Source organism: Armigeres subalbatus, chromosome 3 (assembly GCF_024139115.2).
Source record: "Armigeres subalbatus isolate Guangzhou_Male chromosome 3, GZ_Asu_2, whole genome shotgun sequence".
Taxonomy (NCBI): Eukaryota; Metazoa; Arthropoda; class Insecta; order Diptera; family Culicidae; genus Armigeres; species Armigeres subalbatus.
In genome coordinates this window covers 285,343,749-285,487,927 of record NC_085141.1, presented here as the reverse complement: position 1 = coordinate 285,487,927, position 144,179 = coordinate 285,343,749, and the positions used below count along the sequence as shown (strand labels likewise).

General features: G+C 43.3%; 2 protein-coding genes across 5 annotated transcripts; both read right to left on the bottom strand.

Annotated features, from left to right (window-relative positions):
• Positions 1–24,752: 24,752 nt before the first annotated feature.
• LOC134224699 (knirps-related protein-like) lies at positions 24,753–110,627 on the bottom strand. Of its 4 annotated transcripts, none has more exons than XM_062704223.1 (3): positions 109,244–110,627; positions 43,288–43,365; positions 24,753–26,631 (listed from the first exon to the last, which is right to left on the bottom strand). In XM_062704223.1, exons 2-3 carry the CDS (start codon positions 43,363–43,365, stop codon positions 25,351–25,353), a joined length of 1,359 nt encoding a protein of 452 aa, XP_062560207.1. In that variant the 5' UTR covers positions 109,244–110,627; the 3' UTR covers positions 24,753–25,350. The 4 variants fall into 4 exon arrangements, with proteins under 4 accessions (XP_062560207.1, XP_062560210.1, XP_062560206.1 ...); XM_062704226.1 differs by lacking the exon at positions 109,244–110,627 and adding an exon at positions 82,721–82,744; XM_062704222.1 differs by lacking the exon at positions 109,244–110,627 and adding an exon at positions 48,569–48,598.
• Positions 110,628–141,794: 31,167 nt separating this feature from the next.
• Positions 141,795–142,407, bottom strand: LOC134220145 (eclosion hormone-like). Its single transcript, XM_062699136.1, has 2 exons — positions 142,258–142,407; positions 141,795–142,133 (listed from the first exon to the last, which is right to left on the bottom strand). The coding sequence occupies exons 1-2, from the start codon at positions 142,352–142,354 to the stop codon at positions 141,949–141,951; spliced, it is 282 nt and encodes a 93-aa protein (XP_062555120.1). The 5' UTR covers positions 142,355–142,407; the 3' UTR covers positions 141,795–141,948.
• Between the last annotated feature and the right edge of the window lie 1,772 nt (positions 142,408–144,179).

The following is a 144,179-nucleotide window of genomic DNA, read 5'->3' as shown; positions in this document are numbered from 1 at the left end:
GACGGAGGTGAATCTAAGGGTTAAATACCTGGACGAGATCACCGAAGTCGAAGAGCTCGTCACGGCACTGCGGCGACAGTGTGAAGTGGAGACGCCCACCGCAGCCGTTCGGCTACGGAAAGGTCCGGCAGGGACGCAGGTAGCATTGGTTCGGCTATCTGCAGCGGACGCCTCCAAGGTAGTCAAGTTAGGGAGCGTCAAAGTGGGATGGTCGGTATGCCCTGTGCGCATATACGAGCAACCCGAAGTTTGCTTCAAGTGCCTGGAACCGGGGCACAAGCAATGGGACTGCAAAGGCCCTGACAGAAGCAATCTCTGCCGACGCTGCGGATTAGAGGGACATAAGGCACAATGCTGCATGAACCCTCCCAATTGTTTGATTTGTTCCAGCAAAGCTGTGAACAGCAAGCACCCCCTGGGGGGTTCGATGTGCCCGGCGTTTAAGCGTGTTGCAAAATCAAAATGCAGGTAACGCAGCTGGCTTGCTCGGCCTCGCCCGAGTGTTTGGTGTGCGCAGGTTTAGAGGAAACAGCGGAACACGTGTTGTTCGTGTGCTCACGTTTTCGCGCAATGCGTGACCACATGCTTGCCACATGTGGTCTGGACACTACCCCGGACAACCTAGTTCGGAGGATGTGTAAAGATGAAGTTGGCTGGAACGCCGTTTTATCGGCTATCGCCCAAATCGTCTCGGAGCTACATAGAAGGTGGCGCGTGGACTCAAGGATGGCTAGTTCAGGCGCAAATAAGAGGTGGTCCAAGGGATCGGAGTCGGCTTCATGGGTCATACCGGTGGTCATGCTCTGTGGTCGAACTCGATCCTTTTACCGAACAAGTGGCCGCGCGAAGAACAACATGGTATCGTCGCTTTCGCGGCGTTGGTCAACCGGGCGGGTTCCGAGCCCGAGGACGGAAAGGGGTCCTCGTCAAGGCTGGAGCAGGCGTTGGCACCGCGTCGGCAAGTCCCTCTGTCTGCTGGCGAATAGGCCCTATCGCAGAAAGGTCAATTTGGGGTGCACGCGGCATCACCATTCTTGATACCAGTCGTGCAGAGGGAAGCAGGCGCGAAGTCGACCCTGCCCACCTTCCGAGGACATAGGGCGTGGTAAGGCCACCTGGAAAGCCGGCAATGCGCTGGCACGATACCATGGTGTTCTTCTAAAAAAGCGAGTTACGATGTTCGGTGCTGCAAGGACACGCAGCTAACCTCGAGGGTGCGTTGTGCACTGGCCCCCCTTTGAAGCATTACTTTCTGGTTGTACCGAAGGGACTATGGGCTTGGCGGCAATGGAAACGGTTTAGCGGGTCGGGAATGTAGTCCTGCCTCCCTCGGTGATCCCGAACCCGCACTTCCTGGTCAACCCAGGATGTCTGTTGAGCAGATTCCCCTCCATTGTTAAGGAAAAAAAACTACCTACAATAGCATACTTGTCCCCTATGAATAGGAAATCCATCAAAGATGGGACTGATATGCGATCACAGCAAGTATATAACTTGATGTGAAACGTCATATTCCTTTAGATTTATTCAAGTTTAGTTTCAAATTATTGTGTGCTAGATACATCAAGAATTCTTACGTACTTTAAACGTAACTATAAATGGAATTAATATGTTTATTCTACCGCTTTCCGGCCACAAAACTTATTTCTTGCCTTTAGAGATGAGCCAGCCTATAGGGATGCAAGTCTATAAAGACACCTTTTTTTGGCCTACATTGGGTAATTTCTTTAGCCGCTAAGTCAGGAGCAGCCAGGCACCTCCGCCGGCAGCCTACTAATCGCCGGGCATCGTTGAGGCCGCTCAGATGGAACTAGAACAAAATAGACTTAATTTCTTTAACACGCCGAATACCGAGCTCAGATTTTAAGGAAGCTTAAAATCTATATCTCAAAATTCTTTTATTGATCTTTTACCCATCTGATGTCGTTTCATAATACTTACGTTTTTTGTTCCTAGTGAGTCAAGACACTGCCAATCGAAAAATTGTAAAATTGAGTTAACTCAATATAAATAAGCATAGTTTATTACTATTCCATAAGGAACTGCCACATAAACTTTTTGAACATCCCTAGATGCCTTTGGGATGATCGAAGTGTGCCGAGCTACGAGTAAGACGCGAAAATCACCGCAGTCAATTTTTTTTCGTTTTCTGAGGACTTGCATTAATCCAAAAACTTAAACTAGAAAAAAAAAACACGCGCCTGGAGGTGAACGCTGTGAAGTAAAGTGGACTGCTAATCAAAAATTCAGATGGCGGACCCGCCTGTCCGCACTTCCTGTTCCATCAAGAAAATGACTACAGAGAAAACCGTTTTTGAAGAATGGCAGGCAACAGTTTTCATCGGGTCTCAGATGGACTATGGTGAGACCAAACCTATACTGTTCTACCATATCTTTCGTTTTCTACCTATCTATAAGGTTACGGTACCTGTAAATTAAAATTATGTTTTCAAAATTATGTTTTCAAAATTATGTTTTTTTGTGTTACATGTCGGAAGTATTAGGGGCAAGCCAGAGTAAACGCGACGAGCGATGCGACACGACGCGACTCACGTAAAAGAATAACAATCATTATCAACAGGCTGTCAAACTGCACTGTCGCGTCGCGTCGCATCGCACGTCGCGTTTACTCTGGTTTGCCCCTTAGGCGTTGCGCTTCGCTTGCATTTTGAGCTCTGCCGATGCTGATACCGTGTTCCCTTAATTACAATCGACGAAAAGTCAGATTTGCGATATGATTCTACTTATGCTTCGCGAATGTTGTTAAGTTGTGTTAAAAGTTTCTTTCTGAAATGAAATATACGTCGAGCTTGTTTCTATATGGTCTTATGGGTTTTAGCAAAGTATGCCTTTTAAAATTTCAACAGGGTATTGTGAATATGTAGCGTGTACTTCAATTGGATTTTTTAAAACGACACGAAGTTTTAATGAGGGATAACCCTATATATAAACCCAAAATATTAAATTTTCTTTCTCGTTACAGAGAGCGAGCATTGGCGCTTAAACCAAAGCTTTTTAGCAAGGGCAAGTTTAATACCTTGTCCCATTCCAGGTGAAGCTACACCCAGAAGAACGGAGTGACACAAATTTCTTAGCATCGTCAATCCCAACCTATGTTAAAATTAATTATATCATTTGCTTATGGTGATACTCCTAAACTATATTCCCTTCCAACCATCCACCTCCTTGACATTAAAGAGGGCGTCGGTGAGTCGCTGGCCTCTTGTTAAGTAAATGTCATATTATCTTTTCCTTCTCTTCCCTAGTAACGGAGAAGATGGGCGTGGCCGGCAGTGGCAGCTTTCATGTTTTATCATTTCGGACCTCCAATAGGATTGCTATTAAATCCCAATTAATAATCCATAAGCAGTTGTAATTTACTCCGTTACAACGCAACGCAAAAAATCCCTAGATGTCTTTGGAAGGATCGTTTATCCTGGAAAACAAAACAAAACAGCGTTCAAAATGAATATATTTACGCTATTTCTCAAACGATCTTGAACCAGATGTTTTCATAAATATGTCCCAAAATTGTCCTTGAGGACATAGATAACGTAATACAAACAATATTCCTACAGACATTCCAGGTTTTCCAAATCAATCTGGAGTTCAGATCAATTGATCTACCAGATCATCTACGCTCTATAACAAAACTACTTTAACCCATCAAGCCTACTGATGTTCATACAGTTTCATGGTGTAACTTGCATTTGAATCATGCCTCTACCAGGTGTTCTAATCAAAGGATATGCGGTACTTCAGAAAATTTCATTTCAGATGGTTCGAAACGAAATTCTGCGTAATTTCGCGAAATTTAAGGATGGCGAAATCTTATTTTTCCATTTCGTTTCGTTTTGTTAAATTACAAAAATTTCGACAACAAAATCTTGGTTTTAACGAAATTTAAAAAAAAAGACAGGAACACCGTCTCGACCAGAAGTCGTACAGACTGAACACTGAACATAACACTCAGTAGACCTGTGGAGAATTTTTCGAGCACGAAATATTTTCTCGTTACCAGGGCGGGATTCGAACCCACACTCCATAGCACATGCGCTTAGGCGATTGACGTCGCTAACTGCATGGCCACGAAGCCCACCAAAACGGAATCCCGCGGAATTTCGAAACTCATTTTTATTTTTACTAAACTTCACATAATAAAAATTTTTTGGCAGCGCCACTGAACTCAATCATATAAGCTGCATTCATGTATTTATGCGATGTACAATTAGTCGGGATTCAACGAAACCGCACCAAACGCCTTTTTGTCTGACTTGTATTAAAAAATTCTCATTTATGTCCTTTAAAAGCCTTCAAAATCAATCATATATATGAATAAGCTAGGCTTGACCTACTCAAAATTGCACCTGATTCATTTATGGGGTATGGGGTAAAAATGGGGTATCCTAAAAATTGAATAAAATGTTCTATTCAAACAAAACGACGATGTCATAAAAGTTAAGAATGATCTTTAATATTTTTTGATATTAGGTATTTGTGAGAGGCAGGTTTTTGTGTCTATCTGAGTTCATTTTACAGCAAACTGATCTCTAGTTTTAGTGCAATAATCATTCTAACACTTACGTACCTGACCCCCAATTTCAGTAAAACTAAATTTTCAAAATGATGATTCTCAGTAGTCTTGCATCGGAATTTGATTCTGTTTTCTGCAATCGATCACAAAATATTTATAGTTTCAGGGACATTGGTCATCGTTTGGAAAATGTACATGGTTCCGGAGATATTGATGCGAGTACTGGGTCCGGAAAAATGGCCACTGCCTGATTGAGCCGGAAACACGTCTTTCGACGTGTCAAACTTCATAATTTTGCAAAACAAGTTCATAGAAATGTGTTCTGAGGGTATTTGATCATTCTGGCCACATTCCGGGGCGCCCTGGAATGTTGCTTCCCTGGGGGAAGTGGCCACTTTATGATCATTATTGAAACCCGGCTTGCGACGTATATGATTTTGCAAAACAAGCCAATAGGCATTTGTTCTGAGGGTATTTGGTCATTCTGGTCACATTCTGGGGCGCCCTGGAATGTTGGTTTCCTTGGGGAAGTGGCCACTTTTTGATCAATTCCGATACAGTTTATTTAATACTAGCCGTTCGATATCTGCGTAACTGTTTACGATTCAGCTAGCGAATACCATTTGATAACTACAACGCTCTATTATGCGTCAAACGGTTGTCATTCTAAGCTACACTTTGACAACGTTTTGAAATTTACCGGTCCGATAACTGCAAAACTGTTGCAACTATTGAATTGCTGTTGGAAGCATTACAGTTAAAAAATTTGTAATTTTTTCGTCTTTATTTGAGAGGTTTTCAGACATAGGCTGGCCACCTCTTGGACTTTTAGTTATCAAACGTGCAAAATACAGACAAAAAATAATCAACAAAAATTCCGCGGAAAAATAATGAAAACTTCGTTTCGTTCCGTCAAATTTCAAATCAAATGGAACTCAATATTTGTATCGTTTCGAAGTTGCGGAAATATTTGATATTTCGTTTCGTTTCATTTCGAAATAACTACGACATTTCAAATTTCGTTTCGGAAGTTCCTCCGGGAATTCCTCCGGAAGTTCCTCCGGGAATTCCTCCGGAAGTTCCTCCGGGAATTCCTCCGGAAGTTCCTCCGGGAATTCCTCCGGAAGTTCCTCCGGGAATTCCTCCGGAAGTTCCTCCGGGAATTCCTCCGGAAGTTCCTCCGGGAATTCCTCCGGAAGTTCCTCCGGACTTCCTCCGGAAGTTCCCCCGGAAGTCCTCCGGAAGTTCCCCCGGAATTTCCTCCGGAAGTCCCCCCGGAAATTCCTCCGGAAGTCCCCCCGGAATTTCCCCCGGAAGTTCCTCCGGGGATTCCCCCGGAAGTTCCTCCCGGAATTTATCCGGAAGTTCCTCCCGGAATTTATCCGGAAGTTCCACCCGGAATTCCTCCGGAAGTTTCTCTCGGAATTCCTCCGGAAGTTCCTCCCGGAATTCCCCCGGAATTCCTCCGGAATTTATCCGGAAGTTGCTCCCGGAATTTATCCGGAAGTTCCTCCGGGAATTCCTCCGGAAGTTCCTCCGGGAATTCCTCCGGAAGTTCCTCCGGGAATTCCTCCGGAAGTTCCTCCGGGAATTCCTCCGGAAGTTCCTCCGGGAATTCCTCCGGAAGTTCCTCCGGGAATTCCTCCGGAAGTTCCTCCGGGAATTCCTCCGGAAGTTCCTCCGGGAATTCCTCCGGGAATTCCTCCGGAAGTTCTTCCGGGAATTCCTCCGGAAGTTCCTCCATAAGTTCCTCCAGAAGTTCCTCCAGGAATTCCTCCGGAAGTTCCTCCGAAAGTTCCTCCGGAAGTTCCTCCGGGAATTCCTCCGGAAGTTCCTACGGGAATTCCTCCGGAAGTTCCTACGGGAATTCCTCCGGAAGTTCCTCCGGGAATTCCTCCGGAAGTTCCTCCGGGAATTCCTCCGGAAGTTCCTCCGGGAATTCCTCCGGAAGTTCCTCCGGGAATTCCTCCGGAAGTTCCTCCGGGAATTCCTCCGGAAGTTCCTCCGGGAATTCCTCCGGAAGTTCCTCCGAATTCCTCCGGAAGTTCCTCCGGGAATTCCTCCGGAAGTTCCTCCGAATTCCTCGGAAGTTCCTCCGGGAATTCCTCGGAAGTTCCTCCGGAATTCCTCCGGAAGTTCCTCCGAATTCCTCCGGAAGTTCCTCCGAATTCCTCCGGAAGTTCCTCCGGGAATTCCTCCGGAAGTTCCTCCGGGAATTCCTCCGGAAGTTCCTCCGGAATTCCTCCGGAAGTTCCTCCGAATTCCTCCGGAAGTTCCTCCGGGAATTCCTCCGGAAGTTCCTCCGAATTCCTCCGGAATTCCTCCGGAAGTTCCTCCGGAAGTTCCTCCGAATTCCTCCGGAAGTTCCTCCGGAAGTTCCTCCGGAATTCCTCCGGAAGTTCCTCCGGAATTCCTCGGAAGTTCCTCCGGGAATTCCTCCGGAAGTTCCTCCGGGAATTCCTCCGGAAGTTCCTCCGGAATTCCTCCGGAAGTTCCTCCGGGAATTCCTCCGGAAGTTCCTCAGGAATTCCTCCGGAAGTTCCTCCGGGAATTCCTCCGGAAGTTCCTCCGAATTCCTCCGGAAGTTCCTCCGGAATTCCTCCGGAAGTTCCTCGGGAATTCCTCCGGAAGTTCCTCCGGGAATTCCTCCGGAAGTTCCTCCGGAATTCCTCCGGAAGTTCCTCCGGAATTCCTCCGGAAGTTCCTCCGAATTCCTCCGGAAGTTCCTCCGAATTCCTCCGGAAGTTCCTCCGGGAATTCCTCCGAAGTTCCTCCGAATTCCTCCGGAAGTTCCTCCGGGAATTCCTCGGAAGTTCCTCCGGGAATTCCTCCGGAAGTTCCTCCGGAATTCCTCCGAAGTTCCTCCGAATTCCTCCGGAAGTTCCTCCGAATTCCTCCGGAAGTTCCTCCGGGAATTCCTCCGGAAGTTCCTCCGAATTCCTCCGGAAGTTCCTCCGGGAATTCCTCCGGAAGTTCCTCCGGAATTCCTCCGAAGTTCCTCCGGAATTCCTCCGGAAGTTCCTCCGGGAATTCCTCCGGAAGTTCCTCCGGGAATTCCTCCGAAGTTCCTCCGGAATTCCTCCGGAAGTTCCTCCGAATTCCTCCGGAAGTTCCTCCGGGAATTCCTCCGGAAGTTCCTCCGGGAATTCCTCCGGAAGTTCCTCCGGGAATTCCTCCGGAAGTTCCTCCGGAATTCCTCCGGAAGTTCCTCCGGGAATTCCTCCGAAGTTCCTCCGGGAATTCCTCCGGAAGTTCCTCCGGGAATTCCTCCGGAAGTTCCTCCGAATTCCTCCGGAAGTTCCTCCGGAATTCCTCCGGAAGTTCCTCCGGAATTCCTCCGAAGTTCCTCCGGGAATTCCTCCGGAAGTTCCTCCGGAATTCCTCCGGAAGTTCCTCCGGAATTCCTCCGGAAGTTCCTCCGGAATTCCTCCGGAAGTTCCTCCGAATTCCTCCGGAAGTTCCTCCGGAATTCCTCCGGAAGTTCCTCCGGGAATTCCTCCGGAAGTTCCTCCGGAATTCCTCGGAAGTTCCTCGGGAATTCCTCCGGAAGTTCCTCCGGAATTCCTCCGGAAGTTCCTCCGGGAATTCCTCCGGAAGTTCCTCCGGAATTCCTCCGGAAGTTCCTCCGGAATTCCTCCGAAGTTCCTCCGGAATTCCTCCGGAAGTTCCTCCGGGAATTCCTCCGGAAGTTCCTCCGGAATTCCTCCGGAAGTTCCTCCGGAATTCCTCCGGAAGTTCCTCCGGAATTCCTCGGAAGTTCCTCCGGAATTCCTCCGGAAGTTCCTCGAATTCCTCCGGAAGTTCCTCGGGAATTCCTCCAGTTCCTCCGAATTCCTCCGGAAGTTCCTCCGGGAATTCCTCGGAAGTTCCTCCGAATTCCTCGGAAGTTCCTCCGGGAATTCCTCCGGAAGTTCCTCCGGGAATTCCTCCGGAAGTTCCTCCGGGAATTCCTCCGGAAGTTCTTCCGGAAATTCCTCCGGAAGTTCTTCCGGGAATTCCTCCGGAAGTTCTTCCGGGAATTCCTCCGGAAGTTCCTCCGGGAATTCCTCCGGAAGTTCCTCCATAAGTTCCTCCAGAAGTTCCTCCGGGAATTCCTCCGGAAGTTCCTCCGGGAATTCCTCCGGAAGTTCCTCCGGGAATTCCTCCGGAAGTTCCTCCGGGAATTCCTCCGGAAGTTCCTCCGGGAATTCCTCCTGAAGTTCCTCCGGGAATTCCTCCGGAAGTTCCTCGAATTCCTCCGAAGTTCCTCCGGGAATTCCTCCGGAAGTTCCTCCGAATTCCTCCGGAAGTTCCTCCGGGAATTCCTCCGAAGTTCCTCCGAATTCCTCCGAAGTTCCTCCGGGAATTCCTCCGGAAGTTCCTCCGAATTCCTCCGGAAGTTCCTCCGGGAATTCCTCCGGAAGTTCCTCCGGGAATTCCTCCGGAAGTTCCTCCGGGAATTCCTCCGGAAGTTCCTCCAGGAATTCCTCCGGAAGTTCCTCCGAATTCCTCGGAAGTTCCTCCGGGAATTCCTCCGGAAGTTCCTCCGGGAATTCCTCCGGAAGTTCCTCCGGGAATTCCTCCGGAAGTTCCTCCGGGAATTCCTCCGGAAGTTCCTCCGGGAATTGCTCCGGAAGTTCCTCCGGGAATTGCTCCGGAAGTTCCTCCGGGAATTCCTCCGGAAGTTCCTCCGGGAATTCCTCCGGAAGTTCCTCCGGGAATTCCTCCGGAAGTTCCTCCGGGAATTCCTCCGGAAGTTCCTCCGGGAATTCCTCCGGAAGTTCCTCCGGGAATTCCTCCGGAAGTTCCTCCGGGAATTCCTCCGGAAGTTCCTCCGGGAATTCCTCCGGAAGTTCCTCCGGGAATTCCTCCGGAAGTTCCTCCGAATTCCTCGGAAGTTCCTCCGAATTCCTCCGGAAGTTCCTCCGAATTCCTCCGGAAGTTCCTCCGAATTCCTCCGGAAGTTCCTCTGGGAATTCCTCCGGAAGTTCCTCCGGAATTCCTCCGGAAGTTCCTCCGAATTCCTCCGGAAGTTCCTCCGAATTCCTCCGGAATTCCTCCGAATTCCTCCGGAAGTTCCTCCGGAATTCCTCCGGAAGTTCCTCCGGGAATTCCTCCGAAGTTCCTCCGGAATTCCTCCGGAAGTTCCTCCGAATTCCTCCGGAAGTTCCTCCAGGAATTCCTCCGGAAGTTCCTCCGGAATTCCTCCGGAAGTTCCTCCGGGAATTCCTCCGAAGTTCCTCCGGAAGTTCATCCGGGAACTTCTCCGGAAGTTTCTCCATAAGTTCCTCCAGAAGTTTCTCCAGGAATTCATCCGGAAGTTCCTCCGAAAGTTCCTCCGGAAGTTCCTCCGGGAATTCCTCCGGAAGTTCCTACGGGAATTCCTCCGGAAGTTCCTACGGGAATTCCTCCGGAAGTTCCTCCGGGAATTCCTCCGGAAGTTCTCCAGAATTCCTCGGAAGTTCCTCCGGAATTCCTCCGGAAGTTCCTCCGGGAATTCCTCGGAAGTTCCTCCGAATTCCTCCGAAGTTCCTCCGAATTCCTCCGAAGTTCCTCCGAATTCCTCCGGAAGTTCCTCCGGAATTCCTCCGAAGTTCCTCCGAATTCCTCCGAAGTTCCTCCGGAATTCCTCCGAAGTTCCTCCGAATTCCTCCGAAGTTCCTCCGGGAATTCCTCCGGAAGTTCCTCCGGAATTCCTCCGGAAGTTCCTCCGGGAATTCCTCCGGAAGTTCCTCCGGGAATTCCTCCGGAAGTTCCTCCGGGAATTCCTCCGGAAGTTCCTCCGAATTCCTCCGAAGTTCCTCCGGGAATTCCTCCGAAGTTCCTCCGGAATTCCTCCGAAGTTCCTCCGGGAATTCCTCCGGAAGTTCCTCCAGAATTCCTCCGGAAGTTCCTCCGGGAATTCCTCCGGAAGTTCCTCCGAATTCCTCCGGAAGTTCCTCCGGGAATTCCTCCGGAAGTTCCTCCGGGAATTCCTCCGGAAGTTCCTCCGGAATTCCTCCGGAAGTTCCTCCGGGAATTCCTCCGAAGTTCCTCCGGGAATTCCTCCGGAAGTTCCTCCGGAATTCCTCCGGAAGTTCCTCCGAATTCCTCCGAAGTTCCTCCGAATTCTCCGGAAGTTCCTCCGAATTCCTCCGAAGTTCCTCCGGGAATTCCTCCGGAAGTTCCTCCGGGAATTCCTCCGGAAGTTCCTCCGGGAATTCCTCCGAAGTTCCTCCGGAATTCCTCCGGAAGTTCCTCCGGAATTCCTCCGAAGTTCCTCGGGAATTCCTCCGGAAGTTCCTCCGGGAATTCCTCCGGAAGTTCCTCCAGGGAATTCCTCCGGAAGTTCCTCCGGGAATTCCTCCGGAAGTTCCTCGGAATTCCTCCGGAAGTTCTCCGGGAATTCCTCCGAAGTTCCTCCGAATTCCTCCGGAAGTTCCTCCGGAATTCCTCCGGAAGTTCCTCCAATTCCTCCGAAGTTCCTCCGGAATTCCTCCGGAAGTTCCTCCGAATTCCTCCGAAGTTCCTCCGGGAATTCCTCCGGAAGTTCCTCCGAATTCCTCGGAAGTTCCTCCGAATTCCTCCGGAAGTTCCTCCGGGAATTCCTCCGAAGTTCCTCCGGAATTCCTCGGAAGTTCCTCCGGAATTCCTCCGAAGTTCCTCGGGAATTCCTCCGGAAGTTCCTCGAATTCCTCCGGAAGTTCCTCCGGGAATTCCTCCGGAAGTTCCTGGGAATTCCTCCGGAAGTTCCTCCGGGAATTCCTCCGGAAGTTCTCCGAATTCCTCCGGAAGTTCCTCAGGAATTCCTCCGAAGTTCCTCCGGGAATTCCTCCGGAAGTTCCTCCGGGAATTCCTCCGGAAGTTCCTCCGAATTCCTCCGGAAGTTCCTCCGGGAATTCCTCCGGAAGTTCCTCCGGGAATTCCTCCGGAAGTTCCTCCGGGAATTCCTCCAGAAGTACCTCCGGAAGTTCCTCCGGAAGTTCCTCCGGGAATTCCTCTGGAAGTTCCTCCGGGAATTTCTCCGGAAGATCCTCCGGGAATTCCTCCGGAAGTTCCTCCGGGAATTCCTCCGGAAGTTCCTCTGGAAGTTCCTCCAGCAGTTCCTCCGGGAAATCATCTGGAAGTTCCTCCGGGAAATGCTCTGGAAGTTCCTCCGGGAATTCCTCCGGAAGTTCCTCCGGGAATTCTCCGAAGTTCCTCTGAATTCCTCCGAAGTTCCTCCGGGAATTCCTCCGGAAGTTCCTCTGGGAATTCCTCCGGAAGTTCCTCCGGGAATTCCTCCGGAAGTTCCTCCGGGAATTCCTCCGGAAGTTCCTCCGGGAATTCCTCCGGAAGTTCCTCCGGGAATTCCTCCGGAAGTTCCTCCGGGAATTCCTCCGGAAGTTCCTCCGGGAATTCCTCCGGAAGATTTTTTCCACGGTTGTTGCCGGATACGTATTCAGAAAATACATTCGAGGCAAAGTTCAACTTACATTTGTGCCACCGCAGCCGATGATTTTCGTACGCCGCCGGAAATACATTTCTCATTTTCGATAAAGTGAAACCGAAAGCATTGAAATGTGATCTACCCACAACTGCGAGTGGCTAATTTCTAACTGAACGAACGTTAAAGATGATAACAAAATGAATTTATAAGGCCATTTTGGCCAATAAATTCTTTTCTATACATATCGGCGGAACTTCCGGAGGAATTCCCGGAGGAACTACCGGAGGAATTCCCGGGGGAACTACCGGAGGAACTTCCGGAGGAATTCCCGAAGGAACTTCCGGAGGAATTCCCGAAGGAACTTCCGGAGGAATTCCCGAAGGAACTTCCGGAGGAATTCCCGGAAATTCCCGGAGGAACTTCCGGAGGAATTCCCGGAAATTCCCGGAGGAATTCCCGGAAATTCCCAGAGGAATTCCCGGAGGAACTTCCGGATGAATTCCCGGAGGAACTTCCGGAGGAATTCCCGGAGGAACTCGGTTCCGCCGATATGTATAGAAAAGAATTTATTGGCCAAAATGGCCTTAAAAATTCATTTTGTTATCATCTTTAACGCGCGTTCAGTTAGAAATGTTCCGGAAGTTCCTCCGGGAATTCCTCCGGAAGTTCCTCCGGGAATTCCTCCGGAAGTTCCTCCGGGAATTCCTCCGGAAGTTCCTCCGGGAATTCCTCCGGAAGTTCCTCCGGGAATTCCTCCGGAAGTTCCTCCGGGAATTCCTCCGGAAGTTCCTCCGGAATTCCTCCGGAAGTTCCTCCGGGAATTCCTCCGGAAGTTCCTCCGGAATTCCTCCGGAAGTTCCTCCAGAATTCCTCCGAAGTTCCTCCGGGAATTCCTCCGGAAGTTCCTCCGGGAATTCCTCCGAAGTTCCTCCGGGAATTCCTCCGGAAGTTCCTCCGAATTCCTCCGGAAGTTCCTCCGGAATTCTCCGGAAGTTCCTCCGGGAATTCCTCCGAAGTTCCTCCGAATTCCTCCGGAAGTTCCTCCGGAATTCCTCCGGAAGTTCCTCCGGGAATTCCTCCGGAAGTTCCTGGAATTCCTCCGGAAGTTCCTCCGGGAATTCCTCCGGAAGTTCCTCCGAATTCCTCCGAAGTTCCTCCGGGAATTCCTCCGGAAGTTCCTCCGGAATTCCTCCGAAGTTCCTCCGGAACTCCTCCGGAAGTTCCTCCGGGAATTCCTCCGGAAGTTCCTCCGGGAATTCCTCCGGAAGATTTTTTCCACAGTTGTTGTCGGATACGTATTCAGAAAATACATTCCAGGCAAAGTACAACTTACATTTGTGCCACCGCAGCCGATGATTTTCGTACGCCGCCGGAAATACATTTCTCATTTTCGATAAAGTAAAACCGAAAGCATTGAAATGTGATCTACCCACAACTGCGAGTGGCTAATTTCAACTGAACGCGCGTTAAAGATGATAACAAAATGAATTTATAAGGCCATTTTGGCCAATAAATTCTTTTCTATACATATCGAGGAACTTCCGGAGGAATTCCCGGAGGAACTACCGGAGGAATTCCCGGGGGAACTACCGGAGGAACTTCCGGAGGAATTCCCGAAGGAACTTCCGGAGGAATTCCCGAAGGAACTTCCGGAGGAATTCCCGAAGGAACTTCCGGAGGAATTCCCGGAAATTCCCGGAGGAACTTCCGGAGGAATTCCCGGAAATTCCCGGAGGAATTCCCGGAAATTCCCAGAGGAATTCCCGGAGGAACTTCCGGAGGAATTCCCGGAGGAACTTCCTCCGGAAGTTCCTCCGGGAATTCCTCCGGAAGTTCCTCCGGGAATTCCTCCGGAAGTTCCTCCGGGAATTCCTCCGGAAGTTCCTCCGGGAATTCCTCCGGAAGTTCCTCCGGGAATTCCTCCGGAAGTTCCTCCGGGAATTCCTCCGGAAGTTCCTCCGGGAATTCCTCCGAAGTTCCTCCGGGAATTCCTCCGGAAGTTCCTCCGGAATTCCTCCGGAAGTTCCTCCGGAATTCCTCCGAAGTTCCTCCGGAATTCCTCCGAAGTTCCTCCGGGAATTCCTCCGGAAGTTCCTCCGAATTCCTCCGGAAGTTCCTCCGGAATTCCTCCGAAGTTCCTCCGGGAATTCCTCCGGAAGTTCCTCCGGGAATTCCTCCGGAAGTTCCTCCGGAATTCCTCCGGAAGTTCCTCCGGGAATTCCTCCGGAAGTTCCTCCGGGAATTCCTCCGGAAGTTCCTCCGAATTCCTCCGAAGTTCCTCCGAATTCCTCCGGAAGTTCCTCTGGAATTCCTCCGGAAGTTCCTCCGAATTCCTCCGGAAGTTCCTCCGGGAATTCCTCCGAAGTTCCTCCGGAATTCCTCCGGAAGTTCCTCCGGGAATTCCTCCGAAGTTCCTCCGGAATTCCTCCGGAAGTTCCTCCGGGAATTCCTCCGGAAGTTCCTCCAGAATTCCTCCGGAAGTTCCTCCGGGAATTCCTCCGGAAGTTCCTCCGAATTCCTCCGAAGTTCCTCTGGAATTCCTCCGGAAGTTCCTCCGGAATTCCTCCGGAAGTTCCTCCGGAATTCCTCCGGAAGTTCCTCCGAATTCCTCCGGAAGTTCCTCCAATTCCTCCGAAGTTCCTCCTGAATTCCTCCGGAAGTTCCTCCGGGAATTCCTCCGGAAGTTCCTCCGGGAATTCCTCCGAAGTTCCTCCGGGAATTCCTCCGGAAGTTCCTCCGAATTCCTCCGGAAGTTCCTCTGGGAATTCCTCCGAAGTTCCTCCGGGAATTCCTCCGAAGTTCCTCCGGGAATTCCTCCGGAAGTTCCTCCGGAATTCCTCCGGAAGTTCCTCCGGGAATTCCTCCGAAGTTCCTCCGGAATTCCTCCGGAAGTTCCTCCGAATTCCTCCGGAAGTTCCTCCGGGAATTCCTCCGGAAGTTCCTCCGGAATTCCTCCGAAGTTCCTCCTGAATTCCTCCGAAGTTCCTCCGGAATTCCTCCGGAAGTTCCTCCGGGAATTCCTCCGGAAGTTCCTCCGGGAATTCCTCCGAAGTTCCTCCGGGAATTCCTCCGGAAGTTCCTCCGAATTCCTCCGAAGTTCCTCCGGGAATTCCTCCGGAAGTTCCTCCGAATTCCTCCGAAGTTCCTCCGAATTCCTCCGAAGTTCCTCCGAATTCCTCCGGAAGTTCCTCCGGGAATTCCTCCGAAGTTCCTCCGGGAATTCTCCGGAAGTTCCTCCGGAATTCCTCCGAAGTTCCTCCGGAATTCCTCCGGAAGTTCCTCCGGGAATTCCTCCGGAAGTTCCTCCGGGAATTCCTCCGGAAGTTCCTTCCGAAGGTCCTCCGTGAGTTCCTCCGGTATTCCTCCGGAAGTTCCTCCGAATTCCTCCGAAGTTCCTCCGAATTCCTCCGAAGTTCCTCCGGGAATTCCTCCGAAGTTCCTCCGGGAATTCCTCCGAAGTTCCTCCGGGAATTCCTCCGGAAGTTCCTCCGGAATTCCTCCGAAGTTCCTCTGGGAATTCCTCCGAAGTTCCTCCGAATTCCTCCGGAAGTTCCTCCGGAATTCCTCCGGAAGTTCCTCCGAATTCCTCCGAAGTTCCTCCGGAATTCCTCCGGAAGTTCCTCCGAATTCCTCCGAAGTTCCTCCGGGAATTCCTCCGAAGTTCCTCCGAATTCCTCCGGAAGTTCCTCCGGGAATTCCTCCGGAAGTTCCTCCGGGAATTCCTCCGGAAGTTCCTCCGGAATTCCTCCGAAGTTCCTCCGGGAATTCCTCCGAAGTTCCTCCGAATTCCTCCGAAGTTCCTCCGGGAATTCCTCCGAAGTTCCTCCGAATTCCTCCGGAAGTTCCTCCGGGAATTCCTCCGAAGTTCCTCCGGGAATTCCTCCGGAAGTTCCTCCGGAATTCCTCCGGAAGTTCCTCCGGAATTCCTCCGAAGTTCCTCCGAATTCCTCCGGAAGTTCCTCCGGGAATTCCTCCGAAGTTCCTCCGAATTCATCCGAAGTTCCTCCGGGAATTCCTCTGGGAATTTCCGGGAATTCCTCCGGGAATTTCCGGGAAGTTCCTCCGGAAGTTCCTCCGGAAGTTCCTCCGGAAGTTCCTCCGGAAGTTCCTCCGGAAGTTCCTCCGGGAATTTATCCGGGAATTCCTCCGGAAGTTCCTTCGGGAATTCCTCCGGAAGTTCCTCCGGTAGTTCCTCCGGGAATTCCTCCGGAAGTTCCGCCGATATGTATAGAAAAGAATTTATTGGCCAAAATGGCTTTATAAATACATTTTGTTATCATCTTTAACGCGCGTTCAGTTAGAAATTAGCCACTCGCAGTTGTGGGTAGATCACCTTTCAATGCTTTCGGTTTTACTTTATCGAAAATGTGAAATGTATTTCCGGCGGCGTACGAAAATCATCGGCTGCGGTGGCACAAATGTAAGTTGAACTTTGCCTCGAATGTATTTTCTGAATACGTATCCGGCAACAATTGTGGAAAAAATCTTCAGAAAATGGTTGTTAATAGGCCTTAAAATACATCTTGGGAATGTTGATTACAAGTAACGTTCGTCAGAGATAAGAGATAAGAGAGGTACAAATTTCCGTTATTGTTTCCAGCGTTTGTTGAGCGATTTAACACAATATAAAATATGCACTACACAAGTGCGAAAGCACCTTAAAGCACACTCTGTAGCTGTATTATCAATATAAAATAAGTTTCAACTGACGACATCTTTGAATATTGATTTCTGCATCTGCGCTAATGAAATAATTGTGACAACATAACCACATCAACAATTCCAACGCTTGAATAATCCCGGAGATATTGGGTCGAAATTCAACCTTGTGACAGTTGCTATATCGCACTACACTACGGCTATGATGACGGCCATCACTTTGATCGTTCCCTAACGGCTTTGCGGGGATCTTCCCATTTTGCAGAGCAGTAACACCGCAATACCTCGCATCCATCTCTTCGGGGTCGACCACATCGCTTATCTACCCCCGTAGGATCTCCGTCTGACAGCTCCTTTATGGCAATTAAATCATATGTATAGCGCGTACGTGGACCCCATCCGATAGAAGAGCGCATTCGCAATGCACGATGAAGGTAGAAGATGCAATTAATTTTCAATTAAAATACTTTTATTACACTTTTCATCCGATTGTAGATTACTGGTTGACTGCGACAGGTTGATTGGAGATACCTCGGCCGCGTGTGTAGAAGAAGCAGCCCCTGAGATAGGACATTCCGATGGGTGCCCTTTGACCACGATCAATTGCGCAGCTCTATCAAAATATTTCTACACTTGCGCTGATGTATATTTCCGCGGCCGGCATCACAATCTAACGGTTTGCACGACCTTTTATCAAATCTTCTGAGTGACGTCCCGAGGCACCCTCAACCAGCCACAAAACGTCTAATATCTCTATTTCCCACCAAATTAGCGCAAATAAATCCACACACCAACATCACGCTTTTGCCGACTTGCCATTCTTGGAGGCATTTCTCAGCAAGCACCCATAGAGCACCGACAGACTGGATCCTGATCGACCCAGCTAAAGACGGATGAGGCGAGCGAGAGCCCCATCAGGTTTGTTCTACTTTAATGGATTGATTAATCATAATGAAATATTATTATCATTAATGTAGCATTAGCCTATCTCTGGTTTACAGCACCATTAGGTCGAACCGAAGCGCTGTGGACCAGGCAGGTACCGTGGGGTATCTCTTCCTTTCGAGCCGAGGGATTGCATTATATTTCCTTTGCACTGGCCGTCATAAATCCGGCTCGATCGATGCGCCGACATTTGCTGGCCGGGCTAACCTAACGCGTGTGAATTTGAAAAATCGGCAGGTTAGGTCTAAATCCGCACGGCAACGGGAACGTGTGAAAGGTAAATACCCGGTCATGTCGTTGCCATTTCGGCAGGCACTTTGATGATGACGCAGGCACGCTTTTATCGTTGCTGGATTTGGATGAACGCATGCTATTTTTAAATTGGAATTTGAAGTCTTTAACGGTCACATGATCCGTGATGTCGTTGGAAACTGACTGGGGAAATTCCAATGGGATAACCCATAAATGACCTCAACTAATTTTACATATTTCTTATCACATTAGAAAAATGTTTATACGAATCTTTGTGGCATTTCTTGAGACCTTTCCCAAAAAATTACAAACCATTTCGAATTTAATTTATATGTAGATTTATTTGAAGTTGTTTTATTTTAAATTTGTTGATAAAATATTAACAGAATAACTGTTGAATAACTTTTAAGAACAATGTTCTTAATAATTTTCTCTCACCGCTCGATAATTTATAGTACAAAAAAATTAAGAGATAATATCCCAAATTGATGGGATGATCAAACTATTTAAGAATTTACAGAAAAACAACGGAACGATCAAGCTACAATGGATTTGAATTACAGGAAGAACAAACAATTGAAAATAAAAATCACACATATCGGAAATGTAATTAAAATCCGTCACCAATCCAATCAAACATCAATCAAGATTAAATTCAAATAAAATAAACATGCATCCAAATCTAAATCAAATCCAGATCTAAATCGGATTTCAATACTAATTAAATCTTAATGTTATCATAATCCAATACCTTCCTAATACAAATGTGATCCAAAGTCAAATCAAAACCAATCCAAATCCAATACAAATCTAATTCAAATCCAATCCAATCCAAATCCAGTTCAAATCCAATTAAAATCCAACCCAAATCCAATCCAATCCAAATCCAATCCAAATCCAATCCAAATCCAATCCTAATCCAATCCAAATCCAATCCAAATCCAATCCAAATCCAATCCAAATCCAATCCAAATCCAATCCAAATCCAATCCAAACCCAATCCAAACCAATCCAAATCAATCTAACCAAACCAACCAAACCAATCCAAACCAACCAAACCAATCCAAACCAATCCAAACCAATCCAAACCAATCCAAACCAATCCAAACCAACCAAACCAACCAAACCAATCCAAACCAATCCAAACCAACCAAACCAACCAAACCAATCCAAACCAATCCCAAACCAATCCAAACCAACCAAACCAATCCAAACCAATCCAAACCAATCCAAACCAACCAAACCAATCCAACCAACCAATCCAAACCAACCAAACCAACCAAACCAATCCAAACCAACCAAACCAATCCAAACCAATCCAAACCAACCAAACCAATCCAAACCAATCCAAACCAATCCAAACCAATCCAAACCAATCCAAACCAATCCAAACCAATCCAAACCAACCAAACCAACCAAACCAATCCAAACCAACCAAACCAATCCAAACCAACCAATCCAAACCAAACCCAAACCAACCAAACCAACCAAATCCAACCCAAACCAACCCAAACCAATCCAAACCAACCAACCAAATCCAAACCAACCAAATCCAATCCAAACCAATCCAAACCAACCAAACCAATCCAAACCAATCCAAACCAATCCAAACCAATCCAAACCAATCCCAAACCAATCCAAACCAATCCAAACCAACCAAACCAATCCAAACCAACCAAACCAATCCAAACCAATCCAAACCAACCAAACCAATCCAAACCAATCCAAACCAATCCAAACCAATCCAAACCAACCAAACCAATCCAAACCAATCCAAACCAACCAAACCAATCCAAACCAACCAAACCAATCCAAACCAATCCAAACCAATCCAAACCAATCCAAACACAATCCAACCAATCCAAACCAATCCAAACCAATCCAACCAATCCAACCAATCCAAATCCAACACAAACCAATCCAAACCAATCCAAATCCAATCCAAACCAATCCAACCAATCCAAATCCAATCAAACCAATCAAACCAATCCAAACCAACCAAACCAATCCAAATCCAATCCAAACCAATCCAAACCAATCCAAACCAACCAAACCAATCCAAACCAATCCAAACCAATCCAAACCAATCCAAACCAATCCAAACCAATCCAAACCAATCCAAACCAACCAAACCAATCCAAACCAACCAAACCAATCCAAACCAATCCAAACCAATCCAAACCAACCAAACCAATCCAAACCAATCCAAACCAATCCAAACCAATCCAAACCAATCCAAACCAACCAAACCAATCCAAACCAACCAAACCAATCCAAACCAACCAAACCAATCCAAACCAATCCAAACCAACCCAAACCAATCCAAACCAACCAAACCAAACCAAACCAATCCAACCAATCCAAACCAATCCAAACCAATCCAAACCAATCCAAACCAACCAAACCAACCAAACCAATCCAAACCAATCCAAACCAATCCAACCAATCCAAACCAATCCAAACCAATCCAAACCAATCCAAACCAACCAAACCAATCCAAACCAACCAAACCAACCAAACCAATCCAAATCCAACCCAAACCAATCCAAACCAACCAAATCCAATCCAAACCAATCCAAACCAACCAAACCAACCAAACCAATCCAAACCAATCCAAATCCAACCCAAATCCAATCCAAACCAATCCAAACCAACCAAACCAATCCAAACCAATCCAAACCAATCCAAACCAACCAAACCAATCCAAACCAATCCAAACCAACCAAATCCAAACCAAGCCCAAACCAATCCAAACCAATCCAAACCAATCCAAACCAACCAAACCAATCCAAACCAACCAAACCAATCCAAACCAACCAATCCAACCAACCAAACCAAACCAACCAAACCAACCAAACCAATCCAAACCAATCCAAACCAATCCAAACCAACCAAACCAATCCAACCAATCCAAACCAATCCAAACCAACCAAACCAATCCAAACCAATCCAAACCAACCAAACCAATCCAAACCAACCAAACCAACCAAACCAATCCAAACCAATCCAAACCAACCAAACCAATCCAAACCAATCCAAACCAATCCAACCAATCCAAACCAATCCAAACCAATCCAAACCAATCCAAACCAATCCAAACCAATCCAAACCAATCCAAACCAATCCAAATCCAATCCAAACCAATCCAAACCAACCAAACCAATCCAAACCAATCCAAACCAATCCAAACCAATCCAACCAACCAAACCAATCCAAACCAATCCAAACCAATCCAAACCAACCAAACCAATCCAAACCAACCAAACCAATCCAAACCAATCCAAACCAATCCAAACCAACCAAACCAACCCCAAAACCAATCCAAACCAATCCAAACCAATCCAAACCAATCCAAACCAATCCAAACCAACCAAACCAATCCAAACCAATCCAAACCAACCAAACCCAATCCAAACCAATCCAAACCAATCCAAACCAACCAAACCAACCAAACCAATCCAAACCAACCAAACCAATCCAAACCAATCCAAACCAATCCAAACCAATCCAAACCAACCAATCCAAACCAATCCAAACCAATCCAACCAATCCAAACCAATCCAAACCAATCCAAACCAACCAAACCAATCCAAACCAATCCAAACCAATCCAAACCAATCCAAACCAATCCAAACCAATCCAAACCAACCAAACCAACCAAACCAATCCAAACCAATCCAAACCAACCAAACCAATCCAAACCAACCAAACCAATCCAAACCAATCCAAATCCAACCAAACCAATCCAAACCAATCCAAACCAATCCAAACCAACCAAACCAATCCAAACCAATCCAAACCAATCCAAACCAATCCAAACCAACCAAAATCCAATCCAAACCAATCCAACCAATCCAAACCAACCAAACCAATCCAACCAATCCAAACCAACCAAACCAATCCAAACCAATCCAAACCAACCAAACCAACCAAACCAATCCAAACCACAATCCAAACCAAACCAAACCAACCCAACCAACCCAAACCAACCAAACCAATCCAAACCAACCCAAACCAACCCAAACCAATCCAAACCAATCCAAACCAATCCAAATCCAACCAACCAACCAATCCAACCAATCCAAACCAATCCAAACCAATCCAAACCAATCCAAACCAATCCAAACCAACCAAACCAATCCAAACCAATCCAAACCAACCAAACCAATCCAAACCAATCCAAACCAACCAAACCAATCCAAACCAATCCAAACCAATCCAAACCAATCCAACCAATCCAAACCAATCAAAACCAATCCAAAACCAATCCAAATCCAATCCAAACCAATCCAAACCAATCCAAACCAATCCGAATTCAATCTAAATTCAATCCAAATCTAATCCAAATCCAATCCAAATCCAATCCAAATCCAATCCAAATCCAATCCAAATCCAAATTCAATCCAAATCCAATCCAAATCCAATCCAAATCCAATCCAAATCCAATCCAAATCCAATATAAGTCCAATCCAAATCCAATCTAAATCCAACCCAAATCAAATCCAAATCTAATCCAAATCCAAACCCAATCCGAATCCAATCCGAATTCAATCCAAATCAAAATTCAATCCAAATGAAATCCAAATCCAATCCAAATCCAATCCAAATCCAAACTAAATCCAATCCAATCTAAATCCATTCTAAATCAAATTCAAATTCAATCCAAATTCAATTCAAATCAGTTCTTAATCCGATCCAAATCTAATGTAAATCCAATCCAAATTCAACCCAAATCAAATCCAAATCCAATCCAAATCCAAATCCAAACCCAATCCGAATCCAATCCGAATTCAATCCAAATCCAATCCAAATTCAATCCAAATAAAATTCAAATCCAAACCAAATCCAATCCAAATCTAATCCATATTCAATCGAAAACCAGTCCATATCCAATTTAAATCCCATTCAATTCCAAGTCCAATCCAATCCATTTTCCCAACAAAAAAAAATCACGCAAAACCTGGAAAGTGATTTTACAGAATTAAGTGTTCTACTTGTTGGGGATGTTTTCGCGATAAAAGGAAATTAAGATGGCATTTTCGGATTATTTTAGCATATGAGTAGAGTATCTACGTTTCGAATTAAATAAGTTCCTTCAGCAGGATATTTATTCTTGTCTTTTAAAGGAGTTCCACTTTTTGCATATATGGTAAATACTTTTCAGAAAAAAAACTTTCCATATCTTACTGTCTAAAACTTTTTACATTAGTCAACAATTTGATTTACCTACAACTAAACTAAAACCATTGCTTTTCGCTAAAAAAAAATCCCGACAAATTGATTGCCATTTTTGATATGTCAAGTAATTTCCATTATAGGAATTGTTTCAAAGAATTTGCGTATTTTTTGCACACCAAATCAGATCACTTTTCTACAACGGTCCACAGGCCACAAATTCTCACGCGATTGTGTGTGAATTCGTCGCGGACGTCGGAGGCTGGACCGTCTCCTCTGCCGTCCGGTGGTGGTTTTATCATTTCTATCCTAGTGAATGCGGGACCGGTCGGCGGGGTAAGGACGCATCATTGCGAGTTTGTGTGTGCGCGTTGTGCCCGTGTTTGTCTATTTCACTGTGTTTTATGGGTTCCACTTAAAAACGAAATTAAACTACACATTGGACTAACTAACCTTAATTTTACAGCTTTTTTCTCGTCTATCTTCTTGTGCTTGTGTCATTTGTTTGCAGTAGTTGGCCTCGGCCGGTCAGCATCCGATAGCGAGCGCCACACCGTTGGGGCTGCTGGACGCCGCCGCCGCCGCGCGACCGTAGAGGAGAAGTGTTGCGTTACCTCAGAGGTCTGTATGTGAATGTTTTGCTCCGAAAGTTTACAAGCCTTAATTTTATTTTCATCACATGATGAGAAATTGGACTATTAAGGAATGGGTGGTTGGGAGTCCGCGCGCAAGCAACGGCGGGCAGGAATGATTTGTGATCCGTCCAAGTCGAAGTCGTTCGAAGCCCGGAGAAACTTTTCTCACCGACGACTGTCTGGTGGAAAAAAAAGGATATGGGGGACAGAGGGGTTGAAGTGTCTTATGGAGATGAACTGGATCTGACTTGGAATCAGAGTGCTGCTGTAGCGCGGGAAAAAAACGAGTAGGTTTATGATGAGAAGAGAGAAAGACGCTCCCGGGTCCAACACCGAGCGGCACGCTAAGGTTGACTGAGACAAGAATTGAGATTGAAAGCAGGAGAATTTCAATTCCTTTCAGTAAAATCGTTTCAAGTGGAAATAGAAAAGAAATGTTTTAAATTGTACAAAAACTGCGGAGCACTGGAATATGTTTGAACGGAGGTAAGTTTGAAAGGTTTTGAGCGTGCAATCATTGTGAACCGCAACGACGGTCCAGCTCCTATGCAGATTTATTGAAATGGATGCCTTCGAGCGATTTCTGGATTTACGCTTGTAATATATATCAAGATTTTTATGCGTTTCTCAGCCGTTTTGTGGTGGATTCACACCTTTAGGTGACGGTTACAATTTGTTGCAGCCGTTGGTCGATTAGGAAACATGAAAGAGTGATGACTCGTCGGGATGGGAAGTGGATTTTGATGGTTAGAGCGACGGGGGAATTCCAGTAGCAGAACTGGAGGTGAGGGCTATCCTGATGCACTCTAGGCGTACAATAGCTGATGCCAACACGGATAGAGGACCCATCGAGATGACATAAATGACTGCACTTGGACGTGGCGCATTTGTGGAGCTGACGTTGTTTGTTGGAGTTACGGTGTGTGGCAGGGAGTGATTCAGATCAGCCTCTGAAGTGTTTGAACACGTCTTGAGAAATGCAGACCTGGTGGGCCTACGATGGTTGAGGTCATGGCAAGAGCAAGAGGAGATGGTTGGAGTCTGTCTCGAGGAGTGATTCATATTACTTGAGAGGAAGCTGAATAAATATTTGAGTTTATAACACGGGTATTGTATCTATAGTTACAACAGTGATAGTTTTTGGCATAAGATGCTAAGTAAAATATTGATTGAGTTTGATTAACCCCTTGTCTAATAGAGTTTTGAGAACTAACGACTCAAATAATATCCTAAATTGAACACTCTTTCAATATTTTACGCAATTCCCATCCACCACTTTCTGTCGATCATTTTAATTGTCCTTAACTGATATCGTTACAAACGATAAATTTGGTTTATTTCGAATCCACCCGATCGTCGCCGGAAGTTGGAACCGATTCGGTTTCTTACTGACCACATTGTCCTTACTGATTGAGATACTCTTAGATCCTAACCGGGCGCTGTCACGCGCCATCGGAATGTCACAGAATAGTTATTTCTTTTATTTTACATCATATATAAGCAAAATATATATTTTTTTAAACTCGAAAGGGTAAAACGCTACTGGCACATGTTATTCGATTTTGTTCGCAACTGGCCCTACATCGATTGTCATGAGGCACTCTCTTCCTTCGTATTAACAACTATCTAACACTACAGCTATCCACTATTATGTACAACAGTTTCAAAACACGTTCCATCTGGGAGGAGTCTGTACAGCGGTGAGCGTATTTCGGCTCACATGGTTTTGGTGGGCTTGGCGGAGAACATCCGGGACTGCATGTTCAAACTTTTGTGGTCAGATCCAGCGGGGTGGTTCCTTGCAGTTTCATCCGTTTAACCTCCCGATCGTACTCGGTTTCTCGATCTTCCATGTCGGAATCGCTCGCGCTCCCATGGCCGACCGAGGAGGAACTTTGATGCCGCACCTGATGATGGTGATGATTGTGGATGTGGTGGTGACTGTTGTTGACGTGGTTATTGTGGTGGTTGTTCGGGAGGGAGTTGTTGTTCGTGTATTTGGCGAGCGGTGAGTTGCGATCGTTGGTGTCGACCACGAGCTGTTCGTCGTCGCTGTCGGCACCGGAGACGGAAGTTCTGTGATCCTCCGAAGAACAACTGCTGCCGGTTTTCATGCTCAGATCGATGGGGTTGTCTTGTTGGGAACTTGCGGGCACAGCGGCCGGTGATCGCGGAGGAGTCATAGTGGCTGGGACGACTTCTTCCGGTTCGGGTTCCTCTTTGGCGCTGCCAGCCGTTTCGTTGCTCGGACACCGCTGGGACTCCAATACGGCGTCCAGGTAGAAGCGCTTCGAGAAGGAGTCGGGCGATTTGGTTTCCACGGGTGTGGAGTTGGTGTTCACGCTGCTGGTGTTGTGATTTGGTGTGAAACGGCTGTTGTTGTTGGCAAGCGGTGAGCTGCTGAGAATCGGTGAGTCGGCTGGTTTAAGCAGACCTTGATGGTGGGGATATAAGGCTGGGTGGAAGCCAGGGAACATCAGATGCGATGGTGGTAGGAAGCCCGGTGGAGGCATCAGCGGGAGTCCTCCGAAAGGCAGCGGTAGGAAGAGCTCCTTGTTGATTGTGGGCGAATCGTGGAGTTTGCCCTGTCGGAGTAAAGCGTTCCGCCGATCGTTGATTTCGTTAGAGCTGTCGGAGTTGTGGCTGTCCGGGGAGCTGACCGATGGCGATGCCGATGGATGTTTGCTGTATTCTTCCAACCCGAGAAGCATTAGCTCTTCCTTGGTGCAGGGCGGCCTCGAGTACATTCCATGGGGGTAGGCACCAGGTGGTCCAAACATCCCGTGAACTGGGGGAGCTCCGGCCTTATGATTAGCTGCCTGCTGTTGAGCGGCTTGCTGCTGCTCTTGCAACAGGCAGTGGATTTTGAACCAATTGGAGCGACGTCCGTACCGGGAGCCACTCTTTGACATCCCTACCATCAAGCACTTGCGTAACCGACAAGCCTTGCATGCCGTGCGGTTCTTCTTGTTGATGATGCATTCTCCGTTGTTCTTGCACTCGGATATCGATGAAAGATTATTGTACGATCGGCCGAAGAAGGACTGCAAAAAAAGAGAGAAAGAAAATGCAAAATTACTCTTCCGGATTAGCGAATGACGTTGAGCTGCAGTAAAGAATAGTTCCGCACCCAACCCGATTAGCGCAATTGAATCATTTGTCAGACGCCCAAGCATCCCCAGCAGGGACTCCCTTGGGCTTGAACCATACCGTTCAAAGCACCATTTCCAATCAACCCACTTGAGCAGTGCACGCTATTAATTATCCGCGCCAGAAGCCATCATTCGCTCAAACTCGGTCTGAAGAAGCGCACCATGCACTCCAGCATGCCCCATGAAGTGCCGATCAAACACGGCAAAAGGAGCGAAATCTTACAGTTTATAAAGTGTCTCTAATTTATCACCACTCGAGCTGCTGCGTTCCGCGCGTTCCTACCATTCGGAAGCCCCCGTCGGAAAAATACGAGCAGCGCAGCTTTCATAATTAATTGCCGATCATGGTGCTGCTCATTTGCACCCAACAACCGATCGACGGTTGATGAAGCCCTCTTCCCATTGGGCCCATACAAGTTCGATTTCGCTTTCATAGACATTCTGAAGAAATCCATCCCGACGAGGGCCCCTAAGCCATCGAGCGGCACAAAAGACCCAGCTGCTGAATGGAGACGAACACAGCGCGCACTAAATACCGAATCAATCAATCACTCGAGCCGGGTCCAATAGTTTGGCGGTGCTCTTCTTTTTCTTCTCGATCGTACCCGCCCGCCGCGCCAGCCGGACAGAAGCTAAATTACACAAATCAGTAATTACGCAGACGACGGCGCAGAAGAGTTTCGGAAGATATCGAACGTGAAGAGCTGTGCCGCAAGTGCCAGTCGATCGCCCATTGTTGCACCAAAAAAAGCACCGTCCCCTCCTTTTTGCCCAAGTATCCGTCGTCGTCTGGTCCATCGTTGATCTCTTTGCGAACAAAACGAGATCATTGGATTGGAAATACTCAATCCGATAGGTACCCTCTGTTATGGAATCAGTCGTGGAATCAATGGTCGGATTAAATTATTCAAGCCCACCTTTCAAAGAATTTGAAGCAATGACTGTAATTCAACAAAAACGTTTTAAAATTATTCCTCAATGTGAATTACTTTGGGTGAGTGTGATAAAATTTATTAAATTATATTTTTTAAACAATTAAAAACAGCATCAATTCAATACAGTGGAGAAGTTCCGTTTGGTCGAACGTCGTTCGGCTTTTTTTTTAAACTTTATTAGTGTTTTTTTAATCTACAGATTAAGTTCAACACCGAAGGTTGTTCGGCTGAAAGCCATTCGGCCGAAAATAACTGGACCAAATCAGGTAGAATAATCTATTAGATTGAAAGTTATTTGCCTGGAAATGCATTTTGGCCTTACGGTCGAAAATGTCATTTGAAAAACGAAAATTGGGAAATGAGGTGTGAGGAATAAGGAGTGGGAATTGAGATGTCTGATCTTTCATTCTTGCTCCTTATTGTAAAAAAGTGAAATGTGCGTAATGAGAAGTGAAAATAATGTTCACTAAAAATAATTACGGAATGAGAATGGCGAAGTGAGAGATAAGATAGCATAACTCGCGCAAGCGGTAAGAAATAAAAAGTGAGAAGCGAAATGCATCACTTTTTACTTCTCATATCCCATTCCTTAATTCTCATTCTCGCTTCTCACGGTGTCTCACGCAATGCCACACATCTCACTTTTCAATTCTCATTTCTCACTTGTTACTTTTAGTTTCTCATTCCTCAATTGTGCAGAGGTCTCACATCTTATTGTATACTTCTCCTTTTTCATTTCTCACATTGAGAAGTGAGAATGAGAACTAAGAAGTAAGAAGAAGAAGTGAGAAGTGAGACGTTTCACTTTTCACTTCTCACTCCTTCATTCTTACATTTCTAACATCGCACTTCTCTTTTCACGTGCTTCTTACTTTTTACAATGAAGAGTGAGACGTCTTACTACGCACATCCTATTCCTCATTTCTCATTTAACATTAATTACTTTAAATTTTTCACATTCACTAATGTTTACCTGCTGGGCCGAATCCTTGCAGCCAATTGACATTTTCGGCCAAACGACCATTTTGGCTAAACGGCACTGTCGGCCGAACGACTTTTCGGTCAAATGATCTGTTCAGCTAAACGGCATTTTCGGCCAAAAGGCTCTTTCTGCCAAACTTCTATTCCGGCCAAACAACTTTCCGGTCAATTTATCAGTTCGACCAAACGAAACTTACGACCGTATGTCTTTTTTCGTCCGTATGTACCTTTCCGGTAAATGATTTTTTCGCCAAAATAGTTTTCGGCCAAATGGCTTTCGCCAAACATATCTCTTCCCCAGTGTAAGGCATTTTATGAGATTGATCAAAACAACTGTTTTTCTCGTGTTTATCTATACTTCGACAAATAGTGGATAGCCCGTTAGTTTGGTTATTTCACGCTGAACATTCCAATAGGTCGCATCATCAATTCTACCTGTTTTACTTTCGGTCACTAGGACTTTGGAGCAAAGTTTTTCTAACGATTTCCCATACGTGACGGTAGATTATTCATACTTGACTAGATTACTCATAATCGACTGAAATAATGAAACGAGACACAATTTTTGACGGGAAAGGTCAACTGTAAACAAAAAGTTATGGGCCAAACACAATGGATACGTTTGCGTACATTTTGACAGTTTTCCCATGCCAAAACTGTCAAAATGCACGCAAACGTATCAATTGTGTTTGGCCCATTACTGATTTTGGTTTCCGCATTGAGTGCGATCAGGGGAGAAAACATTCGTCTTTTTTTAACATTCAGGAGATTAAAAAAAAAAATTAAGAACAAGATTAGGTACCTTCGGTTTGAAAATTTTGATAATAAAGAATTTAACGAAAAACGAAAAGATTTTATAAATTATTCAGCGGGATAAATCAGCGAGATTGTTGAAAATAAAAAAGCCGAAATCAAAACATAAATGAGTCTAGCTGGAGGTATTGCATTATCAGAACTTTGATAATTCGTCCTCGAACCCTTGTTTTTTTGACTACTCTAATTATTTATAAAATGTTGAAACAAAAGACCGAAAAAATGCTGGAATTCATTCTGGCCTAACATTCGCCTGATTTTGGACCAACATTAGGCCAGTTCACACTACACCACCTGTCTCTTTTTTTCTGTCTCTTTTTTAAGTAGTTCCACTTTTTACGAAAATTGACTAACTTTTCCGTGGGAAAAAAAGAGACGGCAATACAATTTCACTCAGTCTCTGAGTGATTTGAAACGGGCGTATAGGTCGGTTGGCGTCTGGCAACCTATCCGGACATTTCTTTAAACGTTTTTCGAAAGTTTCGTTTTCAGGACAAGCAAAATACCGTTTTTTAATTTGCTTGGAGGTGCTCAAAAGTTTGCTGTTCGGAGAGTGGAAAGTTTCCTTCCGGATCTTGAATAATTTGCTTCAAGTAACGCAAACAAATTGGCGAAGGATTCTTCCACGGAACACGGATAATTTGCTTCAAAGAAATAAAACAAATTCTAGGAATTTGAATAATTTGCTTCTCGAAACAGGAAGAACATCATCTAGGAAACCAAATTTTTTTTATCACGGGACGCGAAGACTTTCTTATTGAATCTCGGAACTCGAAAAATTTGCTTTTCAGAGAATTTCTTATCCGAGTGCGAAGAATAACTTATTGTAATGTGAACCAAATACTTCCGAGAAGGATAATTTGCTACTCAGAACTCATACAATTTGAGAACGCGGATTATTCTCTTCTCGGAACACGGAGGGTTTCTTACCGTAATGCGGAGAAAATATTTCACAAAACTCGGAATGTTTGCTCAGACAATTTGCTTCTCGATTTGCAGTGAGTTTATCATTCGGACCGCGAATAATTTGCTTCTCGAAACTCAGATAGTTTGCTTTTCGGAACGCGGATAATTTTCTACTAGAAACGCTGTCAGTTTGCTTTTTGGAACACGGATAATTTGCGTCTCAAAACTTAGTCAGTTTGCCTTCCGAAACGTGGATAATTTGCGTCTCGAAACGTCTGCGCCTGCTTCTCGAAACGCGGAAGATTTGTATCTCAAAACATAGAAAAAAATGCTTTTCGGACCGCGGATAATTTTCGTCTCGCAACTCAGATAAATAGGAATCGGATAAATAGGAATCGGAAAAGGAATCGTATTAGGAATCGGAATAACAATCAGAATAAGAATCTAGATAGGAATCCGGAAAGGAATCGAAGGAATTAGAAAAGGAATCGTAAAAAGAGAATGGAAAAGCAATCGGAATATGATTTGGAATATGAATTGGAATTGGAATCAGAATAAATTTAGGAAAAAAAATCGGAAATGTAATCAGAACAGAAATCGGAATAGGACTCGGATTTGGAATCGATAGGAATTGAAATAGGATATGGAATGGGGATCGGAATGGGAATCGAAATAGGAATCGAAAATGGAATCACAATAAAAAACGGAATCGAAATAGGAAACGAAAAAATTGCAATAGAAATAGGATTGGGAATCAAAACAAATCGGAATAGGAATCAGAATTGGAATCGTAATAGAAATCGGATTAGGAAACGGATTGGAAATCGGAATTGGAATCCAATTAGGAATTGGAATAAGAATCGGAAATAAAAATTGGAATATGAATAGGAATCAAAAGTGAAATAGGAATTGGAACAGGAATCGGGAATAGGATTGGAAATTGGAATCGGATTAGGAATTGGATTAGGAGTAGGAATCGGAAAAGAAATCGTAATCGTAATAGAAACCGGAATAGGAATCGGAATTGGAGTCGTTTAGGAATCGAATTAAGAATCTGAAAAGAAATTGAATCAGGAATAGGAATTGGGATATGAATAGGAATAGGAATCAAAATTGGAATCGGAATATGAATCAGAATAGGAATTGGAATAGTAATCGGAATATGAATTGGAATAGAAATTGTAATAGGAATAAAAAAAATTGAAAACAAATCGAAAAAAAAGGAATCGAAATTGGAATCGAAATAGGAATTGGAATAGGAATTGAAATAGGAATCGGCATCAGAATAGGAATCGGAATCGAAATAAGAATTGTATTATGAAAAGGAATAGGAATCAAGGTTTGAATAGAAATCGGAATAGGAATATGAATTGAAATAGAAATCGGAATAGGAATCGGAAAAGAAAGCGCTTTTCGAAACTCAGTCAGTTTGCTTTTCGGACAATTTGCTTCTCGAAGCTTCGTTCGTTTGCTTTTCGAACCGCAGATAATTTCCGCCTCGAAGCTCAGTAAGTTTGCTTTTCGGACCGCGGATAATTCGCTTCTCGAAACTCAGTCAGTTTGCTTTTCGGAAGGTGGATAATTCGCGTCTCGAAAGTAAGACAATTTGCTTCTCGAAACTTTGTTCGTTTGCTTTTCGGACCGCGGATAATTTGCGACTCAAAACTCAGACAATTTGCTTCTCGAAACTCAGTTAGCTTGCTTTTCGGACCGTGGATAATTTCCGGCTCGAAACTGAGTTGGTTTGCTTTTCGGACCGCGGATAATTTTCGCCTCGCAACCCAGACAATTTGCTTTTCGGAACGCGGATAATTTGCTTCTTGAAACTCAGTCAGTTTGCTTTTTGGAAGGTGGATAATTCGCGTCTCGAAACTCAGACAATTTGCTTCTCGAAACTCAGTCAGCTTGCTTTTCGGACCGCGGATAATTTGCGACTCGAAACTCAGACAATTTGCTTTTCGGAACGCGGATAATTTGCGACTCGAAACTCAGACAATTTGCTTTTCGGAACGCAGATAATTTGGTTCTCAAAATGAAGTCAATTCGATTTCGGAACGTGGATAATTTGCGTCTTGAAGCTTAGACAATTTGCTTTTTGAACTCTGCCAGTTTACTTTTAGGAAGGTGAGTAATTTGTTTCGCGAACTCAGTCAGTTTTCTTTTCGGTAGGTCTTGAAAATCAAACAATTTGCTTCGCGAAACTCAATCAGTTTGATTTTTGAACCGCGAACAATTTACTTCTCGAAATACGGTCAGTTTGCTTTTCGGAGGGTGGATAATTCGCGTCTAGAAACTCAGACAATTTGCTTCTCGAAACTCAGTCAGTTTACTTTGTTTCGAAACTCAGACAATTTGCTTCTCGAAACTAAGTTCGTTTGCTTTTCAGACCGCGGATAATTTGCGACTCGAAACTCAGGCAATTTGCTTCTCGAAACTCAGTTTGCTTGCTTTTCGGACCGTGGATAATTTCCGTCTCGCAACCCAAACAATTTGTTTTTCGGACCGCGGATGATTTGCTTTTCGGAAGGTGGATAAGACGCGTCTCGAAACACAATAAGCTTCTCGAAACTCAGTCAGTTTACTTTGTCTCGAAACTCAGACAATTTGCTTCTCGAAACTTAGTTCGTTTGCTTTTCGAACCGCGGATAATTTGCGTCTCGAAGTTCAAACAATTTGCTTCTCGAAACTCAGTCAGTTTGCTTTTCAGACCTCGGATAATTTGCCTCTTGAAACTCAGTCAGTTTGCTTTTCGGAAGGTGGATAATTCGCTTCTCGAAACTTTGTTCGTTTGCTTTTCGGACCGCGGATAATTTGCGACTCGAAACTCAGACAATTTGCTTCTCGAAACTCAGTTAGCTTGCTTTTCGGACAGCGGATTATTTCCGCCTCGAAACACAGTCAGTTTGCTTTTCGGACCGCGGATAATTTTCGTCTCGCAACTCAGATAATTTGCTTTTCGGAACGCGGATGATTTGCTTTTCGAAACTCGAAATTTACTTTCGAAACTTTCGAAAAGTCAGTTTGCTTTTCGGAAGATGGATAATACGCATCTCGAAACACAATTTGCTTCTCGAAACTCAGTCAGTTTACTTTGTCTCGAAACTCAGACAATTTGCTTCTCGAAACTTAGTTCGTTCGCTTTTCGAACTGCGAATAATTCCCACCTCGAAGCTCAGTTTGTTTGCTTTTCGGAAGGCGGATAATTCGCGTCTCGAAAGTAAGACAATTTGCTTCTTGAAACTTTTTTTTAAGGCTTTTCGTACCGCGGATAATTTCCGCCTCGAAACACAGTCAGTTTGCTTTTCGGACCGCACATAATTTTCGCCTCAAAACTCAGTCAGTTTGCTTTTCGGACCGCGGATAATTTGCTTCTTGAAACTCAGTCAGTTTGCTTTTCGGAATTCGCGTCTCGAAAGTAAGACAATTTGCTTGTCGATTTTTTTTTCGTTTGCTTTTCGGACCGCGGATAATTTGCGACTCAAAACTCAGACAATTTGCTTCTCGAAACTCAGTTAGCTTGCTTTTTGGACCGCGGATAATTTTCGCCTTGAAACCCAGACAATTTGCTTTTCGGAACGCGGATTTGCTTCTTGAAACTCAGTCAGCTTACTTTTCGGACCGCGGATAATTTGCGACTTGAAACTCAGACAATTTGCTTTTCGGAACGCAGATAATTTGGTTCTCAAAATTCAGCCAGTTTGCTTTCAGAACGTGGATAATTTGCGTCTCGAAGCTCAGGCAATTTGCTTTTTGAACTCTGCCAGTTTGCTTTTAGGAAGGTGAATAATTCGCTTCGCGAACTCAGTCAGTTTGCTTTTCGGAAGGTGGATAATATACGTCTCGAAACTCAGAAAATTTGCTTCTCAAAACTCAGTCAGTTTACTTTGTCTCGAAACTCAGACAATTTGCTTCTCGAAACTTAGTACGTTTGCTTTTCGTACCGCGGATAATTTGCGTCTCGAAGCTCAAACAATTTGCTTCTCGAAACTCAGTCAGCTTACTTTTCAAACCGCGGATAATTTGCTTCTTGAAACTCAGACAATTTGCTTCTCGAAACTCAGTTAGCTTGGTTTTCGGACAGCGGATTATTTCCGCCTCGAAACTCAGTCAGTTTGCTTTTCGGACCGCGGATAATTTTCGTCTTGCAACTCAGATAATTTGCTTTTCGGAACGCGGATGATTTGCTTTTCGAAACTCGAAATTTACTTTCGAAAATATCGAAAAGTCAGTTTGCTTTTCGGAAGGTGGATAATACGCGTCTCGAAACACAATTTGCTTCTCGAAACTCAGTCAGTTTACTTTGTCTCGAAACTCAGACAATTTGCTTCTCGAAACTTAGTTCGTATGCTTTTCGAACCGCGGATAATTTTCGTCTCGCAACCCAAACAATTTGCTTTTCGGACCGCGGATAATTTGCGACTTGAAACTCAGACAATTTGCTTTTCGGAACGCAGATAATTTGGTTTTCAAAATGAAGTCAGTTCGCTTTCGGAACGTGGATAAGTTGCGTCTTGAAGCTCGGACAATTTGCTTTTTGAACTCTGCCGGTTTGCTTTTAGGAAGGTGAATAATTTGCTGCTCGAACTCAGTCAGTTTGCTTTTCGGAAGGTGAATAATTCGCGTCTAGAAACTCAGACGATTTGCTTCTCGAAACTCAGTCAGTTTGCTTTTCGGAAAGTCGACAATTTGTCAGCTTGTTTTTTGGGACGTTCATAATTTACGTTTCGAAACTAAGACAATTTGCTTCTCGGAACGTGAAAATTTGCTTCTCATGACTCGGACAACTTGCTTCACGTATTCCAGTCCGTTTGCTTCACGGAACGTGGATAATTTTCTGCTCAAAACTCAGTCAGTTTGCTTTTCAAGCCGCGGATAATTAGATTCTCGAAACTCAGTCAGTTTGCTTTTCAGAACGCGGATAATTTGCGTCTTGAAACTCTGTCAGATTGCTTTTCGGACCGCGGATAGTTTGCGTCTCGAAACTCAGACAATTTGCGTATCTAAACTAAGACAATTTGCTTCTCGAAACTCAGTCAGTTTGCTTTTCGGAAAGTCGACAATTTGTCAGCTTGTTTTTGGGACGTTCATAATTTACGTTTCGAAACTAAGACAATTTGTTTCTCGGAGCGTGACAATTTGCTTCTCAAGACTCGGACAACTTGCTTCTCGAAACTCAGTCAGTTTGTGGCTCAGAACGGGAATAATTTACTTCTCGAAACTCAGTCAGTTTGTTTCTCAAATCTCGCATAATTTGGTTCCCACAACTCAGACAATTTGCTTATCAAAACTCAGTATTGCGTCTCAATCTTATCAAAATCAATTTGCGTCTAAAACCATAGCTAGTTTGCATCTCGGAACGCTTCTCGAATCTCAGACAATTAGCTACTCTGAACTCAGACAATTTGTTTCTCGAAACTTAGTCAATTTGTTTTTCGAAAGTCAAACAATTAGCTACTCGAAATGCTGTCAGTATGCTTCTCGAAACTCAGTAAGTTTGCTTTTCGAAACGCGGATAATTGGGATAATAAGCTAGTCAGGAATCGGACGATTTGCTACTGGGAGCTTGGACAATTTCACTTATTGTAAACGAAGGTATAAGAACAACAATTCTACAAACATAAGGATTTCAAAATGACGTATTGCTCCCAGCGAATTCCAGCCAGCAAAAAATGTTCTGATCATCGGCGGCAGTGACAATCTCCTTCTTTGTTAGTATGTAGCGTATTTTACAAGCACTTACTTAAATATAAATCAAATTAAGTGTTTGACAGCTGTAACGCATGTACACTGAAACAAAAACGTAGGCGGTATTCAACTGTGTGCAGGCGAGATTCAAAAAGATTCAAAAAGAAATTTAAGAAAATTTACAAGAGATTAAAAAATCCAATACAACAAAAAAAAACAAAAATATGTATTAGAAAATCGTTCTGCTCCTTACGCATGTTCATCTATGTAGATCGCATTTAAAACATTTCACAACCGTCCTGTTCTGATCCTACCCACATCTGGAAGCACGCAGGCTGTTGAAAGTAGGAATGGACGTTTTTCGGAAAAATATCGATACTGCCGAATATCGGCGTTGAAACATCGATGTTCCGATATATCGATACGCCCAAAAAATTAAAAGCACGAGCAAAAAAAAATGGAACTTTGATTTTCCCATTTCAGGTCATCGAATCACACATCAAGGATTCGCTGTTTTTAACAGATTGTGCCTAATGTGCTATATTTTTACTTTGAAAAAATCGAAATCCGATATCAGCTACAAAAAATCGATACGGTCAAATATCGAGCATAAAAAAATCGATACAAAATATCGATTAATCGGAGCGAAAATATCGATTCCCGATATATCGTATCGGTATCGCCCATTCCTAGTTGAAAGTACCTGCGGCGGTATGGTCCCGATAGTCACTCAAAAAGAACGTACCCGAACCACTTGGTGCATCGGTGTGGCCATCGCAAGTCGTCAGTCGGAGGAAGTGTAACGAGTGCAAAAAAATTATAATAAATTACGATCCTTTACGATCACTCCCCAACCGTTGATGGCGACGTGAGACAGACGCAACGCGCACACGCGGGTGGGGCTCCAAATGCACTTCACGGCGAAATTGTGCAAAGTCACTTTAGTCGCGCACAAACGTCCCCTATTTCAGCGCTTTTCAACGAAACCAAAAAAATATAACAACGAGAAATGGATGCAGTTTGCTGAACGTATAAATCATTCTGACAAATTTGTAATTGCACTCTGGATGGGATGCCGCGTGGGATGATGCGGAGCAATATTCCAGTTGTATTGCTCCATTGAATAGAATGTCGAATAGGCAAAATGCAAAACGAAACGAAGTATTGGGACTCAATTTGAGGGAATTGCTTTGAGCAATTAGAATGTATTGGGAAATTTTTTAGTTTCAACGGTTGGTAATTAAGCTTTCTTAAGGATTGTGGAAGGCTGAAGTTATCAAAATCCTAAACGTTGTCGGCCATACCCTTACAGTTAGATAGGATAAGTTTGTTCTTGCCTTTTGTGAACCCTTTTAACCTCTACGTGTCCACAAAGGTCACAGGAAAGCAATAACAGCTAGTCAATTGCCGCTGTTATCAAGTTAACATTGGATAGTGATGCCACCGTATAGTAATTTTCAAACGCATCGAATCCAAAAATCTACTTAGAATCTGAATGTACGAATCATTTTCCCGAATGCGGGCTACATTTCAAGATTGTATTCTTGATCGCGAATAAACTTAAGTTGCATTCCACCAATCAACCCTGATCGTCAATTCTGAGACTAATGCTCAAGCAACTAAGTTCAATTTCGAAAGTTCCAGAACACTGGTAAACAGCGGTCATTTAATCGCAACCCTAACTACCCATCGTAGCTCCGATATTTCATCATTACCATCCGCTTCCCGTGCTAACACGCCCTCTCCATCCGCCCTCGGAAGGGGTTGGGGTGGACCTTGATTCTCCAAATTGCCGCCCTGTGCGTCGTCACCGCGCGCGATAAACGTGCACGCGCGCGCACCCCATTGCGATCCACCGGGCGCTGCAACAATTGAGCAATCTAAGGCGAACAATGAAACTGCACAAAAACATGGACACAGTTTGGCGCAATGTCACTTAGGAAACTCGAGCTCCGCGGCTCTTAGATTCCGATCGTTTCCCAAGCGAACCTAGCGGAAAATAAGCAGTTTAGTGACAAACACACGCGCGCGCGCGGTTGCTATCAGGTCGTCGCATGCCGTGATATGGTCGCATTAATTTCACCGATTTTCCCTCCCATCTAGAACCGAATCGGATCTGCCCGCAACAAACAGTGGCAATATGGGTACTTTGGTGCAATTACGGTGCTTGCATTGCCGGCGACAACTATCAGGTCTCGACTAAGGGACTGCGATGTCAACTGCATTGTTGGAGCCCAGCAGCAGCGGCGGCGGCGGCGGCGGTGACAAAACCGCGCAACTACAATAAGTATAATGGTAATAAGGTTGTCATTTTTCTTTTTCGTCATATGTGTGGTGGCAGTTGAGCGGGCACGCCACGGCAGTCAGCGGCATTTTCCGTCGTCTTCGTTTATGATACGCTGACAACTGGCAGAGCTCGTGGACAAAACAGTGGCGAGCGGCGCAGTCGGTAGTTCTTATGCAACGTCGTCGTCGCTCCGCATTGTGTGTGGCATGAACTTCAGTAGGGCAAGCAGCACAAGCCAACCACGTCTCGTATGAGTACAGTGCTCTCCCGTTTTTATACGGAACATTTGATCAAACGCTAAAAATGCTCAATATTTCATACACTAATCTGTTTGCTAAACTCTCATGAACTGAAAAAATCGGCAAAACTATTGTACTCGCACAACGTTGTCAAAAACAGCCCGACACTGTACATAAATTCCGCGACCTCCAGCGGCTCCCTGTCGAGCGCATGGTCCACCGTGTCGTGTGTCTAATGCTTCTCCTGTCGCGTAGTAAATTATATTGTTTGGAAGGGGGCAGCAAACACAGCTTCCTTTGGAGACGAGAGACGACGATGACAGACGGATTGGTGCAACACAGCCAAGGACCTGGCTGTTGCTACCGCAGCAGCCGAGCATGACCAATCTGTCACATGTACCAACCAAGCAACCAACCCACCCCTCCGGCCGAACTGCTCGAGGAAGAGGGCGGATCGTGCATCTTCCTTTTTGCATCATTCAATTTGGATTGTCATTTTAATTTAATTATGAAAAGTGACACGCGATCCCTCGCAGCTGTGTCCCGTTGCAACGCTCCGGCGAGTGGAGCCTTTCAATTTTTAAGGTGCCGTTTATTGTTTTGCACCATCCGATCAAATCCGGGTCGCGCCGAAGGCTATGGGAAATGTTACCGGAGCGCGAATTTTATTCTATCCGGTGCGAGCACGGCGAGCTAAACGGAAGATTCTTATGAAGAAAAAAAAAATCACATCGAGATCAACTCGATACCGAATCTCCGGAACAATTCAATCGAAGAATCGAGATCACCTTTTAAGTTCCTTGCAAGCGATCGTGTCTAGGCCACCGCTACGGAACAGAACGACCTTCAGCTTGGCATTCTTTGCGGTACGCTCTCTTCCCGGCTCATCCGGGTCGAACTTGATATTTTGTGCAAATCCGCCGGCGCAATTGTTCTCGGCCGACCGAGACCCCCAAAGCGCCACCACTTTGCTGTGCGTTCTCTTGCGCCTGAACCAGATTCAATCGAATTAAAAAAGGTCGACGCGTCGACGGTTTGTCTGCACTTTCAAGCCCATCGAGTCTCCCCCATGAACGTCGGTCGTCATCTCCTTTTGCGATTTGTTATGATTTATGGAAACATTGTCCGACGACGCGATGCAGAGCGGTGTGGTGGTGGGCCTGTCCTGTCAGGCTGTCGTCTAGCATTTTCAGCAGGGGCAGCCCGCACCAATTCGAGCTCCTCTATGAATTTGATCTTTAATTCGTCGTCATCGTTGGAGATTGTTCGACTTGTTTCGGGATGTCACTCCGTCCGTGCCCCACGGAACAAGACAAATGTTAATTAGAACGTTGATTTATGGGAACTCGTCGTCGCGGTCTCGGTGTCTGGGTTTGTTTGGGCGCTGCTGCTGCCAGCGCCGGTCGATCGATCCTGGGCCGAGCTGGCGATGGTGACAAAAAAAAACCAAAGTGCAACAGCAGCACTGCACCAAAAGTGCAGTACAGCGCGCGATTTATATGTTAATTAGCGATTTAAATGAACTCATCATTTCGATTGTGTGATCGTGTTCGTTGTCGAAGGGGGGTTGCGCAATCTGGGGCTCGTTTGTGGGTCTCACTCACGTGTGTGGGACGCTTCGCGCGACAGAATACCGGCGGCGGCAGCAGCAAGAACGACATATGTGATGACGATGATTCATTCCGGCGAGGATCGAGAGAAGGCCCTTCAATGAATTGGCGGCGGGCGCTCCTGTGACGATGTTTTGCCACAAATGGAGCAAAGGTGTTGCCGTCAGCCGGTTCCCCATCATTATAATAAATAATGAGATGGAAAGTGTTGTGTGCGCTTGTTGTCTGGATCAGGATCTGCTCTGTGAGGGTCGCAATTCGTCGTGGGTTGGGTAATGAGTTTAGTTTTCGGATTTGTAAAGGGAGTCAACGAGCGCTGAACAAAACTGATGTTCGGTCGTGACTCACCGAAGAACATCCTTACAATTGAAGAACGGAGCTCCATAATATTTATTCAAAAGCATCCACTTTTGAAATATTAATCGAATTTCAATTGCCCATTTTCCAAACAAGAAGAAACTTATAAAAAAAATCCCATCTATATGGATTATGGAAGAATTCAAAAGCGCTGGTGATGTGTAGAATTGGATTTTTCATAAATGCAGATTGGATTGGATTGAATTTGGAGTTGAATGGATTTAAAACTGTATTTGGATTCGGATTGGATTTAGCTTGTGTTTGAATTGGATTTGGATTGGATTTGAATTGACTTTGGATCTGAATTGGATTTGGATTGGTTTTGGTACTAGACTGGATTTGTTTTTGGATTGGATTTGGATTGGGTTTGGATTAGATTTGCATTGGATTTGAACTTTGATAGGATTTGAATTGGATTTGGATTGGATTTGGATTGGATTCGGATTGGATTTGGATTCGGATTGGATTTGGATTGCATTTGAACTTGGATTTGAATTGGATTGGATTTGGGTTGGATTTGGATTGGATTTGGATTTGATTTGGATTGGATTTGGATTAGATTTGGATTTAATTTGGATTGATTTGGATTGATTTGAATTGGATTTGATTGATTGATTTTTGATTGATTTGGATTGATTTGGATTAGATTTGCATTGGTTTTGGATTGGATTTGCATTGGTTTGAACTTTTGGATTGGATTGGTTTGGATTGGTTTGGTTTGGATTGATTTGGATTGATTTGATTGATTTGGATTGATTTGGATTGGTTTGGATTGGTTGGTTGGATTGGTTTGATTTGGATTGGTTTGATTGATTTGGATTGATTTGGATTGGATTGGTTGATTTGGATTGGTTTGGATTGATTGATTTGGATTGGATTGGTTTGATTTGGATTGGTTTGGATTGGTTTGGATTGGTTTGGATTGGTTGGTTTGGATTGATTTGGATTGATTTGGATTGGTTTGGATTGGTTTGGTTGGTTTGGATTGGATTTGGATTGATTTGGTTGATTTGGATTGGATTTGATTGGTTTGGATTGGATTTGGATTGGTTTGGATTGGTTTGGATTGATTTGGATTGGATTTGGATTGATTTGGTTGGTTTGGATTGGTTTGGATTGGTTTGGATTGGTTTGGATTGGTTTGGATTGGTTTGGTTGGTTTGGATTGGTTTGGATTGGTTTGGATTGATTTGGATTGATTTGGATTGGTTTGGATTGGTTTGGATTGGTTTGGATTGGTTTGGATTGGATTTGGATTGGTTTGGATTGTTTGGATTGGATTGGTTTGGATTGGATTTGGATTGGTTTGGATTGGTTTGATTGATTTGGATTGGTTTGGATTGATTTGGTTGGTTTGGATTGGTTTGGATTGGTTTGGATTGGTTTGGATTGGTTTGGATTGATTTGGATTGGATTTGGTTGGATTTGGATTGGTTTGGATTGGTTTGGATTGGTTTGGATTGGTTTGGATTGGATTTGGATTGGTTTGGATTGGATTTGGAGGATTTGGATTGGTTTGGATTGGATTTGATTGATTGGATTAGATTTGGATTGATTGGATTGGTTTGATTGGATTTTGGTTTGGATTGGATTTGATTTGATTGGTTTGGATTGATTTGGATTGATTTGATTGATTGATTTGGATTGATTTGGATTGGTTTTTGATTGGATTTGGATTTGATTTGGATTGGATTTGGATTGGATTTGGATTGGATTTGGATTGGATTTGGATTGGATTTGGATTGGATTTGTATTGGATTTGATTGGATTGGATTTGGATTGGTTTGGATTGGAAGAATTGGATTTTGGAAGGATTTGAACATGGACGTTTGTTGAACGTTACGTATGACGAGAATTGTTTGACCATTCTTATGATAATTGAGAAGTGAAAGTTGAGAAAGGAGTAGTGAGAATGATATGAGAAAAAAGGAATGAGAATTGAAAAGTTTTACTTTTAATTCTCACTCTTGATTTCTCGCTTCACACACAGCATATCTTACTTTTTACAGTGAGTTGCAGGAAGTGAGAAATTAAATATGAGAAGTGAGGAGTGAGTCGTCTCACTTCTCATATCTCATTTCTCCTTGTGAGAATTTGGAAGTGAGAAGCGAGAAGATAAGATGTGAGGATTGAAGAGTGAGACGTTCCATTTCTCACTTCTCATTTGTTTCTCATATCTTTAGAACTAAGTAATAAGAAGTAGTATGTCTTATTTTGCACATCTCGTAGCTCATTTCCTAATTTTTCTTTTTTTCTTTTTGCTTCTTAGAACTCATTTTCACTTCAAACTGCGAGGGGTGCAAAATGATAAGTGATACGTGAGATGGAGCAATGGAAAAGTAAGGTATCTCACTTCTCATTTAGAAGCAACTAGTACGAAATGAGAAGAAGAGGAGAAACATCTCTCATCTTACGTCGTCATTGACCTCTTCACACTTCTCACATTTACTATTGTTCGATCAAACGACATTTTTGGTCAAATGACCCGTTCAGCGATTGACATTTGCCGTCGCATAACCCGTTTGGTCCTATGACAATTTCTACAATCCATATGAATTTTTGATCAAATTCCTTATTCCTTTTTTATTCCTTTTCAAAGAAATGAACAATTTATCACATTTTTCGACATCTCACATAGTGTCAACACAATGACAGAGTTGACAAAGCTGACTTATTAATATTTTGATTATTAAACCTGCGTGAACTTTAAAAACATATTCTAATCAATATCTTACCTTGCATCCTTCGCAGGTGAACGCCCCAAAGTGGAAACCAGCCGCCGGTTCTCCGCACACTTTGCACTGCTGGTTCATCTGAAACGAGAACGGAAAGGCAAAAACTCATTAGAATCGAATGGTTTTAGTAAAATTCGCTGCACACGCCTCCCTGCCCGATGCAGCCGAAAGCCCACCCGCACTACAAACAATGTAACAGTCCAGCCCCAGCTCAGCCAGCATTCATTGGTGCTTTATGTGGGCACCTTTCCCACGTTCCCGAGCCAGGTACGCTCGGCGCAACTAACGCGTCCAAAGTGGCATGATTTAGAGCCCTCGGGATCCACCCCGAACGAAATCGCGCCGCAAGCCGTTAAACAAGAAATCCTTGGACCAACACCGTCCGAAGTGAAATATATGCCACTTCTGACACCGCCCGAGCCAACAGACATAAATCGGAGGCTGCGACTCCGCGAAACCCCGTGCACCCTTCGGTGGCACACGTGTCCGTAGTCCGAACGGGTGTGCGTATTGATGGATGTCTCCAAATGAACTGTCACCCCGCTCGGATCGCTTCTCGTACCTCCGCAACTGCCTTGGGGCTGTTTTTCTAATTTAGTTAGAGTGGACGCGCAAGTTTGTTTTAGTTTGCTAAACGTTTCGCCACGCTTCGGTAGTGGCGCGATGGCACTCTGTTCGCTGACTGTTGTCGTTAAAATGACCATTCATTAGCGAGGCGCGAGCTCGCCGCTCGCAACGGACACTCATCTGCATACGTCCCTCTGTTGGATTTGGATGCGACGGGCAGGGGACGGACTGCGACATGTTTAGCAAGATGTCGCAAAGTGTGTAGCGATCGATTGGAGAAGATGGCCGATGGCGGTTCAATCCAGCAGCGTCAGCATACAAACATACAAAACGGTCGGTAATTTATTACCGATAATTTAAGGCTGGTAATAATATTCAATATTGTTCGCGTTCGCTCGAATGACAACCGCCCGGTGGATCGCCGCCATCATCCCTCAGCGGCGCATAGTGGCGCAAGATGGCTGCTATGCGACACTGACTGGTTTGGATCGGTCGGTCGGTCGGTCATCGGAGTCCCGATATGGCGGGCTCGTCTGCTGCATCGGTGTGTCTGTGATAATGATCACTTTCTCTGTCCCAATTTGCTGCTGACGAGCGATTCGGGGGGTTTGCGCATCTTCCCTGCAGGGGGTCCCAAAGCATCGATGCCAGCTAGATTCAATTGAATGTGGCGGAGAATTTCAAAAACGAATATTTCTTTCCAAGAATTTGCTATTTACACCCAGTGAACGGAACGGTAAACGGTAAAATATCATGAAAATATTTTCAAAAAACCAAATGTCCCCAAAAATGACGCCTTTTGTTTCCATCTGGCACCACTGGTCGCGACTGTCAGCTGTCAAATCTCGTGGCGCATGATGATGGAGGATGCTGCGCGGTTGGCGGGCGCCGCTGGCGAACGCATCACGTGCGCTTATCGTGATACGTGAGAGATGGGGCGACGCCGATTAACTATATTTATGTGTATAAACAGTTGACGACGACGACGACGACGATGTTGTGCAGAGCCATTATTTGTAATTCAATTTAACGTTTTTTAATCCATTGGCACATGTTGCTGCTGCTGCCCGGCTACCGAGAGAAGGCTGCATGCGCCGTTGCCAACAACTACGTGACGGAGGGCAGCCTACGGGGGTGTGCGTGGCAAGTACCATTGAAGCGTGCGCGTCACCCAGTGATTTTTATGGCCGTCTTCGGCAGCATCGATGTCGCGTTGAAGTTTCCGATTTGGGAATGTGCGTTGGTGGGGAAGGGTGGTGGAAGGTGTTCAATACTTGCATTTTTATTACTTTCAACTCTGACGCTGACCTAACCACCGCAAACGGATGCTGTTGTACAGATTCGCGTTGGATTTCACCGATATGAAGACGAAGATGAAAACGGCTCTTGACAGCGAACGATGGTGGTCAGATGCAACGAAATGCAGATGATCGTCTTCGAGAGCTGGAACAGATGTATGAAGTAATGAGTAGAATTGAAGTGGAAGATAGAAGGCAAAGAAGAGTGTTTACATTTTAATAAACTCGTTACAAATGTTTGTGAGATTGAATTTGCCCAACTAGCATTTGGTAATTGATTAATTTTGTGCAACAATAAGACAGAATCATCGATGAACCTAAAATTTTGCTAGGAATTCTTCGGAAGCATGACTTTGGCTTCCACGTATTTTTTTTTGGATTTTTCAACATAAAATTTTACAACAAAAAAACGAAATGCTCCTTGGACAAATTTGGCATGAAAATATGTATTGCTACATCAGTGGAATCAACCTCACATAAATACATCCTCTATTGTGGAACGTTCGGTACTGTCAATCATAAAATATTCTTTTTCACACAACAGACAAATGATTAATATTTCAAGCTTCATTGATTTCCAATAGTGTTCTCCCCCTAAACAGCCAGCCCTGTAATCTGCCAATTATCAACCGGTTGGTACCACTGCTGCTGGGCCGATCCCTGAACCAGATCAATCATAAACGAGCGAACGCACGATGACTAGTCACTTCACCTTCTTAGCTGGTTGTCCCACAACCAGCCAACCCTCATCCAATTTGCCACGGTTTGCACACGGCGATGATGTTGAGCATTTCCTACGCAGCTCGTCGTCGCTTAAAATCCCAACCGAAAAATATGGATGGGAAAATGATTGTCCGGTTCCTTTGGGACCCACAACCCATCGTCGTCGTCGTCGTCGTCGAATGATGGTGCTGCTTATTGCCCGCTGCTGGTGGTGCTGATGATCCAAATCGGATTTCACGGAATAAAAGATTACACCGACAATTTGTCAAGCGGGAATTTGATGTGCTGTTGGCCGTTTAATCTGATTTCTCGCGCCTGAATTGGACTTGATGAGTCATCATCACCCAAACGGGCCGTGTTTGCTTAGCCCCCTTCCCCGGGCAGGCAACAAGAGCGACAGCGGAAACAGATGCGTAGCTCGACTGACTGGCGGATTGATCATCTTCGGCATCGTGATCGCCCATCACCTGGAACATTTGGCGAGCATTGATTGCCACTTTTTGGGAGCGTGAGATATTAGGGCGCTTTGTCAGAATGGATCGCGATGGGACATGACCGCGCGTTTTAGCCACACTGACTGACTGAATGTGATGGCACTGGGCAAGTTGGCATGTGAAAGAAAATTGATAGCCATCTTATCGACGGTTGCGATTCTGTCAATCTTGGCCTGATGTTGGAAAGAGGGTGGCCAAAGTGTCAGTAACAGCTGTCAGTACAAGTGCGAAACATCGACTCCCGGTCCTGGGGTAGGCGCGGAAGTGCGGAAGCAGCTGCAGCCTCATTAAAAGGTGAAACGTTGACATTCGCCATTGTTCCCCGATGAGATTCGACGAGGGGCGAGTACGAACCGGTGAAGGACACGCGTAGATCGTTCCGAGCGACCATTTCATAACAATCGCTTAGCGTATCAAGATCGACTAGAACGGTGCAGCACGTCGTCGTCGTCGTTGTTGTCGTCCGTCGGTCGTCTCTAGATCTGGATGCAACCTGGTTCAGTGCCGTACGAACTGAAAGAAGATGCACTTATCACATCCGGTAGGTTGACGGTGGAGCTCGCTCTCGCTCGCACTGGCGCTGCATGCCACCAGCTGTCTCGTCTCCCGTTGACAACAATTGCGCGCGAGATCAAACCCGCGAGACAAAAATAACGAGATGAGTGCACAATTCATTTGCGGATACGTCGCCCCTCTCGTCACCCCCAATCTCGACGTAAGACGACGACGAGCTACGAGCGATATGGAAAATTAAACTATTACGGACTATTACGGTTGTGCGACCGGGCACTATTCTCTGGACGTGCCACGATCAGATCATTCTGTGCTGCGGTTTGCGTGGCGAGTCGGTTCCCGATCCGTAGTCTCAGCCTCACGGCGATTCACACACAGCAACACTCTTAACAGCAACAACAACCATAATGGCCGGGGTAATGAAGAAATAAACACGATTTTATTACGATAGTTTCTCACGAAATAGGAACTGGAGTGAGCGATTAGATCTCATTCGGTTGGTTCCTGAGGCGGGCATTCGCGCGATCCTCGTTCGGCTGGAGATGCTCCATTGCTTTGCATTCCACCTCACACAGCTGAAGCTGCATATGATTGGAGTGAGAAGTTTTGCTCGCTTATTCTCGCGTGGCCGTAATTGCCGCGGATGTTACTTTGCATTTTGAAGTACATATTCCCATAAGTACACACACACACACACACTCAAACGCTGCCATTTTCTTATGATCTTGTTGAGGATGAGTTGTATGGTTGAATTCCCACTGCAGACGAGGAAATAAATCAAAGCTTTGAAGCGGGCGAACGGGAGGTGACTGATCCCATTCGATACGCCGCCGCGCCGCGCGGAGAAGTGACCGACAGACGACCGCCGTCCATCTGCGCAAGCCGACCTTGTTGCAAATTTCGACCGATTTTATTAGGTGAATATGCGAAAATATTGCCCAATAAAAACGGGCAATTATTAGTCTGCTGCAGCAGGTCGGTCATCTAAATGGATGATAAATGTGGAAGTCCTACTACTACTACTACTGCTACTACTGGTTGATTGGAAGATGCAAGCGCGCGCGATGATGCGATAATCTCCATAAAGAATAATGGCGCTCATTGGAGGCGATGATCGGCTGCAGACGGCGTTTTCATTGGATGACCTTTTTAGTTCGGGCCAATTGGGAACGGTTGGCTATAAAAGTGAACAAAAACTGAGCTTTGGATCGATCGGGCTGGGAAACGGAATCCTCTTGATGGATATTGTGCGCTATTACGGGACGTTAATATTCGAATTAAGTGTGATCAATTAATTTTGAGGTTTTTGGTTGAATTTATGCAATTCGTTAGATTTCGTTGTCTATTGTAGTTTTGAGCCACAAAAACACTTAGGCACGTTGAAGTGCATTTAAAATTAATATTATCATCGGCCACGTTCTTACGGTCGTCACAAAAAAGAACGGACATGACAATTATTCAGAAAACTTCAACAAAATGGAGTTTAGTAAAAATAAATATTGATTTGAAATATGGAAGAGCTCATCGCTGACTGAATTAAACCCTTTTTTTAATACTTTTGAAGCAAATTCAGGGGTTAATTTAAGAATCAGATAATCGACATCCGTACAGCTAATATTTGACTAAATATTGAAATTAAAGCAGATCGATTGACTAGACTACCATTGCAAATAGTTGAATACGCACCTTAAGAATATTCATTGCGATTTGCATATTAAACGCAATCACTTTTGGTACAATTACAGTCAACACGCAAACAAGTAGCACTGAAATTCCGCGTTAGCTGGCCAACGATTTGTTTTGTTTTTTTTGTTGTTTCAATTTCAACGCCTATTTTCCATTGCAACAAACACAAATTTTACTGTCGAGCAAGTATTTGAAAAGGATGAGATGAATTATTAGGGGACCCTTTCGGTCAAACGACCCTTTCGACAAAACGACCCTTTCGACCAAACGACCCTTTCGGCCAAATGACCCTTCGGCCAAATGACCCTTTCGGCCAAATGACCCTTTCGACCACATGACCCTTTCGGCCAAATGGCCCATTCGGCCAAATGGCCCATTCGGCCAAATGACCCTTTCGGCCGAATGGCCCATTCGGCCAAATGGCCCTTTCGGCCAAATGACCCTTTCGGTCAAATGGCCCATTCGGCCAAATGGTCTGTTCGGCCAAACAACTTTCGGTTTAGCGGCATTCGACCAAATGGCCGAATAGGCTTCGACCAAACGACCCTTCCCCGAATTAATAATATGATAACTACCGCAAATCCCACAGTTTATTATTGTCTCAAGATTCAAAACAACTTACTTCACGGGATGAAAAAGAACTCCTGAAACAAAAATTGAAGGAATTTCAATGAAACTTCGGAAGGAACTTTGAATAGAAGCCTTGCTTATTTCTACTCTTTTCAGAAAAAAAAGTTTGGAATCAATTCTAAATTACATTCTGCACTTCTCAGATGTTTGGTTGTGGATTTCAGGAAAAGCTTCTGTTGGAGAAGTTCATAAAAGTTATAACAAAGTTAGGGATACAGAAGCTCTGTAATTCCATTAGAGGATGTTAATGGCCGAATCAAAATATTGTTGGGATAACTGCCGAATAATTTTGAGGGCCTTTAATCCTATAAATGAAACGGTTATGCGAAACAGGAGGAGTCGATTTAAAAAGCGCTGGTTTGGTGGATGTGATAAATTGTGTACCTCCCACTTGTGATAAAATTTAAGCTTGCGCTTCCTCAAACCTTTGGTCAAAAATGCCACTTGACCGAAATGGACATACGCCCGTAGAAGTCGATTTGCCGCGCTGGACATAAGACCGAATACTTGGTGTGGCCGAAAATGTCGTTTGACTGAAAAAGTCATTTAGCAGAATAGGTTCTGTGGCCAAAAATACCATTTGGTTGAAATAGTGAATCAGAAAGTGCCATTTTGCCGAAAATGCCGTTTTGCCGAACAGGTCATATGGCCGAATATGTTATTAAGACAAATGGGTCATACGACCGTCAATTTCGTTTGCCGAGTCATGGCCAAAAATGTCATTTGTCTGAAGTGAAAAGTGTGATTTCATTAACGATAATTGAGTTGTGAAAAAAAAGAAATGTGAAGGGAGAAATAGGCGTTAAGCAGTGAGAAATAAGAAAACCAAAAGTAAGGCGTATCACTTCTCACTGTGAAAAGTGGGAAAAGCAAAATAAGAAGTGAGAAATAAGGAGTGAGAATTGAAATGTGAGACATTTGACTCCCAAAATGTTAAGAAAGAAATGTGCAGTGAGAAAAATATGAAGTGAAATATGATAAGTCAGAAGTTATAAATTACTAAAGATAAGTAAAATTAAGAACTAACAAGTGAGAAATAAGAAGTAAAAAGTTAGAAATAAGAATTCAGCAGTGATAAAAAAGTACTAAGAGTTGAGAAGTGTAAAATTAGAAATATGTAATTGGAAGTGAAAGAAAATATGAGAAACGGAAAATAATAAATTGAAAAAAAAATGGGAAGTTAGAAATACAAAGTTGGTGAGTAGTGAAAAAAGAGTAGCGAGAAAGAGAACCTTCAAACTTGGAGTGACAAGTGAGCAATGAATAGTATAAAGTCTTACTAATGAGGTCGCAATGCGTATCTGTAAAGTAACAAGTGGCAGAATTTTTTTTATTCTTTATTAAAAAGGCTTGCAGCTCTAGGCTGGGTCATCTCTGAAGTGGTGGGCTTGCATGGGAAAAAGAAAACGAGAAAAAAAGAACTAAGAAATCAGAAGTGATAATTGAGCAATGGGGTGCCAAAGGAATGTATGGGAAATATTTGACCATCGAATTTCAACAACGGGTAGTGCTCAAAAGTTTCATCTCCTTAAAAAAAGTCCGCGTGTAAAATTTCAGCTTAATGGCAATTCGTTAAGATTTTGACCAAGGCGGTCAAAGTTTAAGTCTCCAATATTTCCAAAAAGTTAATGTTTTTGAAAAAAAAATCCGAGATAACATCAGATCTCGACGTTTCATGCATTTCTAAGACATTTGGCATCAAAAACAAAAATTTCAATTTTGGACAATTTTCCAAGTCTCAACAATTTTTCAAGTCTCAAAAAGTAGTTTTTATTAACATTTTTTTTCGAGATAACGGCAGATCTCGACGTTTCATGCATTACTAATACGCTTATGCGAATCCACGGGATGAATAGAGAATCTCCTTCCAGAAGAAAGTTCGTACATGCAATATTATAATATAGCCTTCGTTTCCCGGATTGACCCAATAGATGGGGAGAAGAGCCCGCCCTTTATCCACGAAATGTTGACAATCACTAAGTTAAATGTTAACAATTGCATTACTAAGACATGTGGCATCAAAAACAAAAATTTCAATTTCGGAAAATTTTCCAAGTCTCAAAAATTTTTGAAGTCTCGAAAAGTAATTTTTATGATTTTTTTTTTCGATAACGCCAGATCTCGACGTTTCATGCGTTTCTAAAACATTTGGCATCAAAAACAAAAATTTCAATTTCGGAAAATTTTCCAAGTCTCAAAAAGTATTTTTTTTATCATTTTTTTTTTCAAGATAACGCCAGATCTCGACGTTTCATGCATTTCTAAGACATTTGGTATCCAAAATAAAAATTCAATTTCGATTTTTTTCTGTTTTGGGAAATTGTTGTGTTTCAAAAAAGTCAAACTTTGGTCAAACACTTAACGAAGTCCGATTGAGCTGAAATTTTGCGTAGGGACTTTTTTTCGAGGAGATGAAACTTTTGAACACTTTTGAGGTTTTGATATTCGAAAACTCGATATTCATTGGCACTCTAGTGGGCAATGAGAAATGTGATGAGAGGTTAGGACTAAGCAGTGAGAAACGACATAACAAAAGTAAAGAAGTTTACAAAGAGAAATGTGAAATAAGAGTTGGCAAGTGCGAAGTTAGAACCAAAAAGTGAGAAATGAAAAGAAGAAGAGAAGAGTGGGTTATGAGAAAATATAAATGACAAGTAAAAAATTAGGAAAGTTGAGGAACAAAAAATAAGACATTAGGAAAGAGAATTAAAACTTACAAAAGAATCAACAAGTGAGATGGGAATAAACAAAAATCAAATTCAAAATCGGCAAAAGACAGAAATCAATATTTGACTATTTTTTTTATGGGGCACTCCAACTAGAGCAAACGACAGTGGTCGTGCAGACAAAAAGAACCGAACGAGAGTGGACTTTAGGCTTAAAGTAAAGCAAAATAGAGGCGTTTTATGGACGAATCTGGCATCTTTGCAACAGTTTACTCTGACTAAAGATTGGAACCAAAACAAACATTGAGATTAAAGTTCCTGGAGAGGGGTCGTTTGGCCAAAAGACTTTCGAGCGGAAACCATTTCTATACCAAATTTTCAAAACCGCTTATCTGCTTTTCTGAATAAAGATTTAAACGTCAATATGACGAATATGCAAACCAACGTTATCAACAGGTAGCAGAGGCCTTAACCTACGCATTGATGGTGTTGGTTTGTGTTGAGTGGAAGTGATATCAGATACGTCAAATCGACGTTTGAATCTTTGTTTTCAAAAGCAAATAAGGCCGATACAAATATTTAGAAACAATTATGGGTCTAACCCCCTTCGATTTTTTTCAAATATAATATTTCAAGAGGGGAACAAAAAAAAACAAATAATTTTGAGGATTTTCAAACATTATTTTACAAATCAGAGAAGTTTTTGGTTTTTTTTTCATTTTAATATTCATTTTTATTATCTTGACCTTTCGGAGACCAGTAGGACATAATTTTAATTAAATATTTGTAACGGCCTAAGCCGTTTTAAAAATTTGGTTCAGCCAAAGATTACTGGGCCAAATATGTCAATTTAGTCAAATATGTCATTTAGTTAAACAAACCACTAGGACGAAGTCCATCTAGCCGAAAGTAATTAGACCAAAAATGCCATTTGGCCGAAATGGACATTCGACCGAAGATGTCATTCGGCCGCACTGATCATTAGACCAAAAACTTAGTTTGGCAGAAAAAGTCGTTTTGACGAATAGGTTCTGTGGCCAAAAATACCGTTTGGTTGAAATAATGGTTTCGCAAAAAGCTCAATTTGGCCGACAGGGTCATACGCCCGAAAATGTCGTTTTGATGAACAGGTGATAAGGCCAAAAATGTTATAAAGTCAAATGGGTCATGGCCTAAAATATCATTTGGCTGAAGCGAAAAGTGTGAATTGATTTATGATAATTGAGTGGAGAGAAGCAAGATGAAGCAATGTAAAGGGAGAAATGGGCGTGAGTCTTGAGAAATAAGAAATGAGAATTAAAACGAAAAGTGGGAAAAGCAACATGAGAATTTGGAAAGGGAGTGAGAAATGAGGAGTGAGAATTGAGAAGTGAGAAGTGAGACATCTCACTTCTCACTTTTACTGGGAAAAGTGAGAAATTTGAATTGTGAAATAAGGAATGAAAAATGAGAAATGAGGAGTGAGAAGTAAGATGTATTGCTTCTCACTCCTCTCATTTCCCTCACTCCTATCCCACTTCACACTGTGAGGAGTAAGAAATGAGAAGTGATAAGCAACAAATGAGAAGTGATAAACAAGAAGGGTGAAGTAACAAGTCACATTGCTCTGTTTTTAGCTTTTCACTTGTTGCGCGTTTCTTATTTCTTGCTTCATAACAGTGGGAAGTAATAATATGTAGCGAAAATTAGAACTGAGAAGTAGCATGTGAGAAGTAAGAATTATGCAATGTGATGTAAGAAATGAGAATTGAGACGTCTTACTTCTCACTCTTCATTTCCCACTTCTCTTTTTTGGTATTTCTCTCTTTTAATTTTCATTAATCGCTTCACACTTTTTACATGTCATTTTTGGCCATGAAACCAGTTCGAACAAACGACATTTTCGACCGTGTGGGTCCTTCGACCCAAATGAAATCTTCAGCTTTTTCAACTAATCGACCATCTGGTCCAAACGGCATTTTCGGTCAAATGGCCCTTTCTACCAAACGACCATTTTGACCAAATGAAATTTTCTACCGAGTAACTGTTTCGGCTAAATGGAATTTGGCTAGATGGTTTGCAGCCTAACACGTTATTTGGTCAAATTGCCTTCGACCAAACGATCCTTCCTTTTGATCACAAAGGGCATAATCCGTTCCAAGAAAAAAGTAAAATTTGGGTAGTCTCGCGTTCGCGGATGGTCAACTCAGTTTTGATGGGTTAGAATACTAGACAGAAGTAAAGGTAAAGTACCCACTGGGACCTTTACGTGAATACGCACTTTGGCCTCTTCCACAAAATGGCGGTATTAAGTGAAATGAACTCAAAAGTACATTAATTTGTGGTTCACAAACAAAAACAAAACAAATAAAATATAGACTAATTGAAAATTTTGTCAGCAAAAGCATTGTTGCAAGATGAAGTGATCGTTCGGGTATAAGAATTTCCATCTTTATTCTTGAAAAAGCATAAATAAGGCAGTACCTTCTTGAATATTGTTATTATTACCGCTTACAGTTCGTGAATATGATTAAATATTGTTAATTTATCGGCTACTTATGGTTGTGTGCATAAATAATTGCAAATCATTATTGAATCAAGATTTCTTAACGAAACAATGAACACAATCCGTTTTTCTCATTATCGCATCACAACGTTTATCAGCCCTGATCAAGAGACTGTTTATCAACATTCGTATGTAAAAGAGGCCTCAATTCTGCTTCCATTTTTCCTATTCTTGTAACAAAGTTCGTTTTCAACTGACGATATAATTGATGCATCGTTTTATTTTTCAATCACTACAAGTTAACAAAAATACATATCGATCGACAATGACAATCGGATCGATTATGGTCTCGCTGATGATGGAATCAAGCCAAAGATAATCCAATGAACATGATTCAGAATGAAAACCCGAGTCCAATGAGGGCGGTTGTGGGATGTCAGTTAGCCACGTTGAAGTGAAATCTCACAACGATATGGCGTTGTTCTTCGAAGATTTGAAGACGGTGCGGGTAGGGTTTTAAAATCCAGTGTGGATTTTAAAATCCCTTAAACGCGACCACCAATCCGTGTCCCATCTAAATGATCTAGTTTGATCTGCACTGAACCACAGAGAACAGACATTCAGGCTCGAACAAAGTTACCCTCAAAACATGTGTAACCAATCAAATCGGAAATCAACGCCTTCAGCGTCGACATTGCAACTTAAAATCTTATCTTGATAACATGATGGCGCTTGTGTACTTTTGCACATAAAACGACACTTACGCGCAGGTGATTTTTTTAATGATTGGAACACTTTTGAAAAAAATGGTTGCAAATGGCCAACGGCAACTAACAAAAATCTAATCCAATTTAGGAATGCAACCATAATTTAACTCGCAAATTCCTTAATTAACCATGCAGGATTAGTACTCAACACTTGTCCGCCAGCGAATCAGACTTCCGGATTAGATTGTACTTTCGGCTGACGCAAACAGAACATTCCTCCGGCGAGCAGCCAACCAACCAGCGCCTCATTAATCTGTTTTGTATGCAAATCCGGTGCGCAGCAATACCCGAAAAAATCCAACCCGCAAATTATCCGAAAACAAACACCTCTTCGATTCACATTAGGCAGCGACTGCCGCCGCCGCCACCTGTCGGCTGTCGGCAGTCACCTTCCCTATCTGATAAAACCAATAAAAATGGCAATTAAAATGCGTTTTAACAACACTTTAGCGTCCGCCCGTCCGTTCATCCCGGGGGCACATCCATCAGCCGCGTCCGAGAATATTGAACTTGGCTGTCGTCCGACCCTGGATGCACTCGAACTTATTTCGCTGCAACCGCCGAATATTATATGCCTAGTCGTCCAACCGTGGAACATTAGAATCACGGCGGTGAGCCAAATTCGCGGAATAAATCCCCCTTTGCTGCTGCTGCTGCTGCTGCTGGACGGTGCGACGTCGTGGACGATTGCGGGGTGGATCGTCTCTCATGCGCACACGAAAATGAATTATTTAGCACGGTTTATGACTTTTCCCATAAATCGTTTATCACGCTGCAGTCAACCGTTGCCAACCTGAATCTGGGTTCTTCCTTCACCAAACTGTTCTGGGGCCGGGGGGAGCGAAAGGTGTTTCGCGTATGATAAATAGCAGCGCGCAGTCAGTCACTACTACCTGCAATGGCAGGATCAGCAGCAGCCGGTTGGAATAAAATTTAAATGCATTATGATAATGTGCCAAAAGTGCAATAAAAGATGTTTCATTAGCGGGGTTGGATCTTTTTGTCTGAAAGTCATGAAACTTTTCGCGGCCTGGCGTCGTGGCCGGACGGCCACGCTGGTTGTCGTCGGATGACAATGGGATTATTCCATTGTAAGTACCTACCGCAAATGTTCGTGAATCGCGCTGAGATCGAAGGCGTGCAGGTGACCGGATCTGTGCGATGGTGAAATCGATTGCGAGAAAGACACGGCTCACACGAAGAGGACTACGCCTAAATGGTACTCATTAAAATGTCAACATGCAAAGCGATTAGTTGCTGCTGGGATGCGACCGACGACTACTTTATGGTCAGTCGAGTGACCTCTGCCCGTTCCGTCCGTGGTGCATCCACGCCAAGTGGGTGTAACGCTTTGTGCAATATCGTTTACCGGAGCAGCTTGCGCGCGAGCAGGCTCCTTAATTACATGGTCGTATTTATTCTCAGAAATTCTGCTAATAAAACTAGATTCCACCACAACTTTGTTGATCTGTGCGGTTGGTTGCAACTAACTAGATGAGGCCCGCCTCGGACCACCACCCCGGCGCAGCGAGTGCGTCCTCTCTGGTGACGATAATTAATAAGACGAGTTCTCGTCCCGAGGTGCTGTGCCGTACCGTACATGGGTCCGGAATCAAGGCGTGTGTTGATGGGCGAAGAAACAAGTATCAATAAATTGATTTGCTACGCCACGACGACGCTCCTCCTCGGTGTCTTCATGCGGTGCGGCGAGGACTCAGCTGGGGGTTGATTGGGGGGAAGGACCCACCGTCGGCTGAATGTTTTGCAATAGTGCAATGGTACGCCTGAACCTTATTGGGTGATCTAATGGACTGGTGACGGCCCGGGCTTGATGCACCGGGATGCAACAATCAAAGGGGTGACGTACTGTGGTTAATTGAGGGTACATCCGTAATGATTGAAAATATGAGGACAAATTGAAGGTTTGCTGTGGTATTTCAATAAAGATCCTTCAAGATCGAAATTCAATTGGAATCTTCCGCAGTTGAATAGCTTTAAAAGTCGAAGATCGAAAGAAAGATTCTGAAGCACTTCTAAAACTTTTTCAGAATTATTCAGCTGAGCAAAAATGTTTCTGGGCAATTTTTATCTGAGTTGCAAAAGATTGTTACAATGCTTAGATAAAATATTCCAAATCGATTTCGTTATGTTCACCATTAAATGTGATCACGATGCTTGAGAAAATTCCAAAAATACTTCCACGTGAAGATACTTCTTACCAATTCAAGCGCACTTTGACGGATCATTGCACCATCAACAAGGCTCCCCTTACCATCAAGTGCAACGTCAACCCGCACCCGAAGCCACCCATCTGTCCGCCCAAACACGGTACCAGAAACAGCAGCAGCAAAATTAAACCAGGTAACTCACGAATAACCTGTTCGTGTTTGTTTTACTTTCTTTCGACCGTCCGCCAGCCTCTACATCGTGCACCCATAAAGGGCCTCCGAAGTGCCCCCGCCTGATCCCTTACCAAGCTGGCTGGAAGCGCACTCTAAACCATTTTATAACCATTATCGTTGGTTGCCCTCCGAAGCACACGAAAAAAAAAATCCTCCGTCGCTTTATTTATGTTTATTTATTTTAATCTAAATAATGATTTACATGCACTTGCCTATGCTCTGGCTCTCGATCCACCCGCTCGCGCTCGACGACGTGAGAACCGAGCCAACCGATCGGCAGCTAACATCGCCAGGACCAGGGCGCATAAAAAGATCATAATTATGTGAAGTACCTTCTCCGCGCGCTCGAGCACCGCAAAAGGTTAAACGATGCTCCGCTTCCTTCTCTCCTTCCGATTCGTCGTCGTAGCTTGACTCTAAGTCGAGCAGATTATAAATTATGGCCGCCAGCGGAGGATCTCCGCTCGTTCCGAGCCCAATAGCTCGGAGCTACTGTGCAGTGCGCGGCTCGACGGTGCATCACCGTCGTCGCATCATCATCATCATCATAAGCAGCAGCAGCATCGCAGCGGAAGGAGAATTAAACTTTCATTAGCACCGACCCGATGATGGTAATTAATTAAAGTGCTGCATAATCTGCCTTTAATCGATTAATCAATTTGCGCCATATTGTCGGCTGGATGGTTCGCGAACGCGACCAATCGAACGCTTCAGCGGGTGCTCCGGATAGGGTCGCTTCCTTACAGTAATGATCTTCGTAACGGGTAGCTGCTACCGGGCTACCGTATTCTAATTGTTTGGATTTGCGGAACGCGAACCTTCGGAGGGCGTTACAAAACGATTGATTAATTAGCACCTTCTCGGGTGGACATCACGATCGCACCCCCCATCGCCTGGTGGCACTATCGATCGCATCGGATCTGGGGAGCCAGGAAATGTTCGCCGCGTTAACACATTTGTAAGGTTTTGTTCTAAGGTGGCAACGGTCGGCGCTGGGTCAGCTTCAAAGCCCCCATCGAGCGGTATGGTCCGAGGGATGTGTGCATTAGTGCCTGCTCTGTCAGCTTCTAGGCCACGAACGAGCAAACAAATCGAGAGTGCAGCGGTGTCGTATTCTAATGTTTGTCTTAATGCACTTTGCTCTTTGTTTGAAATCCATTACTCTTGAATTTATTTAGATTAGAACGGTTATTGGAAGAATGGAAGGGTAAATATGGTTTGCTCGCTCCGAGCGCTGTATGGGGTCGCCCAGATGCATCCTCCTAATGGCATTCGAGTGTCGTTGAGGTTAGCGAAGTCGTGGCAGAATGCGCCCAGCCGATGGAGAAGGAAGCTTTCAGGGGAGTTAATTGCTTCCATTCGAGTGGCACTCGCTCTCTAATCAATAGCCTTTAGCACGTGATATGCCGTGATTAGCACCGGCGATCGGAGGGTCTTCCACTTCAAACCCGAGAGACCGAGAAATATTGAACTCCGAATCGGAACAAAGCGCTAAGCGTGCGGTTAGCCGAAACGGGACAAAAAAAGCGATGACGATGATGACGACGACGACGAGTGCGCAATTACCTTCGAGATCGAACTTAAATGATGTAAAAAGATTTATTTGCGTCAGTCCTATTCCGGAAAAAGGGGTGTAAGATGAGTTTTTATAAATAGCTAATTTGATTTTCCCTCTTGTTCTCGTCTTATTTTATTACTTAAATGTAATTCGCCGTGTTATGAAATCTGCACCGGTTATCGAGTCGACTCAAAATAAATCTTTTGGGGTCGTATTTCCCAAAATGATTTGAAACTTCCTACTACAAATTCCACACATATTTGAAAGATTCAAATTTAAAAATCACGACCAGATTGAGCGTTTTTAAAGTGGACCGTTTGTAAGCTCAAAAGGCAATCAATTGGCAACCCTGCCGAGAGCTTTCGCGAAGGGTCGGGGTCGTCTTGTCAGTCAGTAGCCACCACGGTGAACAATACCAGCGGAATTGTATGTGGCTCCAGCATGGCCCTGCCACGGTGGATATCTTCAATCTGGATTTGAGAAGATGAAGGCATTTAAGTGTCCCAGCTCGGCCAGCACCAGAGACAGCGGGAACGACAACGACGACGACGACCACGACCGACAGCCTCCGTTGGAGCCGAATGATGAATGCTCTTCCAGTAAATCAGTCCGCGCTTCGGTCGTTCCGCTATTGTGTGCTCGGAACTAGATTAACTTTCCCATTCAAGTGACGAGTTCGGTTTGGATCAATATTTTATGGAGTTTATTGACGGCGAGTGTGGTGAGCAGCGAACGATTTATTAGACCTCCACGAACGGCGAATGCCGCTCGAATAGGGCCGGATGGCTGCCACCCCGCTAGACAATCGATGCTAAATTAGATCAGCCCTACAGGTACTCCCCATGTGAGAGTGCCGAAGCGTGACGATCGTGCTCAAATTGGCGCAATTATTTAATTAAGCAGCACATTCTTCTGCTCGACAATCGGGCTGCTACCGGGTCACATCTCGCTCCTCCTTGGAGGAGTGCCCCAGCCGAGCTGTTCGTGTTCGTTTCACTTTCGTTTTGTCGCTTTGATTTACATTCAACAATAGCAGGTTAATTGCATAATTAATGCCCTAATGTCTACACAGATTAGCGCGAGCGTAGCCGCCACCATCAATGGGGTCTTCCCGCTCCGGGTGGAGGTGCCTCTGAAGTGCTTCGACAGCAGCCGGCAGCAATCGAAGTCTCGACCGTTTTGCAAAGAAGACAAAAACGGCAACATTCGATCATCAATCGAAGTCACTCCGGTTCCCAGCGAAGCGGCACGAATCTGGTGATGAGGTGGCGCCTCGCTTGCAGCGAACCTTAGAAACCAAACCGGGTGCGCGCGAGCGAGCGCGTTGATCATTTGCATCGCTTTTCTAGCGCAGTGACACACCTGCTACTGCTGCTGCAGCAACGCACCCTTTGAGACCCACTCGCGAGCTGCCGCGTTGTCGCAGCCCTCGTGTCGTCGTTGGTCTTACTTTCGATGCAAATCAGGCATGACGAATTGCACTAATTTCCAGTGTTTCTGTTTGTGTCACGCGCGTTTTGCGCCACCCACTCGAAGGTACCAACCATTGAGACATTTACAGCAACGACCACGGCTCCGGCAACAAACTAAGGTTGCGAAAAAATGAGTCAGGCTGCTGATCTGCGTGCACCGCAGGGTGATAATCGACCGCCATTTATATTTTACTTGGCCGATTCGGACCTCAACTTCGATGGGGAGAACTTTTCGCGCAATCGAATCCAGATCGTTTCTCAAGATAGAGTCGCCGTTCTTTGGACATCTTCGCAACAACAACAACAGCACCAACAGAGGATTGCAACCGATTCAATCGAGTTGCAATTATTCACAGGCTTGATCACGCAACAATTGCTCGCAGACGGAACGCACATTGGGTCGCACTTTTAGCACGCTCTATTTACCACAGCTGACTGTCGCGACGGCCGATCTAGTTGCTCTATTTGCGACTTGCTTCATTTCCTCTTGACATGACATTGAAGTATGCGCTGCGATCGTTTAATTTTCCACGATTATTGGAAGGTCTTGTGCTTCTTCTTTATTCATCGTTTTCTAAAAAAAAGTTGATCAATTGGATTAAAGAAGCTCCATAATTCAAGGTATCAAAAAGCAATTGTTGAACATCTGAAGATTTGTTTCAGTTCTTTGACGTAAATCGTAAAATGGTAAAATGTCATGGGATCTAGATTTGTACTTGATCCCAGAATATAAGAATTATGGAATTATTATCGCTTCAATTATTTATATTTATTCATTAACTGAGCAAACCCAAAGTCGTATAAAGTATAAATTTATTACGCATCTTTATCAAATGTGTTTACATGATTTAAATAGAGACCAACACGGACTTCCAGAACTCATCAGCACTCGTGTAAAAGCATTTTAATCGCTCCTCCCTGCACGCTGCAAGCCGGACTAATCTAACCATCAATTTGAAAGGCACCATTCGCACAAATCACAGCCTGTCAACGGGCGCGTCGGTTGGAGTCACTTCGGTTGGCACCGACCGGTGCGACACAGCATCCAACTCCCTCAGGAGGCGCCCTTTGGCCGTCGTCGTCGTCGTCGTCATAGAGAGGCTAACCAATTAACTATGATTTTATCACCCGCAAAACTAGCCCCTGCGCATGCCATCACACGACCCTGCCCAACGGGAACAGATTTCACGCACTAATGAGGAGCCAACTGACCGCTCCCAAGAGGAAGGAATGCCGTGCGGGTTAGGACGAAGCACTTTAAGACCATGAAGAGCAGTTCAATTGAACACATTTAGCTGCCTTTCAAATGGCTTCTACGGTTGCCCTGACCCCCGCCCTCAACACCCGGCTCGGGAGGAGATATAAACTCGCAGATAAGCCGAATCAAGTGACAAGGAAAATGTGTGTACGCCTTGTTGTCGATTGGGTCCGGAGACTAGATCCAGTCTACGACGACGACGGACCAAGTGGTGCTTTACTGGCGTGCTGCTGTTACGGGATTTGCAGTGACTGGAGCGTCACCAGTTCGAAGATTTGCCGCTTAAAGTTTTATAGCCTTGTAACGGCTGCTCCCCATCATGCCACCTTAGCTCGGCTAATAAATTTATATCTCGTTCGGATTCCCGCCGATCCGGCCGGACAGACTTATTGGAAAGTGTAGTCACAATATTGAGAGCTGCAGCTTTGAATTAATTAAAACAAAACGCTCCAAGTTGCCACCGCTTTTCAACGCCCGGTTCGAAACCATGCAACCAGATTACCGGAATCTTCTTCACGCGCGCTTCCATCCAATAGCTGATCGTAAAAAACCAAGCGAAGAGGCTTTTATTAGAATTTTATGAACCCGATACCGGGGCAGCTCTTTACGAAACAAAAGCGGTCTAGTTCTGGCGATTGGGATCTGCCGGCCGGAATGGCATTAAAAATTAATTTGTTTCCGAAGAACTCGCTCGGGTCGTAAACGAAAGACACGAAGATGAGCCGCCCGGCGCGGATCATTTGATGTCTCATTAGATTGATTTACTCCCCGAAACAGTCACTGCCTTGACACTGGACTATAGAGTTCCCAACTCACCGTTGCGTCATCGCTGTGGGAATCGGTGAAGGGATTAATCACCACCACCCGACGGAAAGTTCTATTTCCAACTCAACACCTCATTCTCGCGGGCGAGATGATGATGATCGCGACCGTCTCTTCAGTTCGCGATCGTGCCAGAAGTGGGGCAAACGGCCCCCAGTTCCGGGTGCTTGTTAAGTGGAAACTCGTCACGACATTGACTGGCCCAGTGGACAATGCACCGACCTAGTCCAGAGGTGATGTCAGCCCCACCGGATTATGGATTATGACACAATATCTGCATCCGAACCTTTCAAAACATGCATCAGAAATGTAATTCCAATCGCGAAAGACTTCAGCGCTTGGATAAGCGACGAACGCTGACACCGCCGTCGGAAGATTAATGATTTCGACGCATTCCGAGCTGACAAACTCCTTGGTCCATTGTCTCTCGCTGTCGGATCGATCGAATTTGAAAAGCATTCCTCGACTACCGACGTTAGCGCAACTCCACATCTGTCACCCGTTTTCTAACCTCTGCTACTTCTGTGTTCAAAAGTAGTTCAATGGCGCATCGAATCTTCCATCGCAGTCGCCGACAATCGAATTCAATTCAATCACAACTGGACGACAATTAGTGCACTGCCACCGTGGTTGATGTTGGATGATTAAAATATTGACTGCTAATAATCGACATGATGAAGAACAACCGGCGCGGAATGAAAGCAGCGCGCGCCGGTGCAGCAGAATGGCATCAATTTGTCAATTAGTATGGAAACAATGTTGTGTGCTGCGGACCGCGCGCGGCAACTAACTTGGTGCTCGCATTTTGTCGCTTGTGCTCACACACAAATCCCGACGACGACGACGCTGCGGCTGCCATAAGCCAAGACGGTCGTCGTTTGGTTGCTCGCTGGCTGCTGCTGCTGGTGACCATTGTTTGGCCCGTGCTGCGTCGCGTCACCGCGCTGGTAATGTTGGCGGGGTTTCTTTGCTCTTTTGCGCGGGAGCCAGCGCATAATGATTTCGTAGCCTCAGCTCAGCTGCTGCCGGCAACCTTGATACAGTTTAGATCGCTGCTGCCGCGGGTTAATTGTTTTGCGCCGCACAACGCTGCCCCGCGTCAGTGTCAACGGCACTGGACGGAAGACGGCAGTGGAAAGGAAATGCATCAGTGCGGGTGGTCGTCGTCATCGCGCAGTCACTTGAGGTACCGGCGATGAGATTGCGATCGAAGTAGACTGTTTGGCTAGGTCAGGAGCAATGCGGGTCGTGTGAGTTTGTTTTTATTGTTTTTTTTTTTTTGAGAAATGCTTTAACAGATCAAGTCGTTTATGGTGACATGAATTGATTGGCCTAAATCTGGTATTTGCGGCTAAATTCGGATGAATTTCCGTTGGAAATAAGGATTTATTTCCGTTGAAAGTTCGGATAATTGTTTGGTGGAAATTAAGATGACTTTCCATTGGAAATTGGGATGAATTTTCCTTGGAAATAGACAAGAATTTTCATTGGAAATAGACAAGAATTTTCATTGGAAGATCGTAAGAATTGCCATTGGAAGTTCGGATGAAATTCCGTTGTAGGTTCGGATAAATTTCCATTGGAAGTTCGGATAAATTTCCATTGGATATTCGGATGAATTTCCGGTGTAAATTCGGACAAATTTCCGATGAAAATTTGGATGAATTTCCGATGAAAGTTCGGATGAATTTCCGATGGAAATTTGGATGAATTTCCGATGGAAATTCGGATGAATTTCCAATGGAGATTCGGATGAATTTCCAATGAAGATTCGGATGAATTTCCAATGAAGATTCGGATGAATTTCTGATGAAAATTCGGATGAATTTCATTTGGATTGTCAGATGAATTTCCCGTTGGAAATTCGGATGAATTCCCGTTGGAAATTCGGATGAATTCCGGTTGGAAATTCGGATGAACTCCGGTTGGAAATTCGGATGAGTTCCGGTTGGAAATTCGGATGAATTTCCGTTGGATATTCGGATGAATTTCTGTTGGAAATTCGGATGAATTTTCGATGAAAATTTGGATGAATTTCCGATGAAAGTTCGGATGAATTTCCGATGGAAATTTGGATGAATTTCCGATGGAAATTCGGATGAATTTCCAATGAAGATTCGGATGAATTTCCAATGAAGATTCGGATGAATTTCTGATGAAAATTCGGATGAATTTCCGTTGGAAATTTGGATGAATTTCCGTTGGAAATTTGGATGAATTTCCGCTGGAAATTCGGATGAATTCCGTTGGAAATTCGGATGAATTTCCGTTGGAAATTCGGATGAATTTCCGTTGGAAATTCGGATGAATTTCCGATGAAAATTCGGATGAATTTCCGATAAATATTCAGATGAATTTCCGTTGGAAATTTGGATGAATTTCCGATGAAAGTTCGGATGAATTTCCGAAGAAAATTTGGATGAATTTCCGATGGAAATTCGGATGAATTTCTGATGGGAATTCGGATGAATTTCTGTTGGGAATTCGAATGAGTTTCCATTGGAAATTTGGATGAATTTCTGTTGGAAATTCGGATGAATTTCCGTTGGAAATTCGGATGAATTTCCGTTGGAAATTCGGATGAATTTCCGTTGGAAATTTGGATGAATTTCCGTTGGAAATTCGGATGAATTTCCGTTGGAAATGCGGATGAATTTCCGTTGGAAATTCGGATGAATTTCCGTTGGAAATTCGGATGAATTTCCGTTGGAAATTCGGATGAATTTCCGTTGGAAATTCGAATGAATTTCCGTTGGAAATTCGGATGAATTTCCGTTGGAAATTCGGATGAATTTCCGTTGGAAATTCGGATGAATTTCCGTTGGAAATTCGGATGAATTTCCGTTGGAAATTCGGATGAATTTCCGTTGGAAATTCGGATGAATTTCCGTTGGAAATTCGGATGAATTTCCGTTGGAAATTCGGATGAATTTCCGATGGAAATTCGGATGAATTTCCGTTGGAAATTCGGATGAATTTCCGTTGGAAATTCGGATGAATTTCCGTTGGAAATTCGGATGAATTTCCGTTGGCAAATCGGATGAATTTCCGTTAGAAATTCGGATGAATTTCCGTTGGAAATTCGGATGAAATTCCGTTGAGAATTCGGATGAATTTCCGTTGGAAATTCGGATGAATTTCCGTTGGAAATTCGGATGAATTTCCGTTGGAAATTCGGATGAATTTCCGTTGGAAATTCGGATGAATTTCCGTTGGAAATTCGGATGAATTTCCGTTGGAAATTCGGATGAATTTCCGTTGGAAATTCGGATGAATTTCCGTTGGAAATTCGGATGAATTTCCGTTGGAAATTCGGATGAATTTCCGATGGAAATTCGGATGAATTTCCGATGGAAATTCGGATGAATTTCCGATGGAAATTCGGATGAATTTCCGATGGAAATTCGGATGAATTTCCGATGGAAATTCGGATGAATTTCCGATGGAAATTCGGATGAATTTCCGATGGAAATTTGGATGAATTTCCGATGAAAATTTGGATGAATTTCCGATGAAAGTTTGGATGAAATTCCGATGAAAGTTTGGATGAATTTCCGATGAAAATTCGGGTGAATTTCCGATGAAAATTCAGATGAATTTCCGATAAATATTCAAATGAATTTCCGGTGTAAATTTGGATGAATTTCCGATGGAAGATTCGGATGAATTTCCAATGAAGATTCGGATGACTTTCCGTTTGAAATTCGGATGAACTTCCGATGAAAATTCAGATGAACTTCCGATAAAATTCGGATGAATTTCCGATGGAAATTCGGATGAATTTCCGATGGAAATTCGAATGAATTTCCGATGGAAATTCGGATGAATTTCCGATGGAAATTCGGATGAATTTCCGATGGAAATTCGGATGAATTTCCGATGGAAATTCGGATGAATTTCCGATGGAAATTCGGATGAATTTCCGATGGAAATTCGGATGAATTTCCGATGGAAATTCGGATGAATTTCCGATGGAAATTCGGATGAATTTCCGTTGGAAATTCGGATGAATTTCCGATGGAAATTCGGATGAATTTCCGATGGAAATTCGGATGAATTTCCGATGGAAATTCGGATGAATTTCCGATGGAAATTCGGATGAATTTCCGATGGAAATTCGGATGAATTTCCGATGGAAATTCGAATGAATTTCCGTTGGAAATTCGGATGAATTTCTGATGAAAATTCGGATGAATTTCCGTTGGAAATTCGGATGAATTTCCGTTGGAAATTCGGATGAATTTCCGTTGGAAATTCGGATGAATTTCCGTTGGAAATTCGGATGAATTTCCGTTGGAAATTCGAATGAATTTCCGTTGGAAATTCGGATGAATTTCCGATGAAAATTCGGATGAATTTCCGATGGAAATTCGGATGAATTTCCGATAAATATTCAGATGAATTTCCGTTGGAAATTTGGATGAATTTCTGATAGAAATTGGGATGAATTTCCGATGGATATTCAAATGAATTTCCTATGAAAATTCTAATGAATTTCCGATAGAAATTCGGATGAATTTGCGATGGAAATTCGGATGAATTTCCGATAGAAATTCGAATAAATTTCCGATGGAAATTCGGATGAATTTCCGATGGAAATGCGGATGAATTTGCGATGAAAATTCGGATGAATTCGGAATTCGGATGAATTTCCGATGGAAATGCGGATGAATTTGCGATGAAAATTCGGATGAATTCGGAATTCGGATGAATTTCCGATGAAAATTCAGATGGATTTACTATGGAAATTCGGATGAATTTCCGATGAAAATTCAGATGAATTTCCGATGGAAGTTCGGATGAATTTCCGATGGAAATGCGGATGAATTTCGGATGGAAATTCGGATGAATTTTGGATGGAAATTCGGATGAATTTCCGATGGAAATTCGAATGAATTTCCGATAGAAAGTCGGATGAATTTCCGATGAATTTCCGGTGGAAATTCATCGGATGAATTTCCGATGGAAATTCGGATGAATTTCCGATGAAAGTTCGGATGAATTTCCGATTGAAATTCGGATAAATTTCCGATGGAAATTCGGATGAATTTCGGATGAAAATCGGGTGAATTTCCGTTGGAAATTCGGATGAATTTCGATTGAAATTGGATGAATTTCCGATGAAACTCGAATGATTTTCCAATGCAAATTCGAATGAATTTCCGATGAAATTCAGATGAATTTTCAATGGAATTTCGGATGAATTTCCGATGGAATTTCGAATGAATGAATTCCCGATGAAATTTCGGTTGAATTCCTGATGAAAATTCGGATGAACTTCCAATGGAAATTTGAATGAACTTCCGGTGGAAATTTGGACGAATTTCCCGTGGAAATTTGGATGAATTTCCCCTTGAAATTCGGATGAATTTCTCCTGGAAATTCGGATGAATTTCTCCTGGAAATTCGGATGAATTTCCGATGAAATTCGGATGAATTTCCGATGGAATTCGAATGAATTTCCGATGAAATTCGGATGAATTTCCGATGGAATTTCGAATGAATTTCCGATGGAAATTCGGATGAATTTCGGATGAAATTCAGATGAATTTCCGATGAAATTCGGATGAATTTCCCCTGGAAATTCGGATGAATTTCCGATGAAATTCGAATGAATTTCCGATGGAAATTGAATGAATTTCCGTTGAAATTCGGATGAATTTCCGATGAAATTGAATGAATTTCCGATGGAAATTCGAATGAATTTCCGATGGAAATTCGGATGAATTTCCGTTGGAAATTCGAATGAATTTCCGTTGGAAATTTAATGAATTTCCGTTGAAATTCGAATGAATTTCCGATGGAAATTCGGATGAATTTCCGTTGAATTCAGATGAATTTCCGTTGGAAAATCGGATGAATCTTCGTTGGAAATTCCGATGAATTTCCGTTGAAATTCGGATGAATTTCCGTTGAAATTCGAATGAATTTCCGTTGGAAATTCGGATGAATTTCCGATGAAATTCAATGAATTTCCGTTGAAATTCGGATGAATTTCCGTTGGAAATTCGGATGAATTTCCGTTGGAAATTCGGATGAATTTCCGTTGAAATTCGGATGAATTTCCGTTGAAATTCCAATGAATTTCCGTTGAAATTCGGATGAATTTCCGATGGAAATTCGGATGAATTTCCGTTGAAATTCAATGAATTTCCGTTGAAATTCCAATGAATTTCCGTTGAAATTCCAAATGAATTTCCGTTGAAATTCCAATGAATTTCCGTTGAAATTCAATGAATTTCCGTTGAAATTCGGATGAATTTCCGATGGAAATTCCAATGAATTTCCGATGAAATTCAATGAATTTCCGTTGAAATTCGGATGAATTTCCGATGGAAATTCCAATGAATTTCCGATGGAAATTCCAATGAATTTCCGATGGAAATTCCAATGAATTTCCGTTGAATTCCAATGAATTTCCGATGAAATTCGAATGAATTTCCGATGGAATTGAATGAATTTCCGATGGAAATTGAATGAATTTCCGTTGGAAATTTAATGAATTTCCGATGGAAATTCGAATGAATTTCCGATGGAAATTCGAATGAATTTCCGTTGGAAATTCGGATGAATTTCCGATGGAAATTCAGATGAATTTCCGTTGAAATTTGAATGAATTTCCGTTGAAATTGAATGAATTTCCGTTGGAAATTCGGATGAATTTCCGTTGGAAATTCGGATGAATTTCCGTTGAAATTCGGATGAATTTCCGTTGGAAATTGAATGAATTTCCGTTGGAAATTAGAATGAATTTCCGTTGAAATTGAATGAATTTCCGTTGGAAATTGAATGAATTTCCGTTGGAAATTGAATGAATTTCCGTTGAAATTCGAATGAATTTCCGTTGGAAATTCGAATGAATTTCCGTTCGAAATTGAATGAATTTCCGTTGAAATTGAATGAATTTCCGTTGGAAATTGAATGAATTTCCGTTGAAATTCGAACGAATTTCCGTTGAAATTGGAATGAATTTCCGTTGAAATTGAATGAATTTCCGTTGAAATTGAATGAATTTCCGTTGAAATTGAATAAATTAATGTTGGAAATTCGAATGAATTTTCATTGGAGATTCGAATGAATTTTGGTTGCAAATTCGAATGAATTTCCGTTCGAAATTCCAATTTATTTCCGTTGGAAATTCGAATGAATTTCTGTTGGAAATTCGAATGAATTTCCGTTGAAAAATTCGAATGAATTTCCTTTGGAAGTTGGGATGAACTGCTGTTGAAAATTTGAATGAACTTCCGTTGGAAATTCGAATGAATTTCCGTTGGAAATTGCGAACTATTTCTGTTGAAAATTCTAAATATTTTGATGTGTTTTAGAATTAAAAATACAATAGGTAATAATTAACAAAAAAAAACTTACTCTCTTTTATCTTGAAATAGTGAATAATCTGAGTCTCCCGAATAGAATTGCTGTTCGATGATTACCTGAAAATAGATAAACAAAATGTTAAACATTAGTATCAATGCCTTAGGTTAAATTGAGAACAATTTAGGTTGAATACAAGCATTTTTCTACCAGACGAGAAAGATATTTGTTCGGTGAGGTGCACCTTTGGCTTTCCAAACTCATTTGAATGCTAATTCAACTACCATACTCATACTTCTTCTTGTAAAATTGCATGCTAATGCAACTCAATTTAAAAGTAATTAGTTTTCATCTCCTTTCCTATTGAACTGACGGTTCAGCCATACGCAAATGCCAATCCACCTTATGGACTAGATGTCTTGGAACAGATCAATCAGATTCAGAGCAAAGAGCAGTTTGTTCGACCAGTAACCGAAGCTCAACGCCGCGTTTGGTTCTGACCCCACCGAACCAGTGCCAGTCACTGTGTGTGTGTGACGCGCGATGATCCCGCGAGAAGATAAATGACCGGACCATGCGGGGCAACTGCGCCAGCCCCAAGTGGCGTCGGACCAGTAATTGAGAGATATTTCATAGTTACTCCGGTGCAATTGTCTTAAAGGTTGCTGCGCGCACTCCTCTGACGAAGAAGGATTGATTTTTCCCTCCAGAACGACAAAGTGGCTACATTTTAGCGTGGACGCGCGATCCCGCGTTGATGCGGCTTTTCTATTTTTCAACGGTCGGTTTGATATATTTTTCCCGACTGGATGGGCCGTGCTCCGGTTGTTCTGCTGCTGACGACTGATGACGCCGGTATTTGATGCGGTTTTGACGATGTTATTAATCAAAAGACACTGTGTGTGAGTGCAAGGAAAGGGGCACTGCGAGTGCAGTGATTCACATTTGCGCTCTTTTTACGGTTGAAACAAAGAACGGTGATCAACGGCATCAGGATGGCAGAGTTTATGGCATTAGAGATTTATTAATACTATTTCTTTTTGCTCCACGGGATGGGGATTCCTAGACAGTGAGTAAGTGTGCTTTTGTTCGGTGTTTGCTGACAAAGAATCTTTCGATCATTTTGTGATCAATTTGTAGTCACTCCACGAATTAGTTCTTGCTCGCATCCATAAATCAGAATTTACGACTTCGAACTCGACGAACCCATCCAACTCCCGGCCACGATTCGTCATGACCTTTGCCATAACTCACACTGATTACCGAACAGCCTGGCACCGTACCGCCGTCCGTCGTAACACTTCCTACTTTATGATGAGCCGGAGCCGGGCCAGCCCTGTCCTCACATCCGATCAGCACCGTCCGACGCGAGCGCATTCAGCGTTTTCAAGATCAATGCAACAGGCGGCAGCGCGACTGGACAATGGACGGAAGACGACCGACAACGCGACGACGACGACGGAAGCGGTGTGTTGGACCAAGGGACGAATGCAAGTGTGATCAGCAAGCCGAAAATCGTTACGAGCTAACCGATTCACGTCGCTGGCCTTGAACTTATTACCGTAATTCTGTTTTTTTTTTATATCGCACGGATCGCGAGCAAAAGCGAGCAGCAGTGGCGGTACAAGGGGGACTTATGAAGGGTTCAACTGCTTCTGTTGCAACATCTTGAACATCCATTCATTGGAGAAATGATTGACGTTGAGGTCAGAAGCTCAAACCCTTAAAATCTACCAATGGTGGATGGTCATAATAAAGATAGGGATTTTTTTGCCAGTGCTTCGCCGGTGGTTGGAAGCAATCTTCCACTCTGTTTTGATTTCGTCGTTTTCAGTTCCCGTTCGTCGCCCCGTCTTGGTGGGCGTCTTTCTCTTCCCCTGCCTTACAGAGCAAACTTTTCGCACACACTACCGGCGAGGTCTATAATTTATGTTAACGATCGACGACTACTTGCCGGTTTGTACCGCGATCGTCGTGTGCTCCAAAATAGTATCAAGTTGGAGCGGCGACGACGCGTAGTAATTCGTATCAGAGAATTTTAATGCGATGAAGAGGACCCGAACAGTGAGTTGAATTGCGAATCAACTGTGCTCTGTCGGTTATTGCCCATAAAGGTTCCCGACGATTTTGACGAGCTGTCGTAGCCCGTAGTGCATCAAATTTGCAATCTGAAATCATTTTTTTTCGGGACAATTACTTGCGGCTTGTCGATTTGCGCGCTACCTTGCCTTTGATTGTCCCTCGGCATTGACCATTGTATTGCGACGTGGCAGCAATGAGCGTGCCCGACCTTTGCCAATCTGACCACTTGACCGCGATCCAATTTGTTCCAATGGCGATGCATATTACTTATTAAATTTATGTTTCGATTTGTTGCGTGCGCGCGCGGGTTATGCAACTCTGGGCCACGGTTGCCACTACATTGCCGATTCAGTATCAAGCGATATAGTGAACAAGACCTCGATAGACGGCTTCATCTTCCCAACCCGTCGTGCTCCCGCGGCGATCAACGCACGTAATTGAAATGACATCAATTTTACTTCAACTGAAAACGAGCAACACGCAACGACAGCAAGACTAACATAATTTTCTTGTTTGATTGCCGCATATGCCAAAAGAGACATATTTTGCGCATATCGATCGATCTGCGTACGATTGCAAAGATCGTACATCATGTTGCGTATCTGCTAGTTATTACGAAGAAGTCAAACCAAATGTAAATGAGTATCGTCTCGAAAAACAACTGAACATTAATTCGGTATTTCCTTAATTTCGATTTCGGACCTCGTAGAAGAAAAAACGCATCATGTGAGACTCAACATGCAATCAGAATCAGAGGCAATATTAATCGGTTAGAACTGGAAACAGCGCACTTGACTCGACTGGGAAGTCGACGAAGAATCGAAATACAAAAAATCACGCCTCTCGTAGAAGTTTTCGGAGGCCACTTGTGCCAGACGCCCGAAACCCCCCTGAAGAGGGAAGTTATGGCGTTCGGCATCTGTTGCTGCACGCTGACTACTGCCAGGGTTCTTCACCGTTCGCGCAACCTTGACTGCTATCGAGGCTTTTCACAGTTCAACGCGGCCTCGCGGTTCGATTGAGGTTCAGTGCTTGCGCGTGTGTTGAAGTCGTTTTTTTTTCGCTGGAAGTGAGCTGATTGCGCTCCTCTCGAGAAAATCTGTACCATGATTACCATCTCAGTCAGTGTTGTTTTCACCGAAAGGCGACCACTCCTCCTACTTAACGAGACAAGCTGCTACAAAACACGTCGTTTGTTGTCGTCGTCGCCCCCATCGTTCACTTTCGTTCCTCGGAGGCTAATTGCTCGCGAGCGACTTATCTGCCTACAACTGTGCTCCGATGTGCGCGAGCCTTTCCGTCTGCATGGGGGGAAGTTGGAGGAACCTCAAGCGCGAGCGATGATAACTCAATTACGATTTTGAGTGGATAAGTACTGTCAGCCCACACTGGGCACCCTTTGGTCTCCCTACCCCCGATGGTATGACGGGATACGGTGGTCGTCAAGCAGTCGTAGCATCCAGAGCGAAGGGCAAGCAGCATAACACCACTCGCGAAGGGTTCCATTTATGTGCATGTAACTGCGCACTGCACTTGGCATCGCCGACCTCTCGAGCGTATTCCTCTTTTCGGAGCTCGCGCGCGCCGGAGAACTCGAGAATATATTAATTTATCTTATTTATGTGCTTGTCATTATGTTGCGCTTCACCCTGCGGAAGAAAGATGCAAAACACCCGCCCCGCCACGTGACTCCAGCTCGTTGTGCTTCGTTTCGCGGGCTAATCCCAATGGCTGCTGCCGCCGCGGATTTGGTTTTAATATGGCACCATTTATCAGGTGCGGTGATTGTTGTGGGACCCTTCGTCCAGGTTGCGTAGGTTCGTCGTAAAATCGCACCGCCGACGGCTATATTCCTCACGAAAATAAACAACGCGAAACTCGCTCAAGCGTTCTGAAGAAGATCAAATTATGAAATTAGTCACCACACTGACAAAGGCGACGGGACCCGACCTAACAGCAACCAACGCAACGCATCGTCGATCGGATCGCAGTGTGATTTGATCTCGAAAAGGCAGTCGAGTGAAATTACGGTGTCAAAATGTTTATCGTCGTTGGCACGATCGCCCAACTGCCGTCCCGACGACAATCATCTTCCCATGAAGCGATCGAATCCGATGCATGTCTGTGTGGCTGCGTTGCCGCGCCGCTAGAGCCAACGGCTTTAATAGGTTTCTGGTTGTAATTATCGTGTGTTTACGAACGACGACGACGACGAGGCACCGCTGCATGTCTGTCACTGTCCCCGACGCATCGCGCGGGAAGAGGCGACGCGGGTGGACGCAGCCTGTCCGCCTACTCAAACAACAAGCTGGGGCAAACAAAGCGAAAACAGCGTCGGCCGAGGCGATCACCGAACAACAATCGGGAAGAAGCCGGTGGTTAAAATGTAATTTGCTCGTTTTTTTTTCGGACCACGGTCTTTGTTTTCGGACGCGTGATGATGACGCTTTTGGGAGAATCGGAGAAAATGTGTGATTTTTGTGATGTTTTTTTTTTGACGAACGAGAGATGGATGTCGCACATCAGTGGCGGCGCAGTCCCCGAAGGTAGTTCAGCAGATTGATGGTTGTTCAATGCTTGGAGGTCCCGGTATGGTCCGTGCGATCTGTAACGGTAGGAGTCCAGCTGGTGTTGCGTTGCGTGGTCAACGACCTACCCCCCCTGACGTGTCGTCGCAGCGCAGCGAGATCGGAGAAGATTTGGCGTGGGAAAGTTAGCGGCACGTAATGGTTCTGTTTCTGTCCAAATTGATGTGTCAAATCTGTTTTGGAAATGGGCAATATGACGGGGTTGTTTGAAAAGATTTGTCCGTTTAAATGGCAACAAATTGAAATGACTTTGGTTCGGTTACGGTTGTGGAATCCACTGGGATCAAGATCGTCACACTTTTTTTTCGCCAAGTCCACTAATGTAAAGAAGACAATTATCAAATTGGGAAAATTGTGTAAAGTTGGCAATTTGATCTTTTCCGTCAAAAATTTGATTAAGTTTATCCCGAGATGAACCAGCCAAAGGTTGAAAATCTAAAAAAAGAAGCTAATAATGATAATAATATTAAGTTTATTGTCGCAGTTGATGACTTATTTAACCTTCGACCTGATGTCAGACAAAAATTAGACGAATGTAGAACAAAAATTGTATCGTAGCCCTACGCAAAATCAAACCAATAAGCAGTCGTTACACAACGTACGAGGAGGAGAAAATTGATCGGTTAAACCACTTCTAAAGCAAAAGCTTTCGAAGCAGCTCTATTCCGATCTTAATAACTACGTTCAGTGAGGACTGCAGGTTACAACATTACCGTCACTACACTTGAACACTGTCTGTATATCCATAGTGTACTTTTTATAGCTGAAGCCGGTAGAATACTTCTCCACTAAGAACAAGACGGACATGAAAAATCCAAAAACAGCTCCCGTGTAAGTACTGAAGAACATATTTCAAATCCGATCCGAATCTAATCCAAATTAAATTCAAATACCTACCATATTCAATCGTACACACTCAGTTCAAACAAAAAGTTAAACCAACACAAGATCAATTCAAAACCAATCCAAATCAATCCAATCAAATCAAATCCAAACAATCCAAATCAATTCCAATCAAATCCCATCCAAACCCAATCCAAATAAAATCCAAACCAACCAAATCCAATCCAATCAAACCAACCAAATCCAAATCCAATCCAAACCAATCCAACCAATCCAAACCAACCAAACCAATCCAAACCAATCCAAACCAATCCAAACCAATCCAAACCAATCCAAACCAATCCAAACCAATCCAAACCAACCAAACCAATCCAAACCAATCCAACCAATCCAAACCAATCCAAACCAACCAAACCAATCCAAACCAATCCAAACCAACCAAACCAATCCAAACCAATCCAAACCAATCCAAACCAATCCAAACCAATCCAACCAATCCAAACCAATCCAAATCCAATCCAAACCAATCCAAACCAATCCAAACCAATCCAAACCAATCCAAACCAATCCAAACCAACCAAACCAATCCAAACCAACCAAACCAATCCAAACCAATCCAAACCAACCAAATCCAATCAAACCAATCCAACCAATCCAAACCAACCAAACCAATCCAAACCAATCCAAACCAATCCAAACCAACCAAACCAATCCAAACCAATCCAAACCAATCCAAACCAACCAAACCAATCCAAACCAATCCAAACCAATCCAAATCCAATCCAAACCAATCCAAACCAATCCAAACCAACCAAATCCAATCCAAACCAATCCAAACCAATCCAAACCAATCCAAACCAATCCAAACCAACCAAACCAATCCAACCAATCCAACCAATCCAAACCAATCCAAACCAACCAAACCAATCCAAACCAATCCAAACCAACCCAAACCAATCCAAACCAATCCAAACCAATCCAAATCCAATCCAAACCAATCCAAACCAATCCAAACCAATCAAATCAATCCAAACCAATCCAAACCAATCCAAACCAACCAAACCAATCAAACCAATCCAAACCAATCCAAATCCAACCAAACCAATCCAAATCCAATCCAAACCAACCAAACCAATCAAACCAAATCCAACCAAACCAACCAAATCCAATCCAAACCAATCCAAACCAACCAAACCAATCCAAACCAATCCAAACCAACCAAACCAATCCAAACCAATCCAAACCAACCAAACCAATCCAACCAATCCAAACCAATCCAAACCAATCCAAACCAATCCAAACCAATCCAAACCAATCCAAACCAATCCAAACCAATCCAAACCAATCCAAACCAATCCAAACCAATCCAAACCAACCAAACCAATCCAAACCAATCCAACCAACCAAACCAATCCAAACCAATCCAAACCAATCCAAACCAACCAATCCAACCAATCCAAACCAATCCAAACCAATCCAAACCAATCCAAACCAATCCAAATCCAATCCAAACCAACCAATCCAAACCAATCCAAACCAACCAATCCAACCAATCCAAACCAATCCAAACCAATCCAAACCAATCCAAATCCAACCAAACCAACCAAACCAATCCAAATCCAATCCAAACCAACCAAACCAACCAATCCAACCAACCAAACCAATCCAAACCAACCAAATCCAATCCAAACCAATCCAACCAATCCAAACCAATCCAAACCAATCCAAACCAACCAAACCAATCCAAACCAATCCAAACCAACCAAACCAATCCAAACCAATCCAAACCAATCCAAACCAATCCAAACCAATCCAAACCAACCAAACCAACCAAACCAATCCAAACCAACCAAACCAATCCAACCAATCCAACCAACCAACCAATCCAAACCAACCAACCAATCCAACCAACCAACCAAACCAATCCAAACCAACCAAACCAATCCAAACCAACCAAACCAACCAAACCAATCCAAACCAACCAAACCAATCCAAACCAACCAAATCCAATCCAAACCAATCCAAACCAACCAAACCAATCCAACCAATCCAAACCAACCAAACCAATCCAAACCAATCCAAATCCAACCAAATCCAATCCAAACCAATCCAATCCAATCCAAATCCAAATCCAACCAAACCAATCCAAATCAATCCAAACCAATCCAAATCCAATCCCAATCCAATCAGAATCCAATCCAAATTCAATTCGAATCCAATCCAAATCAAATCCCAATTCAATCCGAATAGAATCCAAGTCCAATCCGAATCCATTCGAAATCCAATCTAAGTCCAATTTAAATTTAATCCAAACTCGATTCTTCAAAAATCTTGTGGAGATTCCAATTATTTTTTCATGAAAATTTTGAATGATTTTTCATTTTTGTTTAAATTTCAAAATATTTTTCGAGGAAACGTTTTATGGTTTTGATGCAGAATGTCTTCGTTTACCGCCTTCCTGAAAAGTCAAAACAAGTCCTATGAGTTTCCTTTGACCTTCGATGAACGTTCCGGCGCAGAACTTAGGAACACGTATTCGAAACTGGGAGCTCAAATCTCAATAAAAATTATTACGGTTGATATTTAGTTCTTATTTCTGAATCGTTCCACTACGAGTGTCGCATTCTGCACCAAATTCGTTTACATGAACCAATCCGTAGAGGGTGCATCTCCTTCGTAGGCTGCTTGCATTAGCGATTGACACCGCCGCTGGCCGCTGCCGCCAACAGTTCCATCCTGTACACACCGGTTCTAAGGTACGTGCCGCTCTGAATACGACTCCCGCGACTGCTCGGCTGACAATGACTTTAATGTTTCATAAATCTACGTGCTGTCAGTCGTCCGTCCATCCGTCGTCAGTCCTCACAGTGGCAGTGTAGGGCACAGTATTCGAACCGATTCGATCACGTTGCCGTCGTCCATCAGAGTCTGTTGGACAAAATCGAATTGTGAATCGAAACAAAACAAAACAAATCATCACCATCACCAGTCGACAACGTGCTACGTACGAGGTGCTCCCTCCCGGCTGCCTTGCCGTACCAAGTTGTGGTGGGCTGTATGGCAGTCGATTGTGTGATCTGAATTTGTTTTCCATTTCGATACAGTTCGGTTCTCGGTTGGAGCAGATTGGCGAGGACCTACCCGATGTGTATCATGGGCGGGTGGGGTGACCAAACCGGGGTAGATTTGATTGAACATTTAGTGAGTGGAATTCTTGCCACCATGCAAACAGTATCGAGGTTTTAGGCTTCGTTTCAATTGCCGATTTAAAATCAAATTGAACTTGAAAAAAAAATGTTATTGGAGAAATTAAAAATTTAGCTCTAAAAAAAGCTCTTCAAAAAGACCAATAAGACAAGTACTGTCACACATATTTTCAATGTCTGGCGACAGTAATCTTGCTTTGTGAGCAGGGTTATTCAAAAATTATTTTCAACACTCATAGGCGAGACTATAGACCGTCTTAAGGATTTTTTATACAGTCTACAACATTTATTTTGTTTTTAAATTGAAATCATCTTTCACAAACCAGCGTATACAAAATGTGTACCGATGTCTTGTGACATTTTTTCTTGAGGAGTTTTGTAAAAACTCTCAATCCAATTTGCCTTAATGCAAAATAGGAGATAAGTGGAGGAGCCATTTTGATTGCAATCGAGCCGTCACGTAAGTAATCTGTCAAAAGCAGTTCCAATCCGACAAAGTTTACATTTTCCATGCACTTTAAGGATTCAAGAAGTGCAAGTGTTGCCAATATTATTTTTGTTTAGCACGTTGCCATTTCCGCAATTCTTCACTCCGTCGCGTCGGTGTCTTTTTTTTGCTACAGTTATAAGAAACTGTTGTTAGTTTTGATTGCAAGAGCTATTAATATGTAGTCCTTGGAAAGAATGCGTTCAATTTCTCTAATCAACCAATAGTGTTTGGTATCTGCAAGCTGGTCGCCCTAGTCGCGGCACAAATCGAACAAACTGAGCAAACTGTTTCGACATTTCTGCCGGTGCTACTCGCGCCTTAACCGAAACTGCATGTATTCATTTTTAGTACATCGTTTAAAAATATAATGATAAACGTGCTGGAATGAGAATAATTTATGGAAAAATGCTGCTCCCCTCGGTCGGTGGGTTCGCTCCCAGTAAGTCCCATCACCGATGGGTGACGACAACGACGTTACCTTTGCTTTGGTTTTAGACGAGTAGCTGCGATTTTTGTTGCGACCTCGTGCGCAATTTGACGGCACCGGGCTTAAACACTCGAAAAAAAGGAGCAAGAAAGGGGACTGTGAGGTATAGAGAGAGGACTCTTGAATTACTGTCCCATAGAGAAGCAAAGTATGTAACATCCCATAGGAGTTCATAATCTATTTTCGTTTGGATGTTTGAGCATAATGGAATCGATTTAGGGATCGCAGTATCTCTAATGACGTTTTCTTCACATAATCAAAACATTGTAAGTAACGTAAATGCAAGAGAGAATGAGAGCCTCGTCTTCACCCACGCCCTCGTGTGCCATCTTCCTCAAGCGGACTTTTCCATCGGATCTGGGTAGGGGGAGGCTGGAGTCATAATTTTCTTTTCGATTTTGGTTCCGCATTTACCTCTCGCAAATCCTCATTCCCCCCTCAGCACTACCCCCATCGCAACATCGCAGAAGCGAATTGTGCGAGAAGGAGGAGGACAACGAGAGAGCGAACATCAACACCACACCACACCAGCCGAAGCTGGCGAACGAGATCGATCCAATGGTGAATTGGAGTGAAGTGAAGGACCGAAAGTCTGGGGGAACCGAGCGGCGAAAAGGGAATACAAAATTAATTAAAATTTTATTGAGCATTTAATTTTATTACATGGTTTTTGTTTCGTGGGCCTCCCAGCTGGGGCAGCTCGCGAGTGTAAGGCAGCTCGAGGCGAGTGATCGACCACGACACGATAGAGATCAACGGAGCGAAAGAGAAAGAGAAGGAGGGAGTGGGGTTGCGATTATGATGTGAATATGATACACCCTTTTTTATTATTTTGAAGATAAGAAGGCACAACAGAAATACCTCACAAGACGATCGGGAGATCCAATTTGAAATTCAAGCGGAGCGTTGGGGCCTTGTTTGGATTTCAAATGCGAGTGGAATATTTGTTACGGACTTTTTATTTCGTAACCGATCCGTACTCTTGAAACAAGCCGATTGACCAAAGCGATCTTCGTAAACCGAAATTCGTAGGACTCTACGCAACTTCAGGCGACGCTCCATCCATTTTGACAGTTCAATCAGTTCAATCTATTCAAATCGGTTCAATCGGTTCAAATCGGTTTGAATCGGTTCAATTTTGAATGAAATCTTTTTTTTCTAACTTTACAACCTGATTAGAAATAATGAAGATATGGAGCGTAAAAGATTCGTTTTGGAAGCGAATGTATGCCATTTTTAGTGTTATTTATCCACATTTGAAAGTGAACACGACAGAAATGCGATAATGTTTGGAGTACGGTACTGCCTTAAAGATCCAATTAATCCAGTTTGATTGCTTAAGCAATTACGATCAGTGTACAAGTTTCTCCGTCATTACAAACAAATATCCCTTACTGAATGTACCTTTCCAACTTTGTTGAATCGCTCCCCACACTCTTCCAGATCACTGACGGTTTGCTTCAACAATCGCTCTCATTGCTTATTCCGATAGGCACCCATTTTTACGATCCAATTCATCGACGACGGGTCGAGCTGTTCCATACAAAATGATTCCAGCTTCCTAACATCATTCCCGATTGGGCGACCTGTCAACGTGGTGGCGGCGGGCAGCCACGGCAAAGTAAGGAAGTGCCGGGTCGTTGTCGCCGTCAATGCTTCTTCTTCCCATGAGTCGCGAAGATCACGTCCTCGTCCTCGTCGTCGTCGACCACGGTCGAGGCAACACCCCCGTCACATATGCTGCAGCAGGCTCGCCAGCCAGCCAGGCTCGCTCCGGTAAAGTAGCACCCGTACCGGGCAGGTACATCGAGATGTACATGAAGTTTTAACATTAAAATCGAATGCTGAGATGTTGCACGCCCTGGAGCTCGGTCTCGAAAAACACCGAGTCATACTCCCCCGATGCCTCGCTCATGCCACGCCGGGGTGAAATGTAAATGGCTCACGAAAGGCGCGCGCCACCCTGCACTGCAGTGACTATTTTCTATGTGAGGAATGTATCCCCAACCGAAGCAATGCGGCGCAGTGGTTGGTGATCGAACGAATTCGAGTTAAACCTTTGAAGTTTGTAAAACAGCGGTCCAAGCGTCACTCATTTGGTTTAATCAATTATTTTCTACGTTTCTGATTACTTTTTCTTTCCAGATTGTGGATCAGGCGTAGAAGAATTTTGATTGCTCGAAGGCAAGGATTAAAGAGTACGGAAGCATGATTCGCTAATTAGTAACTTCTTGGTTGTTCACCGGGGTGTTGCATTCGATGCAATACGAACAACATTTGGTAAACGATGTGCCTACTTCCAAACCACTGTGCATCGCACCGCGCCGTTCCGACTGACTCGGACGATAGTGGAGCAAAACGATCGCGCACGGCACGCCACCCGCGCTCGCGCCCGCTCCACTATCGACCGGCTGATCGCAAAATAAACGCGACCGCCGTTGATCACCCGGCGCAACCGGCTGGATACCCAGCTGCCGCATATCTCCACTCCTGGCCGGCGTTCGTTCGATTGAGTCGTGGGAACTGGATCATCCGACGAAAAAAAATATATATCCAAAGGCTCAACTTCTCCACCCTGTCTCGTGTGCAAGTCGTCCTCGCAGCCTCGTCCTCACTGTCATCTTCACTTGGTCGTTTAAACAGGAATGATCTCGCCCGAAGACCACGACGAGGACGCCGACGTTAGATGCGCAGGGGAGGCGGAGCAGATTTGAAAACCTGCTATCATCTCGGTTAGCAGCGCTCGGTGTACCCCCTTTCGATCGATGCACTGCATGCGGATGGATATGAACTATAAAATAATTTGAAATGTGCGAGGGCGTTCGATAAATGTTAGTCTCGAGAGCGTTGGGTGAGGGCTGGGGGAGAAACAACAACACATTGGCCTCTGGCATCTTTCGATGGATCGTTTCTCTTCCATCATCATCAGCGTCAGCATGATCTCCGTCGTTCAGCGACGACGACGACGACAAAGACGTTTCAAAAGCCGATCGATCATATCGCGCGGCCCCCTCGTTTCGTCGAATGAACGATGGATGGCACGGTGATCGACCAAAATCGATCCTGAAATAGTTTAAATTACCTTTTGATACCTCTTGAGATGGAAAAGATTTTTCAGGTTGGTTCAGAAGAGGGTGCGCTGGTCGGTGCTCGGAGATTGAGATCACTTTGATTGGAGATAGATGCTACGGCTTTATCGAATTTGTGGTATTTGGTTCAGGTGAGAAACACCAATTCCAAACCAAGGAGTCCGAGGAAACTTGAACTGCCATCATTCATGTGGGTTTGTAGAGACTTACCTAGAAAAGAAGAAATGAAGAAGGTAATTAGAACTCAAACCGAACTAGAAAGGTTGAATGCAAAGCAATATTGCAATTATCAAAATTTTCGATAAGCAACGCCTGAATTACATTATTAGACTTTTTCGTATTTTTAACTTAAATTCCATTAATGTACATCTGGATTTTATTATTGGAATGATGAATTGATTCGACAAAAGACAAAGCAAAAAGATGAAGTGGAATAATCAATCCCATCTTCTTTGTTTTCAATCATCCAAATTTGGAACACATCGTGGTGTGCGGTACCCACGTTAACGTTGACCAGTCACCATAATGTTCCTCCGCTAGACAGCGGCGATATTTACGATGGGCAGAACTCTCCAGCCGAACTGACAACTTGAAGAGCGGTTTGTCCTCCGCGATCTCAGCGGCTACCGCATAGATCTCGGCCGATGGATGTCGCCGCCACTGACTGCAGACGATGGCGACGGAGTAGCGAGTTGCTCACCAATTCCGATCAGTCAGGACAAATGACAACTGCCACCAAGAATCAGGGACTGGCCACCGGGGTGGCACACCATAATCCAGGTGATCTAGAAGCTCTAAACATCGGTAGTCGGCGGCAGTCTCGGAGCAGAAGACTCGCTACGCATTGTGAATATATTGAAACGAATATAATAACCAATAAATTACTGCCACATCGAGCCTGCCGCCGCCGCAGCGCCGTTTGAAGAGCGTTATGAACGGGTTGCGGAAGGCAGGGCGAATTGTTACCCTTTTGCATTTGTTCACGTTGTGTTCTACGAGGAGGCGGTTGATCAGCCGATGTCGGTCTTCTGCGAGGAGGATTGCGAAATGGATCGATCCCCGATAAAATAAATAACAAAAGGCTTGAAGTCGAATCGCGATCGCGCACTCGCAGATCGGAGGATTTTTCTGCTGCTCTGGTGGGTACTGCGGGGCGGCGAGGCCAATCGATCGCAATAAGGTTCATTGTACAAAGCTGGAGGTTTGATTGGCGAGGGTTCTGCTGCGGGCACAGCAGTCGGCTAGTTGTTATGACGAAAATCAGCTCGAATGGAATGCGCAATGAGGAAGCTTCGGCGATGTTGATGGAACTTGTTGGAAAAGACTTCCAGATTAATAAACAAGGCTGCTATCGGAAAGGTCATTCGCTACGATTTTCTTTAGAGGCGTATGATTGATTAGATAAATTCTTAACTTACATTTTTGGGGGGCATTATAATCTGACATTCCAACACCAAGCCCACAATTGCCAGACATGGCTGAGTCATCCGTCCGATTTGAGCCGGTGCATCGGCACACAAAGCTCGATTAAGAAGAAAGCCGTTACCCCGTCGTTGCCTTCGGCGGCTCAGACAAAGAGTGTCAAGAAATGACACAATCATCGCGCGTACCGCCCCAAAGAAAGCGCCCCGGCAATTAATATCGTATTTATATCGAATTATAACGCCGCAATGACTTTCCACAAAGGCCCTCATATCCCGACTGGGTTTGTAGCGCAATCGCCGGTTCACTTCATAAATAACTCGCGGGAGGTCATAAACCGCCCTCCCAGCAGCAACGCGCAAGAAAAGGGTGCGAAACTAGATCTTCACACATTCCACACGCGCACGAATGAGTTTTCGAGATTTCGATGATCCGATGGGAACTGGTTCCTCGTCGACTTCGAGGCCGCAATTAGTTCATAATTTTTGTTTAATTTCGTTTCGATTTCCAAAAAAAAAGCCCACGCGCACGGTCAACTTCTGATTTCCGAACACGGATTTTCCCAAGCCTTACACCCTTGCCTTGGTACGCGTAGCATCATCCAATTTACGATTTCATTGCTCACCATGGTTCGATTTCACCATCATCGATCCGTCTAACCACCGTCGTCCATCGAGCGAGGGAAGCCGAGTACTTCGAGCCCACAAAGCAAATGAAACCAGATCGATGACCATTGTGCTAAGGGTATGCGGTATTAGATTTTTTTTTGTTTAGAAATTGTGGCGAGATTTGAGTGTCTTACGGATCCCCAAGCTAACAGAAAGTAATCAAACTGTAATTTGATTAAGATTTGGATTGGATATGAATCGGATTTAGATTGGTTTCGGATTCGATTTGTATTGAATTTGCATTAGATTTGGATTGGATTTTGATTGGATTTGGATTGGATTTGGATTCGATTCGGATTTGGATTGGATTGGATTTGGATTGGATTTGGATTGAATTTGGATTGTATTTGACTGATTTGGATTGGATCCGTATTGGATCTTGGATTGGATTTGGTTTGATTTGGATTGATTGGACTGAATCTGACTGGATTTGACTGGATTTGGACTGTATTTGACTGGATCTGGACTGATCTTGACTGGATCCGGACTGGATTTGACTTGATCTGGATTGATCTGGACCGGATTTGACTGACTGATTGACTTGGATTGATCCGACTGGAACCGACCGACTGGACTTGACAAGATTTTGACTAGATCTGGACTGACTTGACTGACCTGACTGACTGGATCTGACTGGACTTGACTGGATCTGGACTGACCTGACTGATCTGACTGGACCTGGACCGACTTGACTGACTCTGACTGGACCTGGACTGGATCTGGACTGGATCGACTGATCTGGACTGACTGGATCTGACTGGATCTGGACTGACCTGGACTGGACTGGATCGACTGACTGATCTGGACTGACTGGACTGGATCTGGACTGACTGGACCGACCTGACTGATCTGGACTGGATCTGGACTGATCTGGACTGGATCTGGACTGGATCTGAACTGACTGGACTGAACTGGACTGGACTGACTGGATCGACCTGGACTGACCTGACTGATCTGGACTAGGCCTGGACTGGACCTGGACTGGATCCTGGACTGGATCTGACTGAACCGACTGGACTGGACTGACCGGATCTGGACTGACCTGGACCGACTGATCTGACTGACCTGGACTGGATTTGGATCTGACTGGATCTGACTGGATCTGGACCGATCCTGGACTTGACCTGACCGATCTGACCGATCTGGACTGGATCTGGACTGGATCTGGACTGATCTGGACTGGATCTGGACCGATCTGACTGACTGGACTGATCTGGACTGACCTGGACTGACTGGACTGGATCTTGACTGGATCTGACCGATCTGGACTGGATCTGACTGATCTGGACTGGATCTGGACTGACTCTGGACTGACCTTGACTGGATCTGGACTGATCTGGATCGGACTGGACTGACTGACTGGACTTGACCTGACTGATCTGGACTGACCTGGACTGGATCTGGACTGGATCTGGACTGGATCTGGACTGGATCTGGACTGGATCGGACTGGATCTGACTGACCTGACTGACTTGGACTGGATCTGGACTCGATCTGATCTGGATCTGACTGACTGGATCTGACTGAACTTGACTGATCTGGACTGATCAAACTGGATCTGGACTGGACTGGATCTGACCTGATCTGACTGGATCTGAACTGATCTGACTGATCTGGATCTGGATCTGGACTGGATCTGACTGACCGACTGGATCTAGACTGTACCTGAACTGGACCTGGACCTGACTGATCTGGACTGACTGGATCTGGACCGTACCTGGACTGAACCTGACTGATCTGACTGGATCTGAACTGGATCTGACAGAATCGGATCTGGATCGACTTGGACTGATCTGGATTTGACTGACCTGGATCGATCTGGACTGGATCCGGACTGACTGGATCTGGACTGACTTGACTGGATCTGGACTGGATCTGACTGGATCTGAACTAGATCTGAACTGTATCTGGACTGGCCTGAACTGGATCCGGACTGGATACAGACTGACCTGACTGACTCTAGACTGGATCCGAACCGTATCTGGACTGGATCTGGACTGAACCTGACTGATCAAGACTCAGATCTGGACTGGATCTGGACTGGTACTCTGGCCTGGACCTGGACAGGATCTGGACTGACTTGGACTGGATCTGGACTGAACCTGGGGCTGGATCTGGACTGGATCTGACTGGACTGACTGACTGAACCGACCTGGAACCGACCTTGATCTGGATCTGACTGACTGACTGACTGATCTGACTGAACCTGACTGGATCCTGGACTGACTTAGACTGGATCTGAACTCGACCTGACTCTGACCTGACTGGATCTGACTGGATCTGGACTGACCTGACTGATCTGGACTGGATCTGGACTGGATCTGGACTGGATCTGGACTGGATCTGACTGACCTGACCTGACTGGATCTGGACTGACTGACCTGACCTGACTGGACTTGACCTGACTGAACCTGACTGGATCTGGACTGGATTGACTAGACTGACCTGACTGACTGGATCTGGACTGACTGGATCTGACTGACTGGATCTGAACTGACCTGACTGGATCTGGACTTGACTGGATCTGGATCTGGACTGGATCCGACTGACTTGACTGAACTTAGACTGTACCTGAACGACTGGACTGACTGGACTGACTGGATCTGGACTGGACTGATCTGGACCGTATCTGGACTGAACCTGGACTGGATCCTTGACTGGATCTGAACCGACCTGGACAGAACCTGACTGGATCTGGACTGGATCTGGATCTGGACTGGATCTGGACTGACTCTGGACTGGATCTGGACTGACCTGACTGGATCTGGACTGGATCTGAACTAGATCTGAACTGTACCTGGACTGGCCCGAACTGGATCCGGACTGGATACAGACTGGATCTGGACTGGACTGGATCTAGACTGGATCTGAACTGTATCTGGACTGGATCTGGATTCGAATTCCTGGATTGATCAGACTAGATCTGGACTGGATCTTGACCACCTGGCCTGATCTGACAGGATCTGGACTGGATCTGAACTAGATCTGGAAATTGACCTGGCCTGACTTGGATCTGGACTTGACCTGAAGACCGGATCGATTGATCTGGAATTTGACCTGGATCTGACTGACTGATCTGGACTGGACCTGATCCTGACCGGATCTGACTGGACCTGACTGGATCTGACTGACTGACGATCTTGACTGACTGGATCGATCTGGACTCCGAATCTGGACTGGATCGACTGACTGGGATCGACTGGACTGACTGATCTGGATTGACTGGACTGGATCAACTGATCTGGACTGGATCTGACCGATCTTGACCTGGACTGATCTGGACTGGACTGACCTGATTTGACTGACTGGACTGATCTGGATCGGATCTGGACTGGATCTGGACTGGATCTTGACTGGATCTGACTGGATCTGACTGGATCTGATTTGACCGGATTGATCCTGGACTCGGATCTGACTGGATTTGATCGATTTGGACTGACTGGACCTGGACTGGATCTGGACTGACCTGACTGGAACCCTGGACTTGGATCTGGACTGATCCCGGACTGACCTGACTGACCTGGATCTGGATTGATCTTGACTGGACTTGACTCTGGACTGACCTGGACTCGACTGACTGACCTGACCGATCTGGATTGACTGACTGATCTGGACTGAATCTGACTGGATCTGACTCGACTGACTGGATCTGATTGACTGATCTGGATCTGATCGGATCGACTGACCTGGATCTGACTGACCTGGACTGGATCCGACTGACCTGATCGACCTGATCTGACCTGACTGAACCTGACCTGGGATCTGACCTGATCTGGACTGACCTGGATCCTGACCTGGATCGACCGGACTGATCCTGACGGACTGATCGGATTGATCTTGATCGACTGACTGACCTGGATCGATCTGGAACCGATTGATCTGGATTGACTGATCGACTGATTTCGATTGATCGATCGATTGATCGACTGATTTGGATTGGATTGACCTGACTGACTGATTGGACGGATCGATCTGATCGATCTGACTGAACGACTGATTGATCGATCGATTGATTTGGATCGATTTGACCTGATCGATTCTGGATTCATTGATTTGCATGAGATCGACTGGATCCGATCTGGATTGAATTTGACTGCACTGACTGACCTGATCCAAACCAATCCAAACCAACCAAACCAACCAAACCAACCAAACCAATCCAAACCAACCAAACCAATCCAACCAAACCCAAACCAACCAAACCAACCAAACCAACCAAACCAACCAAACCAACCAAACCAATCCAAACCAATCCAAAATCAATCCAAACCAATCCAAACCAACCAAACCAATCCAAACCAACCAAACCAATCCAAACCAATCTAAACCAATCCAAACCAACCCAAACCAATCCAAACCAATCCAAACCAATCCAAACCAACCAAACCAATCCAAATCCAATCCAAATCCAATCCAAATCCAATCCAAATCAAATCCAATCCAAATCCAAATCCAATCCAAATCTAATCCAAATCCAATCCAAATTTTATGCAAATGCATTACAAATCAAATCTAAATCCAATCCAAATTTAACTCAAATCCAACTCAAATCTAATTCGAATCCATTCCAAATTCAATCCAAATTCATATCAAACCCAAATCCAATTCAAATCTAATCAAAATCCAATCAAAATCCCATCCAAATCCAATTCAGATCCAATTCGAATCCAATCCAAATCCAATCCCAATCCAAATGCAATCCAAATCCAATTCAAATCCAAATCCAAATCCAATCCAAATCCTATCCAAATTCAATACAAATCCAATCTAAATCCGATCCCAATCCAAATCCAATCAAAATCTAATGCAAATTCAATACAAATCGAATCCAAATCCAATCCAAATTTAACTCAAATCCAACCCAAATCTAATTCGAATCCATTCCAAATTCAATCCAAATCCAATCCAAATTCAACTCAAATCCAAACAAAATCTAATCCGAATCCAATCCAAATCCATATCAAACCCAAATCCAATCCAAAAGCAATCCAAATCTTATTTAAAATCCAATCAAAATCCTTTCCAAATCCAATCCGAATCCAATCCAAATCCAATCGGAATCCAATCAAAATCTCATCCAAATCCAATCCAAATCCAATCCGAATCCAATCCAAATCCAATCCAAATCCAATACAAACCTTATCCAAATTCAATCCAAATCCAATTCAAATCTAATTCAAATCCAATCCAAATCCAACCCAAATCCAATCCAAAAGCAATCCAAATCTTAATTCAAATCCAATCAAAAAGCCTTTCCAAATCCAATCCGAATCTAGTCCAAATCCAAATTCAATCGAAATCCAATCAAAATCCAATTCAAATCCATTCCAAATCTAATCCAATTCAAATCAAATCCAGATTCAAAATTCCAATCCTATCCAAGTTAATCTTCAATTAAATACAAATACAATAATTTTGAATTTGATTTTGAGTTTTTATTGGAATTAGGTTGATTTGGGTTCTGCTGCTTATTGGAAACCACCAAAACCGAATATCGCCTACCCTTCCACCTCAACCATCGCGTTCATACAATTCATTACGAGTCCGGTTCGAAACCCACCGGGTGTTGTAGTGTGATGATGACGATGAATTAATTTCGGACGATTATTACCGATCTGATTGGGTTGATGGCAGGATGGTTGGTCTTGCGGAAGGGCAATTGATGAAGCATTTCACGCTCTGGATCTCGATCAGTACTTCTTTGTTGAGAACAGATTTGGAGTCTCGCGGTGCAACGCCGAGTCTCTGAAAGAAGCGATAAATTGATCCAAATCTGTATCATTTATCACCAGTTTGGGAGTTCGGTTGGGGACTCCGCTTTTCCAGCATCGGGCGTCGTGGACCTGGCTGGATCTTATTAATCATCGCCGATAACCACTCTGCTCGTGTGTGTGAATGCCTCGCTAATGAACCATTTCCGAAAGGTGATGATGATCTCAGTAGTTCGAACGAATCGAATCGATTGCTCGAACTCTGTCAACAGTGTGAATTCCGAGTTCGTGCGGTGATTGCTCGAGATAAGCGCTGATGCTGTGATGCAAATTCGTCATCATCGTCATCTCACCGCTAGTTCCCAGGAACTACCAGATGAGTGGCTCCGGAAATGCAAAATGAGGGCTGCTAATCGCGAGCGGCATGGGCAAACAGAGTGATTTAATTAATTAGAACAATCCTAGCCACCGCCGTTGTCGTCGTCGTCTGTCTGGAGCAATGCTGCTTAAATGACTCAATCAGCGGCTAGGTGGCGTGAGAACCGTGCGGAGCTTGCGATCAATCGTTGCGACACCTGTTTTCGGACCAGGCTCGCTCGCTCGGTCGCTGTTGTTGAGTCAGACCAGCGCGAGCAATGCAATCCGATGCAATATATGTGTGATCCAGTAAACTAATTGAATCTCGTTAGTGGAAGTTGTTCGAAAGCGGTTGAGACGGAACCCGGGAGGTGGCAACGATGGCAAGGGAGGTTGTAATGATCTCCGGGCAGGTACTTGTGTTAACACGCTTGTTGCACATTTTTCACACGTCCAACAGTAGTAGGGAAATGTAATTTGAGGTGAGGGCAGGTGGATTCGGACGGATTGCAAAAGAGAGACCGATAAGCATTTTAAGATGATTGAATTGTTTGGGGGAAAAGGATGTAAAAAATTGATTGTTTTTCAAATGAGAAAATTTGTAACATAACAATTGTTTAAAACAAATTAATGTTCTTCAGATCTCACATTCCAATCCGAAAAAGTCAAAGTTCAGCGACAAGCTTCCTTGAAAAATGACATCAATCTGTGCACTGCACGCGGATTCGGTCACGGCCCGCTCCTTCATCGTCGCCGTCAAGCAGTAAACAGGCCCAACCATCGACGTGACCCCTGTGACTGACAAGATTGCATCGTCGATACCGTCCTCGATCTCTCGTTGTGACTGACAAACACACAGACTCCAAGGCGAGGCACCGCTAATGTTCTACTCGGCCTAGCTCCTCCCGCCGTGTACAACATCCCTTTCCGAAAAGGTACTTGCCTACTAAATGTGCCTCGATAATTATCAGACACTATCTACAATTGCTATTAACCCACTAAACCGTGTCGATCGAGGTACATCACAACGGGCCGTACTCTCGTACGTGTGTCTCCATACCGCAACTGCATCAGCTCCATCCGTCAAAGCCTTCAGTGCCAGCACCATTCCGCCATATTTGCCACTACTGGAAACCCCATAAATTAATTCACAAACTATAGCAATAAATACACTGGCTGACACTGACTGGGAAGATGCGCTACCAGGCCCGAACGGTTCGAACGGGCGATCGAACGAGCGTGATGAGCAGCAAAATCGAACCGGGACCTTCACACGTCGCAGCTTGGTCACGTTAAGCTTGACTAATTAAATTTTTATAATCTTGCTACATTTGAATATCGCGAGGATGTGTGAGAGTAGGAAAATAGCTCTGGCGTGACGCAAGATTGCAGCGCGGGTGCTGCCTGCGAACCGTTCGCAAGGGACCGTAATTTGAGATATTTAAGAGACTGGGGTTGGGTGTTGGGTCCATCATCCATCAGCCTCGGTGAAGGTTGGCCGAATTAGAGAAACAAACGGCTTTCGCGGCTGGGCTTCCTGTGCAGCTAAGTACAGGAAGCTGCAGGCCACGTCGAATTGGAGCCAAATCGCGGAAACATTAGAGAGCGGCCAATATTTTCGCACTCCCAAAGGCGGACCAGCCAGCGTGCTGCTCCCCGGCGAGCGCCCGAGGGCAGACACACAAAACTCTAATAATTTAATAATAATTTATAATTTTGGATCATCAATTTGTCTATTATGCTTTCTTCGTTTCGCTACCGTTTCGTTTCCTCCGATCTGGTCTGCTTACGAGCGGCCACGGACCAATGATGACGGGATGTTGCGCTGGATTCTGCTACCACTGCTGGGATCCAAAACCCTGAATTTAGTCACACATTGCCGGTTGGGCCCGCACCGCTCGAATCCCCGGTGTCTGTTTCTCATCGTGTTCATTGATGGTGTAAAAATATGAGTAGAACAATTAGTTTACGGTAGCAAAAGAGCGGTAGACAGACGGCGGCGCCAGCTACGGCCTAGGAGTTCCCAACCGAATTAGACTACGAGAACGGATCCAGCGCGATGACGCGTGATCACCTGGAGGAGAGCTTAACTCCGTTTACCTTCGCTCTACTAATGTAATGGTGTTTTCCCAGCGTTGTGCGCTTCTTTTTTGAACTTCCTGTCAGACTGGCAGTCATTCGGACCAGGAGTGTGGCTTGAGAAAGTTCCTCCCGGATCGGGTTGGGATGGAAAAAAGTGTTATAGATATTGAGGAATTTTGTTTTCTGCTTCTCACTTTTTCCAGCGAAGATAAGGAAACGATTGGTCAATGGGCTGTAATTATCATTAAATTCAATGAAATTTTGGACTAGATTTATTTCCGTGGGAGAATCATTGAACAGGTTTTGTGTGGGAATCTGATTTCCACGTAGGTCAGGAAGATTCTTCTTCATTTAAGTTGGAATTGCATCCTCCAAATGGACAATGTCCAGTTGCAAATTATTATTCATTGGACACTTCCTCAATTATTAACTGCATTATTTTAGGCTAAGTTATCATGATTGCATTCGAATATCATGTGACTTGCACGACTCACACCATTCCCAAGAGAACTGGGAAAAAATCTCACCGAAAAATGTGTTATACTGTTTTTAGAAAACATTATTGAAAATTTGACACTCCGATAGAAGGATTTTCATACATGGAAGAGATGATACAGCAAATAGCATTAGTTTGTTATTATACAGAAATATTACAGTCGACAACAAGCCCCCTGCCAGTCACCTTTGATTCGTTTCGATCAAATAGGCAAATCAAATCTAATTTTTAACAAATTAATCTTTATCCATCAAACAAATCCAACTCCCATACCGGCATGACCATCCAATTTTTCCTATAATTTGTGGCCTTTATGGCCCGGCCACAACCTGTCTGCCCCTTCGGATAAGATCGATCTCACCTATTCCCGAATCAAACAGCACACTCGAAGCCGAACCACCGAACCCCGGAGCGAACGGCGATCGGATTGTGTGCGACGTAGCCATTCGGCGCGCGGCATTCTCTGCTCTACTCTGCTCATCCATCCGAAATCCGAAACGGCCCGCTTTTTGTGGGCGCAATCTCTGCGCGCCTGATGGCAGTGCCGCCCGTAATTAGTGTATCAAGATTAGTCGAGCATAAAAGGTGCTAATAATCCAATTCTATTGCTGGTCTCGCGTTGATAGCCCGAACACACACACGGACATTTTTCTCGATCTGAGATTTGATTATTCATCGGCGCAACCAAATTCAACGGCGTTTGGAGCCGCGGCCGCGACGGAGGGATCCCTGATTCGTATCGCAACTGCTTTTAAATAATATTTTCATTACAAACCGATGCTTCCGCCACCGCACACCGACCGGACCGATCGCCGGGAACCGATCTGAATCGATTTTTATGACTATCCAAAACGTTGTGCCAAGCTCTCTAACAAATAAATATAGTGAGGTGAAAATGATGATCCCAAGCATCATCGGAGGATTTTAGTTTTGTGTGTCGATTGCGCCCTCGCGGCTGCTCATTTGGGAGAAATGAGCGATGCCGACAAAGGACCGACCCGAGATCTCGGGCTTGTATATTTTTATTGCTTTTATTGCTCCAAATATAAGCGCGTGTGTTTTCGTCGGCCTCCAACGCGGCGGCGCTCTTTCATGTGCGTGGATTTGCGCGAGGGGGAGCCCCCAATTCGGTTTTTTTTTCTTCTGGTCGAGCTGCGACTTGCATATGGATCCTTGGCTTCGAGGGTCCTGTTTTTCCGACGACCTGAAGATGTCGATGTTAGTTATTCAATTAACACGTCTTTGTTTTCGTTTTGAAGGTGTTGTTATTCGCGGCTGAAGGGGTCTCTCGATCTCTCACGGTGGAGTGCGCGTGTTAGTGGAGCTGAAGAGGTGGCAAACGCTTGAGCCGGGGAGAGCTTTTAAGATAGCAATAAAATTCGAATCGTGAAAAACTGAGGAATGTTGTGAAGTATTAAGTTATGTGTAACCTGACGCACCGAGAGCCCAAATGAGACTTGAAGATGCTGCAACATCAATGCCACCGATCGACAGAAAATTACTCAAAGTAATGGTCCAGATGTGTGCCAGAATTGGTCTCGACCCAACGGGTTCAAATTTCCCTCCCATCGCGAATTATTGTTATTTTTGTTTCGGAAGGCGGCGAAACATGTGAGAAGGCCCTTGAGTCTGAAATCCGCATCGGCGGCGTTGTGATTTGTTTCAATTGAAATCAAATCAAGAGTCGAGAGACGGCTGGCTGGTCGGTGGCCGATCGGTAGTCGAGTAGAAAGGCACTCAAAGCTTTTCCGCACTGCGGCCGCGGGAAAGAGCCTGCCCGAGAGTGCGTATCGGCGCGGAATCATTTGATTTTGCCCGCAATAAAAACATATGCTTTGATTAATGATGTTGATCCTCATTTGCTTTCCAGCGTTGCCTTTCGCCCTTCCCACACAGCCGTGGCCAAAGCGGTAGCGAGGTGCTCGTATTTTCACACAATTATTGATCGGATTGAGTACCGCCGCCGTGTGCGTGGACGTGCGGAGAGGAGAAATGCGAGCAAGCGAGAGAGTGGCGTGGGAGTCGCGCGGACGCGTCGTCCACAGTTGAGAAAAATTTGATTAATTTTACGAAAATGCTGAAATGTGATACGCACCGACTCAGGAATTTGGGGCCGGTCGCTGAGATTCCGACGGCTGGGGGGCTCAGCGTGAAAAATTCCTACCCGGAGACACAGACGGACCCCATCAATCACCGACCATTCGCATACTGTCGTCTGGCCATGGTTCTGGTGGAGTCATGATGGAGGAGTGCGGGGCAAGAAGACAAGAAGGGGTGACTAAGAGACCGATTAACATGTGACTAGTTTGCAACATAAACAAGAATATTAATTGAAAACAATTAACGGCACGCAACGCAATCCGATACGGCCAATCAATGAATAAAAGAGAGCGTAACGTATCGCAGCCGGGTAGTCGTTTGCTCGAGGAACGGGAGGCTTTTGTTCGATTGCATTTTACCAATTTCGTTCGTGCGAGGGGGATGGGTTCGATCTTCGCCGGCTGGGAAATGAGCATGAAAAAAAGGAGCGACACACACACTTCTATGTAGAAGGAATGCGTTTCGCATGGGAGCACTCATTAGTAGCACACGCTCCTCAGTTCTTAATTAAATCGAATCGCGATGCTCATTGCTCGCGCCGTTTTACGACAATCGGTCGAAGGGTTGAAGTCGGTTTCTCTCGGTACTGGTTCGGGGCAGATGGCATATTTTAATACAGTTCTGCATAAAAACCATGCAGAAACTGTATAAAACTTTGGCGTTATGCAGGGAAGAGCTTTCAAGAGCTTTTTTAAAGTTTATGAAATCTTGAAAATACTAGTTTTCCATTTCAAACACTTTCTTTCAGAATTATTTTTGCAATTAGTGATTTTGCAATTTATATTTTTTGTAATAATAATATCAAATGTAAAATCAATATTAAAAAGTCCAAAAACTGAAACAAAATTTGATTCAAAATGTTGCTTTTCGCATTTAAAGCAAAATTCTCTTTGCAGAGTGTGTCTTGTTTTTATTTCAGAATAGAATCTTTTCGAGAAAATGGTTTGCAAAGTTTTAAATATTTATTTTTTTGCTTTTTTTTAATTCTCTGTGATTTTTTACAATTATTATGAATATCATTCGAATGAAACATATTACCGCGAAGCACCAAAACTATTGCATTTTTCTCTCTATATTAATCTCAAATTAGACCAAAATGTCACTTACAGCTCTCTCTTTTTATAACCCACTCAAGAAAGCCAGAAAGCTAACAACGACTTAAAGTTTGAAATGTTAGAAACTGTTTCGCGATTTTATAAACCTGATAAAGAAACTCAAAAAGTCACAAACCTTTTGAGTTTCTTTTTCAGGTTTTGAAATTTCAACTTCAGAAATTGAAACAAAATGCGTTTCATTATTTTTCACAATATATAGCAAAATACGGATTGAAACTAAAAGTTTCAAAGACTGCTACCTAGAGGATTCCGAAAATACAATTTAAATTATTGAAAAGTGAAGCTAAATTTCTTTCGTAATTTTGGGTAACCTTTTCGAATTTTGCGATATTGAAAAATGTAGCCCCGCAATTTTGGAAACATGTTAAAAAACCTTCGTAATTTGTTGAATGTTTCTTAAATTTCATGATTTTTCAAGAAATCCAACAAATCCCGGCTTAAAATTGCTAACACTAAAACAAAACTCGTTCTTAAATTGTCATAAATATTCTTGAAATGTTGTGATTTTATTAACAACCTCCATCAAATCTCGATTTGGAGTCAAAGTATTAGGAAACTGGAACAACATTTCTATTGATTTTTTCTACAACCACTAACAACTCCGAATTCAAATTAGAAGTTTAATAAAGTCTGTGCATTTTTATCGCTTTCATGAACTTTAACAAAATACAAAATTATTTTTATTATTTATACCTCAGAAGCTGAAACTGGATTAGTTCTGCAATTTGTTAATTTTTTTGGGAATACTTTTTTTACCAACATTGGTAAAACCAACATTGGTTTACCAACAATTGAAACAGAATTGTTTTTCATATTTGGATATATCTATTTGGAATTTCATCATTTTGTTTTAATTCTAATAAATCACGTAATTTAATTGAAAGTCTTAAAAACTTAAACAAAGCTTTTTGAGCATTTTTTTCAATTCTGTGATTTTCTAAAATTCAACCAATTGAAAACAAAAGTATAGAAATTAGAATTAAATTCTTCGTGGGGAACAGCCGTTTGGCCGAAACTCAGTCGATCGGGAACTATTTGGGCAAAAACGACTAGGCCGAAAAATGTTCGACCGAATATGGGATTTGGCCGAACAAACCATTAGGCCAAAAACCATCTTGGCAGAAGGTCATTTGGTCGAAAATGTCATTATGTCGAATGTTGACATGCGGCCATAAATGTCGTTCGGCCCAACAACTGATTTGACCGAGCATGTATTTTCTCCTGATAGGTCATTTGGCCGAAAATGCCATTTGCCATTAGATTGGGTCATTTGGTCGAACGTGGCCAAAAATGTCATTTTTTGACCCGGTAATATGACCAAAAATGTCGTTTGGCCGAATAGGTTATTTGGTTTAAAATGCCACTTAACCGAAAAATCGTTTTTTTTTGCAGAATGGCCCATTGAGCCAAACGGGTTATTTGGCAGAAAGAGCCATTTGGTCAAACAACAGTTAATGTGAATAGTGTGGACAGATTAATGATAATTAGGAAGTGAGTAGTGAGAAATAAGAAATAAGACGTCACACTTCACGCCCCTCAATTATAATGAATCACGTAATCAAATTGAAAGTCTCAGAAACTTAAACAAAGTTTTTTGTGTAAATTTTATTACAAATCTGTTATTTTTCAAAAATTAACACATTGAAAATTGAAAACAAAAGTCTAGAAATTGGAATTAAATTCGTCCGTGGGGAAAGCCGTTTGGCCGAAACTCAATCGATCTGGAGCTATTTGAACGAAAGCGACTAGGCCGAAAAATGTAAGACCGATTGTGTAATTTAGCCGAATAAACCATTAGGCGGAAATCCATTTTGGCGAAAATTATTTGGCCGCAAATGTCATTTGGTCGAATGTTGACATGCGGCCGTAAATGTCGTTCGACCCAACAGGTCATTTGACCGAACTCGTATTTCGTCCTGATTGGTCATTTGGCCGGAAAGGCAATTGGTCGAAATAGCAGTTTGACAGAATGGGTAATTTGGTTGAACGTGGCCAAAATGTCGTTTTTTGAACGGGTCATATGACCTAAACGTCGTTTGATCAAAACGGTTAATTGGTTTAAAATGCCACTTAGCCGAAACATCTTTTTTTGCAGAATTGGCCATTTAGCCAAACGGGTCATTTCATTTTGCAGAGTGAGCAATTTGGTCAAACAACAGTGAATGTGAATAGTGTGAAAGGATTAATGATAATTAGGAAGTGAGTAGTGAGAAATAAAAAATGAGACGTCACACTTCATGCTCCTCAATTATAATGAATCGCGTAATCGCGAAAGTCTCAAAAACTTAAACAAAGTTTTTTGTTTAATTTTGATTACAATCCTGTTATTTTAAAAAAATGAAAACAAAAAGTACAGAAACTGGAATTTAACTCTTCCGCGGGCAATAATCGTTTGGCCGACGCTCAATCAAACGGGAACTATTTGGGGGAAGGCGACTAGGCCGACATATGTTTGACCGATTATGTTATTTGGTCGAACAAATCATTTAGCCAAAATCCATCTTGGCAGAAGGTCATTCGGCCGAAAATGTCATTTGGTCGAATGTTGACATGCGGCCGTAAATGTCGTTCGGTTCAACAGGTCATTTAAGCAAACACGTATTTTTTCCTGATAGGTTATTTGGCCGGAAATGCTATTTGGTTGAAATGGCTGTTTGACAAAATGGGTCATTTGGTCGAACGTGGCCAAAAATGTCGCTTGACCAAATAGGTTATTTGGTTTAAAATGCCACTTAGCCCAAATATCGTTTTTTTTTTTGGCAGAATGGGCCATTTAGTCAAACGGGTCATTTGACAGAGAGAGCCATTTGGTCAAACAGTGAATAGGAACCCGGGCAGAAGCTATGAACAGAATAACAAAACATGATATGGACTTGATTGATATAAGAGATAAAAGAACAGGCCACAATTCAAAAATTTGCACTGAAATATCATTTAAATATCAAGATATGCTATGGATAAGAACAAACTAATGGCACTTGATATCGATCACTTATTACAAATAACATATCTTGATATCCTCATGATATTTTAGTGCAAAATATTGATATTGTCGCCTGATCTTTTATCTCTTATATCAATCATGTCCATATCTCATTTTGCTATCTTATCAACATTTGATATTATTGAGCTATTTTCGTCTACTCGGGAATAGTGTGAAAGGATTAATGATAATTAGGAAGTGAGTAGTGAGAAATAAAAAATGAGACGTCACACTTCACGCGTCTCATTTCACACTTCTTTCTGCGGGAAGTGAGGAGTACGAAGTGACAGGTGAAAAGTGAGAAAAGAGACGTTCCGATTCTCACTTCGCATTCCTGATTTCTCACTTCTCACTAACCAAAGTGAGAAGTAAAACGTCTCACTGCTCACTCCTTATTTCTCACTTCTCATTTCTCCCCGAGCAGCACACATGTTGCGCATACATCACAGTAGCTTATGTGTGATCTGATTTAGGTTGCTGTAACCAGTTTCATTAGACTTGTGCTGCTTGGGTCACCTCTCACACCGCATTTCTCAATCTTCGTGGTGAGAAGTGAGAAATGACGAGATGGAATTGAGAATTGATTGGAGAATTGAGACGATTCCCAGTGAGAAGTTTCAAATGATTAGAGATAGAAGTGAGAAGATAAACGCCTCACTTCTTATTTCTCATTTTGTAGATCTCACTTTTCAAAGCTAAATTATCACTTCACAAATTTCACATTTACTATTGTTCGACCAAAGGGCATTTTCGCCCATTCACCCGATGAACTAATGACATTCAAGGTCGTATGGTCCGTTTGGCCAAATGACATTTTCGGCCATATGACATTTTCAGCCCATTCTGCCAATCGACCCTTTCGGTTAAACGATATTTTCGGCCATATGACCCGTTCGGACAAACGACATTCTCGGCCGTACAAACTTAGAATTATTTTGTCGAGATCTCGGATAATGTTCCGGTAATTCCTTTGCCAAAATTTTGACAATATTTCAACAAGATTCGTTGAAATCGTTGCCGGGATCCCGGCTTTTGGATTCTCGACAATCGTACAATTTGGACTTTTAAGTGTGTTTGACCTGTTCAGCCAAACAATAGATTTGGACTTGGATTTTCGGCCAAATGACCTATTCGCCCAAACAACTTTTTCGACCGTATCACATTTTCAACCAAATTGCCCTTTCTGTCAAACTACCATTTCGGCTAAATCATCTAGTCGGCCAAACGACTTTTTCGGTCAAATGACCTTTTCGGCCAAACGACCATTTCGGCCAAATGTCGCTTTCAGCTAAATTGTATTTTTTACCGAACCGTTTTTAAAGTAAGAACCGTTTCTTCAAAACGATCAATTCGGCTAAGGAATTCGGCTAGATGACTTTCGACCTAACGTGTTATTCGGCAAAACGACTCCCAGCTGAATGATGTTTTACCAAACGACAGTTCTTCACATTTTGTAAATATTCTTGTATTTTTTTTATTGACTAAAACCAAAAGTTTAGAATCAGAAACAAAACTCTTTTCAAAATTTTGGCGAATCTCATTGCAATTATATTATTTTGTATGAATTTCAATAAATCACGAAGATTTGGAAAAGATTTTTTTCAGTACACGAAACACGAAGAATTGATGCAATGAACTAAAAAATTCAAAAAAAAAAAAAAATCATGAAATAAACAAAAAAGCATCCAAATTAAAAAAAAAGTTTCACCATCTTAGAAATCACAAATAACAAAATAAACTAAATCATAGTTCATGAAAGAAAATGAACTCTCGAAGACAAAAATATATAAATAGATAAATATAATAAAAACCTCATCAGATTTATTGAAGATTGATTCAAAAATTAATGAAGCTGATTTTGAATTGCATTTTTCTTGAATTTTTTTTTATTTTTTTACGAATAAAAATCAAAAATTTCAACAAATAGAATAAAATTTTTTCCGAAATCTGCTTACAATCTGACTTAATAACTTTGAATTTCGAGATTATTTATGAAATTTTTGCTTTGTGATTGACTTGAAACGGGAAGCTTCAGAAACTGCCTCTCGATATTAGAAACCCATGCGGAGTTCTATCTTTGTAAAATGTGAGATTTATTTTTAAGAATTCCAAAAATATCGAAGCGAATTGAAAATAGGTCGAAAAGGTCTGCTGTGTAAAATTTGTTGATATTACTTTTGATATTGCGATTTATTTTGAATATTTGAAAAAAGTCGGTTCGAAATTTCCAGAGACTGACAAAAAATCCTCAAGCAATTCGGATTTTTTTTAACTTTTCTTGTTATCTTTTGATTTCAGAAACCCGTTTCTTTCTTTGTAAAATGTATAGAATTTCCTAACAATTGTGTTTTTTCATGAACTCCAACAAATAAGGAGTCGGAATTAAAATGACATTGAAATCCGTTTTGTTGGAAGTTAGTTAAATTTTTTTTGGAACTTTGAGGTTTTAGAATCTGGTTCGTGGTTTTAGAAGCCCTTTAAAATCACTCTTAATTCCGTTTCCGAGTAAACATTTTTGGGTTTCTTTAGAATGTTAAGAGTTTTTTTAAGGAACTTCAACAAACCACGATATAAAAATATTTTTTTAGAAACTGCTTTGCAACGGCTCCACATTTTTCGAGATTTTTCTGAACCTCAATAAGATTCCAACTAATTACGAATTGTAATTAAGAAAACTGGCTACTCCAAATTTTAAAATATGGTCGCAATTTACTTCTTCTAATCTTTGTTTTTCAACAAGTTCAACAAATCACATATTCAAAGTTTCGAAATTTTAGAACTGTCGTTATTTTAGAAACCCGTTAGGAGTCCACACCTTTTGAAATTTGTGGAAACTCTTCAAATTGTAAGAAAGTTTTACAAATAGTTGATTTTAATCATTAGGTTTTACAAATTTAGGATCCCGTTTGAAATTCGCATAGCCTTGCCGTTCTGTGATTTCAAGTCAGCCCAGAAGCTTCATCCCTGCAATCATCTTTCACTTAGCCAACTGCCTTGCCGCCGCCGCTAGGAATTCGAAACTCACGAGTCACCCGTGTCGTAACGTAACTAGTTCTACTTTTTCGCTTGCCGATTCCCCCCGATCGTCATTGGAGCCTGTTGCACCGCTGGCTCTTGGTACCGTACTGGCTTGTGCTGTGTTGTCGATTAACAAACCGTGGGAAATGAACCTATTTAACGCCCTCGCGTTCGCTTTTACGCCCGTACCGTCGTCAGCTCGTCGTCGGTCCACGCCCTTGTCGTCCCCAGCTCCAAGCCAAGCGGTTAGCGATCGATGCACCCCGATCTGCGCAACATAATCTCGTCGGGGTGCAAATGTGCGGTGCCCCAATTCATTTGTGTCGTCCCGGGAGACGGACGACGAACGAGATCGAGATGTGTGATGCCTTAAATGTGGTGTTTATCTTGCGCGGAAAGGCGGGCAGCCCCCTAACCGTTGGCATTTGGTATTGGCTGCTGCGCGGCCGGAGTCCGCGTTTGATTGATGATGTAAATCAAAGACCATTCAACGGTGGGGAAAGGATGCAACTTTGTAGTCGATTGAGCGCGAAGGGCGTTCCGCGGGCTTGGAACAAAAGTTCAACAAGTGCCACGATAATTAAAATCAGATTAAAGCGGTTACGGTCGTGAGAACCGGCAAGGATCATAATTTCTAATTCGCATGGAAAAACAAATCGAGATCAGCTCGAACAAAGAACTTCCCCGAACGTTACGCCTGTCCACGTCCGATGATTTATAATCCTCTGCATCCGGCTAACTGGTTGATGAGCAGCGATCGGTTGCGCGTGCGCGCGCCCGTCAAAAATGCACCACATTAGCTGCAACGCCATCAGCATTCGCTCCCAAAGCATCGGAGGAAAAAAAAATATAATTAGCTACCGGGGTACAGACCCCAATCGGATCGTCCATCATATCACGGAGTCGTCTGTGTCCGAAGCGCCCGGATGATCATGGTCGCGCGAGATTGTAACAATGAAAATTTGCTAAGGAACGAAGCAGAAAAAAAAACGTCTCCAGAATGGAACGAACGAAATTCGCGAGGTGCAACACCAACAGATGCGACAGTGCCACGGCCGGGCACGGTGTGGCGTCGTCGTGGGGGTGGGTAATTGGGATTGTTCACGGTTCCTTGGTCGATTATTATTATTGTTATTGCATCGGGTGGTGACGGACGACCGCAGCAGCAGCAGCAGCAGGGTGCATTGCCCTCTCAGCGGCAGCGCCAGCGGGTCCATCCACCGACGCCCATAAGTCATCGTTTGTTCGGCGAAGTGCATTCTGGTGGTAATGAATGCTACGTTACGGTTGACTTCGCGCAGCAGGTTTAAGTGTCTTGAACTGGTGGATGTCTTTTTTTTGGTGATTAATGTTTGGTAAAACAATTGTAATCACGAGGATTTGGATTGCGAGTGCAGTAAAATCACTCGGTGTTAGCACGTTTTTGGAGTTGGAATGCTGTGACATAGGCGAATTAAACGTTTTTAAGACTGGCGAAGCTAAGTTTACTATTGTAGGAGTTAGATTTTTCTTATTCTTTATTATAGAGATTTTCAGGACTTGACTGATTCACCTCTTGCTCTTGAGAAATTAGGTTGGTCATTCCAAAGAGGAATGATTCTGATTTCCAAACAATTAAAAAAGCTATTCATATGAAATTCGAGCCCTCGGAGAAATGGGCCATCAAGAGATCGGGCACTTGAGCTCGAACGTAGCTAAAATCCTTTCAAAAACTGCTTATCGAACAAAGTAACCCATGATGTAGGACGCTAATAAGCAGACCATTTAATTAGCTCCAATTCAGGACACCGAGATCGTATCTAAACTGCAACGTGGTTCCACCTTCTTGACTCACTTAATTTCAGCAAACAATGACCAGGCAGTATCAAACGTGACGTGACACATGTCCCAGATCAGCTTACCGAAGCCGTGTATCAACCGCAGAAATTGCCCACAATTACCGGTGGGGTTGCAACACTTTTTTTGTCGCTTCCTACCGGATCCCACTTGCACTTGCTACCTTCGACGCTAAGAACCATTTGGTCGCTGACCCACGGTCACCTTCGTGGACGGCGAAGTCGCCCATACAGCTGCTGCAGCCGAACCACCACAAAATTGCTCATTGTTATTCACGTGTATCTTGCCGAAGAATGACGGCCGACGCGCGGTTTACCCCGTGCAAGTGCACTGCAAGCACGGTGGAAAAAAGGCATTTCGCGTGTGCGCGCGAGTTCGCACAGAAAGCGAGAAAAAAATGCCTAAAGAATCGCGAACCTATTCAGATTCGCAGAACACAAGCGAGCTTATTGTTCTGCTTGCAGTCGCCCAGTCAGTCAACCACTTGGTGGTTGCGGTTGCAGCAATTGTCATGCTGCCGCGCGCCAAAAACAGCTCGTTGCTACCGGCCAGCGACGCTGGCAGTCTTGTGGAAATTTTCGTGATTTAATACGGTCTATTGGGAATAATTAAAATGCGATTTATAAAACACGTTGTAAGGTTTTTTTTATTCCGGAGCAGGTTGATCCTCATGGTGGGCGATCGGTGGATGTTTTATAAAGTGTAATTTTGTGCACATTTAATGACCACCATCAAGACGATTAGCATTGCTTTGTGTGCGCGGTTCCCGCCCAGGGATGCAAGGGAAGAAGTGACGCAGCAAGTGTCTAAGTTTTAAGAATTCTTGAAACCAATAATTTTTAATGGTTGCTTATCAGAATTTCAGATGTTCAAAATAATCCGCGATCCTTTCCAAAATATTTGTCTTGGAATTTTAGAATAAATTATTTAAAATCTTTGATCAACTAATGCAATGAAAACTGTCACGTCTACTTTTTAATTCATATTTGACTTGAGTTGTAGTCGATTTAGGTGCGATTATCACCTAGAAATTGTGATATTTGTTCGCATTTTTTTTTAATTTCAACTCTAATGCGCTTGAATGAAACATTCAAGTTTGTTACACAAGCAAGGATACCTCGCTCTTAGTGCACAGTGTAAGCGAGCTTGCACTTGCACTCAAAGAAACTATGCATACTGAAAAATATTTTTAAAAAATCTTCAAAGTTGGCATCCTTCCCATCCATCCTGATTCGAGTCGTTGATTTGCACTTTAATTGTAACTGCCGAGTAGCTTGTAGTAGTCGATGTAGGAGTCATGTTTGGTTGGGTTCGTCGCCGAGTTTTTTGTTTGTTGGTTGCTCTGCTCATGTACAAGTCGTTTGTTGTTGATTCGATTTGTTCCGGCGCGATGCACTCGAAGACGAGTCCGCCGCCGTTGTTAATCCCGAAAAATCTTTCAACTTTGAAGCTTTTCGCTTTTAAATGACGGTGTCGGTGATTCGTCAAGTGTGAACCATTCGGTGCGCGATTTTTGAGTGAGGTTTAAATGTTTTCCACTTTCGAACAGTTTTTGTTGCGTCCATCACCGTTTCGAATCTATAAAAGTTAATAAATGTTAATTGATCGGGGTCGTAAATTCTCACGAATGTTTGGGTGGAATCGCGCCAACAATCGTGGGGTGGGGTTTTCCGTATTACCCCGCGAGGTTTTGTGTGTTTTTTTGTTTTTCGTTGTTCGGACGGTTCGGCAGTGGTGGTCCACTGTTGGGGCGATCAATCGAAGTGGTGCGCGCGCGAGCTCGGTGGGGTGCTAATTAACATAAGCCGATCCGATGCTGGGCGCGCGTTTTTTTTTTCAGACCAATGACCAATGACCAATGATGGCGGCCTAACGCTGCACGCACAGGTGAGATCTTCTTTTGCTTAACCGAGGTAAATTAATTAACCGATTCCGCGGCGCGTCAATCGACGACGATGTCGGGTGTCACAACTCACAGCGATTTGCTCAAAAACTCACACACGGTGGTGGTTTTACGATGATGGTGTGAAGATGCGCGTTACCCGGGTGAGATCGAGGCCATTGCGAAAGATGGTCGAAGGTGATAAGTTGACGGGTTTCGAATCGAGATGGGTATGGGGTTTCGATTAATGTGTCTGATTTTAGATAGATTAGATACCACTTAAGTAACACAATCCTTATTTCATTACTAATGGAAAAAACAGCTCTGAGTAGAAAAACAAAGTCGTTTGTTGGCTGATTTTCATGAAATTAAATAGTTGCCGAATTTCTGCAACGAAGTGTCGACGAAAATTGTGTGAATGTGGGAAAAAATCCACAAAATTGCAGCCCAAAAAATGTTTGAGAAAACTGAATGCAGCAAAATACAATTTGTGAATTTTATTTAAAAAAAAAAGGAATAAGGAATTTAATAAAAAAAATCATTAGATTCTTTTCATATCATTAGATTCTATTCAGACAAGAGTTCCTCAGAAATTAAGATCTCAAGATTGTGAGCTGACTTTTCTCCAAACTCCGTTGGTACAATATGGGCTGTTTTAGCATGAAATCTTAAGGAAAAGTGAACTACAAATTATTTTGAAGTAAATTTGATTTATTTATGACAATTTTCTTCGTACATTTTATTTGCTTCGTGCATTTTTAGCACATAAAATGCAGTTTTTGTGCTTCGGGTTTTATGTGTTGCGCTTTTTTGCGTTTCAAACGTAAAAATATCATATAAGATTTTTTTTTTTCTTAGGCCACATTTGAGCATAATTAGTTATAGAAAACCACCCTGACAATAATAGAAAGAATAAAAATCACTAGAAAAAGCTGAAACAAATAAAAAGAATGCAGCATAAATACACAAAAGTTTAACTAAATGTGTAGGAATTGGACCCCAATTTCGCAGCAAAGATGATTGACGCCGTTAATCGCAAGACTGCGAAACCCACAAAAAATTTTTTTAGAATATTTAGACAGTTGTTGACTCACACCAGGGTCACAAAATATCCATTTCATACAAACTGATTTGGCTGGATTATCTACAGCATCAGAAATAAAAAGACCAAAATTGGCCACTGGAAAACTATTGAATAATGGAGATAAGAAATATTTTCATAGGTTAATTGTCCATTTTTATGAATTTATTTTCATTTCAATCAATAAAAAGAGTCACAAAGCTCTGTCGATAAAAATCGTTCTTAGTTGCCGTGGGGCACCGAAATCCTCCGAAATCCACCGAAGCTTAAGTGCCCAAGCCCTTCGATATTTATATTAGCCTTTGGGAAATTCAATTAGAAAGTAGCTAACGTGCTCAAGAATAAATTGGGTACACAAGGGATGCCACTTGTAATAGATTAAACGTTACTGTACATAAAATATAAATAGTTTATTAAATAATGAAAAGAAATAAACATCCCTTGAATAAAAATCCTTCCACTATGGACGGTTTTTGTATCAGGGAAACGTTATCTGTACAGATATTCAAGAACTCAATATATCAATTAGTCCATATTTATTGGCTCAAATAGCTTTATAAATAGGATAAAAAATACCTTAATTAGAAGTCTGTGTAGCTGAAATTCCGTTGATTGAATCTGTTTCACTGTAAAACTTAAATCAAACTTCTAAATTAAACACTTCTTGACGAATAATTATCAAAATGTGAAAAATGACACCCGAAATGTGGGTAGCGATTTGTTTTGAAATTTAGTAATTTTAGTTTCAAGGCCTACTTTTCATTCCAATGGTCGAATTTTTTTTTATCGAACACTAGAGAAAGAAACCCAGCTTTGCCCGGGTGTTGCAAATGTCACATACTGAACTATTTGCAGCACCGCACTCTAGATCATTTTTTTGCTTTTGTTTTCTCAACAGCTGACCCAAAATTGTGTTCTAATGATTTTTTTACATTTCCCCGTTAAATTCACCAACTTTTTTGTGTATACAAACCTTGCGAATCTCAAAACGAATCGATTAGGCAAAAAATCTTGAAAATCGGCCAACCCGTTCGCGGGTTAAATCGTCAGGAAGGAAATCTCAATTCATTTTTATTATATAGAGAAGATAAGAAAATGATAAGACAATTATTTTTTTAGTTTATAACATTTAATCTCATCTATTTTGTTATCAGTCGTGGGGTGAACGGGTTTCGGTGCTGGACGAATTTCGGTCCCCCAAGGTACACCATCAGAGAAGGTTCGACTTAAAAAAAATGTCGTTCGATTCAATCAGTTTAACGCGATAATCAACATGTTTAGCAGTTTCACGAAAATCGTTTCAAAAGAGCGATTTGATCCGGATTTATTCAATCAAACCTTTGTTAGACTTATTCTAAAACAGGTAAGGAATTTTGATGATTTTCCTTGGCGCATCATTTTTTAAATCTTGTGTGATGTTTATAAATTGTATATCAAAATTTGTTAAAATTAGCATATTCAAAACTTTTCTATCTTCAACAACATGAATTTTGATACATTTGTTTGATCAGTTCTACACTTATTCATTATCACTCTGTTCCAAATCGTACACAATTATGATGCGTAATATTCATATGAATAATTCCGACGGCTCTGAATGATTTTTATTTGATTGCACATTTCGTAACCACGAAAAGCATTTCGATGAATTTTCTTAATACCGAGTTAATTTATTTATCGAAAATATCTGGTATGATAAATGTTCCTATTCAGTCATTTCAAAAATTTTAATATTCGATTTATGATCACAATTCATTGGACTTACCTTGATTGTATCTCCTTATCGCGGTCCAAACTGTATCTCTGTCACGTCCGAAGTAAACACCAGAGGTGTATTCTCAATTGGTTCGCGTCTTTTTATCTAAATCACTCCAATTCTCACTTGGGCATCCAGCTGCTGGCACACTTGGCGTGCGATTAACACTTTTCCAAAGAGTAAATTCGATTAACACCGGATCGATTTTTTTTCAACGATCTCGTTATCACGGCTCAATTGTACACCCGGACGTCACGGCACCCAACTCGACCATTCGCACTTCAGAAAATGGGACCGTGCCTCCCTATTTTTTTTTCCTCCGGAAAAAGTCAACTGCACACACTCTGCCGCACTGTTGTGTTTGTGTTCCTCGTTATAACCGTATTATCACCACATTATCGATATTGGTCTAACGATTGATCATCCACGGATGATGCTGCTCCACTACGGTAAGAATCCAGTTCATCCAAAAAGCCGTGAAAAAGCGAACTAAGGCAAGTTGTTTTCACTATCAATTTTCAGGAGGAAAACCATATCACGCCCCAAACGGTGGAAGAAATCGTTGCTCGCCGACGAGGTGATCGGTCGTGTGGCCAACAATTAACACTGATCTGATAAGCACTCCCGGCCGACTTGTTATGCTGCCTTTTCAGATTGTTGCTGTATTATGTGTTCTGGTTGTTCTGCTTTCAATTTGAAGACACTCGTTAATTTGCAATTCATTCACTATGTTTACCAACGATTAGCTTTGGTCTGAGCTATCACAAAACGCACGCGTTCAATTATCTCTTCTCGTTGCATTGAGCTATGCTACTTTTCGTTTATTTTTTTATCACTGAGGAGCACGAATTTGTTTGTGTTTATTTTGCAACCAAAATGAACATATCACGCCCTTATCAATTGCGCATGCGCAATCCAACCGTCACGACAACACGATGCGTTCGCAGTACAATTCAGACTGAGAAAAGCGGAAACTGTTTCGCTGGACCGGGGTTTCGGAACTGTTAACCCCGCACGCTGCCGGATCACTGATTGCCTAAACCAGAAGGGCCCGCCAGAACCCACCGGGGTATCGTCACCAGCAAGCACCTCGACCACTACCACCACCACGAAACAGAGCGCCTTACGCGTCGTACCACCAGCACTACTCCGAGGCGTAAGGAAGGCGCGTGGTTACCTCGTTATCGCTGCACCAGCTGGTCACTGCTGCTGCCGCTGCGGTTGCTGCACATAAACCACTCGACGGGGTCTTCTTACGACCTCTGCATAAGGCACACACCAGCGCTGAACCGGTTGAGAGGAGTCCAAAACAATAGCCTTATCCCGTTCCACAACGCACCACACACCATGTGATCGAGAGCGCGCACATTCAGTAACTGAAACCGAAAATCACCGCCGAGCGCCTCGGCACACCAGCAGAAGAAAAAAAATGCCCCTTTGCGAGCACACGAAGAATCAAAAGCCAAGACACCTTCCCGCTCGCTGGTATTGGTTCTCGAGTTTCTTCTCCCATTGCATACACGAGAAAAAGCCACCCCGTCCAAGGCGACCGAAATCCACCACACTTGCGCTGGTCTGCGTAGGCCTCGCTCGTCACCACAGAAGAACACAGTGCGAAGCGGAGACGGTGAAGACGGCATGGGTATTGCTCAACCGAGCCTCAACGAAAGAAAACCCCCTCGACGACGACGCGATCGCAACAACAGGTAGACTCTGGTAGGCAAAAGGCACGGGCGCGCTTCATACGGAACGAACGGATACAAACGATAGAAGGGGGAAACGATCGAGCCAATGAACGCACGGCACCGGCCGGCCCCGGGGCGGAGTCTCGCGTGTTCAACTCTATTGCTGCTGATGCTGCTGCTGCTGCCGTCAACGGTATAGTCGCTGTTGGTGACAACACCCGCTCGCATTTGTCGTTGCGTGCAGGTCGACTATCAACGTCGTTGAAACGGAGGCGGAATCTTGGAGATCTTGGCGGTGATCTGCTGGGGTGAATTTGTGCAACTTAATTTGATCGAAACAGGATGGAATCAAACGGTAAAGTCGTTGAAAAACGTTCGATTGATTTATTGTTGCCGTGGAGTACCCACTATAAGTTAATAACTCAGGATTGATATACGATGGCATCGTGGAATATTTCGATACACATGTTTGAATACATCAACTGTACGTACATACAAGGAGATGGCAAAACTAAGCCGCAATGAATTAAACGTTTTTTTAAGCTTGGTGACGAACTTCATGTCGTTTAAAAAAAATCACAATAATGAAGTAATTAATAATTAAAACAGATTCTACGATCCTGATTGTAATGAATAAAGTAGACAAATCATTCGTGATTAATAATTATAATAAGGATTACGATTCTTGTTTCGAAGATAATGAAGTAAAAACACACCCAACAGCGGAAGTTAGATTTTATTACAAGTTTATATAAGAATTAGACAAATTTGAAATTTTTAAAACCTTATACAAAAAATGCACGATCCTTTATAGGTAATGTGAGAGAAAGAGAAAAGCAAGCAAATTGTAAGGTCTCTTACAATATTCATATAGAATCTAGCAATTTCGTATATGTCCGCCCAGCTCCTACACATATTTTGGAAAAGATTCTTATAACTGGCTTCCTCATTAATGTGAAAACCAATCAACCCAACGAAAAATAGTCTTAGGCCGAAAATTATGCTTCGTTTCACATGATTGAACTTTGGGTTCAGCATAAGAGTATGTAGTTATATGTCAATAAATTTTTACTAGAATTTTTTTTTTCGCGTCAGGCACATCATTCCAAAATACGCATAATTTTTTATAACACGTCAACGTTTGTCGGTCTCAATGAAGTATTCATTAGCAAAGCTTAGTATCGATTATTTAAAAAAAATATTTCATTTTATATAATAGTGCTGTTCAATGAGCAGCTCGAAGTAGCTCGAAGTTGTTCCCGTCCTGCTCGTTCTTTTTTGTCAACAAATGGGCATGAGCAGGACAGGAAGAAATTTCGAGCTACTTCAAGCTCTCATTGGACAGCACTAATATGTGTGTTATAATACAAGTCTAGTGAGAATTTCAACTGGACCGAATTGTACACTGCGTGGCGTGGGGACGCCCATTGAGCATGGACCAGTATAGCTACTCTATTCCGAATATGCTATGCAACGTCCAAGTTTTAACAAACGAATCTTAGTACTATCAAATTTTCAGGTTTTGGTTACATGCGCATCCGTATTCTTCTGCACGGCTGTACTTCGTGTTTTATTTTGGTTTGTTATCACTTGATCTAGTGGAGCATGGTGGAGGCGTGGAAGAACAAGAATAAAACACACAGCCAAGTGCATCTCGCTTCAAAATGCTAAAATGTTCAATTGCATGTAGGTACATATGTCTGTGTTTATAATCTCTATATAGGAAAACTGAACGTCAAAATTCTTCAAACTGAAACTATTTTCTTTGAGACTCGTATTTTCTGCAGTAGCTTTATTGATTACAATAAAAAAACAATGTGAAAATGGTTGCTGAGATACATCCAGCATCGATTACAATTGAGCGTCGGAAGCAGTTACTGTCAGATTTATTTATAGCAGTCGCCATTAGGGCTGCTGGTATCCATCATCTCATAGTGAAACAAAGAAATCCAGCTTTCCACGTTCGCCATAATGGCGGCTGCTATAAATAATTCTGACATTAACTGCTTCCGACGCCGAATCCATTTCGACGCTGGCCCGTGTCTTAGCAACTATTTTACTTTGTTTATTTACTGATGGTAAAAAAAATCGGCAAATGCAATATATTCCACCTTACATATGATATTTAATAAAAGTATTTTTATATACAATACAATAGCGGAGCGGTAGTCGGCCTCATTTTCCCATTCCACAGTCGTGCCATTAAGGATGATTTTACAGTCTCCAGGCGGAACAAGTTTAAGGGATTTAGAGTGTGGAAAAATGATGACCTGGGTCTTCGCCGCGTTGATACAGATCTTCCAGCTGGTGAGGTACTCTGTCAGGGCATCCAGGCCTCGTTGGAGTTTTGCCACAAGCGCTCTGATCACTCTACCGTTGTAGAACAGAGACAGAATGCCGCCTCCTGTAGGTTCCGGCTTGTCGGAGGTGAACAGATTGAAAAGCAGGGGCCCGAGGATACAGCCCTAGGAGACGCCTGCGACGATGTTGTGCGCATTGGAACTCGCTGCGCTGATTGACACCCGGACAGGGTTACTGGAAATCGCATCGAGTATCTCGCATTCACTCATATTTTGCGAACGGAATCGGAAAAGAACGATAAACGATGCATCCCGAATGAACCGCACAAAATATATCTCCCCAAAGCTGACGAGTGAATCCTGTATGAATTTGTTTCGTATTTATTCGTACTGCATTAGCTTCGGGATTGACTCATCACCATGTGGTGAGTGACTCCGGTGTGTGCAAAAGTGTTGTACTGTTCGTACTGCTTTTGCATCGGCCTCGATTTATCTCCCGCAGAATTTGGAGATTTGCGATCGGATGCGATGATAATTGGCGATGAGTGGTGATGATGATAGAAAATTTGAATCTACCTAGGTATGGGAGGTATGGGGCGAGGTTCAAATGATATCGCTGCTCGTCGTAGTTTACCATAGATTACTTATAGCATGACAAATTGAACGTAATTTAATGAATCACCCACTTTGAGCGTGCTTACAGCGGCACACTAGGAGTTAACTTTCTGAAATGAGTATAGCGAAAGGCATCTAAGGTTCGATTTCTCAAAATTAAGCACCTTCATGGAAAAAATATTTGGTAGGCGTAGTAGCGGACACCTTCCTACATAACCGGTACCAAATATTTTTTCATGGAAAGTTCCTAATTTTGAGAAAACCCGCATTAGATCAAAGTCGAGTCAAGTACAAGACACTGAAGACGACCACACAGTTGTGGTCGAAATACGTATCAAAATTAACTGGTGGAATTAAATGGACAGTACTTAATTCGTCTTAGACGGTTTAATACATTCCACTAAACGAGCTTAATATATTTTTCCCGCATTAGATGTCTTTCGCCATACAAATTTCTGGCGGTTAACTCATGCTGGCTATTTTGCGCATATACTACATATAGCGCCTGGATGTGGCAGCGGCGGGTAGAAAATCAGCCACTGCCAATAATTCATTATTGCTATATGCCTACGTGTTTATGTAAGTTTCTATTGAGATTGTTATGCGGATACCTATATTTAATACTGGTAAACAGGGCCCTCCTTAGTCGTGCGGTAAAACGCGCGACTACAAAGCAAGACCATGCTGAGGGTGGCTGGGTTCGATTCCCGGTGCCGGTCTAGGCAATTTTCGGATTGGAAATTGTCTCGACTTCCCTGGGCATAAAAGTAGCATCGTGTTAGCCTCATGATATACGAATGCAAAAATGGTAACTTGGCTTAGAAACCTCGCAGTTAATAACTGTGGAAGTGCTTAAGGCCTCTTACGGTGTCATTCAGAATGGCTACCCTGCTGCTCACCAACACAATCTTACAATTACCCACCACCTCACTGCGAATAGCACCGATCACCTTAGTTTTATTATAAAAAACCAAACCTGACCACCATTTCACAAGAAAAAGTATCAGAACTAAGTTTGAACCTAAACCTACTTATTGTCAAAATAATCGAATCATTTAGTGCACATTTGGCGTCGATTCAATGAAAATAAAACTAAGTGAAAAAATTCCTCTTCCCACCGCGCATTCCAACGACGTCGTCGGTTGCTCGTCGTCGGCAGCATCGTATGCAAGCAGTCATTGATCATTACCTATCGCAGCAGGCAGTGATGTCAACATGAAATTCTGTGAAATCATAGTGAAAACATGTAAAATATCGGAAAAATAATAAATCTCTCTCCAACCTGTTATCTATTAATGTCATAATTCTATCTTCATTATTCTGCTTTGGAACGTCTTGAAAAATTAAAAAGAAAACGCAGTAAATTTCAATTATGCTATTGGTGTGTTTGCACAGCTGGCAACAATGTCACGATATGTGAACATAAACAGCTAGCACCATAAAAAAAAACATAAATATCAAGGTAAATCAAGGCTAATCTGTTGATTTTCGGATACTTTTCATCAGGTAATGTCACAGTTGAACCGTATTGAGTATTCCTGCGTACAACTCAGACTGAAATCGTTCACATTAATGCTATGTTTACCTCGATGTTTACGGTAATCGGATGTTAACAAAACAAGAGGTTTTTTTTGTCTGCCTTGTAGATTGGTAGGTGTTGGTAGTCAAGTTTCTCACGACTACTAATCTTAAGTTGATGATTTTTATGGTACAACCACAAAGAGATTGGAGTGCCACCGCAAGTCACCTTAATGAACACTAAGCTGCGAGGCGGCTCTGTCCCAGTGTGGGACAGTAGGGTGGTTCAAAAAATTGATTTTGCTCCACAGTACTCATCTGATTCTTTACCATGTTCTGAGTGTCCTCTGAAAATTTGAGCTCATTTGGATTAAAACTGATTTAGCACAAGCCGTTTCAAGTTTGCATGCAAATTAGTATGGGGAAATTTATTTTTTCATTATACTGTTAATGACGCTTTCCCATCAAGCGCATGTTAAAAGAAAACCTACATAGCTAAAAGGAATACTCAACAGCTTTCACTCAGTGAAAACCGCATCTCAATTAATCGTTCCAATAATTAGTAATCGAATTTAATCTATACCGTGGTTTTCTGGAGCTAATTGCATAACTCATCAACAGGCAACATTGCTGCTCGTGGCGCGAAAGATAGCACACACAAATTCAGGCTACTATGTTGCACTGCACATTTCAGTGATGCCCTCAAAGAAGTTTAACCATCATGACTAAAGATTCGCAACCTGTCTTAAAATCGATTACTAATTATTGGGACGATTAATCAACATGCGGTTTTCGTTGGGTGAAAGCTGTTGAGTATCCCTTTTAGCTATGTAGGTTTTTTTTTAACCTGCGCTTAATGGAGAAACGTCATTAACAGTATAATGAAAAAATAAATTTCCCCATACTTATTTGCATGCAAACTTGAAACGGCTTGTGCTAAATCAGTTTTAATCCAAATGAGCTCAAATTTTCAGAGGACACTCAGAACATGGTAAAGAATCAGACGAGCACTGTGGAGCAAAATCGATTTTTTGAACCACCCTAATGGCTTAGCATTTTTGCATTTCTTATTAAGAACAAAAACAGAGTGTGCTGTGCATCATCCTACCACATTTATCTGTTCAAAGAATTTAATTATTCTAATGCATTGAAGAAATTATGAATTGGGGTAAAACATTACCCAAGATTTCAATATGATAACAAAGACATATTCCAATAGGTTTTCGATATGTTGGCACCAAACGAAAATCTTAGATTTCTAAAATAGGGCGCGGAGTGCTTCATCCAATTTGTCTTCAGGGAGCCTGTACTAAAGAGGTTGTGATGTTTGAAAGAGAAGGCGCCACAATATTTAAAGTAAAATTAATTTCCTTGTATGGACAAATTACCCATTCTCACCAACTACGCATCTCATCGATATAAAATTGGGTTAAAAAATGCATGAAATATTTAATAGGTTTTTTTTGTACCACTGACTCGTTCTTTAGTTCAAAACAATAAAAGAGCTTTAATTGTGTCTCCATACTAAACTCTACTTTAAATTTCTTCAAGGCTGTTCTCCACCTCGTGTGTGTGGAAGGAACATAGAACATTTACTATTTTTAACAGCAGATATAACTATAGTGTTTATGCTGAACCACATTGATACAAATACGCAACAACATAACACCATCTGTCACCTGGTAATGTATATTTGCAATTATACCATCATGTGTAGTAGCTGTTGAAATGTTTTAAATGGCCTCAGCAGAATTTTTACTAGAATGCAACTGACGACGTTCTATAGTGACAGTCTTATGAGACATTCAAAGACCTGGAAGACGTTTTTACTCAAGTCAAATATTGGTAGTGCACCAACATGTATTCCTCGTATAACTTAACCTGCATTCAACTAAATGATTTCCGCTCATTTTGTGATGCGTATCGAATAGCCACAGGACAATTTATTGAGGGCGCTAGTGTATAGGCACGTGACCCACTAAATTGAATGTTTTACTCCGAAATTTGATTATATACGCCAATTTTGATAATCATCAACAAAACTGCAAAAAAATGTTTTTCATTGATATTGCGTTTTCCGACTAGGATTCTTCACTAAAAAATGTAACGTGCCTTGTTTTGAGTTGTTTTACGTAAAACCTCATTTTTTAAAATCTTTTATTTATTTTTGTTGTTGCTGAAATTGCGCTTACAAGGCAGTGGCAAATATATTGCCACCAATGTTGTCCCGCTTGCAAGGCAGTGCCACCAATTTTCTAATATTTCTGAGCTGTTTAATGTATAACAAACATACATTCCAGTTTGGTACCATGTAAACAGTGCGTTACTGTTGTTTTTGTTAATTTATTGTTTAGATTCGCTTCACTTATATAGGGTTAAATCGTATAAGTTACGATCCCATTACGTCGTCGCCCATAAGCTAGCGCTTTCAAGCGGATGCATCCCTAAACTCATCTTCAACTAGAAGCCCTAGATCTCCCAAATATCTTTGATGAAGACTGTATGCATCTATCTCTTAAGTTTGAAGCGATATAACAATAATTAACGCCAAAATGTACTAAATCCAAAGCGCGTGTTCTCGCGCTTCAAATGTTTCGAAAGGCAGAACCTCTAGATTTATATCCATAAGAGAATCCTGTGTAACGCTCCCTACAACTTCCAATCATACCCAATCATCATCACTCGCGATGCGTTTTGGCGATCCATCGCTCGTGATGCAATTAACAAGGAATGCGATGAACACTTTATACGCAAAGCAAGAATCCGTGCAGATACGAATAACTGGTGAGTGCCGTTTGCTTTCAATTTGCAGATACTGGTAACTCAGTGATTGGCAAAAGCACGGATGAAAAAGGAAGCCCAAAATGTATGGTTTAGTTCATTGCGTATCGTGTTCTCACGTGTGACGAAGACATACGAACAAAAGTTGTGGTATTCATAACTGAGCGGCATCTTGAGCGAAAGATGATGCTATGTAGGAATCAGTAACCCTGCACCCGGAATGTCCTTGCCGACATATAATTGTTGAAAGTTTTTGCCAGGAAGCTGGGAAGATTGTAGCGTTGTAGTTTGTACACCAGGCCATCAATTGTTCCGTCTGAGGACGTTGGTAACTCGGGTCAGTTGGTGAACGGTTGATCGACCGCGTCTGTTCCTCGACCAAACTGTTCCTCGAGCAAGATGTTGAGATTTTCGGCAGACTCATGTAACCGGTGATGAATAGCTTTTTCGAATAGCTTGGATAACCCTGAGAGAAGGCTGATGGGACGATAACTTTTGGAGGAGGAAGGATCCTTCCCAGGCTTACAGACGGGGATGACTTTCGCTGACTTCCTGACGATGGAAAGTAGCTGACGATGGAAAGTAGCTGAGCCGGAGACACTGATTGAAGATCAGCGAAAGATGCTCGAAGAACGGAGCACTCATATGTTTGAGTTCGAGATTCAGGATGCTGTCGAAGCCTGGGGCCTTCATGTTTTTTGATGATTTGATATAGGCCGTCAATTCGCCAGCTGAGATCTCCAACTCCTCCGAGAAGTCGTTGGGAATAAGATGGATGTTGTTAGCATGCTCATTAACGGCTGCTTCCGACCTATTTCAAAAACCTTCTCTGCAAGAGTTATCAAGCGATCCTTAGAGCCATTATTGTCTAATGGGATCAAAGGTGGAATGTTTCGAGGCTTAGATTTTAGAATTTTTGTTAGCTTCCAGAACGGCTTAGCAGAGTCTAGGAAAAATCATTATTTCTGAGGTCCAACATTCTGGCCTGGATAATGTTGGTCATGCGATTGCACCGGGCCTTAAGCACAGGCAGCCCAGTACGTTGGTACTGCCTGCGAGTGACATTTCGCAAATCAATGTTTAGGGTGTTGCTTACCAGTTTAGCAGTTGGTACATGTTGTTCACGGGTCTAGGAGATCGCCTCTTGGATGGAGTGGAGCTGGACGTCGATTTCCTCCAGTGTGGTCGGATGTCGCTGATAGTTGATGTTTTCGTCCACACACCTTTGGAACCGGCTCCAGTCGGCACGATGTTAGTTTCCCCGGGACTGCTGATGCCGATCGACCGAGGAGCCCACTTTCGCCACCACCGGGTAGTGATTCGAGCTGAGCTCCTGGTAGACGACCGGCTGGGAAATGTTGTCGTTCATGTTTGTGATGTATAGGTCGATTATGGAATGGGTGCCGGACCGACTCAGCCGCGTAGGGGAATCCAGGCTTAGGGTCGTATAGTGACCTTCCTCCAGTTGCCCTTGGTGCTTGGCATTCAGGTCGCCGGCAATGATGAACTGACCTTGTCTCCGCGTAAGCTTGGTGATGTCCCTCCGAAGGGCGGCCGATGATCCGTCGCCAGCTTTAGCTTGAGTTGGGCAGTACGCCGCGATGAGCGTGATTGTGTCGACAGAGGTAGTGACTTCCACACTGATGGCCCCAACGATGTTGACGTTCACCTCCAGTTTAAGGTGCGTTTCGGTGATGAACGCCACGTCTATTGCCTTCTCCTAAAGGAAATCCTTCAGCTCAATTGTTTTGCTCTTTAGGGAGCAAGTGTTCAAGTTGACCAGGACCACCCTTGCAGCCATTTTCAATGATGAACATGCCAAGAGTGAAGACCTGGTCGAAGCGGGTTTTGCAGCCGCGCAGCCGAGTAGCGAGTTGCGCGAAGATCGGCATCAATTGCTCCGGAGTGTAGAGCCGAGCAGATTCTTCCGGTGGGACGGCTTCGTTCTCCAACTGCCGGCGGAACCCAGGGGGGGGAGGGAGTGAGGGCCATTCGCTGGTGGATGGAGCCGACGGTACTGGAGCTTGAACCGACGCAGCTGATGCTGCCAATCGCTTGTGCGGTTGTAACGGTGGGAGGATCGGAATCGCTCGACGAGGAGCCGGGATGGCTGGAAAGTTCACGTCGTTCACTGCGTGACGTCGCGCTGCACTGGCCGATATCGCTCCCAGTCAACGACGGTGTAATTCATAACGCCAACCAGCTTCAGGTCCGCCCAGAAGGTGGAGCTCCAGATGGACCAGGTAAAGCTAGTTGTGATCTCCTCGCCTTGTCGTGCCGAGCGATCTTGCCCAGAGCTACTGGCTTCAGTCCGCAACTTTCGAGCTCTGCTTGGAGCTCTTCCTCCTTCATATCGTGGAGTCCTCGCAGCAAAGCCTTGAGCGGCTTCGTGCCGGGGTGGTCATGAGTGTAGTACTCATACTTGTGGACCTCGAGGAACTCCACGACGGATTTGTGGTGGTCCTTATTGACCGGCATCACTTTCACGCCCTCGCTGCAGAGCCGAAATGTACACTTCAGCCCTTTAGCGATTAATTGGCGAATTTTCGGGCGCAAATCCGGCGGATCGCCCTTTACAAACACAGGCGGGCACTTCTCCTTCCGCTCAGGTTGCACCTGCGGCAGCTGCGATTGCTGCTTCTTCCTCTTTTTCGGCGGATTGCCGGCGTCATCAAGCGGCAACGGAGAGAACACGTTGCTCTGCAAAAGCTGTTTGGAGGGGTTACCCGCGCCTCCAAGAGCAGTGCACTTCGGCACTTTTTTCTCGACCGAATCTGCCACCGAGTCTCCCATGACGGGTCCGGGAGAAATAACGCCAACGCGACGAAGCTGTCCCAAACGAAATCCTTCCCTAAAATCCTGTCGTATCCAAATCCAAGCTTTTGAGGCAATGTACGAAACATGGCCTTTGAAGGTCGATCTCTATATGTATAAATGAGTTTGTGATATTTTCGATTTCGCGGAGGTGAGCCAGCCAAGGGCTGAAAGCCTCTTTAATAAAGATATAAATAAAATATTTTCGTTTGTTATAATGGATAGTCTGCAACGACATTTACGACATTTTGGGGGGTTTTCTAGTCATCAATTCCAGAGTCAAAACCGGGTTTTACTACTCACTTCCTTAAAAAAATCATTTGGAAATTCCTGAAAGGAATTATGGGAGCCGAAGAATGGAACTCCTGGATGAATTTCTGAACATTTGCTGAAGGAATTCCTGATAAAAATCCGGAACAGTTTCCAAAAGAATTTTTAGATATTTTTAAAAAAGAAATATTCGAAAGAATTTCTAAAGGAATTTTTGGAGGTATTTCTAGAATCATTTGCAGAGGATTCCTTTAGGAGCTTAGTAATAAATCAGTGGAAAAATTTCCGAAGCATTACGTAGAGTAATTTACAATGGAATTCCTGGAGGATCGTTTGAAGGTATGCCTGGAAGAACTTCTGGATGAATAACCGAATTAATTCCGGGGGGTGCAACGAAAAAATGTGTGGAGGACTTTCCGAACAAACGATTGAATAAATTTATGAAATCGGGCCCTCCTTATCCGTGCGGTAAGACGGGCGGCTACAAAACAAGAAAATGCTGAGGGTGGCTGGGTTCGATTCCCGGTGCCGGTCTAGGCAATTTTCTGATTGGAAATTGTCTCGACTTCCCTGGGCATAAAAGTATCATCGTGCTAGCCTCATGATATACGAATGCAAAAATAGTAACCTGGCTTAGAAACCTCGCAGTTAATAATAATTTGCAAAGAACCACCTGAATAGTTTTTGAAAAGAATTTCTTAACAAATTTCTGAAGGAATTGTTGAATAAATTTCCTGAATAATTATTATAGGAATCCCAAAAAAAAATTAAATGGGATTTTCAAGCAAATACCTATTAGAATTTCCAAATTCCTACGCGAATTTATTTGGAAATTCATTTTAGTAAAACATGATTTCTAAAAAAAAATGAAGGATTTTCTGAAGGGATACCCAAAAGAATGCTCAAAAAGAATTTCCGGAGGTCTAAAATCCAGAAGAAATTCCTTTAAGAATATCAGTAAGGGGTCGTACACTTATTATGTAAGCAATTTTTCTGGGATTTCGACCCCCCTCCCCCCATGTAAGATTTTTTTCATACAAATGATTTTTTATTTATTTTTTTTTTTTTATTCATTTATTTATTTGGTAGGCACTCTGTGTTATTTAACCGCTACTGTGCCGAGATCTACTGTGGTATTCTGCAGCCAGAATCCACACAGAATCTATTTTTAGATTTTTCCATTATTCATTGTTGTTGTCGTTGCTGGTCCATCTCATCGTGAGTCCATTGTGTCCGTTTTGTCCATGTCGTGTATCCAATGATCGTTGCCTTTGTTTGGTTGCCATTTATCCGAGTAACGTTGGAGGAATGCCTCCGAGAAGAACAAGTTGTCAGTCGTCATCAGGCAGTCGTGACGGTAAGGCGCGCACTCCAATACGCCACCGCCTAAGCTGCACATCCGGCGACTGACGAAGGTTTTGGTGGAGGGGCTGGGAATCGAACCCATGACCATTCGCTTGTAAGGCGAACGTGTAGCCAACTACGCTACGGGACCCCCCAATTTTTTATTTATATGGTGCGTAAGAAAACAACAGACCCCTCCTTCCCCATAAGTGCTTACGTAATATGTGTACGACCCTTAAATTTCTCTATTCCTTCGTGAATTCAATTACAAATTCTTTAAGAAATTTCTTCGGAAATTCTTTTGTAAACCTTTAAGGTGAATTCCTTTTATAAATTTCTTTTTGATATCCTTTGTAAATTGCCTTAGGAGCTCTTGCGGAGTTCTTTTTTCAAGGAATTGCATCAGCAAATATTTCAGGTTTTCAAGAAACAATTTCTTCTAATAATTTCTGTAGAAATCCCTTCCATAACTCTAGGAGGGAAAATTTATGTAATTCCTTTGAAATTTCACTTAGGCATTTATTCAGAACTTCATCCAGGAATTCTTTCAAAACTTCATTCAGGAAAACCTTTGGACATTCCTCCGTAAAATTAATTAGAAACTCCTCAAAATCATCGGATATTTATTTAGAAATTCTCATTTATTATCAATTACGAATCATTTAGAAAATAACTTCAAGAGTTTTTTGAAAAAAAAACATCTGGAATTATTTTTATATTTCCGTTGAAATTCCTTTCGGAAAATCCTTAAGGATTTACTATTTCATTACTAAATACATTTCAGGAAAAAATCAACCAACAAAATTGCCGGAACTTCTGGATGGAACTTCTGAATTTCTGGATGAATTATCGAAGGCCTTTCCATAGGATTTTTCGAAGGAGTTTCTGAAGGAAATTCAAATGGAATTAATGGAACATTTTTTTTTTAATCATTCCTGGAGGGAATTCCTGTTGTCGGAAAACAATTCTAAAGGATATTTAGAAGACATTTTCGAATAAATTCGATTTGCCACATGCCGCATCTCATACGCGCTGCACAATGAAGTACAGATCTCATCCGGGTTGGTGGTGAGGCAAGGACGTGTTCCATATCACCGCTAATGTTCCTCTTCGTGAACGATGAGATACTGATATGTGCCATTTATCGTGAACCAAATTGTTGACTGCTGTTCCAGTCTATAAACATGGAACATTGATTACGTTGCACTCAGACATTAGTCTCAAACATCGAGTTAAGGTAGGGGTGGGTGCCACACATTGCGAAGTGGCGGAAACGAAATCTACTTACACTCGTTGTTAGATTGGAATTCAGAACAAATAGATGTTGTTGCCCCTTTCAGTGTATAAATGTTTTTTTTTTTAAATTTTGAATGATAACAATATGTAATAATGATCTTTTAAATTATACCATACTTATTAAATTTTAATACTGAGGTATAATAAAATTCTGATATATCACTTGTCATAAGACGAGTTTTTACAATCCCATTGAATTCCACATTTTACAATCCCATTGAATTCAATGGGATTGTAAAAACTTGTCTTATGACAAGTGAAGACATTCCAATAAAAAGCTCAAAATAATTTTTTTATCAAAATTCTGATCTATGTTGCATGCCTGCATCTTCTGTCAATCAATTAAAAAACTGTAAGAATTGTGCGCGAAACCTCAATAATTGATATTATACTAACCCTCTACCCTGAATTACTCATCGATCTCGGCTGTGCAAGTCTCGATATCTTCAGTTTGGTAGAAATAGATATCGACTAAATTGACCCATGATTTCAGCGGCTGCATTGTGTGATGCACATTATACTACGTATGCTGCAAAGAGGCTAGGACATTGCCATTGCCATTAGTATTGGACATACACTGCCAATAAAGGAAAAGTAGTCCTCGTAAAATCGAACCGAGCCGATAGTGTGGGTAAACTCACCACGCTCCAACACCACTTCGTACCATGCGGCATACCATTCGTATGCAACAAAAGATCGATCCGCCCGCGCAACAACAGATCACTGTCGTGTCCTGACAGAGCCTGAAAAATTCTATCATAGCTACATAACGGAGCATTCCTCCCCGGTTCTTTACGGGCTGCCACGGATCGTTTATTGTTTTATGGTTTGTTTTGGGTTCTGGTTGATTTATATTGACGGCCCCCTTTTAGTTGCTCCGGTGTGTCTGGCCGGGTCGTAATTACCGTTCAGCAGAAATAGAATTCCCGAGCGATCATCATCATCGGTCGGTATCTACCCCCTTGGAGTAGGAACAAAAAAGGAGCGAGTGCGGCGGAGGCGGACAAAAAAATTCTTGCCAATTTCCCTAAAAAGCGTACCTTGAGCGGGCCGAATTTCGCTACCCGGTGGCTAGGAGTGTGCTATTGCTTGGTGTTAAAAAATGCAGGACAATGCTGTTGGTTTTTTGGATTGATGATAGTTTCTTTGTTTTATGGCAAAGGGAAGATAAATACAAATGACCTCATTCCAAACAAGTTTGTTTTCTATTACAGTACCTGGTATCTGGATAAACATACTTCTGCCATGTTTACTGAAGTAGCATTGCCGTGTTGATTTTGTGCGCGTTGATATGATTGTTATTATTATTTAATGCTCGTTTATGCCAATTAATGGAATAAGGGAATCCTTTTGAGAATTTCAAAATGTGCCCGTGTATAAACTTTATTTCTCTATTAAATTTTAGATAAATATTCTATTTTTTCATATTTTTATTTAAAAAAATAAGAAGCATTTCGAATTAAAGAGTCACTAAGAAACAAAAAAACCAAGGCTTGCTTCTTATGTCAAAACAGGTCTTCCCTTAAATTTCGCGATGCATTTGCACCTTTTTCTCACATAAACTTTCATACCAATATAGTGAGAGTTTGCTTCCTATGATTTCTCTTTTGAAAACCAAAAGAAGATGGCCTGAAAAAATCAGGAGTTATTGATCATTTGAACTGCATTTGATTTGGTAGCCATAACTTTGGAACTCATTAATCCATCTGGCCCACTATCAATAGCTCAAGTCAAAACTAGAGTTTTTTTGGTTTTGAGAATTTGATATTCGTCGTAAATTGCACATTGAGCTTATTGGTACGTAGGAAAGGAAGGTAATTTTTTCACATAAAGAGCTATTATTTAATCTATTAATATTTTATAATCATGCAAACGAATGTGATTATTGTTTTTATGAAACATACTTGGGATTGATAAGATAGATGATATGAAAATAATGTCATGCATACAGTATACCAGGTACCAGGTACCTTTAAAAACAGCGAAAAAAGAAAAATCGTCACTTCCAGGCTCTAAAAATGCATTTGCAAAACCATCTAAATAGATTTTTTAAGACCTTGCAAGGACACTTCTGTACATCGGCCTCAACTTTTTACGACAGTTCCAAAAAAATATTCAAATATTTACTCGGTACTTGAGGCTAAAAGATTTTGCAGCAATCATTCAGACAGGCATGCATATTCCTTACCGTCCTCGGCTTGGCTACCTGCCACGGATTTCATTCTATGCATTCTGCGCCGTCCGATCGGTCGGTCGTCGCAAAGCGTTGTTGGTTTGCCAATCTACCCTCAACCTCGGTTTGCAAACTCATCACCCAACTAAACCGAGCACTCAGTCCCCGGGCTTGCACTCGGTGATATGTACGAACAACGATCCAGCGCTTATAACTGTTTAATGGCAGAATAAAGAGCAATTTTATGACGGCTATAATGCTGCCTTTTCGTTTTGTTTTTGTCACATCGTTTGCAAAAACGACGTTTTTCGATGCAGTTTTTTGTTCCACTCGCGTCGACAGCTTGGGTCGACGCTCGGGATGCATATCCAGGAAGGTTTTTTTGTTGCGCTAGTTTTTGCTTTTATGCTATCTGAAAGAGCATAAATTCATTGAAAATATTATATTTTCAGGAAGAAAGCGCTCCAGCGAAGTTTTTCACAAGACATTAGACAATAGAAGATCATTTAATCAAATCCAAAATTGAACTTTAGGCGCAATATTTTTTCTGTAACTCCTCTGAACGATTTTCTATTTATTTGAATTCATCTAGTTACGGAATTTAAGAGGTATATAGTTCGGAACTGTTACAGAAAAATCGTCACTCTCGACGTCCACTGTATAAAACATTTTGAAGTTGAGACTCCGAAATGAGTTATTGACAAACTACCAAAATAAACGCTGTGCGAAATTGAAATTTACGATGTTTTCACACAATTTTTGAGAAGCTAATTATTTAACTTCACGGATTGTCTTTAAATTGTTGAGGTTATTGACGCAGAATTTAGGAAGGCTTGATCCCCTTTTTGTGATATCTACTCAACAATTTTTTTTCTAGTCAATCTTTCATCAAATTTATCAAATCTACAAAACAATTAGGCACCTGAGAACAAATTCATAAATATTTGATTTTTTTTCTTCAAAATTGTGTATGGGTGGCTTATGAGAGATAAAGTGTTCCAAAATTGATTTAACATATTTAAATCTAAATATTATGAACTTGTGATAGATTGTTGACATTTTAATCAGTACAAATCAATTTAAAATGTTGTGAAAACTCATATGTAAATATGTACATTATGTGGAAGATATTGATTTGGAAAATGTATTGGAGGCAGTGTTGTAAAATGTCATTTGCATTCGGTTGTATAATTTTCTCAGAACTTTTTTCTGAACGTAGCCATCATTCCTGTGGTATGACAAACTTAAAGCGCTTAAATGTGCCTACAACTTTGTCTAACAAGACATTGCTGTAAATATGTAATCTGAGGCGTTGGAGGCAAAATGTCATTCAAATGACATTATGTCAAATGACACGTGACATTTTGGGGAGTTTTCACTATCCAGCCTCATATGTAATATTTAGAGCAATGTACCCTTGGACAAAAATATAGCCCTACTCAAGCGTTATAAGTACATCTAAAATTATGGAATAAATTTGGCTTCTGAAGAAAGTTATGAACAAATTAGTCAAATGACATGCAGATGACATTTTACAAGCCTGATTGGAGGTAACCACTTTCCCTTCGATGGGACTCGAACCCATGACCCTACAGTACGCTAGACTGGTGCTTTAACCAACTAAGCTACGAAGGACCTCCGTCGGTCGCAACCTAGCGGCTACTGAATGAGCTCAAGATTGCCAAATTGGACGCATAGTCAAAGGGAAAGTGGTTACCTCCAATAGATTTTTCAAATCAATATCTTCCACATAATGTACATATTCACATATAAGTTTTCACAACATTGTAAATTAATGTCCAAGTCGGGTGGTTCAATCCCCGGAAATAAGCAATTAACTTTGATTGAACAGTACAAATCAGTTTGTATATTTATAGCTTTGTACTGCGAAAAAACGATAGCATTAAGTCCATGTTAAGAGAAGTCATTCAAATTTTGCGTGGTTAGAATTAAATTTCTCATAGGGTCCAACCACATAAACCGTACTGAAGATTTATTATGAGTGTGGATTGAAAAAATATACCAAATCATTTGTCTAGTGCAGCGGTTCTCAATCTGGAGTAAATGTACCACTAGGGGTACCTTCACTGGCCTCAGGGGGTACCTCGTGCAAACAAGCGTAATGGCGTTTGTATTCTAATTTAAAAAAAACTTATCGATAAAGGTTTAATGTTTTTTCCTATGACTTTGTATTGTACATAATATGCATGGCGATCAGTCAAACCAAAGTCAATCAAAGATATTCAAATCTTGTCAACCCCAAGCAGTGTGTACGAAGGGCTGTGTGACACAAGATCAAATAGACAAAACGTCGAATGAACAAATCTTAAAATTCTTCAATGTAATACAGCTGTTCAAGACAAAATGCTGAATAGAATGCTTCTGAACTAAAGTATGGAATATAACGGTTAAGAAGCCTCCAGTTCAGAGACATGAAGAGGCTCCTTCCGAAGCAACCTCCTGCAAATAGGCTTGGAAATCTCATGTTAATAGTCTCAGAAACCTCCAGACAAAAGGCTCGGAAACCTCCCGCCAAGATGACTGGAAACCTCTTCTATAAGACTCTTTCCAAAAGGCTCGGAAGCCTCCTTCCAAGAGGCTGGGAAGCCTCCTTCCAAGAGGCTGGGAAGCCTCCTTCCAAGAGGCTGGGAAGCCTCCTTCCAAGAGGCTGGGAAGCCTCCTTCCAAGAGGCTGGGAAGCCTCCTTTCAAGAGGCTGGGAAGCCTCCTTCCAAGAGGCTGGGAAGCCTCCTTCCAAGAGGCTGGGAAGCCTCCTTCCAAGAGGCTTTGGAAGCCTCCTTCCAAAAGGCTTTGGAAGCCTCCTTCCAAAAGGCTTTGGAAGCCTCCTTCCAAGAGGCTTTGGAAGCCTCCTTCCAAGAGGCTTTGGAAGCCTCCTTCCAAGAGGCTTTGGAAGCCTCCTTCCAAGAGGCTTTGGAAGCCTCCTTCCAAGAGGCTTTGGAAGCCTCCTTCCAAGAGGCTTTGGAAGCCTCCTTCCAAGAGGCTTTGGAAGCCTCCTTCCAAGAGGCTTTGGAAGCCTCCTTCCAAGAGGCTTTGGAAGCCTCCTTCCAAGAGGCTTTGGAAGCCTCCTTCCAAGAGGCTTTGGAAGCCTCCTTCCAAGAGGCTTTGGAAGCCTCCTTCCAAGAGGCTTTGGAAGCCTCCTTCCAAGAGGCTTTGGAAGCCTCCTTCCAAGAGGCTTTGGAAGCCTCCTTCCAAGAGGCTTTGGAAGCCTCCTTCCAAGAGGCTTTGGAAGCCTCCTTCCAAGAGGCTTTGGAGCCTCCTTCCAAGAGGCTTTGGAGCCTCCTTCCAAGAGGCTTTGGAGCCTCCTTCCAAGAGGCTTTGGAAGCCTCCTTCCAAGAGGCTTTGGAAGCCTCCTTCCAAGAGGCTTTGGAAGCCTCCTTCCAAGAGGCTTTGGAAGCCTCCTTCCAAGAGGCTTTGGAAGCCTCCTTCCAAGAGGCTTTGGAAGCCTCCTTCCAAGAGGCTTTGGAAGCCTCCTTCCAAGAGGCTTTGGAAGCCTCCTTCCAAGAGGCTTTGGAAGCCTCCTTCCAAGAGGCTTTGGAAGCCTCCTTCCAAGAGGCTTTGGAAGCCTCCTTCCAAGAGGCTTTGGAAGCCTCCTTCCAAGAGGCTTTGGAAGCCTCCTTCCAGAGGCTTTGGAAGCCTCCTTCCAAGAGGCTTTGGAAGCCTCCTTCCAAGAGGCTTTGGAAGCCTCCTTCCAAGAGGCTTTGGAAGCCTCCTTCCAAGAGACTTTGGAAGCCTCCTTCCAAGAGACTTTGGAAGCCTCCTTCCAAGAGACTTTGGAAGCCTCCTTCCAAGAGGCTTTGGAAGCCTCCTTCCAAGAGGCTTTGGAAGCCTCCTTCCAAGAGGCTTTGGAAGCCTCCTTCCAAGAGGCTTTGGAAGCCTCCTTCCAAGAGGCTTTGGAAGCCTCCTCCAAGAGGCTTTGGAAGCCTCCTTCCAAGAGGCTTTGGAAGCCTCCTTCCAAGAGGCTTTGGAAGCCTCCTTCCAAGAGGCTTTGGAAGCCTCCTTCCAAGAGGCTTTGGAAGCCTCCTTCCAAGAGGCTTTGGAAGCCTCCTTCCAAGAGGCTTTGGAAGCCTCCTTCCAAGAGGCTTTGGAAGCCTCCTTCCAAGAGGCTTTGGAAGCCTCCTTCCAAGAGGCTTTGGAAGCCTCCTTCCAAGAGGCTTTGGAAGCCTCCTTCCAAGAGGCTTTGGAAGCCTCCTTCCAAGAGGCTTTGGAAGCCTCCTTCCAAGAGGCTTTGGAAGCCTCCTTCCAAGGGGCTTTGGAAGTCTCCTTCCAAGAGGCTTTGGAAGCCTCCTTCCAAGAGGCTTTGGAAGCCTCCTTCCAAGAGGCTTTGGAAGCCTCCTTCCAAGAGGCTTTGGAAGCCTCCTTCCAAGAGGCTTTGGAAGCCTCCTTCCAAGAGGCTTTGGAAGCCTCCTTCCAAGAGGCTTTGGAAGCCTCCTTCCAAGAGGCTTTGGAAGCCTCCTTCCAAGAGGCTATGGAAGCCTCCTCCCAAGAGGCTTTGGAAGCCTCCTTCCAAGAGGCTTTGGAAGCCTCCTTCCAAGAGGCTCGGAAGCCTCCTTTCAAGAAGCTCGGAAGCCTCCTTCCAAGAGGCTTTGGAAGCCTCCTTCCAAGAGGCTCGGAAGCCTCCTTTCAAGAAACTCGGAAGCCTCCTTCCAAGAGGCTCGGAAGCCTCCTTCCAAGAGGCTCGGAAGCCTTTTTCCAAGAGGCTCGGAAGCCCCCTTCCAAGAGGCTCGGAAGCCTCCTTCCAAGAGGCTTTGGAAGCCTCCTTCCAAGAGGCTTTGGAAGCCTCCTTCCAAGAGGCTTTGGAAGCCTCCTTCCAAGAGGCTTTGGAAGCCTCCTTCCAAGAGGCTTTGGAAGCCTCCTTCCAAGAGGCTTTGGAAGCCTCCTTACAAGAGGCTTTGGAAGCCTCCTTCCAAGAGGCTTTGGAAGCCTCCTTCCAAGAGACTTTGGAAGCCTCCTTCCAAGAGACTTTGGAAGCCTCCTTCCAAGAGACTTTGGAAGCCTTCTTCCAAGAGGATTTAGAAGCTTCCTTCCAAGAGGCTTTGGAAGCCTCCTTCCAAGAGGCTTTGGAAGCCTCCTTCCAAGAGGCTTTGGAAGCCTCCTTCCAAGAGGCTTTGGAAGCCTCCTTCCAAGAGGCTTTGGAAGCCTCCTTCCAAGAGGCTTTGGAAGCCTCCTTCCAAGGGGCTTTGGAAGGCTCCTTCCAAGGGGCTTTGGAAGGCTCCTTCCAAGGGGCTTTGGAAGCCTCCTTCCAAGAGGCTTTGGAAGCCTCCTTCCAAGAGGCTTTGGAAGCCTCCTTCCAAGAGGCTTTGGAAGCCTCTTTCCAAGAGGCTTTGGAAGCCTCCTTCCAAGAGGCTTTGGAAGCCTCCTTCCAAGAGGCTTTGGAAGCCTCCTTCCAAGAGGCTTTGGAAGCCTCCTTCGAAGAGGCTTTGGAAGCCTCCTTCCAAGAGGCTCTGGAAGCCTCCTTCCAAGAGGCTTTGGAAGCCTTCTTCCAAGAGGCTTTGGAAGCCTCCTTCCAAGAGGCTTTGGAAGCCTCCTTCCAAGAGGCTTTGGAAGCCTCCTTCCAAGAGGCTTTGGAAGCCTCCTTCCAAGAGGCTTTGGAAGCCTCCTTCCAAGAGGCTTTGGAAGCCTCCTTCCAAGAGGCTTTGGAAGCCTCCTTCCAAGAGGCTTTGGAAGCCTCCTTCCAAGAGGCTCGGAAGCCCCCTTCCAAGAGGCTCGGAAGCCTCCTTCCAAGAGGCTTTGGAAGCCTCCTTCCAAGAGGCTTTGGAAGCCTCCTTCCAAGAGGCTCGGAAGCCTCCTTCCAAGAGGCTTTGGAAGCCTCCTTCCAAGAGGCTTTGGAAGCCTCCTTCCAAGAGGCTTTGGAAGCCTCCTTCCAAGAGGCTTTGGAAGCCTCCTTCCAAGAGGCTTTGGAAGCCTCCTTCCAAGAGGCTTTGGAAGCCTCCTTCCAAGAGGCTTTGAAAGCCTCCTTCCAAGAGGCTTTGGAAGCCTCCTTCCAAGAGGCTTTGGAAGCCTCCTTCCAAGAGGCTTTGGAAGCCTCCTTCCAAGAGGCTTTGGAAGCCTCCTTCCAAGAGGCTTTGGAAGCCTCCTTCCAAGAGGCTTTGGAAGCCTCCTTCCAAGAGGCTCGGAAGCCTCCTTCCAAGAGGCTCGGAAGCCTCCTTCCAAGAGGCTCGGAAGCCTCCTTCCAAGAGGCTCGGAAGCCTCCTTCCAATAGGCTTTTTGTGGCTTTTTGTCCACCTTATTACATTCCGGAACACTCTGGAATGATGGCTCCCTGGGAGAAGTGGCCACTTTTTCATAAATTCTGAAATCTGGCTTGCAACGTGTCAAACTTCATGCTTTTGCAAAACAAGCTCAGCGTATTTGGCCTATGTTGTCTCAATTAAGGACGCCCTGAAAGGCTGGTTGCCTGGAAGAAGTGGCAACTTTTTTCATCAATTCTGAAACCTGGTTTATGACGTATAAAATTTCGTAGCAATGCTAAACTAGTTTACTTAAATGTGTTCTGAAGGAATTTGGTCCATCTTTTAACATTCCGGAACACCTTGATAAGTGACCATTTTTTCTGAAACCTGGCTCGCCATGTGTCAAACTTCATGATTTTGCAACATAAAATCGTTGGTATGTGTTCTAAGGATATTTGAACCATTTGGTCACATTCCGGGACATCCTGAAATACGGGTTTCCTTTAGTAAATGGATCAAATACTTCTAAGAACACCTTCCGTTGAGATGTTTCTAAGCATTCTAAGTAGTTGAAACAGTGACCCATTCTCATCCCGATTTGACCCATTGTCACCCCCGACGACGGTACTCCAAGAAATGATACATTCCACCAAATGTAATTCCGCAAAATTGTTTTCAGCGAAATGTCATACAATCGTTTCAATTTGATCTTGAACATTATGATAAAACATTTCTATATAATTCTCGCTTTACTTTTCAAAAGGACCTAAGTAACATTTTTTTCATGAATTAATTTGAATAGCGCAATCAACAGAACAACATGAAAGCTTTTGATTGCAGTACTCAAATTAATTCATGAAAAAAATGTTACTTAGGACCTTTTGAAAAGTTAAGCGAGAATTCTTTAAAAAATTCTAATATTTTCTGTATGTATTTTAAATAAAAATATACCAACATATCGAGAAAAAAAATTGTTTTAAATATTTCCGATCTGCTATAGCGTTCTGTTCTGTAGCGTCATCTGCATTGAAAGCAAGGTCTGTTTTTAGATTTCAAGAATCGATACCATTGCGTATGGTCATGAAATGCTAGCCACATGATTTACAGTAATCTAATACCAGTGACTGTTCTATCCGCATTAGCCGTGAATATCTCAATATTATTTTGTTGAAACTCGCATACGAATTAATAGTTTCTCGTCTCATTGTTTATGAAAAGGAATTCACTAAACAGGCTCGGATACAAATTGTATAAGCTATACATAACAAAAGATGCTTATCCAGTCAGCTCGTTTACACAATTATTCTCAAAATGTTGTAAAAGCGCAAATACACACTGCTATGAGGATTACTCCAAATTTTGTGTCCACTTCTAACAGATTTGCCCTGTACCGGAACCGTGAAGAAGAGAATCTTTTAGGACAATCCAAAAAGGCAATAAAGTTTTGATTTTTTTGCGTTTGTTACGTGATGGTGAACCGACGAGGTAATATACTGCACTCAACACTATGTCCGCAAATTTTGCATTGCGTCGGTCGTAAAACGGATGTCTCCTGCTCTAGAGGAGTTTATTTTTTCGCCCGGGTTGAGTGATTTCGGATTCGGATGCAATCATCAGAGTTTTATGATTGGCAAACGACCATCTAGACTTGGGACCCGACCGGGTGAACCCACACCACCACCCTACCCTGGCGAAGTGGATGAGTAATCGGTTCGGACAAATTGTCGCTTTGCCGTCCGGGTCAGGCGGGATTCTTATCTAACATCGTGCAACTAGTCAGTATCTCATTTCCAGACCGATGACGGGTTCGCTGTTAACTTTCAACTGGGGACAGTGTGTGTAACGTAAGGTGGAAGTAGACTAAAATGCACGAAGCTGCCTATAATTAATGCATAAAAAGCGTTCAACCTGATGAATCAATTGTCAGATTAAGATTTTTGTCTACATACATACAAAATCAAGAAAGTTGTTTTATTATAGAACTTTTCTAAACCTGGATTATATTTTTATAAGCAAGTATAAGTATTCCCCATTGTGTTCAACAAAAAAATTTCCTTCCATTTGAGCTACTTTCAATGATGCATTGAACCATTCTCCCCATACCAGGAAGCTTGGTCTGAAATTCCCGGAAATCAGTTCAAAAACGTGAGCAGCCCTTCAAGTGACTAAACTTACACGCACAGTTGTGCAGCATGTGCGCTGCCCGGCGAGATGTCCTGTTCGGGGTTTTACCGGAGGGAATTCTTAATCCAGTGAAATTATTCAAATGATTCTTCCAAATCCACAGAGGATAAATTTTACTTCCTATCTGCTGGATTCGGTTTTTTTTTCCTTTCTGCTGATCACTATGTTGATGTTACTGCTTCTTTGTTCTTTCGTTTGTTTTGGTTGGTGACCATCAGTATGGCGAAGAAGTGTCGAAATCTGTAATTCCTTCTTTTCTGTCTGCTCTGTACCCTTTCCCTGCTACATATTCAAGATGTAGGATTGCTCGTACAAATAATGCACAATCTGGAAGTTGACTTTTGTGGTTGCGACCTTCGAAGGGGGTAAGGCGATTGAAGTGGTGCAGTCTGTGTGCTCTTCAGGGAAAAGAGGCACATGAAAAGGGCACGGACAAACAAACAAACGAATGAAATATCGCAGCCACAAAACACGGAGGCAATCGGAGGTCGCTCTCGAGGCTACCTGTGGAAGAGAATTTTTCACCGGGGTTGGGAAAGTATGGAAGCAATTATTGCATTCATGTAATTTCTAAACAGCATAAATACAAAATTTTGAAATGATTGGCATGAATGACAATAACGATTTATGTTGAGTGGTTTCTGAGTTATGTTCGATGTAGCTAAAATAAAGGATTGTTTTCCAATTTCCGCAAACAATTAGAACAGATTTGTCTCAAAAAATATACAGCAGGTCAAGCAGGAGGCTTATCATTTCTTTTATTCTTGGGTATGGCAGAGATTTTTTATCCATTTTAATACATATTGAATTACATATTATTCGGCAACTCGGCAGTACCACAATCATTTTTGCCTTTCTTGTACAACAAAGTTGTACCGTTGTACCTCCAAAAATAAACTTTTGATAGAAGGCCCGGAGACCCATTGTGTTATATACCGATCGACTCAGCTCGACAATGCAAAAACATGCAGAATGATAGAAAAAGTATGATCTATTCCCCTAAAATGCTTTTTTGACCTTTCATATGTGATTTTTTCAATACATTTTACGATGCACGAGAAATGCATCATCACCGCTAGGTGGATTAATCTGTTTTTTTTTTAATATATTGGCATGTTTCGAAATGGACAAATTGGTATAAAATTTGCGAAGTAGAATCCACGTGTCTTGGAGGGACACACACTGATTCACACTTTATACAAATCCTTGGGGGCATAGTTATGACGATTTGGCAAATCAAGCATCCGACAGATATTCGATTTGCAAAGAGGTAGAGGCTGATGCATTCGGATTCTGATGACAAACGTGGTCTTGTTGTGTAGAGGTTATCACGCCTATATAGAGAGTAGAATGTTGAGGGTTCGTGTCCCTGCAAGACACGTTCGCAAATTTCATATGAAATTGTACATTTCATATGCTGTGCATATGCATAGTCAAGATAATAAAAAAAAACTTATTGAATTATTTGTTTGCGCATATGTAGTTTAAAAAAAAAAATTGCAGAAAAAAAATGTTTATGAACAAAATGGTATAAGTTTGTTTAATTTAATCAACATAACCCACCAGCATTAGGGTGGCTCAAAAAACACTTTTTCAAATTTTTTGATGGGCCGCCCTCTTATTCGATTCTATTTGATATCCTGATGCTCTGGACAAAATTTCAGCCAAATCGGTCAACGTTTGGGCGGTGCTAAACTCGTTGGAAGTTTATATGGAAAATGTATGCAGAAATATCCAAAAACAGTGATTTGCAGTTGGACGGTACAATTTACGATCAAGAACCATGATACTCATTCAGTTCTTGTAGAATTAAATACAGAATGTTATGCTGAAAACCGCGAGAAGATTAGAGTTTTTAAGGCAAAGATATTAGCATTTTACTGGAGTGTTGTAGGGGTGAATTTATTTCTTTTCAAAGGTAAAAGAAACGAAATTTGCTCAAACCCCACTTCAGAGAAATGCTAATAACTTAGCCGGGCAAACTCTAATCTTCTCGCGGTTTTCTGCAAAGCATTCTGTATTAAATTCTTCAAGATCTGAGTGAGTATCATAGTTCTTCATCGTAAGTTGTGCCGTCCATCTGCAATTCACTGTTTTGGGCTGTTTCTGCATACATTTTTGCATATAAACTTCCAACGAGTTTAGCACTGCCCAAACGTTGACCGATTTGGCTGAAATTTTGTCCAGAGCATGAGGACATCAAATAGAACCGAAGAAGACCCATCAAAAAAATTGAAAAAAAGTTTTTCCCATACTAATTTGAGCCACCCTAACCAGCATACAATATTTTGCGACAATCAAGAAAAAATAGATACATATTAGCAATATTTTGAATTTGAAGGGTAGGTATAGGATTCGTGTAGAATCCTTCCAGGATTCGTGTAGAATCCTTCCAGGATTCGTGTAGAATCCTTCCAGGATTCGTGTAGAATCCTTCCAGGATTCGTGTAGAATCCTTCCAGGATTCGTGTAGAATCCTTCCAGGATTCGTGTAGAATCCTTCCAGGATTCGTGTAGAATCCTTCCAGGATTCGTGTAGAATCCTTCCAGGATTCGTGTAGAATCCTTCCAGGATTCGAGCGGAATCCTTCCAGGATTCGAGCGGAATCCTTCCAGGATTCGAGCGGAATCCTTCCAGGATTCGAGCGGAATCCTTCCAGGATTCGAGCGGAATCCTTCTCGGATTCGAGCAGAATCCTTCTAGGATTCGAGCGGAATCCTTCTAGGATTCGAGCGGAATCCTTCTAGGATTCGAGCGGAATCCTTCTAGGATTCGAGCGGAATCCTTCTAGGATTCGAGCGGAATCCTTCTAGGATTCGAGCGGAATCCTTCTAGGACTCGAGCGGAATCCTTCTAGGATTCGAGCGGAATCCTTCTAGGATTCGAGCGGAATCCTTCTAGGATTTGAGCGGAATCCTTCTTGGATTCGAGCGGAATCCTTCTAGGATTCGAGCGGAATCCTTCTAGGATTCGAGCGGAATCCTTCTAGGATTTGAGCGGAATCCTTCCAGGATTCGAGCGGAATCCTTCCAGGATTCGAGCGGAATCCTTCCAGGATTCGAGCGGAATCCTTCCAGGATTCGAGCGGAATCCTTCCAGGATTCGAGCGGAATCCTTCCAGGATTCGAGCGGAATCCTTCCAGGATTCGAGCGGAATCCTTCCAGGATTCGAGCGGAATCCTTCCAGGATTCGAGCGGAATCCTTCCAGGATTCGAGCGGAATCCTTCCAGGATTCGAGCGGAATCCTTCCAGGATTCGAGCGGAATCCTTCCAGGATTCGAGCGGAATCCTTCCAGGATTCGAGCGGAATCCTTCCAGGATTCGAGCGGAATCCTTCCAGGATTCGAGCGGAATCCTTCCAGGATTCGAGCGGAATCCTTCCAGGATTCGAGCGGAATCCTTCCAGGATTCGAGCGGAATCCTTCCAGGATTCGAGCGGAATCCTTCCAGGATTCGAGCGGAATCCTTCCAGGATTCGAGCGGAATCCTTCCAGGATTCGAGCGGAATCCTTCCAGGATTCGAGCGGAATCCTTCCAGGATTCGAGCGGAATCCTTCCAGGATTCGAGCGGAATCCTTCCAGGATTCGAGCGGAATCCTTCCAGGATTCGAGCGGAATCCTTCCAGGATTCGAGCGGAATCCTTCCAGGATTCGAGCGGAATCCTTCCAGGATTCGAGCGGAATCCTTCCAGGATTCGAGCGGAATCCTTCCAGGATTCGAGCGGAATCCTTCCAGGATTCGAGCGGAATCCTTCCAGGATTCGAGCGGAATCCTTCCAGGATTCGAGCGGAATCCTTCCAGGATTCGAGCGGAATCCTTCCAGGATTCGAGCGGAATCCTTCCAGGATTCGAGCGGAATCCTTCCAGGATTCGAGCGGAATCCTTCCAGGATTCGAGCGGAATCCTTCCAGGATTCGAGCGGAATCCTTCCAGGATTCGAGCGGAATCCTTCCAGGATTCGAGCGGAATCCTTCCAGGATTCGAGCGGAATCCTTCCAGGATTCGAGCGGAATCCTTCCAGGATTCGAGCGGAATCCTTCCAGGATTCGAGCGGAATCCTTCCAGGATTCGAGCGGAATCCTTCCAGGATTCGAGCGGAATCCTTCCAGGATTCGAGCGGAATCCTTCCAGGATTCGAGCGGAATCCTTCCAGGATTCGAGCGGAATCCTTCCAGGATTCGAGCGGAATCCTTCCAGGATTCGAGCGGAATCCATCCAGGATTCGAGCGGAATCCTTCCAGGATTCGAGCGGAATCGTTCCAGGATTCGAGCGGAATCGTTCCAGGATTCGAGCGGAATCGTTCCAGGATTCGAGCGGAATCCTTCCAGGATTCGAGCGGAATCCTTCCAGGATTCGAGCGGAATCCTTCCAGGATTCGAGCGGAATCCTTCCAGAATTCGAGCGGAATCCTTCCAGGATTCGAGCGGAATCCTTCCAGGATTCGAGCGGAATCCTTCCAGGATTCGAGTCGAATCCTGCCAGGATTCGAGCGGAATACGGCCAGGATTCGAGCGGAATCCTTCCAGGATTCGAGCGGAATCCTTCCAGGATTCGAGCGGAATCCTTCCAGGATTCGAGCGGAATCCTTCCAGTATTCGAGGGGAATCCTTCCAGGATTCGAGCGGATTTTTTCCTTCTAGGATGAATTTCTTCTAGGATTCGAGCACAATACTTCCAGGATTCGCGAGGAATCCTTCCAGGATTCAAGCGGAATGCTTCCAGGAGTCGAGTGGATTTTTTCCAGGATTCGAGCGGAATCCTTCCAGGATTCAAGCAGAATATTTCCAGGACTCGAGAGGAATCCTTCCAGGATTCGAGCGGAATCGTTCCAGGATTCGAGCGGAATCCTTCCAGGATTCGAGCGGAATCCTTCCAGGATTCGAGCGGAATCCTTCTAGGATTCGAGCAGAATACTTCCATGATTCAAGCGTAGTCCTTCCTGGATTCGAGCAGAATCCTTCCAGGAGCGGATTTTTCCAGGATTCGAGCGGATTTTTTTTTTGGAATCGAGCGGAATCCTTCCAGGATTCAAGTAAAGTATTTACAAAATGCGATTAAGCGAAATCCCTTCAAGGTTTGTGCGAAGGTTTTTTGGGTTTCTAATTGTTAGCATTTTTCGGAATTTCCTTTTTTTCTTCCGAGTGTTATCGCTGTTGTTCTAATAAACGTAAATCATTCTGAAAATTTCTGGCTTTCATAGATAACACCTTTTTTTATTTCTGCCCTTTAATTTGTGTTGTTGTTCTCTTTTATTCGATTAGGCTCTACGTATTATTATTCTTTAGTACAATTTTGATATTGTTTGATTTTATTCTGTCGGTTTTCCAAAGCCATCACCAATCCTTATATGAATTACATTATTATTACAATTAGCATAAGTTCAGATTACTGTCGTATTTCAATAATATGTGTTGAGATGACTTTATGTCTGACTAGAATGAAATCTACACATTATCGAGAATTATGCTCGATTTTGCAGTCACTGCAGCTAACAAAAGTGGATAAGATAAGTTGCGAGGCTCAAAGCCTCCAGTTGTTCATTGAAGTAGTGCCAAATTTTAAACACAAATGCTCAGCAAGTTACAGCATTTAACTGTGACTAATCGGTCGACGCCGTTTGTCTCTCTCGGTATTGTACTTACCAATCTACATTGTACTTCTTTCGAATTATCATCCCTTAAATAGCCTCGGTATCATCAAACTATTGGAAACCTTCGCTGCTTTTGAAAATTGACCAGATCAAATAGAACCATTAGCACTAGACATTCCCACAGTCTGATAACAGAAGTAGCTCTCGTGACTTACAAATTACTCCTCCTCATTAGACAGCGTCCTTATCGTACGAAATGAAGACTGATGTTCAAATCCTAATTAGCTTTTCGGAATCTCTTTACCGAAGATGAAAGCAGAATAAAAGCGCGCTTCCAAAATCTAATGAGCCCCTATCGGAGGCGTTAAAAAGCATACCAAACATTGAACGATTTCACCAAATCGGGTGCTTTTCACAAACCAGATCTTACACCTTCTAAACCAGGACCCATCCACCGATTGATGATCGGCAGTCAGGTGGGATCGGGGAGCAACGCCGAACCTATCGGGAAATATTGTTCTCAAACCTCTTTCTAATTACCGAGGCGAGCATGATTTGCCGTCAGGCAGTCGGTCGTCGTCGTCGTCGGTCTTGTTCATAGATCTTCGCTCATAATGTGTGCCGTTGCTGCTCTGCTGACTGACTGACGGACTGGGGTTATTGTTGGCTAACCACAACATAGTACAAATGTCTGTTTTGTCAGTACACATAAGTCTGGGCGGCGTGCGGAGCATAACCGTAGCGCCCAGAGGCCGCCGAAGAATGAAGGCACGATTAACCCACCTAGCGGTGATGTTGGTGCATTTCAATGGGCCTTATAGGTGGAAAAGGTACCGTTGATCCTTATTTAACTTGCATGGATTGTATGCCTCAAATTATATTTCAAATTTGTTTCCGAAATTATTTCGTAGCCTTTCAGTACACATCAAACATGAGTAAAAGGGAATAAAAAGTGAGCGCTAAAATAGCATGAAAGAAAGGTTCAAATTAAATTAAGCTCACCGCGACCGTTCGAGAAGGCAAAGGCCTCGGCCTGGGAAAGCGCTGATTTTGAACAAACACGCCCTGGATCGCTGGCCATGGGTTGCTTGCTTGGAGAAGAAGCCTCTGCCAGTCGGTGCGGGATTCCTCTTAGCAGGCAGCCAGCGAGATGAACTAATAAAAGGAATGCGCCTCTATATGAGACTCTCGAAGAAGACACGGCGAACCAAACCTAGATCGGTCTGTTACCGCGCAAGTGGGACTGGAAAGATGGGTCATAAAATTCATGAACTGGCCCACACCGTGGGAGATTGCGGGGGCAACGACGGGGAGCGCAGGATGGTAGTTATGGGTTGTGAAACAAGAGAACTGTATGTAATGCTAAGTAAGCAAAGCGGGTCAAGTGCGGCAACATATTAGCCATTGATTGGTTTGCTGGCCTTTGACACGCGGTGGGTATCTTCTGCATGACTACGAACGCGTTGCCGGCGTTGCTCTCAGGGACGATGGTACACTGATCTTTGCATGACATTTCTCAGGTAAGGTATCATTTTTTATGACCGTTGGAGGAATCACTTCCTGTGTGGAACGTGAAACAAATGTTCTGCGGTTCGGAAGATCCATGTGTGCAAAGAAATTGTTGTATGTTAGGAAGAACTATAACAAAGTTACGAAACCATTACGAAGCTGGATGAACAACAACTAAGTTTATCCATAAATGTGACGAATTATTCGAAACAATAGCATTTGCTTCCAAAATGTACTGGATTTGTTTCTTTCTATAGTTATCCACTCTATTTTATCTATTTTCCTGACTATTGATTTTTATTTTATATTTTTATGTATGATTTTTCAATAATCTTAATTAATGCCAATATTTTTGCTATAAATTTCAACTTGAACCTATACTTTTTAATAAAAAATATTTATAATTGGGTATAACGTGGGTAGTGCATTTTGACCGTTTGCCTTAGTTCAACTTGTGCAAGAAGGGAGCAATCGAGTTGATGTCTTCGCAGTCCGGAATCATTTTACCCTTGAACTGGATACAGGATTCAGCGCACAGTCGCCCTTCAAAGAATTCACCGAACATTTTCTTACACTGGGCGCAATTGTTGATGCATACGCCCAGCATGTCATAGCCGCCCAGAATATCTGAAACAATTAATGATAAGGGTGGTTTTAAAATTAATTTAAGTAAATTATATTGTTTGATGTATTATAAATATAGTTCTAGATCTCGAACGTTAAGAATTTATAAATTGTGTTTCTAGTATACCTAGCTGTGGATTAGCTGCGGAGTTACCGACAAAGGCTACCATCATCACTGCAGCAATGGAAAGTACAAAAAAGGTACGAGCTTTTACTGAAGACATCTTAACCGACGAGATAGTTTGCTCTGAATTCCTAAGCTTCGGTTGGATTCGATACAAATGAATGTGATGAAAACAGACCATTTTGTTGGATTTATATAGTAATCACACAGGAAGCTCAATAGACTGGGGCATATGTGCTACCAACAATATGATTGCATTATGTGCAGGGGCAGGAAATTAGTTTAATACAAATGACGGGTTGTTCCGTTAGCTTTGCGAGCAATGCACTACATGAACCGTATGGATGCAAATTAGCAAGGAAAGATGTTCAATAATTTTAGAAAAACAAAATGAAGAAGTAATTTTCATTGTTTTAAAATTTATAAAACAAAAAATAATACAACATTCCATTTTGAGACTATTCTATTAACCTGTTTGAAAAAAGCTCTCTGTCTAACCTCAAATTTAATGGAGTTAGCCTGTTCCACTGTTCCGTTTTGCCGGAGAAGCCTGAGTTTATTCGACAAGTTACTATAATATTCCAAAATACAGTCGAAGAAACAGCACGTGAGACAGAACATTTTGCAAACTCACCTAAGCAACAGACACCCTATGAAACGGGAAAATTAACTGGCCAAAAGTCATTTGTCCGCAAGCCAAATGGCGGAAATCGGAGGACTTTCGGAAGGAATTTCCGAAAAGTTTCTGAGGGAAATGCTGAGAGAATTTAAAATAGGGGGAATGACGGCTTTGGCAGATTTTGTTCTATTATTGGCAGGGGGTTTTTTAAATTTGGCCTAAACGTTCTTTGCATGTTAAAGAATATTGTGGCCAAATTTCATAATATTTGGTCGACAAAAACCCCCCTGCCAATAATAGAACAAAACCTGCCAAAGCCGTCTTTCCCCCTATGTATAATTTCCAGAGAGATTTTCGTGTGAATTCCACAGGACTTTTTTTTGAGTATGTTCAGAGTATTCTTGAAGGAATCACTGAGGAATTTCAAAACAATTTTCCAGGGGCTTCTTGGAGGCATGTTTGGAAGAGTTTCTTCCAGAGTAAATTTCTAAAGAGATCTCGAAGTAATTTACGAAAAGTTTTTGGAAGAATTTCCGGAGGAACTTCAGGAGAAATTCCTTGACGAAAAACTGATGCTCATTCTACAGGAAAACCCAAAAAAAATCTAAATAATATCCAGGTATGTTTTTGGAAGAATCCCCGGGAAATTTCGTAATAGCTCCTATGGAACTTTGGGACTCCAGATAATTCAGTAAATTATTAAAAAAAAACTTCCTGTAGAGCTCCTGAAGGAATTTTGATAAACATTTTGTAGGAATTCCGGGAAGAATTCTTGGAGGACCTTTCAGAGAAAATTTTTCTGAAAGAACTTCGAGTGGAATTCAAGGAGCAACTTCTAAACGAAATTAATGAGCAGTGTTGTGCTGAATTATTATCAGACGATAATGATTGCAATTTTCATGTGAAAACTTTTTACGTGGAAACAGAAGGCGAGTTGTTGCCGGCGACAACTACTCAAATTATGTACTCAAACGATAGTAAACACAGAATTTTCATTCAAACATTAATCTTTACTATGATCAGCTAATTGCCAACAGTCCCGTTATATCTTCTATTTGGCGTTATGGTTTTATACTCACTTGATACTTGATGGGCTACAGCTCTTCGATGAACCTACGCCGAATGGAGTATCCTTCTCCACTGGGCTCGATCCTGGGCCAATCGCTTCCAGTCGCCCTGAACATTGAGCGCCCTCAGGTCCTCTTCAACTGCAAAAAGCCATCGTGTACGCGGCCTTCCACGAAGCCTGCGGCCTCTTCCGGGTTCTCTACTAAATATTATCTTCGCTTGACGTTCTTCCGGCATA

Bases quoted from the DNA above. Each gene is read 5' to 3' on its own strand.
- LOC134224699 (XM_062704222.1), bottom strand. From the start codon at position 48,595: ATGCAAATCGCAATGAATATTCTTAAG. The intron at 43,366-48,568 runs GTGCGTATTCAA...TTCTCGTTTCAG, and splicing joins TCGCAATGAATATTCTTAAG to ATGAACCAGCAGTGCAAAGT. The intron at 26,632-43,287 runs GTAAGATATTGA...CTTTTTTTGCAG, and splicing joins TCACCTGCGAAGGATGCAAG to TCCTTCTTCGGCCGATCGTA.
- LOC134220145 (XM_062699136.1), bottom strand. From the start codon at position 142,354: ATGTCTTCAGTAAAAGCTCGTACCTTTTTTGTACTTTCCATTGCTGCA. The intron at 142,134-142,257 runs GTATACTAGAAA...TAATTGTTTCAG, and splicing joins CGCAGCTAATCCACAGCTAG to ATATTCTGGGCGGCTATGAC.